Genomic DNA, 144,179 nt, shown 5'->3' with positions numbered 1-144,179 from the left:
GTCAGCTTCTTTCCTCCCAAACGGGAAAAATAAAGGGACCACAGTAAACAGAAAGTAGAAATGCTTACAAGTCAGAATATACTATCTTTCAAGATTTAAAAGAGACATTCTCCTTGGGGGAAGAGAATTGTTCCTCTAAATACAAACTAAAGATTTTCAAGGGAAACAATCCACTAAGTTTATTCTTTTCTTTCCTGATTCTGGCATGTTCGAGGCAAACTATTTCAGCTGTTGTTGTGGGTTTTTTTAATTCTGAGAAACAAAGAAATAAACAGAGATGTAAAAACTCTAAATGAGGCATTTTAGATTCAAACATGTCAGCCAATAGCTTACACAGGAGTCAAGATGGACTACAAAGGAGAAATTTATTAGTTCAAGAAGGGACAGCTCTGAAATCCACTATAATTTGTTGTTAATTTCTGTTCCAGGGTGGCCTGAAACAAATCACACAACTACATATCCTTATCTCCCAGACTGCAAAAGAGGAATAATTTTCTCAACCCCAACCTTATAACCATATAATAAGACTTAATAAGATAATGATTCTTAAGGGATTTCAATAACCTGAAAGAGAGAAGCAATAAAACATATCTTATTATCATCAACATATGCATTTTAGAATAATTATTTTAATGGCTCAATTTTCTCTCATAATAATGAGGACTACAATCTTGGCTAATTTAACTGAGGAGTGTCTTTCATGCTTGAGTTACTATACATGAGAATCAAATAAAAGCCTTCCTTCCTTCCTTTCCTTTTCTCCTTCCCTCCTTCCATTGTTGCTGCTGCTTTCATTGTTAAGTATTTCATCCATGGGGAAAGGGCATTCTTTCCTCCTGTAACTCTCCACTTGCTAAAATAACTTTATATTAAACTTTCTCACGTCTCAGGGTCTCAGGTTTCAGCCCTTTAGAGATACCTCCATTGATTCTTAGTACTCCAGAAGGATGATGCGATGCTGCCTCTTTTCTTATCTTGCTTCCATGTACTATCTATGCTGATGAACACATATTCAGAAAAGCATCTGTGGAGTGTATTTTTATTTGGCTTGGCTTTGAAGAAAGGAAAGAACACAGTGGAGTAAGTCAGAGGAGCTGGCTGTGCCAGCGAAAGAGCCAGAACTCTGAAGTACTGAAAATGATAATAATTTTCAGAAAGGGTGAAAAATTATACCAAATATTTTGTAATATTCAGGTGACAAATGATTACCAACACAGAAAGGAAGTCAATACAAACTTTCGGCATCTATTTATTTCCTTGCAGTAATATAGACGAAACTGAAATTATAGAAACAACTAGACCTCAAAGAAATGGGATGGTTAGAGTCCAGGTGTTTTGTGGGGAAAATGCTTTCCCCAGGGTTTGAGGAGACTCAAGGATTAGCAGACATTCTGGGAATTCTTGGACTTTTAGTTCAATATTTATTGAACTTCTCTTATGTGCTACAATTTGCAAAGTGCTAGGACTCTAAAGAACAATAGAATACACTCCTTTCCTGTGCCAGTCACTGGATGTGACTCTGTGTGGAATCCTTTTTAAAGATGGCATGTGTATTAAATGAACAAATGATCACTAGGTGCTTTTACAAATCAATGAACTATGTTAAACAGTTTCAGGGTACAAAGAAATATGTGTCACAGACTAGGAGTCTGGAGTTCTCTCTTGTCCAGCAAGAGAGTGGATGCAGAATTGAATATGAGAGAGGCTAATGTCCAGGAGGAGAGAAGAGCCCCAAACAGGGGTTTCAGCTCTGTATTTATTGATCTCTCAAGATACTACCCACGTGGTGAACACAAAGAAAACAAGATCTTATACATGTGAACGTGGAGAAAACAATTAGTCATTAACTTGCGTAAGAAGCAAAGGGTCTGGGGGGGCAAGTGGGGTTTGTGATCAAAGTACAATAGTATATTGGCATCAGATGGAAAGTACTCATGATCCCATTACAATATCTCGATGGCTCCTATTACAATATCTTGATAGCTCCTATTACAATATCTCTGGCATTTTTCACCCCGTGGTGGTGGCTTTCCACCCTAAGCTCTTTTTCTAACCCATTTATGTAAGTAGAACCTGTTTCCCCACAAATATGAACCCTTTTGTTTGAATACAAAGCATGCAGTCAAATAATTACTATATGCTAGAGTAGAAGGTAAGTGCTAGGTCACAGATTAATAATAATACAGCAATAATTATTATTCACAAATAGTCCAGAAAATAAATGGTTTCCAGCTAAGTAGATCCATGAATGCCTCATAAAAAAATAATAGATTGTTGGGTCTCCATGTGATTGTTGGATCATAGGTGCATGGATTACAAAGAGAAATGTTTGACAAAGATATATATGAGAATGTATGCAGAATTCAACAATATAATATGGGCTACTTGGATTGGCATATGGGGTTTATCAAGGTATCAATGGAAAACTTTGAAAAATGATGACTTTATTTTAGACAAGAAATTTCAACTCAACTAAATAGAAAGAAATGGAACCCCAAGTCATAAGTGTGTACTTCTCACCTCTTGGGTCTCTCCTTAGATGGCACCACCTTTGGTCCTAATTATTCCCTATTATTCTACTCTGTTCTGTCTTTCATACCCCCTACTAAATTAAAATTATTAACTTTTTATTTTTTTACTTTGCATTGCCTGCCTCTTTCTTACACTAAAAGCTATGAGAATAGAGACAATGCTGCTTTTGTTTATCATTCCATAACAAGCACATAACATAGTGCCTGAAAGCATATAGGGGACACTTAATATATATTCCCTGAATACATACTGAAGAAAAAAAAATCCCTGAACGAGATCTTGCCATTTGAAACATGAATGGACGTAGAATGTCTTGTGCCAAGTGAAATACTGTATGATCTCACATATATGTGCAATCTAAAAAAAAAAAAAAAAAATGAACCAACAGAAAAACAAAAACAGACTCATAAATACAGAGAATAGGTGGTTGACAGAGGGGAGCTAAGTCGCGGGATGGGTGAAATAGGTGAAGGAGGTTAAGAGTTATTTACAGTTATAAAATAAGTAAATCATGGGGATGTAAAGTACAGAAGAGAGAATGTAGTCCATAATATTGTAATAACTTTGTATGGTGACAGATGGTACACTCTGTGAGCACCGCACTGGGAGCACTGCATCATGTACAGAATTGTCAAATCACTGTGTTGCACACCTAAAATTAATACAACATGGAATGTCAACTATAATTCAGTTAAGAAGAATTCCTCCAAAGTGGCATTTTAGGAACTTCTTCATGGCTATAAGGTAGACTGGATGAGACAGAAGAGCCTGAGGTCAGGCAGGCACACAAGTTGATACACAAAGTATCAAGTGATGAGAGCCATAATCAGGAAAGGAAGTGGGAAAGAATCAGACTGATGGATTTAGGATAGAAAGGGTCAATAAAACTAGATTTGGGCAGCCAAGAAAATGAGAGAACACAAGATATCTCAAGCTTCAGATTTAAGGAGTTAGACAGAGGCTTCACTTGGGGGAAATGAGAAAAGCCAGAAAGGGGAATGATATGGAGGGTAAATGAGTGAGCGTGGCTTAAAACACGCTGAGTTTAAAATGCTAAGAGAACATACAAGTGGATATGCAAACAGTTGTAAACTCCAGGCTGGGGCTGTGTAATGAGCAAGGCTAGGGATATAGATTTGTGGTCACTTGACCAGAGAGATTTTGTAACCTAATAAATGACATGTCCAAGAGTGACATAAAGAAAATGGAACAGACGGTAATAGCCAGAATCGTAAGGAACGTCCAAGTTGAGAGACTGGAAGGAAGAAAAAAAAAAAGGCAAAAAAAGAGATAGGGATCTGATGCTTAATGAATTAGAATACATAAGGCCCTGGATCAATCATATACAGTTTATAACAACCTATAATGAGAAATGCTTCAAATATCCCACCCTCTGGCCTGCTGCTTCCTCTTTGTTCCCACTCACATTTTACCAGTTCTCAACCGCCAAGTTCAAACACGTATACCAAAGTAGTTGACCCAAAAGGCAATTCATGGTGCTTAGCCCCTCCATAATCATCACTGGACTTCCCAAGCCATTCCCTGACAAGCATACAATCTAAATAGAACCTCGTACTTGTTATGCAAATACAACTTCCAAAAAAAAAAAAATTCCCCTGGGTGCCAACCTTCCCACCCAATGGTGGCTCCTGGCCTACTAAAGGAAAACCATGTAGCTGCCACTGGAGCACACAGAGGTGCAGACTTATCTAAGCAGGCCCAAGGGGCTGTATGAAGAAGGAACAATCCCTCTCTGGTAATGATCTGTGCATTTTACAGTTGACAGAGGTAAAATGGCCTTATTGACCATTTTCCCTCAGAGACTCCTAGGATCAACTTGCCTGAGTATGTACGTGTCGTTCAATTTAACCCCTATTAGTTATATATAGTCTCTCTTGGACCAGGGGTTAGGAGACAGGTCATTTGTGGTCCATTCTTACTACATTCCAAGATGAGTCAGTTCTCTTTGCTCCTAACTTCCTCTATTTAGAGAGAATAAGGAGCTCTTAGGATGGAGGCTTAAAAAGTGGCTTAGACTGGAAGGTGGGACAATTTTCATGGGGGGACTGATGTTAGTGGTAGATGGAATTCATCAGGCTGTGGTCCTCCCTCAAGGCAAGCAAAGAAACAATGAAGATTCCTACAGGTTCCTTCTCATATGATGGCTCCTCATGAAGGATGATAAATCCTTAGAAAGCCCTCTTAGTAATTAGTAAGTTAATAAATCAAATTGAGTATTAATCAATACATAAAGCCATAGCATTGACCTCATATTTGAAACAAGGAGAGCTTAAGCAGCAAATCTTTTACAGTATTCTGAAGCTCTGTTCCAAACTACAATAGTTCACAGTCTTGTCAGGCTACAATCAATTAGTTCATAGATTTAACTGGTATGATTCCCAGGATAACACAATGTCAGTCTGTAATCAGGGAGTTTCAATAGCTAATCAGAGGTTATAATTTAAGAAAATCAGGGTAAGGCCTGCTTTTGACAAGGAATGGTATTTTACTTTTAAATTTTATAGAGGTGATAAAAATAATTTAGAGAACTTTTAAGTACTTCTTTCAAAAGGAGCTCAAAGCACTTAAGCAAAATCAACGCATTATTCCTAAGAATACTTACAGAGGAAGTAGAGGAGAAAGCAATTATTAGGTTGTATAGTTTATAGATTCAACAGAGGAAATGTTATATGCAGAGAAAAAAAATAGCACATTTTATTCAAGCTCATGCAAGCACTCTGGAAACAATCATTAAGCAACAAAGCCCACACTAGGAATACAACCATCAAGCCAGGGGTCAAGATATTCAGCTGAGACCTAACTGGCAATGGTGCCATGAATAAGTCACCTTATCTTTCTGTACAATGAGGGATTGTTCTGGAAGGAGTTTCTCGGCCTTGTCATTATTCATATTTTGAGCTGGGTAATTCTTTGTAGTGGAGAGCTTCCCAGTGCATTAGAGGATGTTCAGTAGCATGACTGGCTTCCATCCACTAGATGCTATTAACAACCCTGCATCCAGTTATAACAACCAAAACTATCTCCAGGTTTCCAGACATTGCCAAATGTCCCATGAGGGCAGAAGGGTAAGTAATGGCCCTGGTAAACAACCACTGTTTTAAAAGACCCCAAATTCCCACCCGTTCTACCATCTTATCTTTTTTTTTTTTTTCTCAGATGGCCAGAGTACACAATAGGAGGGTATGATCCTAGGAGCAATCCTATGACCTTCAGTGGAACTCACTAGACCACCACAAGGCTGTGCTTGGCCAGAACCAACACAAAGATACATGGCACCTTTCACTGTAGTTGTTTTAGATCCTCTTGCTCAAACCTTGTTACAAATATCTGGAGTCAGACACGCTACCTTTGCACCATGAGGCCCCTTAACAGAGACCATGGGGGAGGGAAAGGGAGGGAAAAAAAAGTTACAGAGAGGGAAGGAGGCAAACCATAAGAGACTCTTAAATACTGCAAACAAACTGAGGGTTGATGCGGTGGGGGGTGGGGGGAGAGAGGGGAAAGTAGGTGATGGGCATTGAGGAGGGTACCTGTTGGGATGAGCACTGGGCCTTGTATGGAAACCAATTTGACAATACATTATATTTAATATAAAAAAATATCTGGCTCTTTCTTTTCTTGGTTTTATTGGTATGGGCCACTGGAACCCAACAACTGACTTGGCTTCCAAAAGTTTGGATCTCAGGTTGCAATGAGCTTCCATTCATTCTCTGACTCCTCATTCTGAGTCCCTCTGAGCAACTATCTTCCAAAGAGCTTTGGGTCCAAGGAATCGTCTGTCTCATCCCAAAAGCAATTTACCGTTCCTGGAAAATTTTAGGTCGGTAAATATGTATATTAAAAATAAAAGAAAGTTTTCAATACTTTGTTTCCATTTTGTTGGTGGTTTCCTCAAAAAAAAGGAAAGAGGAAATGTGGGGAACAATGGGAATTTGAAAAAAAATAGAAACATAGGACTTCAAAAGGGATTATTAGTTATTAAATAAATCATTTCTTCATTTAATTTCTGAACTAAGCATTGTACTAGGCACTAGTTTAATAACAAAAAGCTACCCAAATGAACTAAAATCAGCAATTTGAAAAATATTTGTACCTAGTGTTTACAGAAGCATTATTCACAATAGCCAAAAGGTGGAAATAACCCAAATGTCCACTGATCAAAGAATCAATGAACAACATGTCATATATCCATACAATGGAGCATTCAGCCTTAAAATAATGAAATGTTGATGCATGCTATAACTTGGATAAAGCTTAAGGACATTATGCTAAGTGAAATAAAGCCAGGCACAGAAGAACGAATACTGTATGATTCCATAGGAGACCCTAAAATAGGCAAATTCAGAGACAGAAGTGGAATAGAAGTTACCAGGAGTTGGGGGGAAGGCAAGAATGAGGAATCATTTTCCAATGGGTATAGAATTTCGATTTGGGATGATAAAGTTCTGGACATGGATGGTGGTGATGGTTGCATAATACTGTAAATATATTTAATGCCACAAAATTTTATGCTTAAAAATGGTGAAAATAATTTTTATTTTATATGGTTTGTTTTATGTTTAAAAAAAGACAAAGACAAAATTTGAAAAAGATACATAAGACAGTTTTTGCCCCAAAACTGTGCATAAACAGAGATTGTCATATATACAATTATACAAGGCTGGGAGAAGTTTGATAAACCGTTTGGAGTCAACAAAGGAGGGAGAGAATCTTTTTCATAATACTTTAGGGCTAAGAAGAGATAAAACTCAGCAGACTAAATAGCTTCCACACAGCAAAGGAAACCATAATCCAAAGGCAAGCTACTAAATGGGAGAAAATATCTACAAATCACATATCTTACAAGGGGTTAATATCTAAAATTTATGAAGAACACATACGACTCAATAGCAAAAAAAAAAAAAAAAAAAAAAAAAAAAAAATAGGCCAAGACATTTTTTCCAAAGACAACATATAGATGGCCAACAGGTACACGAAAAGTTGGTCAACATTACTGATAAGGAAATGCAAATTAACACCACAAAGAGACATCATCCCATACCTGTTGGAATGGCTATTCTCAAAAAAGACAAGAAATAACAAGTATGGGTGAGGATGTGGAGAAAAGGGAATCCTTGTGCACTGTCTGCGGGAATGTGAACTGGTACAGACACTCTGGAAAACAATATGGAGTTTCCTCAAAAAATTAAAAATATAACATATGATCCAGCAATTCCACTTCTGGGCACTGATCTGAAGAAAATAAAAAACACTAACTGGAAAGGATGTATGCAGCCCCACATTCACTGTGGCATTATTTACAAGAGCCAAGCTAAGAAACAACCTAAATTTCCATTGATGGATGAATGATAAAGATGTGGTATATATACACTGGAATACTATTCAGCCATTAAAAATGAGATTTTTTTCCATTTCAGAGAACACAGATGGACCCTGCCTGCATTATGCTAACTGAAACGAGTCAGACAGAGAGAACAAATGTCTTATGATCTCATCAATATGCGGAATTTAAAAACAGCAACAAAAAACAAGTTCAGAGATACTGGTGGTTGTCAGAAGCAGGAAGCAAGGGGTGGAGAAATAAATGAAGAGAGTCAAATGATAAAAACTACCAGTTATAAAATAATTAAATCACGGGGGTGTATGGTGACTATAGTTAATAATAGTGTTGTACACTTGAAAGTTGCTAGATCTTTTTTTAAAATATGAAATTTATTGTCAAATTGGTTTCCATACAACACCCAGCGCTCATCCCAAAAGCTGCCCTCCTCAATATCATCCCCCACCCTCCCCTCCCTCCCACCCCCCATCAACCATCAGTTTGTTCTCAGTTTTTAAGAGTCTCTTGTGCTTTGGCTCTCTCCCACTCTAACATCTTTTTTTTTCTTCCCCTCCCCCATGGACTTCTGTTAAGTTTCTCAGGATCCACATAAGAGTGAAAACATATGGTATCTGTCTTTCTCTGTATGACTGATTTCACTTAGCATCACACTCTCCAGTTCCATCCACGTCGCTACAAAAGGCCAGATTTCATTCTTTCTCATTGCCACGTAGTATTCCATTGTGTATATAAACCACAATTTCTTTATCCATTCATCAGTTGATGGACATTTAGGCTCTTTCCATAATTTGGCTATTGTTGAAAGTGCTGCCATAAACATTGGGGTACAAGTTCCCCTGTGCATCAGCACTCCTGTATCCCTTGGGTAAATTCCTAGCAGTGCTATTGCTGGGTCATACAGTGTGAAAGTTGCTAGATCTTAAAAGTCTTTATCACAAGAAACAAACGTGCAGCTACGTATGGTGATGGATGTTAACTAGAGTTACTGTGATCACTTCACAACATACACAAGTAGTGAATCATTACGTTCACCTGAAACTAAAATGTTATGCCAATTAACCTCAATTTATAAACGTCTCAGATTTCAGACAGCTCATACTGCATATTCTATCATAGCACCAGAAGGAGGGTTTAGGGTAGCATATCACAATCAAACAGAACATGAATATACATGTGAAATAAGAACTACAGATAAATTAAGTCAGTTCAATTAAATATGTATATCTATATCTAACTCTATTTTTATGTTGGATAAAATCATTTCCTAATTGGCACACGGGTTTAGGTGTGACCAAGGCTGACCCTTGGAAGTTAAACAGAGAACCTGAGAGTCCAAAAGGATAGTAGCTGTAATGAATCCCTGAACTAAGTATGAAAAACTCAGGCAGTGCAGGCAAGGTTGTGGAAAAGTGGTACATGAGAACAAATGCGCGTAAGTCCCATATGGGCAAGGCAATGTCACATGGTCATGGTTGGTGCACCACAGGCGCACAAGAATGTGCTCAATGAACTCATTCTGCCAAATTCCGCCTTCTCACCTAGAGCTTCTATTAGCCAGTTGTCTAGATACACAGTCACCAAAGACAAAGTGATTCATTTGGTTAAGTGTTCCTAGAAGAGGACCTCGTTAAATTTTTTTTAACATTTATTCATTTTTTGAGAGGCAGAGGGAGACACAGAGTATGAGCAGGCGTGGGACAGAGTGAAAGGGGAGACAGAGAATCCGAAGCAGGCTCCAGGTTCTGAGCTGTCAGCACAGAGCCCGATGCAGGACTTGAACTCACGAACTGTGAGATCATGACCTGAGCCGAAGTCGGAAGCTTAACCGACTGAGCCACCCAGGCACCCTTAGAAGAGGAACTACTTCAAGGGAAACTGAAGTTTGGTAAGTGATAAAAGGCAAAGAGAATGGCATGAGCAAAGTCAGGATGATCTGAAATTCAAAAGGCAAGATCAGGACATCCACTGTGCCTGAGTCTCTATGTGTGTGGGTGTGTTTGCAAGTGCACTAGGGTTGGAGGTCAGGAGGAAACTGGGAAGACAGGTCAGGGCCACATTATGAGGAATTGTTACCTTTGCCTTTCACCTCTTGTGATACTTGTTGTGTTCTTCACTAGGTATTGACTATAAGTAAATGTACTCCCGTATCAAGTAATAATTATGCAACTGTTTTTCAATGTAATTTCAGTGTTTCTAACTTTTGTGTTAAACAAATTTACTACTCTGTAAGGAATCTCCTATTTGTTAGTCTGTGCTGGATGTTATAATATCAGCAAAATATGACAACAGGAGAAGCCAAACTGCATTTCTCAGCTCGAAAATGAGACTATTGATGCTATTTCCTGGGACTCCAGTGAGGACTGCTAAAATAAATGCTAAACGCCTTTCGCAGTGCCTGGTATGCAGCTAATGCGCCATAGGAGGTAGTTATGAGTAATGCTCTTATAAAACAAAATTATAGTACAGCCTCTTCACCTGTCACAATCAACACTAGTAGTCAATCAAAGTCCATTAAAGCAGGAAATCGTTAAAATGATACACACAGGTATCTAATATTTTAACTAAAACAGGTAAACGTTTACTTATCTGAAAAACTTTTGATATAGAATACTTTTGAGTGTTAGTCTTCTCATCAAAATTTTATGCCACCTGCATTGCATAAGACATAACCTCAGTATCTCCAGTTCTGTTTCTGTAAAGTGAGGAAGAATTGAAAATCACTGACAAGGGGTACCTGGCTGGCTCAGTTACTGGAGTGTGCAACTCTTGATCTTGGAGTTGTGAGTTCCAGCCCCACGCTGGGTGCAGAGATTACTTTAAAATAAAATCTTTAAAATCACTGACAAAACATTCTGAGTGCAGAATCTATCTAGATTTTGAAGACACTGGGTGACTTGCCCACACTTAATTGAAGCCATTTTTCCCCTAGAATAATTGGCATTTGAGATTTTTCAAAGTTCTCGAGCTCTTTTTCAGAGTAATATAAGGCAAAACTAAAACACCTTTCTTTTCACCGTGATATTTTATTGGTTTTCAAAATATTTAATGAAATTACACTAAGTTGCACCTGTTGTAAACAGGTTGGCCTGTGTGGGAAGTAACACAGCTGACTCTCAATTAGTAAAAGCTAAGAGAAGGGGGCCTGTACTAGCTTCAAGCATCCATAGTGGAGTGGTCAATGGGAAGTATGTCTTTGGGGCCTAGGGATGCACACGGACCGGTTCCCTCTCCAAGGAATGACATCACTGGAGAGCACCTTAGAAGTGCAGGATCTGGGGCCCCGTCAAACACTAGCCTGCCAAATACTACATGCATTTTAGCCAAATCCCCGGGTAAGTTTCATGCGCATTAGAGTATGAGAAACTTCTCACTTACCAGCATGACTTTCCACTGCTCTCAACCCTGAATGCACTGAATCCCTTAGGGAGCTCTCAAAATCCCCAGAGGCTGGGTGCCAGACCAATTATTTCAAAACCTTTGGGGAGTGGAAATTCTGCATACTTAAAACAACAAAAACACCTCACCAGGTGATTTCACTATGCAGCTGAATTTCTCAGAGTTGAAGTGCCTCGGAACCACCTAGGAGACTTTAGCTAAACTCAGATGGCTAAGCCCCACGAGTCTGGTCTATGGTAGAACCCAACTGATGCTCCTACTGTTGATCTTGAGAATGCCCTTTGGGAACAGCTTTCTGGGAGGGCAAGAATTCACTTGCATCTGATGAGTTTGGCTTAACCTCAGTGACTTGATTTAGGGGTAATTTAAGGCAGCTTCAGCTGTTGCATGCTTTTGAAATTAGGGAACACTCCAATCAGACACATTTTTTTTTAAAGATGCAGTGGGAGAGAAAAGGAAATCAACATGCTAACACAACCAAACTGAAGTTACTGTGTGCATGAAACAATAGTCATCCAATCCACCTCTTTTTCTGAGCTGGCACTCCTAACATCTTTCTCTTTTGAAGCTTGTTATCACAAATTTCTAAAAAAGTTAAACTCTGTCCAATGTAAGAAAAGCCCCCTACATTTTTATGTGGTTCACTTTTTCTTCTAGAAAGGATGCAGAACGATTTCCTCATGCTGCAGACAGGGTAGAACTCTGAAGGAGGCAAGAAGTGGCTGAAAGGCTCAGTTGCACTGTTCAGAGGACTTGCAACAAATTGCCTGAGCAACGTGCTATTTCTCAGGCTGCATTTTTGCATCAAGTAAAGAGGTGATTTTTCAAGCACACTTTTTTTTTAAATTCTACCAAACTTAGCCTATGACAAGCCTTGTGAATGTTTCTCTGGATCTCAATTCTCAGATTTAAAGTAGCATGAATTTCTGGGAAATAAATGTTCTCTCATTTTCAGAATTTCAAAGAAATGTAGGTAGCTCAGTTTAACGACAATTTAACATATGACGGATTCCTGTTTAGTATGAACAAATCCAATTTTACATAGAAAACACTGAGTCACTGCAAGGATTTAATACTGTATTTCACATATACAGGTAACATGATCACTCAGAAATTTTGCTTACAAGGTGAATATGTTTGGAAATGAAATCAGCTCAACTACATTTCCTACACAGCAATAAGATACACCCCAACAAACAGTCGGGCCAAAGAGGAGTGTTTTCTGGACTGACAGGTGGAGAGCAGACTGTGGTAGCTGTCTTACACTTCAATCCACACTGTGGTTCTACCCTTGAGTCATGTACTGTGTTTAAATGGCATGCAGCATGACAAAAGGAATCCGGAAGAAAGAAATGCTTGCCCACTGATAGCAGCTCCTGTGAGCTGACAAGGCCATGAGTAAGAGATGCTGATAACATCAAGAAAGAGCAGGCTCTTTCTGCAACCATTTCTACACCTCACTGCTCTGGGCCAAGCAGGTGAGGAGCTGGGAGGTCAGGATGGAAGTAAAAATATGCTTGGTCAGACACACAAAAGTTCCCAGCAGCCTACTGGCTTGGCAGAACCAGAATCTCAAAGTATGAAAGTCCTTGTAGGACACAGGAATACAGGTGGGGCAGGAACCCCTAAGGGATAGTCTGCCACACTGTCATGCTTCTTTAGAGCAGTAAAGGATAGAAGCCCTTGACATGTGCAACAGAATCTGCTCTGGAAGATGACAGGCAATCCTGGGAATCAGAGCATTGTAACTTCAGAGGCCTTGTATCCTGGAAAAAGGCCTCCACAAATCCATTTTCTATGGAGACTTTTCCTAAACTCTGTGTGTGTGTGTGTGTGTGTGTGTGTGTGTGTGTGTGAGAGAGAGAGAAAGAGAGAGAGAGAGAGAGAGAGAGAGAGAGTGTGTGTGTGTGTGTGAGAGAGAGAGAGAGAGAGAGAGAGAGAGAGAGAGAGAGAGAGAGAGAGAGAGGGAGGAAATGTGCAAGCACACACGAGAGAAAAGTAGATTTGAAATACCCCTTGGGAACATCACAGTGAAGTAACAATTATGTAATTATCCTCGGTCTAAGTTAATTGTCAGGACCTTGCAATCCCCTCCTTCTTCCCATCAAGGGCCCAATCATCTCCTCTGTTCTCTGGGATCTGAGCTGTTCTGCCCTGTGATTCCATTCAACGTCAGCAAGACACAGCAAGGAGCTTTCTTGGCAGTGAGGATATTTGTTCTTAGAATAAAAATATCCCTGCAGTAGGGTGTTCAAGCCTGCTTTCCAGACTCCTAGCAAACCATGAACTGTTCCAGTGAACGGGGTCTGGCTTGAGTGCCTGCATCTGTGCTTCTGAGTATGGCTGCCAATTGCTCAGTTCACTGTCTCCCTGTCTCCTGACATTACAGCTCCCTCCATGCCTGTCCCATCCCTCCCTTGTTGACTGGCTAGTATGTCACCAAGTATTCTTTCTTTCAACCTCCTAGCTTTATAATGTAGCTCCCTGAGAGCAGGGGGACAGCATTCAATATTGCCTGTGCTCTATAGCTTATGTGCCTGTGTTAAAACCCAGTTCTGCCACTTCCCTGTTGGCTACCCTCCATCTAAATTTCTTCATCTGTAGAATGAAGCCAATGTTACAACTTACTATACAGTGTTCTGATCAAGGAAGATGGTTAGTGCCTATAAAGAGTTTACAGTGGCCAAACATAGCAAACACTATGTAAATCATAAATCCATGTGAGGTCTTCTTGATTTTGATCTCCAAACCCGCTGCTCTAGACTGAGTATTTGTGCTCCTCCCCGCCCAATTCATAGTTTTAAACCTATTCCCCATTGCGATGGTATTTGGAAGTTAGGGACTTTGGAAGGTGATTAGGTCTGAGCACAGAGCCCTAAGGAATGGGATTGGTACCTTTATAAATGAGACCCAATAGAATTCTCCGGCCCCTTCTGCCATGGGGGGGGGGGGAGGGGGGGACACAGAGAAAAGATAACTAAAACCCAGAAAGCAAGCCCTGACCAGCCACCAAAACTGCTGGTACCTTGATCTTCAAATTCCCAGTCTCCAGAATGATGAGAAATACACTTCTGTTCTTTATACGTCAACCAGTCTACAGTATTTTTGTTGTAGCAGCCCGAACAAACTAAGACACTGGCCTTTCTCTTATCCTTGACTTCCATTCTCATTTTTTCTTCTCATTTCACAATCGTCTACTGCACATGGAAATATAACTCAAGCCCTTTTTCTGAAGTTTTCATTTCAGGGAATTCTTAAATACACTTAGTCAAGCACTTTTCCCCTAGAATTCTAAGACCTTGTTAAGAGAACATTCGTCCATAGCACTCTGAGAATAATGTACAAAGCTCTTCAAAATACTTCTCTGGGAAGGTTTTTCAGAGACAACAACCAGAGATAAGCCATTCAAGTCAGCCACTGAGGATACCAGAAGCCTGCATTTGTCCTCAGGTAGCTGCAGTCACTTCCAATCCCAAAACTGCAGGCTCCAAACTTTTTTTAACCAGTGCCATCTACCATTTTCAAAGCTTGACCTGATTAGAAATTCTCAAAGAAGCAGCAAACTCTAAGTCATTCAGGAGATGGAGTCAGGTCAGTTGAACGACCCTCCATATCCCATAAATAATATAATTTGCACCTATTAAAAAGAGCCAGGTACTGGATGGCTCAGTGGGTTTGAGTTAGAGACCTTCATTCCAAGGTCATTAGTCTGAAGTCAGCCCACTCCACTCGAAGGGGAAGCCTGTAAATCCAGGTTTCCTTGTGAGCCAAAAATGTATTTTTGGTAATTAGTACTTATGCGAGTCCAAAGGATAATGAAAATATAGCTGTTCATTTACTCACTGAACACAAAGCTAATACAAATTACCCTGAGTGTCCATGTTCATCTATGGCACAAGCAGAGTTTCTGTGAGAAGGAAGAAAAAAAGAAAACAAAAAGAAAAAAAAGAGAAGGCAAAACTATAGAGACAGTAGTTCTTAAAAAGGCCAGGGTTTGGGAGGGAGGGATAAATAGCCAGAGCACAGAGCATTTTTAGGGCAGTAAACATACTTTGTATGGTACCATGAAGGTGTGTACACGCCATTATACACCTGTCCAAACACAGAATGTACAGCACCAACGGTAAATTCTAAAGTAAACTATGAATTTTGGGTGACAATGACATGTTAACATAGGTTCATCAATTATAACAAATGCACCACTCTGGTGAGGGATGTTGATAATGGGTAAGACTGTGCACGTGTGGGGACAGGAACACATGGGAAATGTCTGTACCTTCCCCTCAATTTTGCTGAGAATCTAATAAAACATCCCTAAAAAATGAAGTCTCATGATAAATTTTAAAAGAACAAAAATAAAAGGCACGGTCTAAAAAGGGAAAGGAGTGCGCTTTGTCTTGTCCTGCTCCCCCCCACAACATGTACAGGTGCCTCTCTTCTATAAACCTGAGTGGCACAGTGGTGATGCAGAAAGATGAAGGAGACCCCAGGAGTCAGGACTGGGGGAAGCCACCTGATGTGGTAGACCACACCGCTGGCTCTGGGACACAGGCCAACATCTGTACACAACAGGCCAACATCTCCACATCTGTACCAAATAGGACTGCACCACAAAATCCCTCCCAGTCTTGAGAGACTATGAGGCTCTGCAGTAAGTTAAATGAAAAATGGGAGAGATGTTGCTCGTGTTACAAGTAGATACCTATCAATAAGTAAAATAGAAAGCTGCCAATGGTTAAATCAACTTTGCCATATTATGAGAGCTTATCAGTATGCAAAAAGCATGTATTTGGACCCATTATATGTGAAGCGCTTTTAACGTTTAAGTTTTGGTTCTATCATATGAGGTACGTCCTCACATGTAATCAGGATCCCTTCCCTAAATTCTGACAAGCATTATCTCTATCATAACCTGATACTTAGGGTATATTGCTCTGGGTCTATTTATGTCTTGTTACCTTTTATGTGAAGTTATCTTGTCTTTCTTACTAAACTGCAGGCTGTTGATGGATTTAGTTAAGCAGAATAAGCAAACCTTAAATTCTGCCAATGAGCTGTCACTTCTACTTGCCTAGCAAAATCATCAAAGTAAAGGTTTCAAATTCAGAATGACTCATGAATATATCCTAATGGGTTTTTTGTTTTGTCTACTTAGAGAACATCACAAGTAACCTTGACTTGTGTATTATGAATATCACCTTTCAAAAATGATTTAGAGTAGTCCCAAAGAACTTTCCACCTTGGTCGGAGACTTCTTATTCCTTCAGGCTTTCAAATGAATAGATTTCTACAGTATTTATCGTGCAAATGGAGAGATAAGCCATACAATTAAACATGCAGATAACTTAAGGTACAGTGGTAGACAATCAGACGGTCTTTTCCTCTGGCTGCTTGGAAGGCACCCATCAATTCTCTCTGCTCCCAGAAAAGAATTAAGTTAGAGAGAGCCATGGATCGTGGCAGTCAGTAAAAACAAGAATTAAATCAAACAGAACCTGATAGATGGAAACTTGGGTGGGCTGGTGAAAATCCAGTCAAATTGCTAGATATGAATGTCCAGCTGCAAAGGTTAATAGTTAAATACATTCGTTATATTACCACAAGAAATCACGCCTTGACAGTAAAACCTCAAAGGGCCAACACTGAAAAATTCAAACAGCAGCTGTTATTGCCTAAATGACTAAATGCCCTTAATAAAAATATCAGATAATCCAAACCCAATTAATTCAGAGCTCATTTTTCTGGTCCCTTGCATTTCAAATTAACAAAGTTTTTACTCTACCTGACTGGTAAATGTTTCCTATCACATTCTATTTGCATCTAATTATTTCTAGAGGCACCAGATTTAAGTGGTCTATGGTGCATGGGTTATTACACACTTTCTCTACAGGTGAAGATATCAACATTGTCAAACCTCACCTGCATTTGTGGTCCATAGTATCAGTGTCACATGGTTATCACATTTCACTACAAAATACAGATAATCACCTTCTAATAAGAGATAATAAGCTTCTGCCATGTGGATATACCACCATATATGTGTCGAACACCAACTAATCCCATCTGAACTGGATATTTGCAAGGCTCTGCAGGCTGTTGTGTGAGAAGGTCATTATGATCCCTACCCTCTAGATCTCAGGACGTGTGTATGGGTATACACAAGTCAAGAAAAATACCACCACCACATGCATGCACTACTAGAAACCACATAGGGAAGATTCTATTGCACAGTTATTGAAGGCAAAGGTTTGCTTATTTTACATTATCTTCCCTGATATCTATAGCAATTCCCTAAACACAATAGCAAAACATACACATTTGTTAAGGAAATAAAATCATGAATGAAATTTTAAAATGCTAATTAAAGGACAAACATTAACAAGTCTATAAGGATTTACAAAACAGATATACTGCTGCAGGTGGGAATATTCATGAAAGGCTCTATGAAGGAGGCAAAATTTGAACTGGTTCTTGAGGCATAAACAGATTCTGAGGAATTCAGACATAATTCACATAATTCAGCATTAAGTTTCCACTACCTATTAGATACTGTGTTAAACACTTCTGAAAATGAAAATATGAATTATGCCAGGCTCCTGTCCCCTTGACCTTGTAATTTAGTGAAGGGCATATAACATAAACAATAAAACACATGAGCAAGTGCTGTAATACAGATAACATACAACATAATGGGAAGTCAGAAGGCAGCTTCTTAAAAGTTTTGTTAGAGAAAGTCATTCAGTTGAATTTAGTGGAGTAACAGTAACCAAAAATTAAATGAAAAGGAAGATGGGAAGAAAACGTCATTCCAGTTGAAGAGAGAATTGCTTCTCGGTAAAAGTGAGAAATTCCTAATTTTAAAGTATTGAGTAACAGGTCTACTAGGTGGAATTTTAAATGTGTTTAGCAGCAGAATCTTATTATTCACTTATTCATCCAATGTATATTCACTGAACACTTATTATATGCCAGGTACTGTTGTAGGACTCAGGTATGTAGCAACCAATGAGACCAGACAAGGTTCCTGAAGAAAGACAGATAATAAAGAAGACAAATTCAAATAGTCAGAAGTCTTTAAAGAGGAAATAGGGTGAGTTATCTTCCACTTCCATCCCTGTACCTTGCCCCTGAAGCCAATGGAAAACTCCTAGAGTAGAGTCTTCAGACATAAGGTTTGAAAGGATGTGTCCTGAATAATCCCTAAAGTTCCTAAATGCCACACGAAGCATTTTGCGTGGCTCACAGAGACTCACAAGAAAGACAATGAAAATAAAACTGTACTTTATTATAGTGCTATTCAATCCCTGTCGTCCAGGGATTGGTCCTGACCATGAACTGTGCTATGGACCCACAATGTGACAATGTCCTGACAACCAACCATCCAAGCAATGGACTCATCTCATTAACCAGGTTACAAACCAGTTTGCATACTGTCAAACTCAGGTGTTGAGTTGCACGTTGTGTGAACTTCACATAAGCCATACCCAATAACAGGACCACAGATAAACTCATGATTTATTTTGAATTAAATGAACAACAACAACAAAACTGGTCTATCACCACAGAAAGTTGGAGTATTGCTTTATAATAATGGCAACTACTAGTGTTTATTATATGTCAAGAATTATTGTCAGTGCTTACATGGATTATCTCTTTCCATACTCCCCACAAACTTGTGAAGTAGTTACTCTTATTGTCTCCATATTTTGCAGGCATGGAACAGATTACCCAGCCATGTGCTTAGAAGGTCAGAGCCGGAACTGGAATCTAGTTCCTCCGACTATACTCTTTACCATTTTCCTGAGTTGTCCCCATGCCTCTGTCTCACTCAAGCCTGAGTCCCATGAAGTGAAGATCCACGTGTCTTTCATCTTTGTTTCATCTTTGTTCATCATCATAGGTAGGAAACATGTGGTACAGAATGGAAGGGAAATGCTAGAGAAGAAAACATACTTTAAAAGTCAGTGGTGCTATCAAGAAACTGGGGATAAATACCAAGCAGTGATGATGGACATGGGGAGGAAAAAGACTTATGAAAAATAGTGCCAACGTAGAATCCACAGGACTTGTTGACAAATTGGACATGAAAATCAAGGAGAAAGGAACCTATGATACCAATGTTAGGCACTGGACAACTAGGAAGAGTGAACTAGGAGGAAAACAGCTGTTAAGAGAGGTCTGTGAGACACGTAAGAAAAGGTGTCCAGATAGCAGATATCCAGGTAGAAGTTTAAAAATGCCCAAAGAATAGGGCTTTATTTTATAGGCACAGATTTCAAGTGTGTAAAGACGTTGTGTAATGATACTAGACTTTCCGCCGGGGCTTGGCAATATGGAATGAAGGAGAGGACTAGGGAAACAGTCCTGAAGCTGTGCTTCACAAAATGTCCATCAATCAGCCATATCACAGAATGGGGCATGGTAGAAGAGATGGATATTTTAAGGGTGGGCTGAGCCTTCTCAATTCATTGCTTGACTCTACTACCAATGTACCTAAGGGTGGGTTACGTTGCAATCCTGACACTCCAGCATCCAGGAGCTTTTGTTTTTAAATGGAGAAAGCTCTTTCCTTTTCAAGGCCCATGGTTTTTCCTCAGAGTTAGTGCTGGCCTGAATATTCTTGGCTCTTTTTAGGTAAGGATGAGTCTGTGTCAGGTTAAGAATGGATGATTTCCCAGTACACAGTGTCTATGTCAAAGACATATTCTTATCTATAAAATGAACAGTCATTTAATTATGTCATGGCTTATAAAAGAACTATGTGGGATTTATCCAGCCTTCTACTCTGTTGTACCTGTAATTAAGATGACTTCTGTATTTTCTAAAATTAATCTATTACCCTACTTCATAGTATTTAACCTGCTGATCTTTTTATTCATTTAAAGTGTCCTTAAATTTAGCAGAATCTCATTTTCTTTCACAGGACAGTTGACGTGGCTCTTTTTCTCTGTACTGTATCATAAATCTTGGCAAGGACGCTCAATGAAAAGGAACAGTCTATGGAAGGAACCCTGGCTCAGAGACCCTAGGGAAGGTGAAACAAGCTGACAGAAGCCTGGCCCATGTCTCCAGGGAAATTTAACCTTAACCCTCCAAGGCTTAGGGAGATTAAGAAAAATACTGCCTGAGCTAATAGAACCCTTAATTCATAGGGAGAATTTTCTCTGTGAGGATAAGAAAAATTCTGAAAGCTGGAAGGGTCAGAATAAGAAAAACTAGAGTGGCCACTATATATCCAGACTAGCACAGAGATTCTTTGTATCCTATGAACTGGTGTGCTGGGCAGGGCAAGAGAGCCCTGGAGAGGCAATTCCTGCAGGTCACATCCTGCCAGGGGCAATATTTTTTTTTAATATATGAAATTTATTGTCAAATTGGTTTCCATACAACACCCAGTGCTCATCCCAAAAGATGCCCTCTTCAATACCCATCACCAACCCTCCCCTCCCTCCCACCCCAGGGGCAATATTAAATTGCTGTCAATGCTTGCTATTCCACTGGGAATCATGGAACCCAAATGCTGTCTCTGCTTACTTCTTTTGTGAGCTTCAGAGGTTCACTTCACCCTTGGCCCCAGTTTAGTCATCTGTAAATCAAGAGATTTTTACTACATTAAACTGCAGGACCGCTTTCATTTGTTTAAAGAATTTTTTTTAATTTTTTATTGCTTTTTTTAAATTTATTTTTGAGAGAGAGATAGAGAGAGAGAGAGAGAGTGCAAGAACGAGTGAGCAGGGGAGGGGCAGAAAGAGGGAGACACAGAATCTGAAGCAGGCTCCAGGCTCCTAGCTGTCAGCACAGAACCTGACACGGGGCTCGAACTCACGAACCATGAGATCATGACCTGAGCCAAAGTCAGACGCTTAACCGACTGAGCCACCCAGGTGCCCCTAAAATTTTTTTAATGTTTATTTTATTTTTGAGAGAGCAAGAGACAGAGCATGAGTAGGGGAGGGGCAGAGAGAGGAGACACAGAATCTGAAGCAGAATCCGGGCTCTGAGCTGTCAGCATAGACCCCAATGTGGGGCTCAAACTCATGAACTGTGAGATCATGATCTGGGCTGAAGTTGGACACTTAACCAACTGAACCACCCAGGTGCCCCAGGACCCCTTTCATTTGTAATCTTCCTTAATCAATCACCCTCAGCTCCTTCCAACTAGATCACAACTGCTGGATAGCTTGGGGTGGGTGTGCTAGGAAGAGTGATGTGGAGGTGGATGGAGATGATGAGCCACAGGAGGAGTCGGGAAGAAAGCTGGTAGGAAGCATGAAGAAAAAGAAAAGGAACAGTCTTCATTCCATGACACCAGTGTCTACTGTTAGCTTCTTTTCTACTACTAACATCTAAGAGATAATCCAAACCATGTCCTGTTTTGAAGACGGTTTTCAGAGGCCAAATAATGGATAACATATTGGGGAAAATAAAAGAGATAGCCTGAGGGTGAGTTTCCTTTAAAATTAAAAATAAAATAATAAATGAGACCATTAAAAAAGGCATAAAAATCCATTTGAAACTCATATGACAGAATGGTTTCTGGAGGGAACCTAAAAACATGTCATTTTCTTTAAAACCTTACCCAAACACATACATATTCAGGCATTCAACATGTATTTATTGAGCACCTGTGATGCAACAGGCACCATTCTAGACCTTAGATAATGGTTTCATATATATGTTCATGGATCCCACATAATACAATCAAATATCTGACGGGGCACCTGGGTGGCTCCATCAGTTAAGCATCTGACTCTTGATTTCTGCTCAGGTCATCATCTCATGGTTCAGGAGATCCAGCTCCACACTGGGCTCAGCACTGACAGTGTGGAGTCTGCTTGGGAATCTCTCTCCCCCTCTCTCTCTGCCCCTCCCCCACTCGCTCTCAAAAATGTATGCACTTTAAAAAATCTGATTTTCTGTTATTCACTTCCAAAAACATTTTCTTACATTCCATGCACTTTGATATGAATATCCTTCATATGGGACACCTACTTAATTTAGGATAGACATCATATCTGATGGGTTTCTGATATAAAAGCCCAAGAAAGAGTGGAACACTTACACTCTTCAAACAGATTTTATTGTTACAAATTTCATCAAGAATTTATCCAACTTAGAGAGTCAGTCCAAGTGTCTGCCATAGCCACCTCGGACTGCAAGAGTCAAGTTGCTGAGAAAAGTTACATGAAAGGTACTTCAATTCAGTTCAGCAAATAGTTTTAAACACCTCTTCTTTTTTAGGGGTTTAGGAAAGATTCAAAGATGTAAGAGACAGCAAGAAATTTACAGATTAGTAGGAGAAGGCAAACTCATGAATAATCAACAGCCTGGCAAAATATCCTAAATTCTGTTAACAATACATACATAAAGCGCTATGAGAGAAAAATCCAGTTTGATCAGGGATGAGCAAAACGTCATGAAATTGCATCTGCACTGAGTTTTGAAGGATATTTAGAATTTCAAGGGGACAAAAAGAGTGATGCTAAGAAGCAAAAGAGGTGATAATAAGACATTTATTGAGCGCTTACCCTAGTAACAAACTGTACAAGATTTTCTTTAAATCTTACAACATCCTATAAAAGATAACATCACACTAGTCAGGATCTAGCCAGGAAAACAAACTGCTTCCAGTATTTGTAGCCAAGGCCATGTGATGCAGGAAACTGAGGTAGCACAAATATTGGCTAAAGAAGGCAATGAGGGACATAAAGGGGAAGGGAAGATGACAGGAGCTTGGGGCCAAGGTCACTCAGAATCACAAAGGAGACCCAGACACTCTAGAGACAGCACCTGAGAGAGGCAGAGTAGCCTCCCTCTTCCTCCTCTCTACTCCATCACATGCTAGTGCCTCCTAGAGCCAAACCTGGCCAGAAGCCAGCTGAGCAGACCTCCTGGGACTCTTCCACCTATGGGGTGAATCCTTCCAATATAGAGCAGAGGAGGAGAAGTTCAGAAATACATCTGTGGGCAAGGACACCAGCCAGGGATGACATAAACTTCCCTTGCTGATGACAAATTCAAGTGCAGACAGGTGGAAGTGACCTGACCCATGTTGCTCAGGATATGGCAGAGCTGATATTTGGCCCAGTACGGACTCCAGGTCTGATCTTTTCTGAATGTCACAGTTGCCACTTTCACAAATGTCCAGAGCACTCATCTGTGGTGGAGAAAGAGCTGCTTTGGTAAAGGAATCAAAGCCCAATCCAAGGAATCAGAATTCTCTTGATGGAGAAGAAAATACTTAGCCTTGAAACCTACTAGTACATGTTAGAGAAGAAGAGAAGAAACTCATTCTTCTCCTTTGCTCCTTACATCTTTCCATGTACTGATCTTTTACTCACTGACAAGAAAAAGGGGAATCTAGGTTAAAAGTCAAGTCCCCTGGCAGGGGTCAGTGGGAAATGTCAATGGGACGAACGTAGCATCCATCATGTCTGCATCCAAATACCATTACCGCTAGGCTACTTGATGCTGTTACACAACCTGTGTAAATTTCCCAAGCCTTCTCCCCTGGGCAAATGACAAGAGAAGTATTTAATAATCTCACAATACTTTGCTTGTTAACACCTATAGACAACCTGAGCTTGGTGTGTAGATCCTCCAAATATCATCCACACAGGGGCAGGAAGGAGAGAGAGAGAGTCTAATTTGCATAAAGACCACCAGGCACTGAGAGGTTAAACGACTTGCCCTTGGATCCCACAGAGCCACAGCAAGGAGGAGAGGTAAAGGGAAGGCTCCCAATTTCTCCAGCTCAGGTCTCTATTCTGCCACTTCAGACAATCACATAGCAGGGAAAACAGCACTCCTATGGAGAAGCTGGACTCCAGCAGCCCCTCAGAACAGCCAGGAGATCAATGCTTATTAGCACTTCTCCTCAAGCACCTGCCCAACATGAAGCAGGCCAGCTGGAGAAATGCCCTGCTCCTTATTAACTCTTTCATCACTGGGTTTCATTCCACTTGCCCCCAAAATAATAGTACTTACAGTAAGAAAAACACCTTAAGTATCAAACTTCCTGCAGATGTGAAAAACCACAGACCAGCAAGGTAATTGTGGGAAATCACATAGGTAATTAGTGGATTACTGTATGTTCCATGCCAGCAAAAGTCTAACAAACAGCTCTGGGTGCGATGGGGACAGAGATCCTGAATTTTAGTGTTTGCTGATTTCCATGACAAATTCCCACAATGAGAATTTCAACCAAGTATTGTTCAACCTGCTTGCAAAATTCCCGAACGTTTAACAATTAATTGGCTCTCACGAGCCAGTAAGAGCCAGCTCCAGCCCACCACGAACTACTACACCCCAAAACCCCAAATCCCATTTGCTGTATGTCTAAACTCAGTTTCTCTCAAGATCCAATCCAAACATCAAGCAGTTTCTGCATATGGTTGCTACCTACCAAGTACCTTTTCAAGAAATCAAATGTGTAGAATGCCAGCTATACATAGGAGCCCTTCCCAATCTCTACCGTTCTCCCTGACAGCTTAAATTTTGTCCTTTATGACCTTAAATAGCATTTCTTTTTACATCTCTTTTACAGAATTTTTGTTTTTTTTTACCTTTTTCAATCCGCACTATTCAACATTTATTCAACAGTTACATATCTGGTACATATTTAATCTCCTGAGCTAGATGCTAAACTCCTTGAGGGTAGGAATAATGTCTTGTTCATCTTCATATTCCTGCAGAATCCTTGCCTGGGCCTTACACCAAATCATCACTCAACAAAAATTGAATGAATGAATTCTGATGAATCAAGATTTGCCCTGGGCTGCTTATGGATTGAAAATAACTCAATACTGCTCTGTGTAAAACAGGAAGCTTTGAAATGTTAATGACTTAAGCTATGATGTGCCTACAGGAAAAATGAACACAAGTTGCCAGTCTTGATGAAATTGTACTCCTTTACCAGAGCAAAGTAGCAGAAAAAGCTTTTCTTTAATCAGGAAAAAGAAGCCCAGGAGGTTTCTGTATGATGAGAAGGAATCATGTGTCTGCCCCACTCCCTGCTATGTTGTCTCTTATCAATGTTTCTATCTTTGTCTTCTATGATTGCCCCTCCCTCAGCTACTCCCCATTTCTAAGTCTGCTAAGATAGCATTATAGCAAAACCGGGCAGGGGTTTACAGCAGGTGTTGGCCACAACACTGGTTCCAATCCTCCGGGCTGGGAAAACATAGACCAGGGCTCTAGTTTAAACAGACTGTTGAAAATTCAGTTTCCTAAACTAATAGTAATACAAGAATGCTTTTGTGCTAACATTTTCAGAATTACTGTGTTCAATGTTTAGTACTTTTGTTAGTATTTTGGACATTATTCTTTAGAAAGAGGTAAAGAAATGCTGAAGGTTACAAAAAAGGTTTCAAATACTCCGTGGTTAAAAGTCAAATGTTTGTAGACAGGCAAACAAATACAGTATAATTTGACATTGAAAGAGTTATGCTGGTATTAGTTTATGATATTCAAGTAACTTAGTTCAATGTTTACAGTAGAACTTATTGGTTAAAATTATATTCTTCTTTTAATTTCAACTAGATACAATTTTTTTCTTCAGCAAATCTCTTTGGAAATGATAGCATTCTGTACTTTGTTTTTGCTTATTTTTAACATTGTCTGTCTTCATATCATAAAACACAATATAGGCCTCCATTTAATCTCTGCAGTTAGTCTTATTTCAAATTCTATGGAAGAAGTACCTCACGGTAGTATAAATATTCTGCCACAGAATTCCTTATGTCTACGTACTTTCTCAATTAAGAATATGATATCAAACAATACTTGCTGTTTGACAGCAAGTGTCCCATTTTTATCTACGACTCTGTATTGCATGGAGATCTATCAACCCTGAACACAAGTCTGATGTGGAACCAGAAGGTGTTTGCACCTTTGAAACCTCTGGTAGGACTGATGTTAGTACTGGCATCAAAGATTGAATACGCAAAACAAAGCAGAGAACACATGCAAGGACTCCGGTGCATAAGACTTTTTCTTTTTAACTTGTCCAGATGTATGTCTCAAACCCACAGCTTTCATGAGAGAGCTTGTGAAGAGCAATGATAGCAAAAATATATGGATGTTCCCTGCATTCAGGGGCATCCACACTTGTGAAAAGACTTGAGTTTTATTTCTGGGTAAATTGGTAAAATGTGTTAAATGAAATGATGCTTATGTTACCCTATTTCCAATGCTGTAAATGTTGCATAGTAGATTATTGTCTTATTTTTGGTACATAAATGAGGTTTGTGAATTGACTCTGTTGGAGGGTTATGACTGAGAATACTGACCGAGTTAATCCTGGCCTTGAAGCAGAGTTCACCCGTGAGTTTAGTATGAGTCTCAAAGGAAGGAGTCCTAATGACTGCAACACCCACAAGAATGCTGTTTGTGGCAGTTCTGGGTTTCAGAATTAGATTCTTTCTATAGGGTTGTTGACGTTGAAAATTCTTAAATAAAACTTTTTTTTTTTTTAAAGAAGGAAACCAATTAGTCTCACTTTCATTTTAGATTAGCAACCGAGATTCTGAGAGATTAGGTGATTTGTTCAAAGTCCAACAACTGGTAGATAACAGAGAAAGGACTCTCACTGATGTCACTCAGTGACTTCTATATTAACAATCCCTTCAACACTTTCCTCCCCATTACACGTGTCAACGTGTTATGCTTTTCTTCTGCTCCATTTGTAGTCTCCATTTTTTTTTTCTCAGCTACCCCTTTGTGGATCATACTGTTGGGTCTATCAGTTAAGTAGTCTTGTTTGAAAGGCCCTGGCTGAGGTTCATGGCCCAGGCACACCCACCACCTTGGACATAGCAACTGTACCTCAAATAAGCATATGATTCCGATCAGTTATTTTTAAGGAACCAATATTAATGATGGAAGAGAGAAAGGTACCTTTTCTTCAGAGTAGGACCTGTAATTTCCACATCACCTGAATCTTCTAGATGCCATTTTTCTACTCTAGAGAGATCTTGCTGAGAATGAAGCCAATACAAAGAGAAGCAAAACAGAAAAGATTCAAGAAGCTGATATCAAAAGGGCCTCTGGATCCACCTACACCTGAACTTAAGTCCTAAACTGTTGTATTATTAAAGCTAAAAGTGTTCCTGTATTTTCCATTTTCTACCAAGCTGTGATTTTTACTTCTCCTCTGCCTTGGATACCTCTTATGCTCCACCTCACATCATCCATGTTTCTGTGGCCCTCAGGTCCACGCAAGTAAAAATTCAAAGCATCTGGAAAGCACCACCTCCCCTACATCATGAATCTCTCACTTTCTGCCCCAGGTTCCTCTCATTCTCTGATGGGGAGCTGCTGGGAACCACTATGTGCAAACTTGAAAATACAAAGGACTTCCCATCCTTTGGGGGCAAACCCTGAGTATTGGAGGGCTAGAGCTGGAGGGTTGTCACTTCCCCTTTTTATCCCTCAGGCAGTCCATTCAGAGGTATATTCTTCACAACTCCTAAGGTCCAGCCTCATTTGTCCAGTGGGGGTGAGCTAGATAGTTCACCTGATACTGGCTTCCCTCCTTCCTTGGCAGTCCCAAAGTCAACTACCTGACTGGCTAGTTTAGCTTTTGGAATTTTCTTTGTAAAAGAAGCCCAGGCCAATACAACTTCTTGGTGGCATCTAATAGATCCCATTATTCCTTTTTTGGAACTCTTGCCTCCCTTTACTTCTGAGATACTGTATTTTTTCCGGTTTTGTTTTTTTCTCTTCTAACTCCTCCATTAGTATGTCCCATACGAGCTTCTCTTCCTCCATTTTCCCATTAAATGACAGTGCTGCCCAAGATGCTGTGCTCAATCATCTCTCTGCAGTCCTGAGCTCTCCCACACCAATAGCTTCACCAAATACTTACAGCCACTCTCTAATCTCAAACCCAGACCCACATAAGCAAATTCTCAGAGCAAAAAGATCAGTCCGTGCCATTTGGGTTCTGTTTTGATTTTTGTGCCAATTTGATGCCTAGCACTGATCTAGAAATAGCAAAATGATGGCCAATTAGATGAGTGCCTTTCACTCCTTGTTTGCTTGACCCATATACCTTAAGGGACCTCATACTTCATAACTGCACACATTTCCCAAAAGATGTTAGAGTCCATTTTCTTCTTGTCTATGAACAGAATTTTAAATAATTTTTAGAAAGCTGGGAATTAAATTTTATACTGCCCCTTAGGAACTGTAAAAAGGCAACTTTATTTAATCATTGTTAGTGTTGTGCATATTTCCTTGATGAGGGAAATTGGGAGGTTGGGGAAGGGAGAGAACAGGTGTTGAATTTGTACCTCTGAACCTCTTGGCCCTAGTCACTTCCACTAACCCCTGCTGACTCCCTGAGTCACAGGGACAGGTATAGCTTTTGGTTATTGATTTATCTGCAAAGCCCCTGGACACTGAAACTCTGGAATTCCTGTAAATTCTATGCATCATAATAGGTTTTAAGTCTGAGACTCGGAACACCTAGAATTACAAGTGACTAGGAGAGCTTAACTGAGCTCACAACTTCGTTCTCTTCTGTGATCTATAAATATAGAACTCTACTCACCAACTATGTTCTCTTTTATGTCAGCATACCCCCAGCCCCTCAGGATCTATGCTCAGAGGAAAAGAGAACTAGAGGCCAACTCAGCAGCCAGCCACTCAGACACTGTGAAGGTATGTGTTTATGCATCTTGCCAATGAGTCTTTTTTTGCCTGCTCCCAAGGTGCTAGTTCCTGAACTCGATCACATTATAACCAATTGCTGTCTGCAGAATGTAAATTCAAACCATGTTCTCTAATTAATCTATTGTGTTCCATCCAATTTGCATTAGAAGTTGTAGGAGCAATGCCTGTAATTGCTTTTTTCCATGGCTAAGCTTATTAGAGACCTGTGCTCTGAGTGAGGAGATGCTGTGATGCACTTCTAGTATTGCAACCTTGTCCTTTGGACAGCCTCTTCTCTGGATGCTCAGAGGTTAATGGTCCTGAGTCTTAAGTTTAAACTCTCTCTAGCCAAATGTCTGTCTTCTCAGTTGTAAGCAAGCAGATGCAGAGCAGAGACAAATTGAGAGGAGCTAATTATAGCAGGAGGCTCCAACTTCCATTCCTAAGACCCAGGGTTGAAAGTGAAGAGAGAATTTGACTCAAAGTCCTTTCCTGTGGACAGCAGGACGACAGTGTGTGTGGGGGGGGGGGGGGGGTGGGGGGGTGTTGGCAGGAGTGTCTCACCCGTGCTACTCCACACTCAGCCTCCAGCTATTCAACAAAATTGCTATTTAAGTGTACCTGCCTGTAGTGGCGCTAGGGCCTTGGCTGCAGGTAAATGGATCTCAACACCTTGATTCTCTAGATTCAGGATGACACTGTTTCACTAGATTTCAGGATGACACTGTGCCCTGAGATCTCAGCTCTTTCTCTAATGAGTTCAAGAAAAGTCACTGAATTTTCAGAACGTTCAGGTTTTTTCTCGCAGGAATGGGAATGACAAGTTCCAAGCTCTTAGCGTGTCGCCACTGAAAACGGAAGTCTTTATATACATTTCGATATTTTTTGGTCATCTTCTATGTTAAAATCTTAGCCTTGTTTTCCAAGTGAAACAAATTTCATGGTATTTGGCTTAATGTAAATAACACTGCTAATACTGTGCCACTAGACTTATGCTCTAGACCTTTCCTGTGATAGTACATCTAGGTCTCCATTTTTTTAAATTTTTTTTAATGTTTATTCACTTTTGAGAGAGAGAGAAACAGAGCACAAGTTGGGGAGAGGCAGAGAGAGAGGCAGACACATAATCTGAAGCAGGTTCCAGGCTGTCAGCACACAGCCCAACACAGGGCTCGAATTCACAAACTGTGAGATCATGACCTAAGCTGAAGTCAGACACCCAACTGGCTGAGCCACACAGGTGCCCCTAAGTCTCCATTTTCAAAATGCGGATCATCACACATGAAAATAGCTTTACAATACAGAAAATATCAAAAGTGTTTGGCCACTTTGGTTACTCCAAAGTTTCATCACCTATTGCTGGTGGGAGGTTAAATCGGATTTGCCACTTGTGATAAACTGTTAGGTGGTTTATTCTAAATCTGAATACATGCATAGACCCTATCACTATCCAGTGATTTTAGTTGTAGGTATATAACCAGAAAAAGGGGTAAAATATGTTCCTAGTAACAGTATTTGTTATAGCCATGAACTAGGAACAAGGCAAATGTCACTAGAATGGATAAATGAATTGTAGGATAAATATTGGAATATTATACAGCAATGAGAATTAAGGAAAAATCTCACAAACACTGAAAGAAGCCAAACAAAAAACAGTACATAGTATATAACTGCATTTAGCTGTAGTTTAAGAGCAGGGAAAAAAGTAAGCTATGGTATTAGAGATCAGGAATGTGATTTCCTGTTAAGGGTATCAGTTATTAAATGAGCACAAAGGGACACATGATGCTGGCAATGACCTATTCCTTGAGCTGTTTACATGGAGTATTCAATATGTGAAGATCTAACAAGCTGTAGACTTATGATCTGTGCATTTCTTACATGTGTATTATATTTCACTACAAAGTTTATAGAATCATAGATAATGAATTCTAGCAATCTTGTTTGGTTCATGTTAGGTTCTAGACCAATGTATGTGAAAATGCTTTGAAAAATCCCAATGTGATAGTGATGCACTGAATTATTATTACAATCATCCTCACCACTGCCGCCATCTATCCCATACTATTTACATGCAGTATAACCCCAAGTACTTGCACCTTTCTAAATCAGAGACAATTCTAGCCTATGTAAATTTATCTTAGAATAAATGAGAAATCTGATCTCAATTTGAACTTTCTCACTACTCAGATTCCTGGATTTTCTTTTTACTGCGACATTTTATGGAACTGAAGGCTAATCTAAAGCCAGTGTAAAAAATGACCATCAGAATTACCAAGCATCAGTTTCCTCATTAGACAAGGCCTCACTGGATAAGAAATATAGCCCTTCTCTACTCTGTTGGTAGAGTTGTACACACGTGGCTTATTATTGTCACTTGTTCCAGAGAGTATTTTTTCTCCATATCCTCTCCATTCTCCCTCTCTGGTTTACAATATTGAGGCTATTTGGACAACTCATAGGGTTCAAGCCAATCTTGACAAAACCTCTGATCCTTTGTGCAGTCTACCTTGGACGCCTAACTTTTATGATCCATGTAACTGTCCTTAAAATGGTTCATTCTGCAGACAGAAACCCAAGCCCTTTAAAAGAAGAGAAAATATGTTAGATCAAAGCTATAAACAGCAAGGGGCACTTGGGATGGATTAGAAGATGAGCTAATGGGATGCAAAAGTAGATGATTTAGATGGTAATTTTTAGCAGAAAGATAATATCTTAATGGTTTAAGATCTTTTTCTCCCACCATACATTCTAAGTGCCAAGAAAGCAGGAACAAGACTGCATATGGATCATTGACTTCCTGGTGATTATGCCCAGTACCTAACAGGTTCTCAAATGAGTGAATGATAGCTGATGGAAACATGGAGATTTATTCGGTTAAAACTATCCTGAGGACAACTAGTTAGGCCAAACATAGAGGCAAATATCAGTAAGTAGAAAGGGGAATGGGGAGGAAGCCCAATAAAATGTGAAGATTTAAAACATATAGAATGGGGAAATTTGAATATCATCTATCTGATAAGGGATTTGTATCTAGAAAATCTAAAGAATGATTACAACTCATTTACAAAAAGACAATTCATCTAATTTTTAAATGAACAGATTTGCGTAGATATTTCTCCAAAAAAGATACACAAATGACTAATGTGTAAAGACACTCAATATCATTAGCCATCAGAGAAATGCAAATCAAAACCACAATGAAATCCACTTTGTATTCATTAGGAAGGTTAGAGTCCAAGAGACAGATAATTATAAGTGTTGGTGAGGATGTGAAGAAATTGAAACCCTCATACATTTCTGGGAGGAAGTCAAATGTAGCTGCTTTGGAAAACAGTCTGGCATTTCATTAAACAGTTCAAGAGACTCAACCATATGACCTAGTAATTCAACTCCTACATATATACCCAAGAGAAATGAGAACATAGGTCCTCACAAAAACTTGAGCAGAAATGTTTATAGCAGATTTGTAATAGCCAAAAAGTAGGAAAAACTCCAAGTGTCTATCAATGAAGGAATGAATAAAATGTGGTATATCCATATGATGGAATACATTTGGCAATTTTGAGAGTGAGGGGGCACACAAGCAGGGGAGAGGGGTAGAGGAAGATAAAGAGAGAATCTTAAGCAAGCTCCATACTGAGCACAGAGTCCAACATAGGGATTGATCCCATGACCTGAGCCAAAATGAAGAGACCTGAGCCAAAATGGCTCACATGACTGAGCCACCCAGGCACCCCACATTTGGCAATTTTAAAAAGGAAGTATGATTCATACTACACTATGGATTAACCTTGAAAACATCATGCTAAATAAAAACAAAGAGACCCAAAGGACCTTCTATTGTATGATTCCATTTATATGAAATATCCAGAATAGGATAAAAAAGAAAGATCAGTGATTTCCTAGTAGTAGGAGGCTACTGCAAGTTGGTAAGAGCTAAGGGATATAGACTTACTTTGGGGGGTGATGGAATGTTCTAAACTGTGGTGACAAATGAATAATTCTATAAATATAGTAAAAGTCACTGAACTGTACACTTTAAATGAGCCAGTTTCATGGTTTGGGAATTATTTCTCAATAAAGCTGTTTGAAATAAAAGTGTGATCATTGAGATAGGAGACTAGGCACTCCTGAGAACGGCAATAGTAATAGAGAAAGGGTAGTTAAAAAAAAAAAAATCAACGAAGAAACTTCATGTATGTAATTATCTATTTTGCCTATAGGGGATCTCAAATTAATCCTTGACTCCAGGGTAAAACTAATTCCTCCTAAAATTGGGGGGCTTATTTTTCCTGCACATATGCAACTGTAAATGCAGAAGAAAATATGAATAAATCAGGACATGCAAAAGCAAATTATGATAAACCCGTTTAGTACAGATTCTAATTTAATCATGAAAAACCAGGACCTGTAAGTCAGATAAATTAACTTTTCAGGAAAAACCATGTCCTGGCTGGGTCCATGGCAATCACATCATCTCTTTGCCAGAATGTATTTTCTTTCTCCAGGCAGGTCTCTCAAATAACCCCCAAATATTCCATTAAGAGCATTTCCCTTTATGCATTCCTTTGTAGTTCAGTCATTGTTGCTGATACAATACTAACAGACCTTTTCTTTAAGTCAGACTTCCACTTATTAAAGCCGTGAGACAAAGAACATGTCCAGAAGTCTGACAATTTCTAGTCATTTTTTTTCCAGACGTGTCTGCCATTGTTAGTTTTCTTTCTTTCACAAATAAGATGTCTGCAGAGTTACAACAAAGCATAACATTTCCTGTCTCTTAGCTTGAAGAATATAAAACTCCTAGCATTTTCTAGACAACTCCAAAAGTTCATCTAATATTTAGTAAAAATTTTAAAAACTTTCAGTAGAGATTTATGGAGCTTCTCTGCTTTTATAATAAAAATTCTGTGTTCTTACTATGAAAAACTATGAAACTTAGGGACAAAGGATGATAATACAGATTGATGTCCAGTAGGAGAGACTGTTTAGATCTCTCCTATTCTCATTTTGCTCTGCTCTTCTAATCAGGCTAGCACATAAACTGCCCTGACTCCTTAAAACCTACCTGGTCTCATGTATAGGTATATGCAAATTCTATATGATAATGGGAATAAAGTTGGCAAATTGACACATTTTGCTATTTACTGATATTAAGTATTACCTGAAGGTTAGAAAGGATCTGAAACATCATACAGTCCAACCATATACTGATGACACTTGAATACCTTCCACCAAACTTCCAGTCCAACTCCTCAAACACAAGCAGTCAATTCTATTTCTATAAAGCTCCCACTGACTTAAAGTGCTTTATAATTAAAATTATTCTAGATCTCTTATCTTAGAGCCTACATAAAAGCAGCCTATATATTATCTTACTTAATATTTCATTGACTCCCCACAAAAGTACAATAAATTCAATAACATTATCTCCATTTAATACCTACTCAAAGCGAGACTCGAGTAGCTTACTTTTTCCAGGCTCATGCTGCAAGGGGGTGGGGGAGCCAAAGGACCTCCAATTCTCTTTACTTCAAAGGCTTCTACTCATTCAGGAATAATTCCCCATTCTTTCAAACATTCTGCACCCAAGATTTTTAAAACTCTACTCAATGTACCCTCATATGGTACTGTTAATGTGTGACATTCGGAATTCAACACTTCTAGAGTGATCTTATCAGGACAAAGTAGAACAAAAGCATCACACCTCTCTCCACAATTATATCCATGGAACATCATCTGCACTTACTGATTTTTTTATCAATGGTAGGAGTTTGGGTGGTTTTGTTATTTTACCAGTAATATTTCAACAGATATTTCGGGAGCATTCAGAGTGCCTTTCAAAAGCTCACAACATTCACTTCCATTCCCTTTTTTTTAATGTTTATTTTTGAGACAGTGAGCATAAGCTGGGGAGGGGCTGAGAGGGAATCAGAGGATCTAAAGCAGGCTCCACACTTACACCAGAGATCCAGATCTGGGGCTTGAACTCAAACTGTGGAGATCATGACCTGAGCCGAAGTCCAATGCTTAACCAACTGAGCCATTCACAGACCCCTATTTCCATTCCCTTGATTTGCAAATCAGCCATGTTAGGCAGGTGGGGGCAGTTATGAACTCTAGAAAAAGTTGAGAGAGACAATCCTAAAAACACTGCAGAGGTAGAAGTGTGACCTGACTCTATGCTGATCTCGTCACCCCAATCTCATGTTCTATTCACCACACAACACTGAGAATCAAAACTGAGTGCCCTACCCTTTCAAGCCCTAATTTTATATATATTATTGTAACTTCTTCTTCTCTGTAAGCAATTGTTTTTAAAAGTTCATTATACATCCCTATGCTTCATACTGTGTAACTTCACCTTTTTAGGTACAATTATCAAGATCTGAGAAGTTAGCTTCTATGTGCTCCATAATAAAACATCCGATAAATGGCAGCAAATGCCAAAGCAGAATTAAAAGTCTCAGAGCTAGGGTTAATGGGTTGTTTTTTTTTTTTTTTTTTTTCAGCATTTTAAGTATGTTGCATCATTGACTTCTATTCTCCATTTTTTTTTTTTGTACAAGTCTGCTGACATTCTTAATGTTGTTCCCCTAAATACATCATTTATTCTTTCCCTAGAATAGGAGTTGGCCGCCTTTTACTGAAAATGGCCAGATAGTAAATAATTTATACTTATGTGGTTCTGCTTCTAGATTATAGACATTTTCCTGCTTGCTTCATGGTTATTTTTTGACACCAAACACTGGGTGTAAAAAAAAAACTAGTATCAGAGACTGAATAAATAATGTTTATTCCCAGAGAAGGTCACACAACTTCCTTTCTCAATTATCTTGGTGAGGCTGACTCTAATCCATTATTGAGCTGTGTTTGGGCTCTGTTGTAGCTTTAGAAAAATTCAGTCTACCATGGTCTTCAAATGTTTTTATGGTGGGAATACAGAGTAGAGCTTCAGATCTGAACACCACCAAGACTCCAGAAATTGTCTTATGTTTTACAGTCGGTCACTAGCCCTCTGAGATATAGCAGCTGTAGTTGTGAACCCTCAGCTATATGACTGAATAATCACCTTTTGGGGCTCAGGTCATGATCTCATGGTTCAGGAGTTCAAGCCCCACATCAGGCTCTCTGCTGTCAGCACAGAGCCCACTTTGGATTCTCTATTCCCCTCTTTCTCTGGCCTTTCCCTGCTTGCATGCTCTCTCTCAAAAATAAACATTAAAAAATAGTAATAACCACCTTTCAGGTGTCACTTGAAAGTCTCACTTTCTATCCCTGCAACTGGTTTTCTAGGCTTCATGGAATTTCTACACCTTGTTCTCACCCTTTTCAGTGAAAACCTGGCATATCTCAGGACATTCTCTCTCAATACTTCTGCCATATCACAATCCTAATTAGGTGATTACTGTTCCTTTGGTATGGCCCCGTGCATCCTGGGGGAAGGGCTGAGATCTAACCTAGCTCTCTGCCTTGTCCTCATCCTTTGAGGTTCTTATCGTCATAAAAACCCCATGCACTTCAGGATGGAGGTGGGGATCTTGCTCTGTTCTTCTGCCCTGTTTTGTCTAACTGCTGACTTACATTCAGGGAAGTAGCATTTTGCCTGAAGAAAGTGCTCTCTCAACTACGCCTCTTCTTTCCTTCAGGGATGTCCTTTTCTCTGCCCCTAACCTTTGGTATTCTATCCCTGTGCACCATGGGAAATATGCAGAGATTGGATGTGTATCTGCTTTACAACCATGGATCCCTGAGATTTCCATTCATCATGTCTGTATACATTTGAGTGTTAAAAATAGAAATCAGGCTGATTACTCCTTAGCCACATCAGAGGGGGCTTAATCCTTTACATCATGTCCCTAGGGATGACAACAGCCATGACACTCTTCATTCCTAGAAACAGCCTTTTCCTTTCTGAAACTTAGCTGATTTGTATTTTACTTGTTCTAAGTTACTTTTTAAAACTTATCCAGTTTTCTCTTGTTGAGACAAAAGTGATGGTCCTTTTCTCCTCCAAATTTTCCTTATTTTAACCTCGGTTAAAATTCTGCCCCACCATTGCTTCATTGTAGTAGCTTTCTTCAAATTACATAAACTCAAATACTTCAGTTTTCCCCTCCATAAAATGGGGACGATAATAGTAGGTCATTTTTAATATTTTTAAATATTTGACAGAGAGGGAGAGAAAGAGACATCACATGCCTGCAAGCAGGGGAGAGGGGCAGAGAGAGAATCCCAAGCAGGCTCCACACTCAGCATGGAGTCCGATGCAGGGTTAGATATCAAGACCACAAGATCACAACCTGAGCCGCTATCAAGAGTCAGACATTTAACCAAGTGAACCACCCAGGTGCTGTTTCATTTTTTAAATGAAAATGACAAGAAAAAGTACATGTGAAAGTATTTGGTGTGGCAAGTAATCATTAAAGAGTATATCAGGAATAATACTAAACATTTTACTTAATTTACAGTCTTCTTTAAAATACACACACACATGCTCAGAGATGTGTTACTGCCACCTTATGAGAAAACTGAACCTCAGTGAGGGAAGTAACTTGCTGCCTCACATAGGTGGCAGGTGACTTAATAGGGAATTGAACCCCGATTTTTCTTATTCCTATGCATTTCTTAGTACATCATCTGTCACCAATAAATGGGCCAACTAGGCCATCTAATATGTAAGTCTCCAAAAGGCACAGCAAGCTTAAAACTGTGAGCGATTTTTTAGTGTCAAAAGTTCAAATTGGGTAGCACTCAGTCACAACTAAATCACAGCTTGATCTGAGAATGAACAGGGCAATGGGAGATTTGATCAGAAGTAGTAGGATGAAAGTTAAGATGTCCTACCCAACCTCCCCCCATGCCTTATATACCCCAATCTCTTACTAAGATACGAAGATCAGACAACTAATCCTTTTGAGGAAATCACCTCTAACCAGGAAACTTTAAAGCCAAGACACGTATTAATCACCTATTGCCACATTAAGGCTGCCTAACAAGCCCCAAAACTCAGTGCCTTAAGACAACAAGCATTTATTTTTATACTAACGGGTCTGCAGATTGACCACAATGGCTGCTTCATCTTGGGTTTGCTTCATAGGTCTCAGCCATAGATTTGGGTTGGAGAGGCTGATGAATGTCTTTCCCATGGATGACGTCAAAAGCCCCCAGAAGGTTGAGCAGAAACATGTAAAGTTTCTTAAAACTTTGGCTCAAAACTCTCAGTGTTGCCTATATTCTGTTGGCCAAATCAAGCCACATAGTCAAACCCAACATCAATGGGTTCAGTACAGACCTCCCATACAGGCTGGGTGAAAAAAGTAAATACTTTCTAGTGATAACTTAATTTTCCATAACCAAGGACCAGTACTGGCTGTTAGTACTATTCCTGATATGCTGAAGCATGATTCTATCTCCAATATGCCAATAATTAAAGGAAAAGAGCCTGGCTCATGAAAATGTGGCTAATTTGAGATAATAATCCACACCAGAAGAAAACTCCCTTGTAGCCTTTATAATCACCATTTAGTTCATTTCAAAAGGTATATATTCCAACACTTTTAGAATTTTGGTTAGGAGATATTTGAGGACCAATGCTCTCCTGTGTAGTTTGATGACAGCCTATTTGGTGTTTTTTCCCTGAAAACTTACTTTAGAAAACACTTCTACATTTTATTATTTAAAGCTATAGATCATAAGAGCATATGTAAGGGATATTTACAGTCATATATCAGAAGTTCATTTCTCTCGAGAATTGCTATAAAGATAGTTTAGCTCATTAGTGACTGCCCAGATATCCCTGGGGCATTGTAGTTGAGTATTATAATACAAATGCTTCCCATAACTTGCAATGAAATATTTTGAATATTTAAAGGCAACTCCTTACTGCAGATGCTTTATAGCATAATGAGACCTGATTAAATGCACTGGTAAATCAACATTATTGAAAAGTACTAGACTGACATGAATCATTTTCCAAATTTCCATAATGGTAAGAATATCTATTTGGCTATAGATAAAAGAAAACAAAAAACAAAAACAGGACAAATGATCGGTCACCAAGATCTACCATAGGACCGCACTGCCTTGGGGACTATTGACAAATGCACAATGTAATGGATAACATTCACTAAGATGGAACACCATCATGCATAAATGCAGAAAATGGTGAGTGTTTTCATTTATCTTTGACTTTCCGAGATGGAAGAAACAGTGCTGAGAAGCATATGACACCAAAAAATAAAGACCCTGGAACGTGGCTTATACTACACTATCTTCTATTTTTTTTTTTTTTTAATTTTTCTTCATGTTTATTTATTTATTTTGAGAGACAGAGCATGAGCACAAGTCGGGTGGGGGCAGAGAAAGAGGAAGAGAGAACCCCAAGCAAGCTCCTAACTGTCAACACAGAGCCCAAGGTGGAGCTCAATCTCATGAACCCTGAGATCATGACCTGACCTAAAATGAAGTCAGATGCTTAACCGACTGAGCCACCCAGGCACCCCTCTTCTATTTTTTTTTCTCAATTTCTCTCTGTCTTGAGTTCACAACTAGATTTCAAGCACATTAAGGGCCATGCCATTAGCATCGTAACATTTACATTAGCACTTACCTGACACTGGGCAGCGCCCCACATGCTTTACGCAAATCATATCAGCAATTTTCATGATTGTTTCATAAGTAGGTTGCCTTATTTTCCTATGTTACTAGATGAGCAAACTGAGAAACAAGAAGTAAAACTTAGCCAAGATCACACACAGCAAAGTAGCAGAGCTGGAACCTGGAAGCAGACCTTCTAACTCCAGAGTCCATGATCCTAACCACTCCGCTAGGCAGTTTTCTGTTCACCTAGATCCTCTACAGTTGCCAGCTATATGCTGACCCAAGAGGATCTCTTAAATATGTTCCTCTTGAAGGAAATTCTTGCTAAAAATAAATAAACCAAAATTCACGTTTTCTCTCATGTTCTTACAATTCCCTACATGTCTACCTCAAAGTCTTGTGTTGGAACCAGATACTCCTACCTCCCTCTACTCACCTTTGTCAGAAATGGCAATAATGTTTCACATATTATGCCTGCAAAGTTCTGTTCAAAAGGATTCTGTGGCTGCATTCTAACTCAGAAAAAAAAATAGCGTTGTAATCAATTAGTAATACCTGCCGTGGTATAACAATATACATACCAACGGTAAAATACCATCTGGCTCTCTTTCAGAACACCCTGACTACAAATGGAACCGTTAGTAATCTTCCTCCTAATTGTAATGTTTGTACTTGCTCTATTTATAATATGCCACTGTAAGTACTACAGAAAATTGCCATGCAGTTTAGGGGAATGATCACAGACTTTAGAATTGCCAGATGCAGAATTAAATTTTGTCTTTAGGTGTGTGTCCAATACACACACACAAATACATAAACTATGGTTGTGCACATATATGAAACCCCTCAGCTTCTCTAAAAAACATGTAGTAATTACAATGAGTGAAAGATAAGGCAAAGGACAGCAAGTTTTGTCTATAAAGGGGTAGACAGTATATATATTTAGTCTTTGTGGGTCATAGTTAGCTGACAACTGAAATAAAGGAATGTGAGAGCATATCTTAACTAAGCAGTAAAAAATGTTAATTTCAATCAATGCTTCAGAGATTATTTTTTTATTATAAGACATGGAAATACATTATGTCATTTAAAATGCAAACATAAAATAAAAAACACAAACAACAGGTGTTGGCAAGGATACAGAGAAAAGGGAACTCTTATGCACCATTGGTGGGAATGCAAACCAGTACTGCCACTGTGGAAGAGTGTGGAGGTGCCTCAAAAAGTTAAAAATAGAACTACTCTATGATCCAGTAACTACTGGGTATCTACCCCAAAAATATAAAAACATTAATTCAAAAGGATACATGTACTCCTGTGTTTACTGTAACATTGTTTACAATAGCCAAATTATGGAAACAGTCCAAGTGTCCATCAAAAAATGAATGGATAAAGAGGTAATACATGCATATGCATACACACACACACACACCCTGGAATATTACTCAACCATAAAAATGAATGTAATCTTGCCATGTGCGTCAACATGGATGTAACTAGAAGAGTATAACGCTATGTGAAATAAGCCCATCAAAAAAGACAAATATCATATGATTTCACTCATATGTGAAATTTAAAAAACAAATTAGCAAAGAAAAATACAAGAGAGACAAAGTTAACTATAGAGAACTTATGGTTACCAGAGAGGAGGTGGACTGGGGGGTGGGTAAGATAGGTGATGGGGATTAAAGAGTACACTTATCATGATGAGCGCTAAGTAATGTATAGAACTGTTGAATCACCAAATTGTACACCTGAAACCAATTTAAACTATATGCAAACTATACTGGAATTGAAATAAAAAACTTAATAAAAAATAAATTTAAAATATTAAAAATGCAAGCACAGCTTGGTGATATATAATAAATTGCTGTTACTTAATACCTTAATATGAATATGTCAATTTTTGATTGTGTAGTTCTTCAGCAATTTTTTCTTACATCCAAGTCTGTATATATATTTATAAATTATATGCATTACTACTCCATCATTATATTTTGTAGCTTATAAACATGCACAAAATATAAATTATTTAAGAATAAAGATTGAAAGAAGCTCTAATGTTGCCTTCCCACGTCCCTTGGATGATTGGAGACCACTATTCTACAGAATGGTGAAGAGAATGAGCACCTCCTTTTGTTAGTTGGATGGGAGTTTTAGGTATATGGTTCTCTCAACCAGCCTTTATGAAAGGTATTACTAAATTATTACACTATTTTGCCACTTGTGTTAAGCACTGGGTACTATATTAAGTTATGAATCACTAAATTCTACTCCTGTAAACAATATTAAACTATATGTTAACTAACTAGAATTTAAACATTTAAAAAAAATTATTACCCTATTTTGCTAGTGAATGAACACCAAAGAGTTAATAACTTCTAAGACTACAGATAGTAAGTGGCAATTTGACTACAGTGCTATGTGAATCCCAAAATCTTGTGCTTCTTTTTTAATTTTTTGAGGGACCTCCATACTATTTCCTAGAGTTGCTTCACCGGTTTGCATTCCTACCAGCCAGCAACTAGGAACATCCAAAGGATACAGAAATGCTGATTAAAAGGGACACATGCACCCCAATGTTTATAACGGCACTATCAACAATAGCCAAGTTACAGAAAAAGCCCAAATTCCCATCGACTTATGAATGGATAAAGGAAATATGTACGTACACACACACACACACACACACAATTTGGCAATGAAAAAGGATGAAATCTTGACATTGGCAACAATGTGGATGGAACTAGAGGGAACTATGCTAAGTGAAATAATTCAGTCAGAGAAAGACATCATATGATTTTACTCGTAGGTAGAATTTGACAAACTCAATAAACATAAGGGAAGGGGAGGAAAAATAAGATAAAAACAGAGAGGGAGGCAAACCATAAGAGACTCTTAAATACAGAGGACAAATCAAGGGTTGTGGGAGGGAGTGGGAGGGGGGATGGGTTAAATGGGTGATGGACATTGAGGAGGACACTTTTTGGGATGAGCATTGGGTATCATGTGCAAGAAATCAATCACTACATTCTACTCCTGAAACCAAGACTACACTGTATGTTAACTAACTTGAATTTAAATTTAAAAATTTCAAAAACCAGTCTTGTGCTACTTTTACAAGCAAAAATTGAAGCATCTCCCAGAGAGACCACGTCTGAAGGGAACATCAAAGGAATGACCTTGCAGGAGCAGGTTCCATACTCAGGGAAAATCTGAGTACTCAAAAGCTCAGGCTGGGAATAACTGGGTAAAGGTGTGTTGATAAATGTTTAACTACAGGCTCTCTAGGAGAAGTGAGAGGGACCCCTGATTTGTAGCATTTTCCAGTTACTGAGATGTGCACAACAGGCCTCCATGAGCCTACAGGGGCTGGCCCCACTACCATCTGGGTGCAAGGATGAGCACAAGCCAGATCTAAGGAAGCTGTTAAACCAGTAAGACCATCTTTGATTTGCTCACTCCCAAGTAACAAAGTTGTCAAACACTAGGCTTCTTCCCCTCTTTAGAATGGGGCACAAAATGCACAAGTTAGGAAGAGAAAAATAGGGTGTCAGTCATTCCTTAACTATTTGAGATGAGCAAAGGCTGCTTCAATGTCCATATTTCATGGCCTTAGAAAATCATTGGGCTCACTATGCATTACGGACTTGCTAATGTTGGTTTCTCCTTCCTGGTTATTCTACCTATTCATTGAACATGGAAGATATGAAAAAGAGGAAGAAATTAATTCTTATCTTATGAATCACAACGTATATTTTAAATATCATTGCTTCTATACAAAGAAATATACACAATGTATTCATTCAAATGTATCTTCTTGGAATTATGCATTTACCATAGCACAATACCATTATAGCACCAACTTATAAAAACTGAGGTGCCCAGGTAACCTCAATGTCTAGAAAATATGGGTGGTTACTTCCAGGCAAAGCATGAAATTAGTTAAGGCAACATTTTATTGCAGGATTCTTTTAGGCACTCTAAAATGTTCATTTAATGAATGAAACTGATGAGTGCTATGTTCCAGAACAATGCCAAATGGAGAATATGAATATAGGACACAGGATTTAGCTTCACAGAGAGATCGTGGATCCAGATATACTGTACCTGTTCCACATCTAAGCACATCTCTAATCTCCCCCTACCACAGTTCCAGACCTTTGAGAGACCAAAACTTTGAGGAATAAGTTTAAGAATTCCCTGAGCTTGCACCAATGGGTTAACGAGGCTTAGGGCAAAAAGCCACCACAGGGTGAAAGTGCCGCCCAGCATAGAACAAAGCGTAGAGTGGCAAGTGGCTTCCACAGGATGAAAGCATCTGAGAATAGGTAAACAGGTAAACAGGGTGAAAGACTGCTGCAACAGGGCGAAATTGCCTGGAGCTAATTAGAAAAAAAAAAGTGCCTTGTTGACCATGAGGTAGCGTGCTCTGTCTTACACCCTAGACTAATTAAGATAAACAGATACACCACTTGGTGCCTGCTATAAACAGCCATCTGCTGAGCACCAGGATTTTGTTTTGTATTGACCCAAACCCCTAACACCACGTATCTTAGAAACCCCCTTTCTCTCAAACACATGAGTTAATGGTCACTGTTTTATTGTCTATTTCTGCATGCCCATCACATTTGTAAGCCTCCTGATCCTAAACACAGAGCAAGGACCCTTACTTAGGGCTCTTGTCTCCTCCTAGAAATTAGCCTCTCTCATATTCAATTCTGCATCCGGTCTCTTGCTGGATAAGAGAGAACTCCAGACTCAAAGTCTCCAACAAAAAACAACATGCTCCACAGTAATGCAAAGAAAAAGACCTCTCCTGGTTTTCCCAAATCTTTTGCAAGAGACAGATGAGGCAGAAAATCACAAACTTCTATCTGGCACCTCTACATGACTATTGGTATCACACCTCCTTGCTCTCAATAATCCTTTACATTTGTAATGGGATTTGTGCTTTTCCAAGTGTTTTTGAAATGCATCTGTCAAACAGAATCTCACTGTTGGAAGTTGTCTCAAGTCATCCCAGCTAAACAACTGTCAAGCCTTGAGTGCCCTTGACCTTACCTTGTGTGTGTGACTTACAGTAACCCTGTAGGGTGGGAAGGACACATGTTCATGCCCCTATTTCACAGATGAAGAAAAATAAAAAGATCTCTGGAAAGTTAGTGGAATTGCCTGTATGGGAGGTCAGGTCTCTGGAACTCTGAGGTAGTACTGATCCTTCTCTCAAACCTCACATTTCCATGTAGGTATGAGAGGCCTTAACCTGGATTGTCTCTACTCATGAAAATATCCAGTGTCCCTCAGTCCTCTGACATCAGGGTGAGGAATCCCAACACAGTGCAAAAATATTCCTGCCCTTCCTATCTGTTAGCCTTATTCCCCTCTCCCCCATCACACTCCACTGTCTGTACAACACAGGAGGCTTTGCGGCCCATCAGTTGCCCTGAGCTTGAATTCCAGCTCCTGACCTTGGGTAAGTTACTTTATCCCTGGTCAGCCCATTCTTTCATCTATGAAATGTGGTAATTCTTCACTGGTGACTGTGAGAATCAAGTGAGATAAGGGATTTAAGGACTTACCTATAGGCCTGTGACAGAGGAAGCACTCAGCAAAAGCAAGCCATCTCCTCAGATAAATTTCCAGAGGGGTAGATTCACCACCTCCATTCTCAGAGTCAGAGAAAGTTGTTACAGACAAGCGTGGGCAGGAAACCATGCAGCTTAATTTCCTTTTAAACGATTGGCAAATAAATGTTTTCCAACTCCATTATTAATATCATTATTGAAATAAAATGCGTTGCAATAATGTGTTCCATTGTACAAAGACAAAACTGCTGCCCTCAAGGCGGAAAAAGGAGAAGTCAACAACAGATGATAAAGAGGAACATTGGGATGATGTTTAGTAGCTTTTTCTCCCTTTTGCCAATAAATAAAAGCTATTTTATGTGGTTCCTCAATTCTAATCTTATATTTCTTGCCATTCTCATTGAGTTCCCAGAGGGGAGCCATCCTATTGCTGACATTTAATAATGCCAAACAATAATCAAGGGCTCATTAGGCCAGAGGAAGTGTTCAGTGTTGGCTGCTACTGGGTAGAGTCCCATTTAAAAGAGGAGGCTCTATGCCATTTTTAAAGCTGTCATGAGAAAGAAACGCCACAGACAGTGCTCAAATTGTGAATAAAAGATGATGAAGACAGTGGTAATTTTGCTTTGTGTATGGGCTAAGAAGGTTGAGGACAGGCAGAACTCAGAACTTGAGCTTGACCTTGCAGGAAGAATAGGATTCACAGCAGCTCAGAGGAGTCTTGGATTCATTCTACATTGATAAAGAGTAAGGAAAAATGTACATCTTGCTCAGGGCAGAAATGGACTACACAAGTTACTCCTTGAGTTTCCTTTTTCCAGGTTAAAATATTTCTTTTGGTACAGAGGACTAAGGTTGAAATAGGATTTTTCCCATTTGCAGAGGTGAAAACATATTACCCAAGGAAGTCCTTTGTCTTCCTTACATTCGAAGTTTTACCATATGGTACCCACCTGCCCTAATCTACACACTGCATAATTCTCCTCTGTATGCCTCCTGGCTCCAGAAGAGCTTGGCCAATGCCAGCACACAGCTATTAATCTGCACATCCTGCCTCTCTAGCAGTATCAAATCACACTGGGCCAAAACACTTAGGGAAACTGGGAGCCTATGTTGGTATTTAGGAAGGAAGGCTTCAGATAAACTGAATTTTTTGCTCACAGTTAACAAGCTGAACACTTGGCACTGAAATCTTTCAAGTAATGATTAAGTCCACTCTTCTATTTGAATGGACAGGCTAGTGAAGGGAACTGAACCCTTACCTGATCATCTGAGAAGCACAGATCTTTAGGTTAATCATTTATTTGAGAATCAAGTATCATCATCTCACACTGGACAGACTGAGAGCTGAGTCTATGGCAAATCTCAAGAAAGAAATCAAGAGGAACTGTTACTTTTCCTCCTTCCTTTTAAAAACTAAATTCATGATATCAATTTGTTTTCATGTGACATGTCTCTTTCCCTTGAAAGGCAGTAAAAGAAAAACCAGTTAATTACAATTTTTTGAAGCTGGAGCATGGTTAATCCAGGCTTTAGTATATTTTACAAATCTCCTCAAAAGTCACAACCTTAAATTTATTTTCTATGTAGCCACCCTCAACATATGGCGCGCAAAGAAACTGGAAGTGATGCTACTTATTATAGTAATACTTCGTTTATCTGATAGAGTTATTTTTTCAGATAAGCAAAACATTGCTTTTTAAAATTGTGCTTTTTATTCAAGTTGTTTTAAATTCGTCCCTTTATCCCCTGCCTCGCAAAATGACCTTCAATTACTGCTATAAAATAGTGATACCCTTAAGAGCCCTCTTGGCAGGTAGGGTAAGCCAGTTTATCTCCACTGCCATTTAAAATGTACAAACGTATTACAAAATGAAAAAGAGATATTGAAGATCATGCGAATTAAATACAAGAGTAAAGAGTTCTCAAGTATCTGAAAAAAAAAAATCCTATGACCAGGACAGCCATATATGTATTTAACATTCAACATATGTGAAAATGAACCAGGTGTTATCAGTGACTATAACAAAGGTATAAACAAGTACTGCTCAGGATAACAAGGTTATACTATATACACGGACAGTGCATATATATTTGGGCCATGGAGTTTCTTCTTTGAATTCCAATCTGGTTCCTGACAGTATTCCAGAAACTTTGTTTGTTCATCCATCCACCCATCCATTCTAAGCTAAAGGATTATTACCTAAGCCTTTTCTACATGCAAAGCTTTGTGCTAGGCACTGAAAGTATGTGAAAATGGAAACACACACACACACACACACACACACACAGAGATCATATAGTTCAAGCTGCCAGATATAAACAAGTGAGGTGTTTCTAAAGCTGGTACTCAACTTATAAAGAGATTCTTGGTTGCTGAACTGGTGTTAGATTTCTGACTTTTTAGATTTACTTGAGACTTTGATTCACCCTCCCAAGCAGATCAGTTAACTACAACTTTGGAATTTACCATGGGCTGGCTACAGCAAGGTTCCAAAGGACATAGTATTAGTGGAAGGAAATGTAACAGCAGTGCTAGAGCTTACAGAAAATATTTGGGGGGCAGGTAGCGGTCACCAGAATTTTACCTTACATTCTTCGGGGGTTCAAACTATCTTGTCAGGCAACAAACATCAAAGTCTTAAAGACAGAGGTCAGGAAATGGAGCATTTCAAGCCTCATTAAAGAGTGTGACAATTATAGGAAGAGAGAGATGTGTACTTAAAATAGGCCAGGACACTTAGCCCCAGACACAAATGACTATGTAGTTATCTCAACCTGTTAAAAAATAATTACCATCCAGGGAAAAGACATTGCTATGGACAGACTTAGTGTACATAGTGAATGTAGCCAATTTTTGCAGAGAGGGCAGGATGAGGAAGGAAGCTTGAGAAGGGGTCTCAATTAAGTACCAGTATTCACTCTGCTAAATGCTCCCTGCACAGACCTAGGGGCTGATTATCCTCTCTCCTGAGAGGGAATCTTGCCAGCCCCTCTCTCAGAAGCTCATCTTCTGCTATGCTGCCTCAGGCAGCTCTGAAACTCAATGACAGCCAGACTCCACAAGAGCCACAGGATTAAGAGACAACTGAGGAGACCTCTGATGATACCATGGAAGTGCCTGACTGTGGTCATTTTTAATTGATTCCTTGAAATTTTTGATAGGAAAAGATGCTAAACTACCCGGCTTCCAATCCCTCTGGTTACAACCAAGGGAGTTCCCTGTGCTTGTCCCAACATGATAAGGAAATGGTGACATGATGAGGAGTCTGGTGGCCACAACAGGTTCTGATTCTTATCCTCCGTGACTCCCTTCTCAACCCCAATTCCGGAGGCGATATAGTTGCTTCTGCCACAATTGCTCATAATTCCAGTGAATTTATGTTTCCCTTCATACACACATGGACTACTGTAGGAAGAAATCTCCTTCCCCTCTGTTCAGTTTATATAGGCCTGGAGATTTGAAATCTTTTCTATGAAATGAGTAAAACAAACAAAAAGAGTAAAACACCCACAAAAGCAGAGAAATAAGTAAGTTCCACAGAACACCAGTCCCAGTCATACTGCCCATCAGAATAACCAGGAGAACTTAAATACATATTCCACACCCCCACACACCCAACCCATAAATTAAACTTTCAAGGGTTAAGACGTAGGAATTAGTATTTTTATTAAAATACTCAGATGCATTTATTCATCAGTCAGCACTATCTTTGGACCAAACTTGGGAACCACTGCTCTAATTTCCTGATCTTATCCAACCTAATCTAGCCAAATCAACATTGATGCAATTCTGTCTTATGACATCTGGCAGCATCCATACCCTCATCGCAAAGAGATGCACAAAATTGTAAATAAGCTCTTATAAGCAAAGTCCCTTTCTGCATAAATAATAAAACATATCCTATCTCAAAACACACGTATAGATATTCTGACCGTTACTGACATAAAAACAATAATAGAGTCTTAACACTGAGAGGATTTTATATGGTGAAGAAATTCGTCAGAGAATTTCTGATTCTTGGACTTCCAGCTTCAGCATGCCTACTTCAACTATTTGTAAGCTTGCACTATCTTTATCCATGCATGAATAGCTCAAACTGATGAAATAGTTTTCGTTATAGTGAATCCATATCTTTTTTTTTTTTTCAAACTAGCCTTGTTTCTGCCCTCTACAGTAACCCAGAACAAATTGACCCCTCTATGATGACTTCTGAAATATTTGAAGACCACGGGTATATTGTAATTTATCTTCTTTAACCTACCCCTCCCTCATAACCTTTTATATGAGCTACTACCAAGCCATGCCTCACTCATCCTGAATTACTTTTGGCCTGAATACTGAACTTCATAGGTGTTTTGAGCTTTAGGGATCATCTGTGATATTAACTATTTTATGTTTATTAGTCAGAATAGCCTAGCCTATACAACCTTGAAATCTCAGTGACTTAATAATGTTTATATCCTGCTCACATTTATCCAACATGGCTAGCAAGGGCTCTACTCTACACAGTCACTCAGGGACCAGGCGGGACCACAGAAAATCTCAACCCTCCACAACTGCTATAGAAGTATAGACGAGAACTAGCATTTCAAAACACCTCATAAATGTGTGCTTGCAGTCCATTGGCTGAAAATAGTTGCATGGCTAGTTAGTGGCAAGTAATCTGAGTGGTGTGGAGTAAACATCTCATAATAAGTAAATGAGCTAATCCTCATTTTTGCTATTTAAAGTGTAATAACTGTATCTACTACATAGGTGTACAAGACACTGATAAAAGCTTAGAGCAGGACAAGTCATGGATAAAATCTGAGAGCACTACTCCAGAGGCTTCTCTAACTCAACTTAGCATCTTTTAGCTGAAGATGTTCTATTTGATCATATACAAAGCAATCAATTCCAGGCCCAGAGAAAATAATTAAGAATCTCCAGATTTCCCTTGGGGCGCCTGGGTGGCGCAGTCGGTTAAGCGTCCGACTTCAGCCAGGTCACGATCTCGCGGTCCGTGAGTTCGAGCCCCGCGTCAGGCTCTGGGCTGATGGCTCGGAGCCTGGAGCCTGTTTCCGATTCTGTGTCTCCCTCTCTCTCTGCCCCTCCCCCGTTCATGCTCTGTCTCTCTCTCTGTCCCAAAAAAAATAAAATAAAAAAAAAGAAAAAAAAAAAAGAATCTCCAGATTCCCCTTTCTTCACCTTATCCTAACTTCAGAGTGCATACAGATCATACTACAAAGAGAAGATAAGGCGGCCTCCAATGGGGAAACAACTACACATGGACACCAAAACCAACCAAAATAAATTTACTAACCTGGTTGAGCAGAAAACACTGATACGTGTTTTTGAAATCGGAGGTGTGATGGCCATCTAGCCCCTTATTACCTATGGGCCACTGTGACTGCTCTTCTCACCAGGCAGATTAACCATGAACTATTATATGAACCATTATCATAGTCACTATCAATTCTAAGAGATCCTCAACAGATCTTAGTTAATGTAATATTGTTCCTACACGTGAGAGCTGGAGGAAGTCCAAGAGATGGAACGATTTAACTTCTAATTCTAAACCCTAATGCATATACACATGCATACAGTTCATCCATACATCAAGGCCCAGGGAACAGAGATGACATAATTAGTTAATGGCACAACAGAGCAAGCATCCAAGTCTCTTCATCTTTATCTCTATCTTCCTTGCTCTTCCCAGGTAATGATGGTGATCATAGCAGCTAATTGCAGGTCAGAGTAATGTCATACTTTGACTTCAGTCAGGCTGCTTCTGTTGTCTAGAAGGCTTCCCTCTACACCTTTCTCTGTGAGGTGAGAGTCCACTCTTAAAGATTAGCTGCTATCTGACCAATATCATTTATTCATTTTACTATCCCTATATCCTTCAGTACATAAGATCTTGAAACTGTACAAAAGCAAAAGGAAAAAATTCTGCCAGAGTCTGAGCAGATATGTTAGAGTTTTCAACCACAGCTCACAAGCTAATTCTTCAGGGCTATTTTCACTCCCAATTTGATTGGCATTGTGAACCCTAGAGAATATCTCCAATGCTCTCAGGACTGGACATTGCAAGAGCAGTGGTCTCATCAATTCCCCTTCTGCCAACCAGGAGAAACATATCCTGAGTATACCTAAGATCTAATTAATGCATCTCACTAAGAGAAGTTTTGCTCATTACAATGGCTTCTGGAGTGTTATTGCTAGAAAACATTCTAGGAAGTGGACCGTAAACCTCTAAATTATTTCTAACATTAAGTATTTGGAAGTAACATTTATACTCCCCCTATTCTCAACCAGAAATTCCTAGACAGTGAAGATTTCTACAACTATCCCTTGGTCGGTTTTCATTTAAAGAACTGAACTATAAGTATCAATAAGGACTACCACTCGTCTGTGTTTAACTATTAATTATGCTCATATTATATATTCTCTGAACCAAATCAGACATATTATTTTATAAGATAGATTTAAAATCTCTTCATAGCACCCTAACAGATACTCTTACAATTAGTAAGGTATGAATGATAGTTTTACCAAATTGGTCTTCCAACCATCTTATCACTTCCAAAATTAGAAGATTCACACTTAATAAATCAGGTACCCAGATATTCCTATTTTTGAGAGAGAGAGAGAGAGAGAGAGCAAACAGGGAAGGGACAGAGAGAGAGGGAGACACAGAATCTGAAGCAGGATCCAGGCTCTGAGCTGTCAGCGCAGAGCCCGACTTGGGGCTGAAACCCACAAAACGAGATCATGACCAGAGCCAAAGTGGGACACTTCACCGACTGAGCCACCCAAGCGTCCTTCCTTATGTTACTTTTAAAAGACAGAAAGGCAAACCTTCCAAGTTAAACTTCTCATGACTATTTTAGTAGAAACAGTTTGTGTGTGTCCACTCTTCTTTTTGCCACCTGAGTTTATACCATTTATGGCATGTATAAATATTAATGGTTTTCTGTTTACCTGTTTTCTATTGTACACCTCTATTTAAGACACAGCAGAGAGGGTGTCTGGGTGGCTTAGTCAGTTAAGTGTCCAGCTTTGACTCAGGTCATGATCTCACAGTTTGCAAGTTCAAGCCCCATTTTGGGCTATGCACTGTCAGTGTGGATAAGTAAAGTAGAATGTTCTATTTAGTTTTATTTATCTTCTGGCATCTAGGTTATAGAAAATTACTAAGACCTATGATGAGTTTTTTTAAAATAGCAGTGGAAATATTTAGAGAATGGGACATCATTCCATTTCTAAATTTTTTACCTTACTTCTATTTTCCAAATAGAGATTTTTTTTTATCTTACTTCTACTAACTAGTTACAATTAAAAACTGAGAAATCAAGGAACTGTATGATGGTAATGAAAACTGAACTGTTATTCACATAGTCTCTACACTTTCTGGAGATTTCCAAAGCCAGGAATTGGTACTAGTCTCCATGCTCTTTTCTTGAGAAAATCTACTAGGGAAAGAAACATACATTCTCCAATTTGTGTAAATGGAGAATTTCTCAGAAAAGAGATGAGGGCGTGAATCTCTCAACGTGTTTTAGGGAGCAGTTAGCACTTCAGTGTGTTTGGATCACAGGGTAAAAACGAGAATACCAGATGAGATGAAGGTGGAGACTCTGACAAGGATTCATTATGGAAGCCCTTGCGCTACCATATAGAAGCACATGGACTTTATCATAGAAATAAGGGGGAAGAGGAGATAATATTGTTGGTTTTAGTTGTAAAAGAGATTTCTTGTCTACAGTATTCTCAATTGCTGAAATATATGTACAGTATACCAAGGTTATAAACAAACCTGTAAGTGTTTATATGTGGTTTATAGGCACAGGAAAATAAAGTCAAAATAAACTCAGTAGTTACCATCATGGAGTGGTTTTGAGGTGATGAGAGGGAATTTTTAAATATATTATTTGAATTTTCACAACAAGCACCTATTTACTTTTTAAATTAAAAAGAAAGCTCAATCTGGCAGCAGTGTTGATGTGCAAGACCAGAAATGAAGAAACCAATTAAGAAGCTGTTGCAATTTAATTGCCCAAATGATAGACAATGAGAGTCTAAACAGAATCTGTGGCATCAGGTACAGGAAGGAGGAGGTGGATCTGAATTATATTAAGGATTCAGGCTAAGAACATGGTGACATTGGCTCTAGAATGAATGAGCAAGAGTGGCTTAAAAGGACTTCCAGGTTTCTAGCTAAAGTGACTCAGTCACCAGCATAGGATATATAGCCTGAAAAACAAAATGTATGGAAATATATACCTTCAGGTTTGGTAATGTTTGAAACATCGATGGGTTATCTGGGCAATATGGAGGTCATTATGGAATTAGATTTATCTATCTAGATCTACAACAAAAAGTTAGGCTTGTTATTGGCAGAGAGAAGTATAGAATCAAGTATGCTAATTATATGAGGTAGTGTCCCAGCAGGAATCAGAATGAACCCCACAGGGTTCAGGTGAAGGAAATTAATAGCAGGGGTATGGGGAAAGGAACAAACCTCCTGCCTCCATTTTCCTGATGCCTATTCGCCAAACCCAATCAAAAGGAAGGCAGAGGTCAAGAGAGTTCTGGATTATGCAAGTTCACAGAACCCAGCCTCCAGGGACACAGAGGTAAGCAAACAGAGAACAAATCTGTAAGTGAACAGTCATTATCACACTGACTCCTATTTAAGCATCTCCTCTAGGGAGTCTACAATAACCTGAGGGAAGGAGAACAAAATGACACATATGAAATAATTATAAAGAAGCTGTCCTGGACTTGTGATCATGGAAACTTGGGTTCCAATCCCTACTCTGCCACTTACTGGCTATGTGACTGGACAATTTACATTTCTCTAAGCCTTCATCTGTAAAACGAAGACAAAGATACTTAGGTTACAGAATTATCATAATTAGATTTTTTATGTAAATGTTTAGCCCAATGCTTGTTGTAAACTAAGACCTTAATAAATGATGAGGAAAAGGGAATGACGACAATGACTATGAATGGCAATTGTTGCTCATTCAGATCCTAAAAAGATTAGAAGGACATAGAATAAACAGAGGTTTTCAAGGTACAGGTTGAATGAGAGGGAAGATTTAAAGAAGTGCATGGGGAATACAAGCACGCTTGGCTGAGGAGTTGTGAACAGCCCAGTTTGTTCCGTAAGAGGACCGTAAGAGGACCGATGGAGCACTTACTTACTCTTAAGCCATCTCTGACAGCCAGCAGCACAGGAAAGAGGTCCCATATTTAAATCATCGTGATCACCTCCTGTCAGTTGACCATCAGCTCTTCTCTAAGAAAATATTTTTTCAATGTCCTCATACGCTATTCTCTTGGGGGGCTGAGTACAATTTTGCAAGTGGTAAGTAATGTTAAAAGAACAAATCTCAGGAATACACATTCTCCTAAGTCAGAGCACAGAATGTAGCTCAAGGGGTTGAACCAAGACCTAGTTTTCACAAAGTTTCTTTGACAGAAAGAAGCTTCTGGTATTCTCCAAACACCTTTGATTTCCAATGGCAAAATTCTAATCTACTCCTTATATTCTCATGTCTCTTTATATCTGCCTCATTTTATGTCCAAGTTGTTGCAAGTATATTGATGTTAACATCCCTAACAGTGTAAGGTCATTAAAAGAGATAGCTCTCGTACCTATTGTAGCTATGGTTCCCAAGTACAAACTTGTACCAGAATCATCTGGGATACTTGCTAAACCATAGACTCAAAGACAAAGTGCTTTAATTCTGTCAACCTAGGATGAGACCCAGAGGTCTAATTTTTTTTTTTTAATTTTAGTTAATGTATAGTGCAATATTGGTTTCAGGAGAATTCAGTGATTCATCACTTACATACAACATCTAGTGCTCATCATGACAAGATGTCCTCCTTAATACCCATCATCCACCACCTCCATCAACCTACAGTTTATCTTCTATCGTTAAGAGACTCTCGTGGCTTGTTTCCCTCTCTTCTCTCCCCCCTTCCCATATTTTCATCTGTTTTGTTTCTTGAATCCCACATATAAGTGAAATCCTGTGGTACTTGTCTTTCTCTGACTTATTTTGCTTAGCATAACACATTATAGCTCCATCCACATCTTTGCAAATGTCAAGATTCCATTCTTTTTGATGGCTGAGTAATATTCCATGGTGTGTGTGTATGTGTGTATGTATGTATGTATGTATGTATACATGTACACGCGTACACACACACACACACACACACACACATCTTCTGATCTGCTTTATCCATTCATTAGTCAATGGACATTTGGGGACTCTCCATGGGTTGGCTACTGTTGCTAATGCTATTATAAACATTGGGTGCATGTACCCCTTCAAATCTGTGTTTTTATAATACTTTAGGTAAATACCTAATAGTGCAATTGCTGGATCATAGGGTAGTTCTATTTTTAGGGGGTTTTGGGGGTTTTGTTTTTGTTGTTGTTGTTGTTTTGAGGAACCTCCATACTGTTCTCCAGAGTGGCTGTACCAGTTTGCATTTCCACAAACAGCGTAAAAGGGTTCCCCTTTATCCACATCCTGGCCAATACCTGTTGTTTCTTGTGTTGTTATTTTTAGCCACTCTGACTGGTATTGAGGTGGCATCTCATCATGGTTTTGTTTTCTATAATTTTTTAAAGTTTTCCAAGGAATTCAGATATGCATTCATTTTGAGGAACATCTGATACTCAGCTACTAGGACATTATCCCCAACACCTACAACCAAGGGCTAGTACACAGAGGAGAAAGTAGTGCCCTAATTAGTAAAATGTTTTTTTTATCCCATGCTAAGACATTTTATTCTGAAGACAGAAATGCAGAAAATATTTAGGAAGGAAAGGGACATAGTAAGGTACATATTTTACACAAACTATTCTAACCACCACAGAAAGGTACTGCTCTAGAACTAGAGAAAATATCTGAGGCTGAGCAGTAATTATGGCAAACTCTGAGTGTCAGGTGGATTAGAACTGGGAGCACGGGAAGTGGATAGGGAAGAGATGTGAATGTCTTCAGCAAGAAGAAACAGGAATTAATGATCAAGTAGACGTGGGGAGGAAAGGCAGACAGAAGTGACAACGACTCTGTTTCTGACTTGAGATCTGAGGGAGATTACAGAAAGTGTAACAGATTTGGAGTCAGGGAAATTGTTTCCAGGAAGGATGTTATCAGCCAAATGGTTGAGCTGACATTCATAATCCAATATCATGGCCAGGTGGTTCTATATCATTTGATACATTAATCTCATAAGAGCCACCTGGACCCCAGGTTTAACTATGGGAGTTATTGGTATACAGGTGTTAGGATGAAGCTACGTATGTAGCACGATATTCCAGGGAGTGTGTGTTGATTAGAAATAGACTAAGAAAGCAAAACATCTGTGAAATAGGTTAAAGACAAAGGGCCACCAAAGGAAACGGGAAAGAGTAATCAGAAAAGAAAAAAAAAAAAACGCAAAGAAAAAGCTGTAAAATAGTAAGTAATGAGCTCTCCGTCATAGGAGTTACTCATGCAGAAGGCACATGTCATAATTGGATAGTTGTTGCATTAGGCATAGGGCTGAGTCCAGTGCAGGGGCATCATATCAGTACATAGATATCAGAGCACAAAAAAAGAAACGGATTTTTCACCACTAAGTGATCGTGGATGAATTAAATGATCTCTTAAAGCCTCCATTTTTTTTTTTACTTTATTCTATAAAGTATCCACAGAACTGTTGTAAATATGAAAACATCTTTAAATATCCACTTAAATATCCATTCCTTCTCCTACTTTTAATCCATACATAAAAATTTCAAGAAAGAGTGACAAAATGTCTTCTTTCATCAGTTACCTGTCCAAGTCTTCTCATTTTACAAGGCCCTCATGACCACATAACTTTAAATTCTGTTGTCATTTTTTTCTATATGGATAATATTTTTTTTTTTTGGATTTTGTAGGAGAGGTTACTGTGTTGGGAGAGGATTGAACAATACTTCCAAATCTAAAGTTCTCGTTACCACATTCTAGAAAATAGGGGGGAACTGAAATTAAGCTTCTCCCCAGCAGTTTGTGGAAGCCATTCTTTCGATCCTCTTGAATTTTGGGACTGTTGCCCATCTTTTTCTGGCATCTATCCCACTCTCTTGATTTCTGAAAGATTATCAGCACGTTATATACAAACCATCATAATCTTTACAGCAGAAAATATCTTTTCCTCCTAGGTAAAACAACAAGGTTTAATTTTCTCTTACCTAAATGCCAACAAAGGAAAGAAGCCATTTAATTATTTGTCTTTTAAAACATGTTTTTCACTGCATTTGCAAAGGTTTACAAGGAATACATCTAGTGCTTAATTGCTTGTAGCTAGGGAATACAATTATTCTTCTGGAGTCTACCAAATATTTATTATGATTGCCTCTGCCTAGGTTTCAGGCTCATACCACAAAGACTGAAACTAATTGAGCCCAAACCCCAAAGCTATTAAATGATGGCAGATTCATGTTGAAAAACGGGGGTAATGTCAAGCATTTGACATATGGGGTTGGGGGCAGGAGGAGTGGTGTTAATGTATTTTTCTGTGTGGCTAGAAAAAAACTGATTGACAGAATTCATTCTTTGCCACATAATTATGTACTTCTTTGTTGACCCATCTGGTCCCCTTAACAGTGTGCTAACACCATCATAAAACAATCAGATTAAATTGGTCTTCTGGTGATCAATGGTTAATATGGTTTCATACAAATTATTCTTAGACTGTGAAGCCTTTCCTATTAAAATTATGAACAGAGCACTACATATTGACAGGGCCTTTCCCAATATTTGAGGGTGTGGACTAGAAATCATAAAGTCTTTCAGCATCTTTTTGACAGCATTTTTTACAGAGTATGATTCAAACTCAAAGTCTCCTGGACAACCCCTTGCTTATACCTAACATTTCTTACAGATCTGCAACTGTCCATCCTTGACTGTTTTTTAACCCCCCATCTCTACTTAAAACCACACAGCCACATATTGTCACAGTAAAACGCTTACTGAAAGGAATTAAAAATGCTAACAGAAGTCCGTAACAATAGTTAAAGAGAAAAGAAGGAAAAAGGAGAACAAATCCCAGCCACCTCAGAGTTCCAGCACTCAAAAAAAGGGCCCTGAGTTACACACGAGAAAGCAGGTACTCATAGGAACTTCAGCTATTCTATCTCCTTAATAACTCTTGATTTCCTGTCAATACCCTAACTCAGAACCTCACCTTTCCCCTTACCCTGCAGCCAGTCCACACTGACTCCTCTTCCTAAAGCCCAGAACTGATCATGTTACTCCCCCATCTCCCCTTCCTTGATGACTTCCCATTACTTACAACAAGGTTCCTATTTCCAGGAAACGTATTCAAGTTTTCCATATCCTTCTCCCTGCCTATTTGGGACTTATTTATTAGTGTTACTTATCATGCACTCATAACTCTAGCCACCCTAAAACGCTCCCTGGTCGTGGAGCATGACAGGTTCTTTCATGTCTCTGCCTCCTCGCTGGGAGATTTCCTGTCTCTAATTCTCTTCCCCACAGTTTTGTTATTGTTGTTAAATCTATTCAATAACCACTTTGGGAAACAGTTTGAAATTACCAAGTAAAGTTAATCATATGCCTACTCTATGACCCAACCATTTCATTCTCAAATGTATACAAGAAAAACGTATGTACCTACGCATCAAGAAGCACATAAAAGGGGTGCCTGGATGGCTCAGTGCATTAAGCATCCGATGCTTGATTTCAGCTAAGGTCATGATCTAAAGGTATGTAAAATGGAGCCCTGAGTCAGACTCTGCACTGACAGCATGGCACCTACATGGGATTCTTTGTCTCTCTCTGCCCCTCTCAACTATTTTTTGAATTACACTCCCTCTCTCAACTATTATTTGAAAAAGCACATGAAAGAAATGTTCTCAGCATCATTATTTGTAAGAAACAAATGCTAGTGAAAACAAACTTACATCAACAGTCAGGTACATAAGTGCAGTATACACATCAAGTAGAACACCTTTAATGAAAAACTACAATATGCAACAACACTTAGAAACAACATGTTAAACCAACCCAACATGGAAGAATACACACTGTGTGATTATACTCATGTCAAGTTCAAGTATGGATGGAACTAGTCTGTGGTGTTAAATGTCAGGACAATGTTTACTTGAGGGAGGAAGGATGGGCAGTAACTGGCAGGAGACATGATGCTCAAAATGTTTTACTTCTACTTCAAAATAACTCCTCTACCTATAGACTTAAGGTTTGGGTAGGTTTCTGTATGTATGTTATATAGAATGAAAGGGTTTTTTTTTTTTCCTATTTTTCAATGTCAAGATTAATTACTAGCTTAAAGTCGCAGCTGAGCTCTCTCATTCAGAATTAGTTTTTCTCTGAGTTCCCTATGGGCCCGATTTTTCTCACTCATGGCATTTAATTAACATGCCTTGAATTTTAGGCATGATGATTACATATGACATGGGCTAGGTAATTAAAAAGACCCTTTTTAACTAAAGTAAAGAAAGAGAAAACTGGGAAGAAAGATGTGATGACTAAATCTGGGTTTTGGTGGACTCCTCAACCTAACAATGGTAAACAATTATCCTGACCAGGTCCTTCAGCTCAAGCCAAATTCCTCTTTCTCACAGGTGCCCCTTATGCAGCTATGCAATGTTTTTTTTTCTTCCTTGATGAAAAGGGTACATTATGTGGTATATTTCCAAATACTGGAAAGCAATGAGCAAAGAACCCTCCTAAAAAATGACCCAATGTTGTGCTTCACAATATTTACAGGGACACGGTTCACAAAAACCAAGTAAGCCATCTCCCAGAGCTCAGCAGCACCATTCAGTCCTCAATTCGAGCTTTCCAGGAGCACAAAGTGAAGCTGTCAGCTTCACCTACACTTACAAACCTAGACCTTCAGAAACTCTATTGCTCATATCCTCACAATCAGACATAATTCTGCAGTAAAATCCATTTTACTGCTTCTTATAATCCCAGGTGGCCAAGGTATCAGCCTCCTAGGGGCATGTGTAAGTTGCCTTGAAGCCATTTAGTCCTGACCCTCTTTCTCAGAGAAAACAATCCTCCTGAGACTGAGTTTTTCATAAAGTCACAGAGCAGTCCTAGATGGCTGCATCACCTAACTCTCTGTGCTCAAGCCTGTCTTGCCCTCTACCTGTACACTCCCCCCCCAACACACATGTATGATGGGGCTTACTAAGGACATTCCCTATAGTATCATTCCCTATAGTACACTTTGCCCATTGTAGATAGTTGTTTCTTTACCAACTGAATGAAATATGGAACAGTGTGGAAATCATTCCCTTGGCTCAGTTTTTCAAAGTATGTGGAACGGGCCATGATTCATCTGTGCCAGAAAGATGCTTTCAGCTTTTAAATGCCCAATTGCATTTTTTTTTTCTTTACACAATTCCTATTTTAAATGAAGGAAGGAAGAAAAGGAAAGTAGGGGATTTCTTAAAATGTTTTTTTTTTTTTATTTTTGAAAGAGAGCGGGGGAGGGGACGGGCAAAGAGAGAGGGAGACACAGAATCCAAAGTAGGCTCCAGGCTCTGAGCTGTCAGCACAGAGCCCAACACGGGGCTCGAACTCATGAACCATGAGATCATGATCTGAGCCAAAGTTGGACACTTAACTGACTGAGCCACCCAGGCATGAGGAAGGGGACTTTCAAAGTTGCATTCAGCCATGCTCCCCAAACCCTGGAAGCAGGTGTTGAGCAGTGGAAATACAACCTTCACAATATTTACTCAATACTTGAGAATGCTCATTCAGGCTTCCAACAGTTCTGACTAGTCTGCCCTTTGCTCCCCACTTCTGTGCCACAAAGTCCTCACTGACAACTAGCACCTACTTCTTTCTAACAAATGTGAGGGCTGCTTGATGTTCCTTCTTTTGATTATTTTCCCTCAGGAATGCTATAGTTTGGATTCCCACTGTTTAGACTCATTTTGTTGTATATGTTTTCTTTTTGTTTTGTTCATTTCAATCTACTCTTTTGATAAACATTTCAAACAAGAGGCTCTAAGTTTCTAAGCCACTAAATATTATTCATTTATTCACTGGAGACTTGGCTATCCCAATCCTCCTTTATTGTTTTTATTCTTGCTGCTGCTGAGGCAAGTCTGTTTTTTTCTCCCCAAAACAGACATGGATCTGGTCTTCCCTCAGGCAATAAAACACCAGGCTTTGCACTTAAGCTAGCTGCTCTAACCAACCAACCAAACCCCAATTTTCAAAGGCTCAATGCTACAAATGTTTATCCTGGGAGACCTTCCCATCCTGTCAACGGAAGGGGAAAGAGAACAGCAAAGGCACCATAACTTCATTCAAAACAAAAGCACTCCCAGAAATTATAGGCACATTACTATCTCCACCCCTTGGCAATGGACCTGACAAATGTAGTCCCAGGAGGGCTAACTCCAAGTTACAAAAGGATGAGCATGAAATTTTGGTGGACAGTTAGCCAATTCACTCTGGTGCCCACAAAGTTCTCCCTTGACTTGTTAAGGGATTTCTAACATCCTCCTCTGCCAACTTTATTGGTCATTTAATGAAACATTTGTTGCAAATTATTATATGTTAGGCACAGTAGCAGGCCCTGGGAATATAAAGATGTGGTCCTTTCCCTCAAGATCTCAGGTTTAGTCCTAAATATAGAGATTGGATTGGTAAAACAATGTATCTAAACACCCTTGGAAGACAGCTATTAATTATTAAATACATAAGTATAAATGATTAAAGGTACTTAAGAGGAGAAATACTGGGGGGTATGGAAGGAAAACAGAAGGACGTGTCTTAGTGTGAAGGGGAGATTGAGGAACCAGTTCTCCAAAGAAGGGCCAATCCTTTGGTTTTCAACATTTTGTTTACTTTCTCTCAAAAATAATTTTCAATTACTATGTACCCAGTCCCATTTTTTACAGTTGACACCTGAAGTCTTTCATTGTAAATTGGATGAACAAGGCTTAATAGTCAGAAATACTTTTTCTCTTATTATTGTCACGAATTCACATTTATTTGTCTTCCCCTTAGAATTTCAGGTATTTTTTGCTTGTAAGCTTTTTAAATTTCTCATTCTATAATACATCTCTGCAAAAACACTACCTAAAGTCAAATTCAATTTTTAAAGTATTTTCTTTAAGTATAAGGCTTTAATTGTTAATGGTTGTTTTCTGGATGGTTGGTGATACTATCACCATATAATTGATAAAGGTAGAGAACAGAGAGGTGTTTGCCCAGGGTCTGACTGCAGGGAATGTTTTACTACAAAAGGGAAGAAAGGAGAGAATTTGGGGGGATGAGGAATGCTTGGGTATCTTAATTTGAGGGCATTTACACAATCTTTTGTATTTATCAAACTTCATAAAACTCAGTAATAAAGGGTCAAATTTTTAAAAATAAGTATATACAGATTTAGAAACTGAAGTATCATCATGACTGACATTTTTTCTTTGCAGCTCTTTTTTTCCCTTCTGAAACTCCAAAGCTTTCATTTTAGCCTATTTTTTCTCTAAAGAGATCTGTCCTCAATATTACCTGTATTTTCCTCAAAACACTGCTACTATCTTATTTAGATTCAGCAAATTTTGGAAAAGAATTAGCCTTTTGATGCTACCCAATTGAGAAGTTTACTTTCCTATTTGATAGACTGGTATTTGAAGAGACTAAACAGTACGAGTGGCAATGCATCATGCCATTAAGAGGAAAAAAAAATTCCAAGTATGCATAGGCATTATTTTTACTGAGTATTTTTCAGCAAGTTACTCTTTTAAATCCTAAGCATTAGAGTTAAGACTCCAGATGTTTTCTCCCAAGACATTGATAGAAGTCTATTTGACCTCAATTGTACTTTTCTTTCCTTTTTCTTTTCTATACTTTAAGCCTTAGAAGCTTTGTAAACAAATAAGGACTCTGACTTGCTGTGCAGAGGTGGAAACAAATATTGCAGTTACATAAACTAATATTGTATAACAGCCTGATGGGTCAACTATTTCACCATCAGAGAGGCAATGCCAGCATCCACATCAGTCAGCTGTCACCCCATAACCAAAATACTATCCAGAAGATGGCAGCGTAGGAGTATCCTGAAATCATCTCCTCCCACAGACCCACCAAATCCTTAGCTGCATATGGATAATTTCCCTCTGAAAAAGATCTGAAAACTAAATCAACTGCTTCTCCAAAACAAAAAGACCACATTGAGACTGGTAGGAAAGAGAGAGAGAGAGTGTCACCAAAACTCCCATTCCCCAGTGTGGCAACACACAATGGGCAAGAATCTCAACAGTCTGGTATTTCTCCTGGAAGAGCAAGGTATTCATGCCCCATACGAAGCACCCCAACCCCTGGGATATGCACAAGAAAGATGAGCCCCCTAAAACATCTAGCTTAGAAAATCAACAGGACTGATGTCCAGAGGTCCCAAAGTGTCAAAGGAAACAGATTCCTGTTTTGAAGGGTTTGCATGCAGTCTCAACTGCCCCCAACCCCAGAGGAAAAAAAAACAGTAATTTGAAAAGTGGTAGGCTGTATGTAAAAAAAAAAAAAAAAGTAATAAAATGTATTTGCTAACATAAAACCATCTACTGGAGGAATGGGATACAGTTGAAATTATCCCCAGAGATGGAGGCACTGGCAGGTAGCAATTTTGCTGCTAGTACAGAGCACTGGTAAGCTATCTTGGACATGGCACTTCCTGCCATCTTGCTGAGACAGGAGGAGCAGGCATTCACAGAACTATCCTGTTGCCTCACTGAAGCCATAGAGCATGTGTAGTTGCAGCACTCTCTTGCTTTCTGGCTGGGGCAGGTAGGCATGAACTATCATGGCATTTTCTCGCTCCCTGCCTAACGTCAACAAGCATGGGAAATTGTAACATCCGCTGCTCCCTGGCTTGGACTGGTGAGTGGAAGCAATCATGGGATTCTTCTACCCTCAGCCTAAAGCTGATGCGTGCACAAAGACAAGGCAGTCTTTCACTGCATTCCTGAAGAGCACAGAAGAACACCATCAAAACATTTTCCCACTGCCTTTCTGAAGCCAGTGAGTGTGCCCTGTGCCTCTACTTCTACCTAAAGCCAGAAGACATGCACAGTCCACACAAGGGATATTCTTGATTGCCTGGCCAAGACGGCTGGCATTCTTAAGCTTCAGAGGAAACAATGGGAAAGACTATTCTTGGCAGGCCGCCATACCTAGGGCATTACACAGACAGTGGACTTAAAGCAACCCCAGTCTTCCTGTGAAAAGCTTATGTACTTAGCCTGGAACTTCAGCCTGAGGGACAGGCTTCAGGTTCCCCACACATCCAGAGGCTAAGGGAAGTTCTCCCAGGAAAGATAATCAGAGAGACACAGTTTTTGCATATACCCTTTTGGCCTTGCTACAGTGAGAGATGAGACCTTGCAGAAAGAGTTTTTCTACACTTGACTGGAGCCCAGATTTTTACAACTGTGTTTACAACTGTTACATCTCCAGATCTCCTGATCTGGAAGTCAATAGGGTTTTAAATTGTGGCCCCATTGGATGGTATATGTTTGCAATACTTTAAAAGCTGCTGCTTGAGGTTTTGGCTTCCAATCAGCCTGAAAGTAGGTGCTACATAAGATTCTCCACTCCCAAATGGTCATTTGGGACAGGTCTCAGCACACCTTCAACAATGAGGCTATATCAAAAATAAATCAAAAAGTTTAGACAATCACAAAGATCCGAGAGACAACAAAGAGCAAGGAAAGGGTGAATGAGAAATTTCATCATCTACACGAGGCTATTCCTCAAGACAGAGGTAGCTGCCTCACCTTACACATAGAAACAAACACCAAGAGTCAGACAAAATGAGGAAAGAGAAATATATTCCAAATGAAAGAATAAAATAAAACCTCAAAAAGACCTTAATCATACAAAAATAATCAGCCTGATAAAGAATTCAAAGTAACAGTTATAAAGATGCTCACTGACCTTGGGAAAAGAACCGATGAACACATTGAGAACTTTAGCAAAGAGAAAATGCAAGAAAGTACCACAGAGACATCACAGAGCTGAAAAATACAATAACTGAACTGAAAATACACTAGAAGGGTTCAAAAGCAGAAAAAAATCAGTTCAAAAGCAGAAAAAAAAAAAAATCAATCAGTGAGCTGTTAGACAAGGCAACTGAACTCACCCAGACAGAGAAATAGAAAGGAAAAAGAATGTTTAAGAAAATGCCCCAGAGGGAGAAGAGCAAGAGACAGAAGACTTGTTTAAAGAAATAATGGCTAAAAACTTCCCTAACCTAGGAAGGAAACAGACTTCAAGATGCAGGAAGCCCAGAGAATTCCAAAATAGATGAATCCAAAGAGAACCACATCAAGACACATTATAATTAAAAAGTCCAAAGTTAAAGAGACAATTGTAAAAGCATGAGAAAAACAAATTGTTATATACAAGGGAAACCCCTAAGACTATCAGACAATTTCTCACCAGAAACTTTGTAGGCTAGGAGTGACAGGACATATACAAAATGTTGAAAGGAAAAAAACTTCCAACCAAAAATATTCTACCCAGTAAGTTTATCATTCAGAATTGAAGGAGAAATAAAGCGTTTTCCAAACACACAATATTTAAAGGAGTTTATCACTACTAAACTGGCTTTACAACACACGTTTTAGGGCTTAAGTTGAAAAGAAATGGAATTATTAACAAGAAAACATACAAAAGTAAAAATCTCATTGGAAACGATAAACATAGTAAAGGCAGTAAAGGATAATCAGTTATAAAGCTAGTTTTAAGATGAACTAAAACCACAATAATCAGTTAAAGGATACACAAAATAAAAAGGTGTAAAATGTGACATCAAAAACATAGAACATGGGGAAAGAGAATAAAAATTTGGTTTTGGAATATGTTCAAGTTTAAATTGCTATAAACTTAAAATAGACTATTATACATAGAATGATATATAAACCTCACAGTAACCACCAAGCAAAAAAATAAAATACACACATATAAAAGTGAGAAAATTAATTACATAACACTAAAAAAGTCATCAAACCACAAGGGAGGAGAGAAATAAGGAACATAGAGGAGCAATAAAAGCAGCAAGAAAACAACTAACAAAATGGAAATAAGTACTTATCTTTTAATAATCACTTTAAATGTAAATAGATTATATTCTCCAATCAAAGCAAGAGTGGCTGAATGGATAACAAGACACATCTATATAATAACTACAAGAGACTTGCTTTAGACGGACATAGGCAGACTAAAAGCATAGGGATGGAAAAATATATTCCAAGAAAATGGAAATGAGAAAGCTAGTGTGGCTATATACATATTGGACAAAATAGACTTTAAATAAAAGACTCAAAAATTAAAAAAAGACAGATTTGCACTACATAATGTTAAAAGGTTCAATCTAGCAAGAAGATATAATGTGCATAAACATTATAAATATTCATTCCACATAGGAGCACAAAAACATATAAAAAGCAAATATTAACAGACCTCAGAGAAATACTGATAACAACACAATAATAGCAGGGACTTTAACATCCCACTTGCATCAGTGGGTAGATCACCCAGACAGAAAATCAATACGGAATCATCTTAAAGAAACTAGAAAAAGAATGAAGCCCAAAGAGTAATAAAGATCAGAGAGAAAACAGACTAAAAATACAATAGAGAAGATCAATGAAGTTCTTTGAATGGACAAAATTGGCAGACCTTTAGCTAGACTCACCAAGGGAAAACAAGTCTCAAAAGAAAAATAAATCAGAGAATTCACAACAGAAATACAAAAAATAAGAAACTACTATGAACAATTATATGCCAACAAGTTGAACAACTGAGAAGAAATGAATAAATTCCTAGAAACTTACAATGTTCCAAGACTGAATCATGAAGAAATAGAAAATCTGAATAGACCAATTATTAGTAAGGACATTGAATCAGTAATCAACAATCTCCAAACAAACAGAACTCTAGGACCAGACAGCTTCACTGGTGAATTCTACCAAACATTCAAAGAAGATTTAACACTTATCCTTCTCAAACTTCTTCAAAAAAAATTGAAGGGTAGTTTCAAAATTCATTTTATAAGGCAAGCGTTAACCTAACACCAAAAACGGACAACAATACCACAAGAAAATTATAGGCTACTATCTCTGATAAATGCAGAAGCAAAAGTCCTCAACCAAACATTAACAAAATGAATTCAGCAACACATTAAAAGGAACCTACACCATGATCACATAGGATTTATTCCAGGGATGCAAGGATGGTTCAACATTTGCATATCAATCAGCATAATACACCAAAGTAACAAAATGAAAGCTAAAAATAAGATCATTTCAATAGATGCCAAAAAAAGTGCATTTGACAAAATCCAACATCCTTTTATGATAAAAACTCTCAAAAAAGGTATAGAGGGGATGTGCCACAACATGACAAAGGCCATACATGACAAACCTACAGCTAATATCATACTCAATGGTGAAAAACTGAAAGCCTTTCGTCTAAGATCATGAAAAAGAAAAGGATGCCCACTGTCACCACATAATATTGGAGATCCTAGCCACAGAAATTAGACAAGAAACAGAAGGCACACAAATTTAAAGGAAGAAGTAACACTGTCACTATTTGTAGATGACAGGACAGAATACATAAAAAACCCTAGGCTCCACTAAAAACGATTAGGACTAATAAATAAATTCAGTAAAGCTTCAGGATACAAAATTAATATACAATAGGTAGGGAAGGATCACTGGTGAGATCCCTGGGTGAGACTTGTACGCCCACCCCCATCCTGGCCCCCAGCACCCACCCAGTCATCATCAAAGTGATGCTTGTCTTCAACAACCATGGGAAACTGCATCTCTCCAAGTTCTATCAGCTCAACTTGTTATTCACAATAACAAAGCATCAGGGAGACATTCCATTTGGTATCTAATAGAGATGAAATGTTTGTAATTTCCTAGAAAAAGGACTGTTAATTGGAGACTCTGACAACAAACTGATTTTTAGGCATTATGTAACATTATATTTTGTCTTCTGGGTGGATTCTTCAGCAAGTGAACTTGGCATTTTAGATCTACTTCAATGATTCATGGAAACATGAGACACGTGCTTTGAAAATGCCTGTGAACCGGATTTAATTTTCTATTGTAGATGAGGTTCACAATATTCTCGAAGAAGTGGTGATGGGGGAATGATACTAGACACCAATATGAATGAGGCTCTTACACCAAATGATACACAAAATAAACTGGAGAAACATGAAGCTGGCTTAGAGGGGGCTCCAGCCCATGCTCTATTAGCTGTAAAGAATATGAATCTTCCTGATATCCCAAGAAATATTATAATTGGTGACATCAGTATAGAAATGCCAAATCTGCCCTCTTTAAACAAAAAATTTTAAAGGCCACTCCCAAGTAAAGTCAGAAAAGTCATTTAGCTTTACCATGCAGTTGTTTACCAAAAATAGAGGAAGAGAGTCTCAACTTTTGTTCTTGGATTTAAGTCAGGGTACTATCATAGAGGTTGTATAAAATCAGTATGGAAGCTTTTCCTGCTCAGTGATTTTGAAATTGCATTGCTCCAATGTTATATTTCTCTTTTCTAAACTGCATTCCTATGCCCACCTAAGGCATGCTTCTATGGATTGGCTACTAAAATATTTCAATAAGTGTTTGAGACATTCCTTTAAATTATGTACAATCCAAAATGTTGGTATTTTGTATGGATCACAAGTGTAGCATTCCATAATTCTTTCTGCTATTTGTCACAATTTTTAAAGAACTGAGTATGTACTGCATGAAAACATTAGGAACTTTCTTAGTTTAAATAAACTCCAGTTAAAAAGGAACTTCTCTCTTAGTTTAAATAAACTGCAGTTAAAAAGGTAACTGGACTTCTTTTTTTTTTTTTTTTTTAAGTTTACTTATTTTGAGAGAGAGACACACACACACACACAAAGTGTGAGCAGGGGAGGGGCAGAGAAAGGGAGAGACAATTCAAAGCAGGCTCTTCACCACCAGTGTACAGCCCAATGTGGGGCTCAAACTCACAAAGCATGAGATCATGACATGAGCCGAGATCAAGAGTTGATGCTTAACCAATTGAGCCACGCAGGTGCCCCAGTAACAGGACTTCTAAAGTACCTCTCTGTTTGTCTGATACCTACACTTTAGCAATAACTTTTTCATGACCCTCTGACTCAGCTAATAAGGTATATTTTATCACTGTTAAAAAATATATACAAAAATCCATTGCACTTCTATATACAATAAACTATCAGAAAAATCAAGAAAACAATCCCACTTACAACTTCATCAAAAGAATAAAATTCCTAGGAACAAATTTAACCCAGAGGGTGAAAGGTCTGTACATTGAAAACTTTAAGATACTGGTAAAGGAAATTGAAGACACAAATAAATAATCCATCAAGCTCATGGATTAAAGAATATTGTTAAAATATCTATATTATTCAAAGCAATCAAAAGATTCCATACAATCTCTATCAAAATTCCAGTAGCATTTTTCAGAGAAATAATTCTAAAATTTATATGAAACCATAAAATATCCTGAATAGCAAAACAATCTTAAGAGCAAAGCGAGTGGTATCATGCTCCTTGATTTCAAACTACACCATAAAGCTATGGTAATTAAAACAGGATGGTATGGCACAAAAGCAGACACATAGATCAGTGCAAAAGAATATACAGCCCAGCAATAAATCCATGCATATATGGTCAATTAATTAATGACAAGGAAGCCAAGAATATACAAGGGGGAAAGGATAATATTTTCAATAAATGGTTTTCAGAAAATTTGACAGTTATGTGCACAAGAATGAAACTGGACCATTGTAATTTAAAATGGATTAAAGGCTTGAATGTAGGACTTAAAACCAGTAAACTCCTGGAAGAAAACATAAGCTGTAAGCAATTTGATCTTAGTGATTTTCCTTGGATCTGTCTCTAAAGGTAAGGAAAACAAAAGTAAAAACAAACAAGTACAACTATACCAAGCTAAAAAAAAAAAAAACCAAACAAACAAAAACAAAAAAAAAATTTCTGCACAGCAAAGGAAACTATCAACAGCTAACAAAAAAAGAGGCAACCTTCTCAACGGGAGATAGTATCTGCAAATTACAAGTTTATTAATATCCAAAATATATTTTAAAAACTCATACAGCCCAAAAATAAAACAAAAACTGATTTAAAAATGCATCTGAATAGACATTTTTTTCCAAAGATGACATGCAGATGGCCAGAAGGCATGTGAAATTATGCACAACATCCCTAATCATCAGGGAAATACAAATCCAAGCCACAATGAGATATCACTTTACACTTGTCAAATGATGATTATCAAATAGAAAAAGATAATAAGAAGTGGATGGCACATCCTCACCACTTATTATCTTTGCCTTTTTTTAAAACAGTATTGAGATTCCTCAAAAAGTTAGAAATAGAAACACCAGAAGATCCAGCAACTCCACTACCGAGTACCTACCTATTTGAAGAAAACAAAACACTAACTTAAAAAGATATATGTACCCTCACGTTCACTGCTAAATTATTTACAATAGCCAAGATACGCAAACAACTTAGATGTCCATTGTTAGATGAATGAAGATGTGATGTATATACACATAATAGAATGCTACTCAGCCATAAAAAATCACGAAATCCTACCATTTGTGACAACATGGTTAGACCTTGAGGGTATCATGCTAAGTGGAACCAAATCATAAGACAAATACCACATGATTTCACATGTATGTGAAGTCTCAAAAACAAACCAAGGCAAAACCCAGATGTATAAATACACAGAACAGACTGATGTTTGCCAGAGGAGATGGGAGAGAGGTGTTGGGGGGGGGGGGGTGTAAAATGAGTGAAAGGGACCAAGAAGTACAAATTTCCAGGAATAAAATAAGTCATGGAGGTGCAACGTACAGGATGAGGAATAGAGTCAATAATAATATATTAACTTTGGTGACAGATGGGAACTAGACTTATTGTGGTGATCATTTTGCATCACATATGAATGTGAAATCACTATGTTGTACACTTGAAGCTAATATTGTCAGTTATACCGTACAATTGCTTTATGTCAATAAGACGGGCCAATCTTTGAGAGAGTGAAAAGTTTAATGAAATCTTTCTGTTTATCTGTAAAAAAAACAAAACACAAAAAACTACCCAATTTGTAAACACTCACTGCCAAATTCTCTTAGTCCAACACTTTTTGACTCACTGCATAATTCAGTGTGGTAGTCCGTGCTCAGGTCTAGTACACTTTACTGCAAGCCTATACAGAAGAACAAGAGCTGACTGGCCAGGATCCCACCTACTGGAGTCCCAGTTCTCAGCTCTGCTGTTAATTCTCTGGGGGAATTAACTACCAACCATATGATGTGACTTTATAGGATCAGTAGAGCTTCTTCCAACTACTAAAGAAGTCCAATTTACTACTTGATATTTGCAAGTTAAACATTACAGCTTAATTCCTTAATCTTAATTTTAGCCCTCTCTTAAATCTGTGGCACTTATTTGAGATTTAGGTAATTCTTTGCAGCAGGGTCCTAGCCATAAAAGGCATTGCCCAAGAGGGTAAAGTGCCCAGTTCTCAGGTAGTATGGACATAATTAAAAGCCTAAATAGAAAGAAGAGGACTTGGAAATAAACTTGACGTATTCCATAGTTTATTGTTGACTCAGCTTAAGGCACTGCCAAAGCCTGATTAAGAAGAGATTAAATATTCTCTGAGCAGGTGCTGTGACTATTAGTCCACTCTAATGGATTGCTCTATACTAAACCTTCAAGGAATTCTTTCTCTGATCAACAATAAGCTTACAACAGCCAATGATTTTCTCTCTTCTCCCTCTACTCTTCTCAACGAGTTTCTATGTGCCACTAGTTTCTACAAAAAATGACTCAATGAGAAAAGGTCCCTAAGATTTTCTTCTCCTTAGAAATTTGAAAAGCCAAACAGTGATCTTTTTTCTACATTCTTCCTTTCATACCAAGAGTTGCTATGTATCCTTTCCTTCAACTTACCTTTCAACGTTTCGTCAATCTTGACTGCATTTCTAATGTGAACTTTACAAGAGTGCAGTATAATACTGGTTTGTCAACTGCTACCTTCCAGATCTATTGCATTGAACTAGAAACATCCCCCCCCCCCAAATCTTTATTGCGTAGGTTTATATGCTTTGCTGAACATAATATAAACCCAGCAGAAATATTAAATCATGCTGAGGTTAAATCTGGTGTCAGTGAAACTACTTCAGACAAACAAGATTCTTAACATATTAGTATCACATTGTGGGTAGTAGGGCATGCTAAGCCTTGATATACATAGGACAAGAGTGGGAGCAAGGAGCTGGAAATAGAACCAGGGGTAGGGATGAGCACTGGATGGATTTAGACTTGCCTTCCCCCTAGGAATAGCAGATAATTTATATCATAGTCCAAAAGAGTGGTGTTAGTTCCAAGCATCCCTAATGTTAATAAGGATTCCATCTGCTGGACACCAGGAGTCACCAGGCAAAGGCAATGCACAAAGTCAGGTGGGTGGTGGCCTCAGAGTTTGGGTGGTCCATTTAATTTGGAACAAGACCCCCTTTCAATGGCTGGAACTCAGGGAAACAGCATCCAGCTGCCAAATTACAGGGAATGTCAAGTGCTAGGCATGTTGACAAGACCCTAGTCAGTTGGGCTGGAGTTCAAGGCAAGCCTCCAAAACCAGCAGGGGAACTGAATTACTAAGCAGAAATAAAGACACTGTCCCACACAGTTTCACACAGTAGGCTAAGACTAGATGGACAGACAGCTGCTCACTGCAGGGGAGCCATGCTTAGGAGCATAAAACTAATTTCGGATTTAGGTGACTTGCAGGTATCATGTGACTTGATCAAGATTGGCAGAGGAATCTGGCAGAAAGGAGCCTAGGGGCTGAAGGCATGGACCATGCAGATGAATGGGGATATGGAAAACAGAAGTAGATGATTCATCAGTACAGGTTGGATTTTGTCTTAGCTGTAAGATTTAACTCTTCTTTTCCAACACAGTCACTTGGGATTCTGAATTAACCAGTCTTCTGGTCTATTGAATTAATTGTGAAATTGTCAGTTACCCTTACTCTAGCCCCAGTGGACTCCAACCAAATAAAAAGGCTGATACCCAGTTACTCAAATATTCTGTGTTTTCACAAATGTGTAATGAAAATGAGCAGCAAGACCTGCATCAAAAGCCCCTTTACAAGAGGTGAGAATGACGCAATGGCAATATTTGACATCGGGTGTGGTAACATTTGTTATCCCAAGTACATCTTCTCAACTCAGCTGCCAGAATCTGCACTTCCACCAAGAGGAGTTAACACCTTTGGAATTCTTTTCCTGGGATCTTATCCCAAAGGCAATAACTGAAATATGGATTAATTTGCATGTTTTTGAATTATCAGAGCTTCGCCTCCCAATATCAGGAAGCTGGGCAGTAAGAGTGAACCAGGAATTTGGGGTTTTAAGGAAGCAGTGTTGAAAGAAAGCAGAAGATGTTGACAAGTAATGAGGAAAGTGCCAGAGTTCACCTGGAAAACTGAAACTGCCCCATACGTAATAATGAAGAAAAGAAGGGGTGGGGAGGACAAAGAGAGGCACAGAGCCTAAAAGCCAACCTTGGCTGCTCCATAACGTTCCTAGTGACTCTGAAAGCAGGTATCATACCTGAGGGTCTAACAGAAATTTTAAAGGATGTCTAAAAAGGCTATACTACACCTACATTTTACTTATTTGGGGCTTATGGTACTACTCAAATAACACCCTCAAATTAGAAAAACAAAATGACATTCCAAAGGTGTAGTTTTCACTTGTTCTCCACTCCAAGTACTTTTTCAAAGCCATTTTTGCTTCTGCACTCTGGCCTAGGGCCAACCCTCATTTTTCAGTGCCTTAACTATAGCCACCACCTTCTGACTGGTCTCTCTTCTTCCCTCCAACTCTGCCTTATTGAACTGAAAAATGCACATTTTGTCATTCCTCTGATCAAAGTCCTTCAATGGTTTTCAATTGTGTACAGAACAAATTCTGAGTCTTAAACAGATTGCATGAAGATTCTCTCCCATGGTGCTTCTGACCCATCTGGCTTTTTCTCTCATTTGGGGACTCATACTTTACCCTCTAACACCAGCAAACTCTTTGTAGTTTCCTGTACCCATCATGCCAAGTCTTGTACTCCTGAGCCTTACTGGAGCAACTCAGCTTGTAGAAATCAAGTATCACAAAAGACATGAAGAAGCAGGGGCCAGTCTCTAGGCTCAAATTGCCATATTAATTTCCCTTCTGCTTACAGAAGGTTAGTTTCATTGTAAAGACGAAAAAATGCAGAGACCATAGACACCTTGGCATTATCAAGCATTTATGGAGAACCCACAGAATACCAACTTAAACATGCAAGATGATCACATTCATTTATGAATTACGTGAATACAATTATGAATATATAACTGTATTCCACATTTGGCATCTTTAAGTATCCTTAAAGACTAAACAAAATGAAAAAGTATAAAAATTATTTCTGGATTAGTAACATGAATCTTTGTCAATACTCAAAAAAAAAAAAAAAAAAAAAAAAAAAAAAAAAAAAAACTCATTTAGTACAAGGAGCTTGCAGGGAGTGGCCTCCAAAGAATAACCCAAAGTGGAGATGTTAGATTCCTTAACCTGACCTTCATGTTTTCAGAGTGTTGTGTTTTTTTGTTGTTGTTGTTTTTGTTTTTTTAAGTGACCAGCATGAATCTATCAGGTTTGGACTTATTTACCAAGCTCCTGAGACTAATCTATAAAATAAGAAGGATATTTTTTTTCATGAGTAAGAAATATAACTGCAAAAGGAACATTCAATTTTAAATGCCGCCCAACACATTCTTGCCCAGGATGCAAAGTATAATCAACATACCTATTAATTTGTAATGAGAATCAAAACTGCTGAGACATCAATCAAGCTCTCTGTCTAGTACATATTCTTTCCACAGGCATATAGGGAGCAAATGAGGAGTTTCTTAGGGAGAATGTAATCAAATCCCTAATAGTGGCATGAATAGAATGATAACATCGACCTAAGATAATGTGTTGATAGGACTAAGTCTATTCTCAAGACCACAATGTTGACTGGTGTGCCTAACATTTAACACTTGAATTCACATTTTTATTCACTTCCATATAAGTGTCATGGAGTTTTTCTAGATAGGGTAATAAATTCCATAATCCAATCAACTGCTAACAGCCAGGTAGCCATTTTCTCCTAAAGCTAAATTTTCATCTTTCTGCTCCACTCTATTATTTGTTACTTCCTAAACTGAATCCTCAGAATAATTTATTTTTGCTATTTCCAAATTCCTAAGAAATGGAAGACAAATCTTAATATTTTAAGAGCTCTTAAAAAATAAAAATATCCTGATAAAAAATGATAAAAGAAAATAAAGGCAATTTAAAGATAAAAGTATCCAGAGAATGTATATAAATTATTCATTTTCTCTAGGGCCAAAAGAAATGCCAATTTCAACTATGTCAAGATACCTTTAGGGTTATCAAGATGTCAACACATGGATACACAAACACATGTGTATTTTTTTTCCAGGATTGGTAAGAAAAAAAAAAAAAAAAAAAGCTCCCGCTGGTAATTCTGAGGCCACTTGTGTATGGACTACTGGTTTGGAAACCATCCCTTCTTCTACATTATAAGTTTTCCAATTTGTATCCTATTTATGGTTAATAGATTTTTAAAAATCCAAAGCTCTGATAGGGATAATGAAGGATTATATTAATAAACATACTCCTATAATCTTTGAGTTACAACAGGTGACAGGCTGTAACTGAACCAGTATCTTATTTTTTCCTCTTTGGTACTGTTGAACCCTGTGCCGACTGCATCAACACAGTATTTGTGGGCAGGAATTAACCCATGTTGTTACATTGATACCCTGAGTGACGTTGATCTGCACAGATTGTGTCAAGCCTTCTTAGCATCTTAATTAATCTGCTTCAGTTCTTAGGAAGTATTCTTTATGAGACAGAACAAACTGTAGGGAAATGGACTTCATTTATTAATTCCATTTTGCATCACTGTTAAGTGATGCATGTACATTCCCAAAAGATGTGAAGGCCAAAGCTCATGCATGGGACCTTGCCTGCCCACTCCACTCCGTAGCCCACTCTGACCTACCCCTTCCTTTGTATCAAATATTCTCTGTACTTCTCAACTTGGCCTTTAGGAGTTTCATTATTCATTCAACCCTGAGAGAAAGCAATTTTGCAATGATATCAAGAAGTTGAAAGTGATTTATATACTTAAGTAGCCTTATTTTTAACTACTTATCATAAGGAGATAATCAGTATTTTTATGAGGGAAGGACAATTATTACTACACTCTTCATATAACCTCTGATTATGGAAAAAGATATATAATGTTTATGTAAAATGATATTTTCTGCAACATTATAATACTCCTGAACTTGGAAATACCTTAAATATTCAACAGATGTTGAATCTCAACAGTTAGAGGATAGAAAATTGAGAAGACATTAAAATATAGGTTTTTGATTTATAAGCTAGAAAATGGAAATGTTTATAATAAAATTTTAGGCATTAAAGTTTCAATGAAACACAATTTCAATTTTGTATATATAAAAAGTTGTGTGCTTTATAAATAACTTGAGGGAATATTACCAAAACTGAATAGTTTAGGTGGTAGAATTAGAAAAAGAAAATGATAAAATAAAAATTGTCCTAAGAGTTCCTCCCTTAATCAGCATGTCTTCCCACTTTAATTTTTATCTCAAAGTAGTAATTAAATACAGTAATAAATGCAAAAGTAACTGCCCTTTGAATTAACCCACACTTACCCCAACCCTGCTGCCAAGATGCAACCACTATGCATTCTTTAGGTTTCTTCTTTCTCATGGTTACCTCCATATTGCTAAGCCATACTCATATATTAACATTCAATATTCTCTTTGCTGTACTGTAATAGATGTCAATTTAGATATCTTATACAATATGTTTTTTGCTCTCTATCATCATAATAGCTTGGACCATTTTCAGTTAACACTATAAAAGTATTTGATATTATAAGTAATTTTTATTTACTGAGAGCCAAATAATATATCATAATATATTCCCTTTCTTATTGGTTTTCTTTTACAACTAACTACAAGTTCCTTGTTTTTTCCCCTCCTTCTTCCAACTTCTGCCATATAATAATGTCTTTAGTTCTCTGGTTGACATTCTATCAAGTATTCTACCAGTCCCCACTTTGTCTTAGAGATGTCTCTCCTAGAGTTGCTGTCCTTCTCCAATCTGGGTGGTTTTTCTCCAGGTCTGCTCACCAGTATCATCATGTTTCCTGTTTTGTTGTTGTTGTTGGCCCCCTCACCTGCACGCCCCCCCCCCCCCGAATCCTATGCCACTTTCTGGCTTGGATAACTTTCTAATTTTGAGTACATACTACCCCCCAAAATAAGAATTTTTAAGAGAGAAAGTTTCTAAATTCTTGTGGTTTAAAACGTCTTTATTATTTATACCTTCACACTTGAGAGTTCATTTTGGTTCAGGCTTTATAGTTTTGAGTTCTTAGGTGGATAAAAATTTAGGGTTTTGTTTTACTGTTGGATTAAGCACTGGATTATGAAACAAATTCTTAAGAAGGACTTTTACTTTGTAGTAATACATAGTTATACTCCACTTTCATTTCATCCTCATTATTGCCTTTTTGGCTTTATTTCATGTTTGTCTTTTAAGCACCTTAGAGTTTTTTGTTGTTTTTTTTCTTCAATCCAGCCTGATTATACTATTCCACTTCTATGAAATAATCTATTTGCATTTAATGAAATTACTGGTACATTTAAATTTAACTCTGTTATTGTTTTTTAAATCTGTCTCCTCTGTTCTTTTGTTTACATTAAATATTCTCATTATAAAGTTCTATTTTATTAAACATTTTAGTAGTTACACTGAAGATTACAAAATACCTAACTTATTGGAGTCTGATAGTGATTTCTAATACAAAGTTATAATAATGGTACATAGGCCACATTGTCCCTAAACAGACAATCCAAGACACTAAAACACTAACTCCATTGACCACATTCCAGGCTCGTGTTTTTGTTTTCTTATATTTTAATTCTATACTATAATCCAGAAGAATTATTAGAATTTTACATATATAAATACCCCTACCCTGTGCTCTTCACTCTTGTGTTACAAAGCTTCCATATGGAATCATTTTCTTTTTGTGCTAAAGAACTTTTAGTGTTTCTTTTAATAGGAGTCTGCTGGCCACAATTTTATTTTTTATAGCTGGAAAACTATTATATTTTTATTTTCAACAGATATTTTATGTGGATTTTCCTTTAAAAATTACTTTAAATGTATCCTTATTTCATCTATTAAGAATTTAGCTATTTTGTTATTGAAGTTAACATTTGCCTCTAATTTGAAGATTTTATATTTCACTTTGGTTATTATCAATTAAATAACAACAGGTCTATGGTTTGTTTGTTTTTTTTTTTTAATTTATCCTGCTTGGGGGTCATAGAAATTCTAAAATACGTGGCTATTTTTCTTTACTATAATTTTCTCAAATAGCATTTCTTGAAATGTTTTTCCCATTATCTTTCTCCTTTCTTCACTGACCTATCTACTTTCCTATTTACTAAGCTCTTAACTGTGTCCAATCTGCTGTTAAACCCAACTATGGAATCTTCATGTCATTTATTCTCTTCTAGAATTTCAGTTTTATTTTTTAGAAATTAAGGCAGGTAAAATCAAGATCTTTCCATCTATTAAATATATTATTTAAAGTTATTTTTTATTTATTTTTAATTGTTCTTAATGTTTGTTTTTGAGAAAGAGCACAAGTGGGGAAGGGGCAGAGAGAGAGGGAGACACAATCTAAAGCAGTCTCCAGGCTCTGAGCTGTCCGAGGTGGGACTCAAACTCAAACTACAAGATCACGAACTGAGCCAAAATCTACACCCAAGCAACTGTGCCACCCAGGCACCCCTATTCACAGTTATTTTAAAGATTATGTCTGATAATTGTAATTGCCAGGTCACTTGTAGATCTGTTTCTATTGTCTGTGTCTTCTCCTGTAGTTGTTTTGCTATTCCTGGTAATTATTGACTGAATCCTGTTTATGGATGAACATTTATATTGTCTCTAGATAAGTGACTCCTTCCAACTTCTAGTAGTAGAGGAGTACTTAGATTATCTTAGTCTGATCTGATTGAGCTAACTTTAGGACAATCTGTATGTTCTAAGGTCAGCCTATGTCTGAATTGTCCTTACTCCAAACATATATCCATTAATAATATGAACAGTTTCCTAGAGTTCCTCATTTATGATGGATTCTGAACTCCAATTTTTTATTACCCAAGCACCATGAGAACACTAAAAACTGGAACTATTTTGGGCCTTTTGCTCCATGGCTATTTAGTCTCAGGCTCTGCTAAGACAAGTGAGTTTTATCTCCCGCAGAGCAATGGATACGTACTTAAGTGGAATCTTAAAAGCATCAAGAAATTTATATTAACATAATTGGATTAGGGGACGTAGATATTCTAAACAGTGTGGGGCAATAGGAGCTTACAAGCACAGAGACCAGAATGCAAATGGAGGTGTCTGGGGGGTGGTAATTAAGCAGTGTAATTAGAATGAAGTGTGTGTCCTGAGGAAAACTGGCAACAAAATTTTAGGAAGATGAATTGGCCCCAGTCTATACAAGGTTTTGAAACCCAGAGCTTTCAATAATTTAGGAAAGATTATTTCAATAAACCTGAAAAAGATGATATGCATTGAGCAGATGTTTTTTTCTTAAAGGCAGGGAGAAAAATTATATTTTGGATAGGCAAATAAAAGCCAAATGGATAGTTTAGGAAATGTTACATCAACCAGGCCTATATAACATTTGGACAGAATAAGGAAGTCACAGAATGCAAACAAAAACAATTTATGCCTTAGGTTGAAGTCAGTAATTATTTCTTAGGGCTTCCCAAGAATAACATCTATCACAAAGTCTTAGGTTAATGTAAGGATCTTCAAAGGTCTAGCTGTGCTTCCTTCATACTCTCTGGTACTATACAAGTACACAGGAATTTATTTACATGCTAGGAAGTAGGTGCTATTGTTGATCCTTACATATCCCCCCGTTTTTGGGGAAAAAATAGCCAACTGTTGACAAAAGTCAGGTATTTCACAGGAATCAATCTACAGTAAAATATCACAATGTTACACAATCATTTGAAAATTATCTTTTCTAAACTTACAAAGTCTAGAGTGCTAGGAGTTATATATTCTAACACTACCACTTAGGAGTATCTGTCCAGAATGGGGATGCATGCTAACTACATTTATTGATAGTTCCATGTTTATATGCTATCAGCAGGATGAAAGCAAGCATGATATAGAGCATGCTACAGAATATGGGGACTGGAAAACTATTCCAATCACAACATGGCACTGCTGACAATCATATAGTGACTTGCAGTCAAAATGTCTGATTGAAAATCCTTTGGAGGAGAGAGATGTTTTATATCAGAATGGCAGCCAACCCTCCTCTCAACCCTCATTCTCCTCTCCTTGCTATCCAGTCCCTCAAAATCCATGAATATTCATGTTTAAATTAATAGGCACAAGGATCAACTCTAGTATTAACTTCAGTTCTATTATTTGCTATATTTAAAGTTCTATGGAGTCTAGCTAGTGATGTCAACCTCTTTCTGTGATCAACAAACGGAATGTGTAGTTTCTGAATCAATTCTTCCCTTTCAGCTAGTTATGCCATTCTCCTCCTACTGCCTGGAATAGTGAAGAGGGTTGCTCCATCTCTCACTATGGGAGCATCAGTGCTCATATTTTGTCAGTAGAGTACCTTGGGATGCAAGATGCCTTGTTATGCACATCCAAGCTATTACTACTAATTGCTCAATTAATTTGCTATTGTATATGGATAAAAATAATGGGTTTGCCTTCTTTGTCGAAATGCCCCCTTAAGCACAATTACATTGCAATATCTGTGCAAAGGCGGTCCACATGCGTCGTCAGGTAATTGTCACTGGAGAAAGCTCCATATGCTAATGAATTCTCTTTATCACTGAGAGACAAACATCCCTGCAAGACTTCTCTAAGGTACATTTATATATCAAACCAACGATAGGCCCAGCCTCATCATAAGAAGAACTGGGAAACTGCAAGTGCTACATCATCATCTTCAGCTCATTTGAGGCATTAGCATTTTGCCATTATCATTTGTTTCCCCGTTCCACCTTCTCCAGGGTAATAGATGTGCTGTGCCCTCAGGGTGCCTCCCACCCACAGACTTCAGAGGATGCCTCCAACACTGAGCCACAGACAACATGAATGAAGGTACAGATTACAGCTGTAACTTCATTAAAAAGATCTGGTGGTGTAGAAGCAATAGAGAGATGTGACCAGAAAGCACAGCATGGCTTCATGATGAGGTGTTCTCATCTCCTGGCTCTGGATCCACAGCAGCAGCTGAGGTGCTGGTAAGAGACACTTGATTCACTACATTATCTGTGGGGAATTACCCACTGCCTGGTCACACAGGATAGAGAATTTTATATTAAACTGGTAACAGTGTATTAGGTTCTCTGTAGATTAGTTTATAGCACAATAAAGCCAAATGAGTGAGCCATTTGTAGTGGCCAGAGAGAATTGGCTAAAAATCAAATTAATATAAATGATAATATCAGTGACAATACCTTCCATGTTTTGATTAAAGCATTCGAACTATGCAAAGCATTTAAAGGAGCTGATGTCATCTGGCAATGTCTGACGACTAACTAAGTTGCCTTCATTTACTAATTCTTATGGTTGTATTAAGTTCCCACTCTTACGAGTTAGACACTCTCCTAGGCACTGTGAATATACAAGAATTCCTACCCAAAAGGCTCTAAGCCTAGTAACTTTCCTGAAATGCCATGCTGCAGAAAAGGTTAAAGATCACCAATCAACTATGTTTTGATTGTCATATCTAGGATATGAATTCTTGACCCACTGCTCAAGAATCTGCCTCTGAGATATTGTACCATCACCCACAACAGACCTTCAGTAGTACCCAATATGGCACCAAGAATGCATTGTTTCAGAGTGTTGCTGTTCACTGCATATGTCTGGCAAATATTTCTTTTATCACATTGTGACTGCTAGACAATGATGACTAGTCTACAAGTCTTTTCCACCCTTTCAATGCATAACAGTGTTGTGTGCACATATTTTTTAATATTTACTTAGGAAGAGAAAGCATACATGAACAGGGGACGGGCAGAGGGAGAAGGAGAGAGAGAATCTTGAGCAGGCTCCATACCTAGCATGGAGACTGATACAGCGCTCAATCTCAATCATGAGATCAGGACCAGAGCCAAAATCAAGACTCAGACTGTGTGTACATATTTTGATTAGTATTTTCCTAATATGGCTATGAAACCAAATAACTGGGTGAAATGCTCAAAAAGATTCAAATCTCCAGGACCATTCCATACACTCTGAATCAGACCACAGGATTGAGAGCATGGAATATCTATTGTTTTTAAATATCACAGGTGCTTGTGGAAGCACTTGGCTATGGCTGGAGAACTATCGATATCTGGGATAAACATTTCCTATCACTTTCCATCATAAAATTCCTGACCTGTGTTCCATTTGCAGCTAATAATTTAAAGCTCTAATATATATAATATATATTATTATATTATAATAATTATATTAATCATAATCATCTTTTACATATGTGTACAGTCTTATATGCATTGGGTTTGTCCTGTCTCCTAGTCCTGGGATCAGATGACAAGGCCTTGGAAAACTGAAGCAATTAACTTTTCAGTCCTTTTGGACTCTGCACCTTTGTACAAACACAGTTTTGCAAGCAGGAACAAACACCATTTAATTAAACAGAAACCTTGTATGGTGTTAATCTGCTCAGAAATTGTGGCAACAGTTAGCATCTTAATTAATCTGCTTCATCTCTCTGAATATTCCTCACAAGAAATGTGAAGCAGCAGAAATTACACAGGCAAGGTCTCCTCAATTTGTGGTTTTATTTGGCATTACTAGTGAATGGTACTGAAATCCAACATAGGTTCCTCCCTGAGGTCCAGCCACTGCTTCCCCATGTATTCTGCAAAATAGACTCTCAGAACCATCTGACGTGGCCCCAATAATGCATTACTTTTTAGTGTATCTCTGAACCCACAGCAGCATCTGGGAACTTGTTAGAAATAAAAATACCCCATCCCTACCCAAACCTACAGGGTCAGACACTCTGAGGATGAGCCCAACAATGTGCCTCAACAAAGCCCTCCCTCCAGGTAAGTCTGATGCACTCAAAGTTTGAGAACCACTGCTCTAGTTAATAACTTTTATATCCTTTCCTATACTGGGCACTATACTAAGCATTTTGAGGTCAATTCCACTTTTAATTGTCTTATTAGTTGATGCCAAGTGATAATTTCTATTTCGCCTGATCCTTTATTGTCTAAGTAATCTGGTCATCAGAATCCACAAAACTGAATTGATCATCTAATTCCTGAGAATCGGTCAGACCACCAACCTGCCAGGAGCCAATATGACTGAACACAGAGACTTCATTCATAAATCATTTATATCATGAAACAGGAAACCAAACTGGATGTAAAATTCTTCATTCTCAAATAATGCATAGGATGAATTTTAAACTATAATTCCAACTGGATAATGAACCCACCAAAAAAAAAAAAAAAAGTTCAATTCATTAACATTTACAAATACTGTCTCAAGACAACCAGTTTGAGCTTTGCAATGATTCACTCATTCACTCTTAATTCACACCTTTTCATTTATTCTTCTCAGAGATGCAATGGAAGGTGTGACAATAACAGGACTAACCTCTTAAACATTCTAGAAATCGCACATCCAAAGGAGTGTCCTCACCTTCACAGTTTTCAACTGCTCTTTGGGAAGTGTGTACCCTCATTCCCAGTGTTTGAATTCCACCTGAGATCTAGTTTAGAAGAGGTCTTTCACTGCCCAAAACACATTTATTTCAATAACCCATCAGGAGACCAATTCATCTGAGGGGCAATTTACTTTCATAAAAATGTCCATTTAATTAAAACAATTCAAGTGTGGTAAATAAGGTTCATCATCAAAGCCAGGCGATCACACTTGGGCATTACAGCTTTTCTTGATCTAAACGTGATGGGTTCAGTCTTATGATGTTAAATCTGGATCTGAAGGTCATTTTGACATCAGTGGGGCCACATATAGCTTTTGTTAAAGGTGACTCTTGAGTTTCTAAGTTTTGGTACTCTGGCAAAAATACACATGTATTCATTCTTTTAACAAATTTTTATTGAGCTTCTATACTGAACCTGATGCTGAGCTGCCAGTAATCAAAATAGACATAGTACCTCTCCAGATAAAGCTATTTTTAGTAACACCTTTGTCATTCCAAGTTTCAGGTAGCCTTTGACTGCTGACATACTTTAGTAATCAATGGTGAAATTACAGTTGTGCAGTTGTAGTCATCCCTCTTTTAATTTAAAGAAAACATTATACCTCAGTCCTGTGAGGCCAGTAGTAACATACAGGTAAAGTTAGGCAAGTTGTCATTCTCAGCTTAGAAGTCAAGGTAGTGAACAAAGATAGCAAGGTTCACACATACCCAGGTGTCATGTTAACCACTATCATGCTAAGCTTACTAAGTTGGAACATAATCAAAAGAGATTAATATAACTAATTCCAGTACTATCTAAATGCTTTATTTTTTATTAACTTTGTAATTTTTTTCTTTTTCAAAAATATTTTTTTTTTTTTACAAAATTTATTGTTAAATTGATTTCCATATAACACCTAGTGCTCCATCCCAACAGGTGCCCTCCTCAATGCCCATCACCCACTTTCCCCTCCCTCCCACCCACCCCCCCCCATCAACCCTCAGTTTATTCTCAGTTTTTAAGAGTCTCTAATGGTTTGCCTCCTTCCTTCTCTGTAACTTTTTTTTCCCCTTTCCCTCCCCCATGGTCTTGTGTTAAGTTTCTCAGGATCCACATAAGAGTGAAAACATATGGTATCTGTCTTTCTCTGTATGACTGATTTCACTTAGCATAACACTTTCCAGTTCTATCCACGTTGCTACAAAAGGCCAGATTGCATTCTTTCTCATTGCCACGTAGTATTCCATTGTGTATATAAACCACAATTTCTTTATCCATTCATCAGTTGATGGACATTTAGGCTCTTTCCATAATTTGGCTATTGTTGAAAGTGCTGCTATAAACATTGGGGTACAAGTGCCCCTAGGCATCAGCATTCCTGTATCACTTGGGTAAATTCCTAGCAGTGCTATTGCTGGGTCATAGGGTAGATCTATTTTTAATTTTTTGAGGAACCTCCACACCGTTTTCCAGAACAGCTGTACCAGTTTGCATTCCCACCGACAGTGCAAGAGGGTTCCTGTTTCTCCACATTCTCTTCTCTCCAGGATCTATAGTCTCCTGATTTGTTCATTTTAGCCACTCTGACTGGCGTGAGGTGGTATCTCAGTGTGGTTTTGACTTGTATTTCCCTGATGAGGAGTGACACAGACACACAGACCAATGGAATAGGATAGACTCTAGAATTGGACCCACAAAAGTATAGTTATTTTAATTAAACATCATTATAACCTTAGGATCATAATAGCACACATCTCCTATTTTACAGATGGGGAAACTGAGGCACAGAGATAGAGTAATTTGCTATGGCCACATAACTAGATGGAGCAAAGCCAGGCTTTTAACCCACACAGTCTGACTCCAGATACAGTGCTCTTAACTGTGAAGCTACTATTTCCTTAAAGAAATGGCAATATGAACATAAAACATTCATAGCTAAATGTGGTTGTATTGCTGTATCTGCAATTAAGCTAGGCAAAATCTCTCCTCATTCAGGGAACTGGCCCAGTAACTGACAGTCCTTGGGTCATGGAGAGCGAGGTCTGGCTTTGCCTTTGATTTTATTGTCCCCATCCTGATCAGTTCTTTTCAACTGCATTAACCTAGAACCCTCACAACCTTGAATCCTTGTTCTCCCAGTAAATTGGCTGTCATACCTTTGAGCCCACTGTCTGTGTTTCAATCTGTTTTCTGGTTTGGGGGGCTTTAAAGCAAGTCTTCTGCTTACTTTACTTTCCACTATGACACTACCCACCTCACTCACTCTCTGCGTCTGTGCCATTTTCTCTCTACTACTTTTTCCATTTGAATTCAATGTGGCAAAAGCTAGCTTTTACCTCTCAACCCCACCTTCTGAAAGAAGCGACTTGCTTCACTGAGAGTGGTATTAATAAATCAGTAAGAAACGAATTCTCCATGTCTATTGTCTCTGGTTTCTGAAGCCAGGACAATGAGTTTCATCACCACAAATTATCTCATATCCCTAATCAAGAGCAAACAGAGATAGCACAATAACCTCAACCTTTTCTAATCCATTAATATTCATGAATTCAATACATTATTTTATCATATATTACATGCACAATTGTACAATATTACCACGGGAACTATCTTCCAGAGATCTTCATGGTTTGCTCTTTTATTTTCATCAGCTTCCTGTTCAAATGTCACTTATTCAGAGACTTCCTTGTATAAAATAAGACATCTCTCTCCAGTCATGTCTAGACCTCTCACCCTCCTTTATTTTCTTCATAGTATATATCATCATTTGAATGTTTTTATTTACGTCTTGAGCTCCTTAGAGACATTGGACTAGCGTATTTCATTTACTTTCCCAATGTCTAGAAAAAGACTAAGAATAGAGTCATTGGTCAAGAAATATTTAAAAATGTAACAAAGATATTGTTTTTCAGAATGTTAAAAAAAACTCAATAAAAGTAAGCTTTAAAAATGTGCTTACCGAGTGCTCCTTATGTTACTAACACTCATTTTCTGTGGCTGTAAATGGTAGAAATATGAAAAATTTCTTATTACTTTATGCTAATTTACCAAATTACACCACTTGGGTAACATATAAGCATTATAGGAGCTCAAAAATGGAACTAAAATTGGTCAAGAAAGCTTTACTGAATAAATATTGAATTTTATCTTGAAGGATGGATGGATTTGGACAGATTGAGAGGTACACATACTCACACACATTTTTATGTAGCTAGTGAGATGATCTCTTACTCATAGCCATTAGATAAAAGAACTATATTTTAAGCTCTATATTCTATGAAATATGATCCCAAACAAGTAGATTGGTTTTTGTGTTAGATTTCCACCCTACAATAAAGATGGCTTTTAGATAGGTGCCTGGGTGGCTCAGTCAGTTAAGCATCCAACTCTTGATTCCAGCTCAGATCATGATCTCATGGTTCGTGAGTTTGAACCCAGCATTGGGCTCTACACTGTCAGTGGGATTCTCTCTTTCTCTCTCTGCCTCTCTCTAAAATTAATAAGCATTCTTTTAAAGATGGCTTTAGAGAACATGTACTCTAACCTTTAAGAGGTGCTTGAGCCCGAGGGCTAGGATTCTTTAAGACAACTTAGTAGTGGGTAAAGCAACTTGCACATAGGGAGCACTACCAATAAAAGAACACTGCTGTTAAATTTCAGAGACCTCACATCTTATTCCAACTCTCTAGAGGCCCACATGTACCTAATCCACAACTCTTTAATAGCTCTGTGATTCTACCCCTCTTTCCCTACCTCTCCCTCCATCAACACACACATGTACAAAATGACTACAATAATTTGAATTACACACTCAGTGGCATGTGACATATTTAACAATGGTTGAATTAGAACTTGTGCAAGAGACTGAAACAATGAAACTTTGGATTATAATTCTATATGCTGAAAATATACCACCTCTTCCCTGTTTTGGCCTCACCTCATTCTCTTTCAAGAACAAGTTCAAACTATACAACTCAGTACTCTGCTTGTACTTAGAATTCATTACTGAAGAACATTGTTCCTTCTTGAATTGTTTGTTAAATGAGAATAATACCTGTACCACAATTATGCAGCTAACAGATTAATACAGCATCATTGATCTCAGAGTAGATTGTGGACCACAAAAATCACTAGTTCAACATCCTTATTTTACAGACAGGAAGTTGGGGGGGGGGGGGGAAGGTCCAGTAACTTGTTCAAAGATCACTAAGCTAGAAAGTGGCACAAACAGGATCATGACCTAAGTCTTCAAACATCTAAGAAAAAGGCTTTTGTATTCAAATGTGCTTAGAAATAATCTGACAAAGTAATTTTACAGAAGTTCACAGCATAATTATGTCTGAGTTTCTTGTTATAAACTAGATATGGTAGTGAAGCCATAGAAAATGATCTTATTCTCCATCAATATTGTCCAAAGTGTGTGAAACAGAATACAATCCCCAGGGAATAGATGTCATTCCAAACAGACTTCAGACCAGGATATAGAAAGTCAGGAAGAACATTATTCCCACTATAATAAACTACCATCTAATCTAGAAAGATTATAAATTTTCTTGAACCCAGAGAGCTTATATTTCAGGGCAAGCAGTTAGTAAAGTCAGACACTAGTCTGGGGCAAAGCATAAGAGGAAGAGGAGGCCAGCATACAAGTGGATAAAGAATTTGATTAATTTTTTTAGTGAATTGTTATAGGAATGTGGAGAGCATGAAGGCATGGAAACCCTGGTTTGGGATAGCTACAAACACTAAGTGGGTTGTCACTCATTCTCGGGCTTATCTCCACAGACCTCTACTGGGGGCTCATTAAAAAAAAATGGAGGCAAGACTGTAAATCAGAAAATCTTAGCAGTGTAATCCTTAGGGAGGAAACCAGCACAGGTATGAGAAGGTCACAAAAGCCTTGCTTGCACTCTTTTCCCTTCAGAAACAAAAGCTTTAAGCTCCTGGGGTAAGGGTATCATACTGTGGCCCCGGGGTACAGCTGAAGAAGGCTTACAGCTGCAAGTATAGAAGAAAGAATGGAAAGCAGATAATAAATCATCCTGGGTTCAGACCATTGGTCTTCTACTTCTTGGGGAAAGACAGGATCATGAAAAAGGCCTACTCCTGAGACCCAGACACACTGGGCATGATTGAGGCTAAGGGTGGACCTGGATAACCAAGAAGACCTCTGGCCCTAACCACCAGGCTAACAAGTCTACTACCACAGGGAAATCAGGAGCATAGAGCAAGAGACTGTTTATGAGGAAAGAGAGTACAGGGGAGGCCAAAACTGGAGTGTCAATCAGGAACACTGAAGAAAAGCCTCCAGCAAACTAGACTCCATCCTACATACAAAGGACTGAGAAATCTGAAGTCAATGGCACACTGAAGGCGAGCATATGAACTAGAAAACCCAAATCCAGCTCAACTACTGACTAAATTTAGTCAACACCCCACAATGGCAGCCTAGGAAATTAAGTGATGTGCCCAGTATAAAGCATACATATTCTTACCTCAGTCACTACCATTACAAATAAAATATCTCACAGTCACTCAAAAATAACAAGACGTATGAAAAACAACTACAACCAGGCCATTATCTACAGAAATTTTTTCAAAAAATCAGAATCACAGGGGTACCTGGGTAGCTCAGTTGTTTAAGTGTCCAACTTTGGCTCAGGTCTTGATCTCACAGTTCATGAGTTCAAGCCCCGTGTCAGGCTCTGTGCTGACAACCCAGAGCCTGGAGCCTGCTTTGGATTTTGGGCCTCCCTATCTGCCCCTCCCCGACCCCCACTCATGCTCTCTCTCTCAAAAATAAATAAACAAAAAAATTTTAAAGCAGAATCACATATGATCCATATGTTGGAACTACCAGAAATAAAATTTAAAAGATTAATTAAATATCATGAATATGTTAGTGGAAAAGGTAAATAACATGCATGAATAAATGGAAAAATTTTAACAAACTATAATAAAGAGTAAGACAAAAATGATAGGCATAATAAGCCATGATAACAAATATTAAGAATGTCTTCCACAGACTCATCAGTGGACTCAAAACAGCCAAGAAAATGGTCAGTGAACTTGAAGGTCAATAGATACTAAACTAAAAACCAAAAAAGAAAGAGAAAACACAGTGTGGGGGTAAAACAGAATATAGTGAGGGGCAATACCAGATGTGTGTTTGGAATTCTAAGAGATGGGAAAGAAAATTTTAAAAAAATATTTGAAGGAATCATAGCTAAACATTTTTTAGAATCACAGAGAACCAAAACCCAGAATATCAAAAAAACTTTAAAAAGTTTCATATTCAAACTACGAAAAACCAAAAATAAAAATAAATTTTTAAAGGCAGTCAGAAGTGTTTGAAGCAGAAAAAGAAATACCCCAGACTTTTTGTCAAAATCTATGCAAGCTATAAGACAATACAGCAACTTTCTCAGGGTGCTGAAATAGTACCAAACTAAAGGAAACTATCTTCCAAATACGAATGAACTCCTTTTAGACAAACAAAATTTTAGGGAATTCAATACCAGTAGACCTGTATTACAGAAACAGGGATCTATTAAAAAAAATAATTATTGTAAGTATTTCAAAGGCAACTTAATATAAAAGACCCATTTTTCTTATTTTTAATCACTGTAAAAGATAATTAACTCTGGAAAAAAACAGTCACATTGGACTTTGGGTACATAGAATATATAAAAATGATGTATATGACAGGAATAGCAAAACTTAAGTGGGCAATTAGAAGTACAATAATTTAAGGTTATTGTACTACTTGTAAAATGGTGTAATATTTGAAAATAGGTTGTTATTAAAGACATATACTATCCACCTGAGAGAAACCACAAAAAATTTTGAAACAGGCATAGATAGGCTAATATTGAAAATTAAAGAATTATTTTTAAAAATCCAAAAGCCTGCAGAAAAACAAACAAAAAAAAAGCAGATGGAATAAACAACTGGCAAGATTATCTATCATCCATGTCGGTAAGTTTAAATGTTGAAACAGAGTTAAAACAGAATTTCACAATGAATAAAAATGTAGCACCCAACCATATGCTATCTGCAAAAAAAAAAAAAAAAAAAAGTAAACTACATAAGATTTAGACATATAATTTGTAAATAAAAACATGGGAATATATACACATGTATATAAATACGTACATATTAGAGTTGGTATGGTATGTATCCCATACTAACTCTAATTGAAACATATATACCAAATAAATCCTAATGTTTATAATAATTTCAAAGTAGATTTTGGAAACACATCTATGCTTGGAAGCCCTGAACAAATGTAACTTGTATAAATCCCTGTATAAATCCTTCCCTAAACTCATTAATTAGATTTTACCTCTTTCTCCTCCGTACACCCAATTTGAACCCTTATCACAGTGATGACCTCTGAGGATAAGGATCTAGGACTAATTCTAGCCAATAAATTGTGAGCTGAAATAATATGTCCCTTCTTGCTCTGAGCACTTAATTGCTAAGTCCAATAAAAAGCCCTTTCCTTTCCTCTGGCACAACCATGTTCAAGCAGATCACAGGTCCATCTACATGGGTTTTAGAAAAATATTTGAGGAAGAAACCATAGTGACTCTGGATGACATGAAAAGTAAGTGAAGCCTGTGACCCATGGGTCAAGTCAGTTGCCTGCTTCTGTAAATAAAATTTTGTTGAACACAGCCAAGACTATTCATTTATATATTGTCTATGGGTGCTTTTGTGCTACAGTGGCAGAGTTGAATAGTTGTGATGAGACTGTATGGCCCACAAAAAAGGAACTATTTAGTAGCTAGTCCTTTAAGGCAGGGTTGGACTGGGGTGAGGCAAATAAAGCGCCCAGAATGCAAAATATAAGGAGGCATTTACTCTCAGGGTCACACAAGTACTAACTCTGCTCTGGCACTTGGTAACTAGAATTACCAATTTTAAAGCAATAGTTAGATTCAGAAATGCTGAATCATACCTACCATGTTTAAATACTGTATGGCTCACAGGGATAAAAACATGGCAAAAATACTAGATTTTTAAAACTCATTGTGACCTGTCACAATTTTCACTATCCCGTAAAGCTGTACCTAAACCCATGGATTAAAGAATCAGTATCATGCTTCATGCGCATATCTAAGTCTACTTTAAAATAACTTCAAAATATAAATGATTCAATATTGCAAAGTGTTCCTTTTTCATGTGTAACTGCAAAGGATATTGTGTAATCCTGGAGTACATCTAGATCTACAGATTAGAAGAACATGAAGAGAAGAAAATGGACACGTGGCACTCCTGGGAAATGACGGTTCATTATGCAAGAATTTATTGCATTCATGCTGAGAGGAAAGATTTGACAAATTAATCTGTCTTTCCTCTTACCTAAGCACCACTGCTCAAATCCTTCCTGCATGCCAAAACAGAATCTAGGACACCAACCACATCACGGCCGATAAGCCTTCAATACTCCTTTGTAGTCACCTTGTTCTGAAGATAGGATATGAGGAGGTGAAGGAACTTTCCCCCTGGGACCTAAACAGTGATCATTAAAGAATAGATGTTTAAAATTACAGGTCATGCAGGATCTTGAATGACAGAGGAAATAAAGGACCTTTAAAACAAAAATGTTGTGGTTACATGTGGAGCTCTCAAGTGCAGGGCCCTGGGTAGGTGTTCCTTTGGACTGGACTGCAAGAAGGGATCAGTGTGAAAAAGGAACAGTGAGGCTTACAAGTAGAAAAGACTAGGCATCTACTGAGTATCCAAAAAGAGCTGAGCCCCTAGACAATGGCCCAAGGTCACACAAACTGCCTGCTTCACTATTCAACAGATCTTGTCCCAAAAGGCTCTTAAAAAATGGTCCTCCTGTAGCCAGACAGACAGCACTAACTCACCACTCCATACATCTTTCTCCTGGGTTCATTACCTCTCAAGCTTAGGTGAACTGATGTCCTTCAAGACTCCACATTGAAAAGCCTTCTTTTATATCTGCCTTCTGCCCATCTTCCCAAATCCCACTATACTCACTCTCCCTTTTGCCTTGCCTCTGAAAAGAGGTGATAGACTGCCATTCATTCATTCGATTTACTCATTTGTTTTCATCAACAAGAACTTTTTTACTCTGCACCTTTCATGTGTAAAGCTCAGTTAGTGAAAGGCAAAAAAAAAAAAAAAAAAAAAAAAAAAAATGGACAAAATGTCATCCCTCTCTCTAGGAGGACAGAGAGGAAATAATGGGGAACAGGCATCTCCTGAGGACCTGTCTTGCTGCTGCCTTGTGCTATTTTAGTTTAATCCTCAGACCAGCCCTATCATTTTATACTTAAGGGAAATGAGAATCAAAGAGGTCAAGGTTACAGAGATAACATACCTAATCTATAACTTGACATGAAATTTCTGACTCCAATGCTAGATTTTCTTACATATTTATAGTTTATTAAAAATATGCATATACAAATACTATAATAAAAATCTACAGAGTTTGGGGAGTGGAGGTGGTTACTGGAAGCAATTTTTCCTGCTCTTCCAAATATCTGCCAAGAGTGCCAGAAGGAAAGAGAAAGAAAGGTCTGCTTCAGGCCAAATAATGTGAACAATCTGAGACCAAGCACTGTGTCTTAGTTCACCTTCCAAAGTGCTCAGCAAATAAGAGATACTCACCATGTGCTATAGAAATGAATTAAATGCCAAGAGGGCCAAAGGGGAAAGTAAACAGGCAGGAAGAAACATTGGAGATAGAGCTCTGGAGTTTAAACTCTTGGGGCTCAGCAAGCAAAGAATGGACAACTATACCAAAGATAACACTCTGGATGGACCCCAGGGGACAAATTAGGCAAGTTAATGAGTCCATGTCCCTCTCATTTTGTGGTTTCAGTGATTAAAAATGTGCACAAGGCCCTTATCCCTCCTTGCTTTTGGATGGAAGAAATCTCCCTCAGGGACAGATCAGCTTATAAATAGAACCTCCTGCACTCAAAGGGAGTGGAGCAGAGGATATCCTGTTGAGCTGCTGTTGAGGAAGCCACCTGCCCAGAGAACGACCTAGGGAGCTGTCAGCAGGGTTAATTACAGAATAGCCAACTGCAGGATTCTGCCAATCACTTGGGTAAGTTTGAAGAGCAGTTGTCTGGAGGTGCAGGCAGGCAATTGCACTGCCAACTACACAACCAGGCCAGGCCAAAGGCAGGTTTGATCTAGAATTCTAGACAATAGAAACTGCTTCCCTGCCCCATCTGCACTTTAGGTCAACTGGCTAGGGAAGGCATAATGCAATTGGGTTTCAAATTCAACTTTGGAACCCTCTACTTGGTATGGTCTCTGTCACTCTTTCCATTTTTTTTTTTTTTTTGGCCTTGTATTTTGTTTAAGTGTAATGAGCTCATGAGTCCCACAACCTATTAAATTCTGTGGGGCAGAAGGAACAGCAACTCCAGGTCCTCTCTATATTTGCCTATGTGAAGCCCAGCACATTGCATGTGGCAGAGACTGAAGAAAAGATAATTCAATGAATGTGTTAATGAAATGCAATGAAGTGGTCCTATTTTTCATAAAACTCAGGGCCTACGGTGCTTTCGAGGGTTATACTTTGGGGATTGTTGATCTCTCACTATTTCAACATGAAGGAGATAGTGAACAGAAACTGCCACTAATCAAGACTGTGTTCAAATGTCTCCAAAACTCGGTAGCTTCCTCTTCTTTTCCTTCAAGAACTGGCTCCTTTGTCTAGTTCTCTGCTACATGGACCTAGTTTGGTTTCCCACTGTTCTCCAATCCTTATCTAAGTCACACTCCCGAGTTCAGCGATACCCAGGTAAAGACACTGCTCAGGTGTTGGACCCCTTGTGAGTGGGTTCAAGGCTCTAGGTATGCATGGCTGGATCAGAATAGAGGTAGACAAACCTCCAGTGAGAAAAGAAACTGTGACTCTAATCCAAAGGTAACATGCAGTCAGAAAAAAGAGTAGCAGGGTTGGCATCTGAGAGTGTTGAGTACAGACAGGACTACATGCTAAGAACAAGGCAAATGGAGCAATTATGCAATTGTGCCACGGCCAGCCACCGCCAGCAAGGGTAAGCTAGACCAGCACCTAGTCACAACACACCAGGCGGATGTGGGCATTCTGATTAGAAATTTAGGTCCGGATGAACAACATCTTTAAACCCACCAGTGGTAGAGGTCCATCGGCACACTAACCATCTCTGCCCTTTCCTGCCCCAGGCTGTGCAAGAATCTCTGAATTGTCCTTTTTCCCTTATGCTTAAAACCTTCTCAGAAGTTGCTAAATTCTGATACTCTCTGGCACGAGGGACACAGCAACGACCATGGCAGACACAGTCCCTGCTCTCTCAGATTACTTGGGATCCATTGAATTATTTGTGCTCTTCTTCCAGGCTTAAATTTTTGGCTTGGCACTACATTCCTCCATAAAGGCTGCCTGTATCCAGCTTACTCCCTCAGTTTCTGGTCCAATAATGGAGTAGGAATCGGACTTGCGATTCCCCCCATCCATGAACTCAGGCTCTTCACTCATTAAGGTTTTACTGCCACACAACCTATAAAATGCTGCAGTTATTCTTGGCCTATTAGTTTCAAACATCCTTCTTAAGGTGATATTTTGGTAGAGTTTTACCTTTATATAAGATTCTTGTTTGGGTTTGCATCATATGCTTTCCATTCCAACAGACAGCTGCTACCAATCTCTGTTTTAAGAGTTCAATTTTAAAAGATCAAATCATGTTCTTCTTCAAGAAGGCTAAGTACAAACCCCAGCATCTTCATGTGGCAACCTGTCCTTTCCAACCCTCCCTATCTATTCTTCCCTCACCTCTCCTCTGGGTATACCAGTTGAGCTCACTTAATCTCCTTTCTTCCTGACTCCACCCAGTTTACGAATAAATGAACAAAATCAAAGAAGGTGACCTCTCCGTGATTTATAAGCCAAGTCATTGACAACCTCTGAAATACTCAGTGGCTCTACTATCCTCTACTCCTTTGGTAAATATGTAAGGACCTCCATTTCTCAAAACTCATCTGGTATTCACTTTGCAATTCAACAACTCAACAAGAACTGTTTAGGACACAGCAGCCCTTAGCTCCAGCTGTGGTCTCTGTCCAGAATCCCCTCCTTGCCATCCTCATTCTCTAACATACTGATTAAACTTTGCACTAATATTTATTTAAATGCCTGTGTCTCATGTTCTACTGAGGACTGTTTCCAAACCTATAAGATTGATCAGTGCCCTCCCTCAAATTCATATCCACCTGGAACCTCAAAAGTGTTCTTATTTGGAAATAAAGTCTCTGCAGATACAATTAGTTACAATGAGGCCATGCTGGATCATAGTAGACCCTAAATCTAATGACTGGTATTTCTGCAAGAGGAAGGAGTGGGAAATTCAGACACAGAAACACAGAAGACACACCCACAGAGACAAACACCATGTGAAGACAGAGACTGAAGTGATATATCCACAAGCCAAGGAACACCAAAGATTGCCAGCAACTAAGAAAAGCTAGAATGAAGACATGGAACAGATTCTCCCTCAACCTCTAGGAGGAATCAACTCTGCCAACACCCTAATGTCAGAATGCTAGCCTCCAAGAAATGTGAAAAACAAATTATTTGTTGTTTTAAGCCACCTACCTAATAGTAATTTGTTACAGTATCCCAAGAAGACTAATATGGTATCTCACTCTCAATATCTAACAATGGGATCCACCATTTATGAAAAGTTTGGCTTGGGACAGATCACATTACCTCCAATATTAAAATGGGGATAATAATGATAGCTTTCCCTAGAACTTAATTGAGAACAAATGTAGTAAAGTTTAAAAAAAACACTTTAACATGGACACCATAAATATGAGCTGTGTGAATTGCACTTCTATTATGATTTCAGTTATATTATGAAGAAGGTAGGGGAAGAGGAGGGAAATGAAAGAAGAAAGAAAGCAAACTAGCTCATTAGTTCTAAGATAAAATGATTTCTGTTAATCCCTCAAATTCACTATTATTTTAGAAATGTAGGATTGTATTAATCCCAGTTAATTTTAAAGATACTTAGGGAGTCAACAGAACATTATATTTGACTCTCTAGTGTCAAGGAGTTAAAACTTAAGAGCTACTATCTGCTGAAAATTTTCTAGCTGCTAGAATCCTAAGCATTCTGTCTGCATCATCTTAATTTGCTCAGCTCTGGAGTCTGTACCATATACCCACTACACACAAGCAAACAAAGCCTCCAAGAGGCCTCACCACCTGTCCGAAGTCACATGGTCAACCCAACTCTGAGGTTCAAACCTGTGTACTGAGCCACTACTGACTACTACTTTGTTCTCACAACTAAAGAAGCTGGAAAACACACCTGCCCCCTGCCAGGGTCACCCCCAGCTGTGGCACTTCCACAACCCATCCTGTGGCCTCCCCATGAAGATTCACGCCTTTCCCCAAACCCCCAAGTTCAGTGGCAGGTGCATCCCTGTCCCCTCACTAACGTATACTTCAAGGCTGTTATTAACCTGCTGGAATCTGAGTTGCTGCCTCCTACTTGGGCAATTTTCCAACCATTTAGTGGCATAATCATCAGAAATAAGGATGTAAACATTTCCTCCCTGCAGCCTGGGAAGAGGGCCAGAGGACTCAACCTTGGTGAATTCCCTGTGGGAAGCTGCTCTTTGGGCAACTCTGTAGAATCGGGCACATCAGATGACAAACTTAGAGAGTGAAACCGTTCCTTGCCCCCCTCTCACTTCCCTGTTACATCAATAGAACCTATACTGAAAGTCAAAATAGATTCAGCAATAAAAAGAAAACACAGTGCATGCTACCACATGGAGGACATGGAGAACATGATGCTAAATCAAAGCAGCCAGACACAGAAGGCCACATATTCTATAAATTCATTTATACAAAATGTCCAGAAAAGCAAACTATTGAGACAGAAAGTAGATTAATGGTTTCCCAAGGCTTAGGAAGAGAAGTGCAAACTGTAAACAGGTACAAGGGATGTTCATGAGTTAATCAAAATGTTCTAAAACTGGATTGTGGTGATAGAACTTAATATATTTACTAAAAATCATTGAATTTCATACTTAAAAGACACAAGTTTTGTGGACTATAAATTATACCTCAATAAATGTGGGGTGGGGGGGTTGTTTGTTTTGTAAGCCAGCTCTGGCTTTCTAAAATTCCTAACTGGAAATTCAAGAAATAGCTCAGATATCAAGTAGTAAATATGGACTCCAAAATTCAGAAGAGGAGGTCTGATTTGGGAAGCTATGCTAATACTATAGAATTTTCTTCCAGCTTTGGAAACATAAAGGGAAATAGCTTCCATTTTGCACTGTTGCATGATTCACCTGCTCTGTAACAAGAGGACACTGAGTTCGTTTCCTTAGTATTTTCAGGGGAATATAGTTAGAGTCCAGTCCCAACTCTGTCACTCATTCGGTAAAAACTCTTGGTAAGTTATTTCATCCCTCTGGGCCTCAGACTTAATCTGAAGAATGAGAAGCTGGATCTACATTATCAACTCCTAATATTCTTTCCAGTTTAGGATTTTTATAATATTTGTTACACGCCAGATATACCATGCTAGCCAATATCTACACTCATTTAGTCTTCTCAACAACCTTAATGAGGTTGAATCATAAACCCCATCATACTGATGAAGAGGCTGAGCCAAGGTGCTGCATTTCGTAATCAAGGTTACACAACTAGTGAACAGTAGCCCCATGATTCAAGCCAGGAACTTTCAACTATAAACCACAATGCTCCCTAAATTCCCTTCCAATCCCAAAACAGACAATGGCACTGTATTGTTAGATTTCCAGAATAGGGGCACACTAGAGCCTGGTTCTCTTTAGAATTCTATGCACCTGTCATATAGGCACAAAACACCAACAATGCCTTCTAGAAGATACAAACACTGTACTAAATACTGTACCATGATTTGCAGGCAAGTTAGAATACAAATTCAATAGCACCCAAGACCAAAGATTCAGAATCTAGGTTTAAGTCTTATGCCTAAATGGGAATATATAAATGAATATAGGTGTATAGACATGTACATATAAATACATATATGTGCTGTAGATGTATAGCTAACATTAGGGAACATAATGCAATAGAGTTTTAGAGTCTCCTATAAGGTACAAAAGTTTTCAAGATACAGACGGCTGACAAAAATGCAAGAATTTCTCAAGCTATTGATTTATTATGGACAGAAGCATTTTTTTCCCCACTCTAACTGGCCTGGAAAGAAGTGTGGCCTCATAACTGTAGCTCCAAACTCCAAAGAGAAGAGGTATTTCTACCTAGTAAATGCTGAATCACTCTAGTGCTATTTTTAAGTAAATTTTCTCTAGAGATTTTATTGGAGCTAAGTTATTCTGCTAGGTGAGATCTCTCACACATACTTTCCAGATGCTACTACTGCCCTTGTCATGACCACCAACATAACTGTGACCATTACCACCATCACCACAACCACCACACAATACTTAGCCCACAAATTAATCCATCTAGTACAACCATCTACCTCTTACCAGAGCACCTGTGTTTCTTTAACAAGAAATGGTGGTTGCTGACCTCAACCAGTCTCTGGCTTTTTTAGGTCAAATCCCAATGGGTTACTGGGCTGTCAGTCATGTGCAGGCTCAACCCTTAAGCCCTGAGGCAATCAACATAACCCAAACCAACTCACCAACCCAGTAGGTAAGTTAGGCCTAGAAATAATCAATGGGATTAATTATAATGAACTGTTGTGTGTTGGGAAGGTCCATGTACTGGTAAAAACATCATTCTGCGGCCAGCTTATTTAACAAGAAAATCTGTTGATACTGCCTACCTGACCTTTATTACTGAGCCATGGTAAGAGTTTTCTTCATCTTATAGGAAGCTCAGTGGTAAAGGGGACAGACACCATGTTCTCAGCACGGAATCACTCTACTCTTGGCAATTTTTTAAAATTCTACTCAGTTTTCTGCCAATATCCTCAGTATTCTGCCAATGTCCCACAACATTACTAAAGTCGGAATCTTTTGATATGGGGCCAAATTCTCATCCCATGGTATTTCCTCTGCCCTATTCTTCCTCTTGAGATCGGACTCTTCCTCAAATCATGACTTAGGCCTGGAATGAACTGAACTTCTCCCTCTCCTACTTGCATGACCTTGGACAAGTTAATTGAACCCTGTGAGGCTACATTTACTATCAAAAATGATAACAACTCTTTAGTAGAACTACCCAAAGAGAAGTAAATGTGTCTAACTCCCCCGAAGTGCATAATGCATACTTAATAAATATTGCTTAGAAGTACGCTTTTAAGATTATATGCAGTCTGAAGGTAAGCAGTATTTTCCTATGTCTTTCTCAGGTAATTAGTCATGATACTCTAAAGGAGAAATATATAGAAAACAGTTAACACATATTTGTTAAATGAATAAATCCACAGTGCCATGAAATGCAGCAAACAGCCTTCAAGAACCAAAGGTGACAATATTAAGTGTCCAAAACACAGGGTATCCGTGTTGAAAGCCTTTATACAATAAGCATCCTTGCCTGTTACCCTGTTTTCACAGTAAAACTGTCACTCACAATATTATATATTTTACATTTTAAGGAGTTACCACTTCCCACTCTGAAAGACGAAAGTGCTAAAAGCTCATTTTCTCTGTTCACCCAGTTAGAGCATAGGTGGGTAAACCAGGCTTTATAAATCCATGTACCCACAAACTATGACAGGAAACCAGTTGACAAAGCTAAAGATTTGCTTGCCATACTGCCTACAAGGGTATGGCAACAGCAAGAACCATTTTCCCAAAACTACAGTGATGGCGGCTCTAGCAATACTCAGTTCTATGCCACTGAGTCAAGTGGTATACCCAGAGCAACAATACAATTTTCACATCATACCTAATGGTGGCAGTTGAGCCTGTTTCCCTGAACATTCTAGAGATGCTATGGTTTGCCCAATATATTTTAGTTAATTCCTTTTGGACTTAAGTTAGCTTATATTGATTTATAGTGGTTACATTTAAAACACCTGATTGAAGCAAGAAATGTGGCCTCAGAGAAAAGGGAAAATAGGGCCTTAGGGAAATGATGATTCATAAGTTTGGCAGTCTATGGCATGCAGTGTAAAAATATAAATTATTTCCTACAGTCACTTGGAGTGATATGCCCATTGAAGGCAAGGCTTATGAGAACCATATGGTTTCTAATATTTTTAATTAAGAACTTGCACTATAGAACTGGGGGTGGGGGGTATGCTTCAAACAGTATTGGACCACCTGAAGAAATAGCATGACAAGATCAAAATATGAAGTTCTTGGCTCTAGGAATGGGCAGTAAAAAAAAAATCAGGAACTCTCTGTGATTGTAATAAAATAATCTCTTACCTCTCAGAGCTACAGGGTTAAGATAGTTGAAAATCAAACTGTTTGATCCTGTAGGTTGCTGAAATATGGCATATGATCTTGTCAGATCTTTTTAGGTAAGTTAAAATATTAATAAAAGAAAATGAAATCTTAGTAATTGTAACGGGGGAATATGAGAGGAGGCAGATGACCCACACCATACCCTAACACCCAACATCTACCATGACTCCCTTGGTAGGAGACTTTTTCCCTTGCTATTTCAGTGATTTCTTCCTTGCATGAAGACCCTATAATGACCCAGGTTGTGACATGTATCTTAAAAAGGGATGCAATTTTCACCATGCTCTATCCAAATGCCCCATAATAGCTCTAAACACTTAATTAAGCTGACACAAGTATGAGGCAAAAATCAGACCCTGAAGCAAAGGTTTAGTCACAGAATGAAAATTAGAGAACATGTATGAGGATGCTTCTGAGGCCACTAGACAAAGGAAAAGAAAGTTGATTTGAAGTTGTAGTGAATTCATCGATGCCAGTGCAATTATCAGATGCTGGATTCAATGTGTTGTCATAAGCAACTGGGAGCAGTTCTAAATATTTTCTCAGTTATTTGACCAAAACCTGGATTCAAAAGTGATCTAGAGTAAATGAAGTTGAGATGCCATAAATCCCTTAATATACAATATACAAAAAGAATACAGAACTCAGGGACAGGAATATTGGAGTGACATTATCCTGGTAAGCCATTCACCCTTATGTTCCCTAAGAAAACTGGACAACAGGGGTGCCTGGGTGGTTCAGTCAGTTAAGCATCTGACTTCGGCTCAGGACATGACCTCGCAGTTCGTGGGTTCAGGCCCTGCATCAGGCTCTGAGATGTCAGCCTGCTTTGGAAACTGCTTTGGATTCTGGGTCTCTCTCTCTCTCTCTCTCTCTCTCTCTGCCCCTCCCCAGCTCACTTGCTCTCTCTCTCAAAAATAAACGTTAAAAAAAAAGAAAACTGGGCAACATATTTTCCAACAACATACTGAAAAAACACTTTATTTTAAAGACCACCAGGATCCTGAAAGTTACATGAAATTATTATTTCCTATATGCTAGAGATGCTGAGAAGTCATTCACGTTGGCTTATTTCAGAAGAAATACTAAAGTAAGCATATCTCTATGATCAAGGACAAGTGCCATCACTTACCTTCCAGAGGCAAGATAGGCTGGATAACATGACAGGTGACAGGACCTGAGAAGTAATCATAGGTTATTTCCCATGCAAAAGACAGAAGGTGTTCCCCCATCCCCATCTTGCCGGGTTATGTCTCCTATCTGGTTCTGGGCCATAGTTTAGTTTGCAGGGCCCTGACCATCTTACCATTCCCAAGGACATCATGGTTGGCCAATAAGGTGATAAGTTCATGCTGGGAGATGCTAAATAAACAGGAACTAACAGTCCCCTCAGTGCCTTGATACACTACATACATGCCAGCAGGCAGGAAATGTTGCCATGAAAACATAGGGGTCTGACATTTCAGCAGAGTCTCTGGGGGAATAATCTAGGCAACGTCAAGAGAGACACTCTGGAGAGGACAGATAGCTCCTTGCACCCTCTACAATTTTAATACCGCTTTTTAGATGACGGTACCACAATAACACACCTGAACATGTTTTACAGGCCTATTTATCAGAATACATAAAGCTGACAACTTCAGGGTACTCTAGCCCCTAGGATAATCACTTGGAAAGTTTGTTTACACAGATTTCTAGTTTAAACGTTTTTGATGCTCCCTACCCTAGAATTAATTCCTGATTCAGTAGCTCTGGAGAGTAGCTTAATAACTTGTATTTCTAGTTAGTTTTCATGTGATATTGATGCTGGTCCCAGGATCACTGTTTGGGAACCACTGTCCTAAAAGAAGAGAGAGCTCTTCAGGTTGTTCAGATCCTAACCTAAGAATCTTTGCTACTTACTTTTTTTAATGTTTATTTTTGAGAAATAGAGCATTAGCAGGGGAGGGGCAGAGAAAGGGAGACACAGAATCCGAAGCAAGCTCCAGGCTGTGGGCTGTCAGCACAGAGCCCCATGTGGGGCTCAAACCCACGAACTGTGAGGTCATGACCTGAGCCGAAGTCGGGCACTTAATGGACTGAGCCACCCAGATGCCCCGAATCTTTGCTACTTACAATCTAACAGATCAGTGATGTTTAAAAAAAAAAAAAAAAAGTATTTGCAGCAAGTTAAAATGCTGTATAGAACCTGTGGGCAAGCCACAATTGTAGAACGAAAAAGATGGTTCCAAGAGCTTAGAGATAAAACCATGCCCTCTTCAGCATGTAATAGTTCTACCATTGTGGGGCGCCTGGGTGGCTCAGTCAATTGAGTGTCCGGCTTCAGCTCAGGTCATGATCTCATAGCTCATGAGTTCGATCCCTGCGTCAGGCTCGGTGCTGACAGCTCAGAGCCTGGAGCTTGCTTCAGATTCTGTGTCTCCCTCTCTCTCTCTGCCCCTAACCCACTCGCATTCTGTCTCTGTCTCTCTCAAAAATAAATAAATATTTTAAAAAATTTTAATAAAAAAATAATAATTCTACCATTGCAAGGAAGCTCTTGGGTCCTGGTAATAACTGTACATTTGACCAAAGTCAGACAAGTAACCTCATTTAAGTTTATAAGAAACAGAGCACCAGGACTTGATCCCAAACCCACGCCTTCAGTCAGTACTATCTCCTGCCTCCCTAGGGTTTTTCATGCTGGGCTTCACTTACACTCAGGTTTGCAGCAAGAGAACTGGTTTATATAGATACACTTGGCCCTGAAATCTTCTAGATTTTGAATATTTGCAAAAGGTTTACACCCTTGAGGCCAGATCAAAGTTTTAGGTCTGGTTCATGTTTGGGCTTCACTTTCCTTACCTGTAAAACTACGTTACATTTAGTAATTGCACTTATGTCCTAAATTTTTATGAGTCTATTTCTTCAACATTCACATATCCTACACCCCCCAACAAAAGTCTTGGATTCTCCATCAATATTTGCAATGCTTCTAAATGTTATGAAAGCACTTTACATTTAATTCTTGCTGTGCCATATTCAATAATAGTGACAAACTATAAAATGAAAAAAAGGCTATTTCCTGTAGTTTCCAATCACATTAATTACTTTTCTCTAAAAGCTCCAGTGAGTTTTTATATATTTGATTTTAAGATAATTTATATTTTTCTTTTCCCACAGACTTCATATTTTAGAGCACTAAATCCATTACATTCTCTAGACTGTCACAAAAAACCTTCCCCACAAAATGAGCTAAACAATGCAACAATGACAAGCTTTATTCTGTGGGTTGTAAATAGTTGCTAAGTATTAACCAGAGCCTCAGATGTCTCGACTCAATAAAACTCAAGACAAATTCAGATGGTGACATTTTCCTCTGTAATTCTTTTATTTCTGTACCCATTTAAGTGATTTCCAGAGCCTGTTAAATGTCATCTAAGTTACCTAAAGCTTGAGAAACTATTTTGAAGGGATTTTTTTAATGCAATTATACTTCTATTTGACAACACCATCTGCTACCAGCATCTCACTTCATCAGCTTCCGGTTCAGTTAACTCCTTCATCACTGCAATTATCTGAATGCTGAGAGCTCTTTTTAACATGGGCCAACGGGATTACCAAGTAGTATGGGTATATATACACTTATGGAGTTAAAATTACCATGGAGCTTTATTATACTAATTAATATTTGTTTCTAAATACAAATATAATAATTTAGAAATCCATTATTTATTAATTATGGCATGATTTTACTTCTGCAGGATCCTAGGTTGATATGTTTGTTTAAGAAGGCCTAAATTGAAATACTATTAATTTTTTCAATAGAACTACTAATAAAAAATTCTCGCACTTGAGTCTTTAATATTGAGAAGTATAGCGAACTACCATACCATCACCCTCACGATGAAGAAACTAAGTTCTCAATTCACAAAGGAGAAAGAATACCCAAGTCCTGTTTTCCCAAAAGCATCTCTTCAGGTCAAGAGATTTCTGGATCTTCACACAATCATAAGGGAGGGTGCCTGGGCTTAAAAAAATCAGAGTGTTAAATATCACATACCTGTGATATGAAGGTACTGCCCTGAAGTAACCCTAGTAAGTTCACGTCCCTTAAGTACAAATGACGAAAAACCATTATTTCTCATAGACAGTTTCAGGAATCAAGATTACATTGTACACAGAGTTTGAGACTATACACTGAGAGATGAGTATTTACCCATGACTTTAAGACTTGGTAGCAGGATTAATTCCAGAAGAAATTAACTTACATGCTTTGGAAAGTTGTAGGTAGGAACGTGGCTTTACCAGGGGAGTTTAAGCTGCTCTAAGATGGATGTCAAATACCAGGCCACTTGTGACTGGTGGTGTATGACCAAGGACTGCCTTGGCACAAATGATGGACAAAGTTTACATCGTTGAGAAGATAACACCTCACTCATTTAAACAAAATAACTACAACAAGAACATCTGAGGAGATGGTAGGACTCAGAGAAATAGCTTAATTATTCACAATTTATAAAGTACTCTATAGGGCTCTCGAATCATGGAGAAATGAACAACTAGGATCCTATGGTTTAAAAATAAAATTCATCACAAAATGATGAAAGCCCCAAATTATCCAGTGTGACACCACTGATGAGTAAAACACAAACAGGTGTCTCCCAGGTAAAAAAAATAGTGAAGCCCCCTTCTCTAGAATTATAGGACACTAACCCACAGTGGCCATTTAAGGTCAAGAGGAGCCATCCTGGGACAAAGAACTGCAAAGGTCCCAAAGTACCCAAAACAAATGTTTGCATTTTCTTTAGGTCTTAAAAAGACTTAAGCTAACTGGGAATTCTCACCTATGTGTTTTGTTTTGTTTTATTTTAACCCGCTTCCTGTTTTGCTTCAACATGACTAAATTTCTACCCTATACCGTCTGAGGCAATGTAGATCACGGCCACCTAATTCTCTCTTGCCCAAAGCATCCCTAAAAGTATAACTCCCTAAGATGTGACATCCAGGTATAGTTAGCCACTCACTCTATTGTAATAACTAGAAATCTTATACAACACTATTAAGTAAACAAGGGCCTTGGCACCAGTCAGCCCTGAATTTAAAAGCAAGCCACAGGGGCGCCTGGGTGGCTCAGTCGGTTAAGCGCCCGACTTCGGCTCAGGTCACGATCTCGCGGTCCGTGAGTTCGAGCCCCGCGTCAGGCTCTGGGCAGATGGCTCAGAGCCTGGAGCCTGTTTCCAATTCTGTGTCTCCCTCTCTCTCTGCTCCTCCCCCGTTCATGCTCTGTCTCTCTCTGTCTCAAACATAAACGTTAAAAAAAAAAAAAATTAAAAAAAATAAATAAATAAAAATAAAAAAAAAAGCAAGCCACAACACATGATTGTGTATGCGACCTCAATTTTTTGAGCCTATTTTCTCAACTATAATATTCAACAAGGGCACACAACCTGTAAGCCTTGATCATATTTTGTTTTGTTTTTCAAAGAAATCTATTAGACATTCTTAGGTGAGACAATTGGGGAAGTGTGAATATGGACTGGATATTAGAGAATGTTAAGATACTGTTAATTTTCTTAAGGTATGATAATAATATAGTTAGTTGGGGTAACGTTTCTATTTTTAGGACATTTGCCATGTATATTTTGGGATAAGTATCATATGGTATCATATGGCCTGAAATATATTTTTAAATGGTTCAGCAAAAGGATAAAAGGTAGGTGAGTGGAGAAGAGAGGGAAATGGGGGAAGGGGGAGAGAATGATAAAATATTAACTACTGATGTTAACAACTGTTGAATCTATTCTAGTGCGGTACACAAGGTAACAATTATGAAAAACTGGACTGATATTCCCAAGAAATACCATGACTTCAAAATTTTGTTCAGTCCCATTTAGGCTCGGAAGCTACCACCCACATCCTGCACAGTGCACACTATTGATATTGTACCTCAAAATGTGTATCCTAAAGAAATATATGCATTCACTAAGATTCAAAACCAAGAATGTTCAGATTTAATATGCAAAAGTGTTAAATACTGACTAAACCAGTAATTTTTCTTCATAGAGATTTAAAGATACTTGTTAAAATGCTGTATGACTCCATCCTTCCTAGCAACTTCTGGATATTAAGTCTATTCAACAGCCTAACATCCAACTTATTTTTTTAATTATTTCAAAAATAGTGATCATTTACACTTAAGTAGATTTCTTGAAAATGTATAATCTGCTTCAGAACAGAAAGACAACTTAAAGGAAGACTGAAACTTGTATACATTATAGTCCCTTTAAGTAAACCACAATGTGTTCAACTTCAATAATACAATACAGGTATTTCATGAATGATGCATTCTTTGACCTTTTAGACTACTACATAATTGTGTATCTAGAAGATATTTTAATGTATCCTGATACACTGAACAAAATATTGTTCATGCTCACTTGGTATTGGCCTGCCCCCCAAGAATGCTGACTGTATGCCAAGCTTAAGAAATGTATATTGGATTTAGCCCATATAGGATACTGAGACACTTTATCTTCCTTCAGGATGTCTAGATGCTTTCACAAAATGTCAACACCATCTTGAGTTGACATCATTTATTTGCCTTTAGGGATATTCAATCCTTCCTAAAATTTTCAGGGCATAACTGCTGCTTTATTGTATATTTTTCCAACTTAATCACAACTGTAAGTAACTTATGTATGTAAACTCAAGCACATCGTTCATCCAAAGAATATAATGTAATCTTCACACATTAATAGCCAATCTATGACCTCATTTGTAGTTTTCCTGTATATACAGTTATACCTTACCATTTGTATTTGTATTTGTATTTCATCATTTATAAAGTTGTGATAGTCATGTCACTCAAGGTAAAAAAATCTTACCCATCATGGTCCAGTGGTATTCAGGTAAACTAGCACCAAACCAAAACGTATTTTTATTTTCAGTATTTGTCAATTTCTGGGGTGTACATATTTCCCATTTAAAGACATCAACAGTCTAACCACCAAATCATAGGCATGCCTTTTCTAAGCTTAAACAAGACAGCTCCAGTATCCAAGTGGCCTTGACTCTACTTCGCGTATGAATTTACCAGTGCAAAAATCAAACCATACAATTTAAAAACTATGGTCATTAAATAAACCATATTTTAAACATTTCTACAACACCTGGGAAGACCTAAGCACCTCAATTCATACTCATTCAATCATTTATTCATTCTTTTACACAACAAGTATTTAATGAGTCTTTGCATCCTAGTATTATTAGCATTAGTAACCAATACAAAATCCCTGTGAGTCATGGGAAAATCTGTCCTATATACATGATTTTTTTTCTTCCCTGTCAAGTTTCATACATCAAAGTTAAACATTTAAGTAGCCTCAACCTCAGTTTTACCTTATGTAAAATAAATTAGGAGCTGTCACAGAAGGATAAAATGGAACAGAAGTGTATATATTTTCATAATATGGCCACAATATACCTCATTCAATATGCTCCTCTATGATGTGATCTTTCCACTCAAGATCACATCATCAACATGTAAGGTCTTTGACCCCCTCCTTTTGATTCTAGAAGAATTGTGATCTTCTTGAATCAATACAATATGGTGTAAACGACGCTGTACAGAAGCCTCTAACTGGGTTTTTATTACTTCACTTTTCCTCACATTCATCATCATAGCTGTTTGAACATATAAAAGACTTAATGGTTATATTGATACATGGCCAAAAGATATAGAAATCCTTTCAACAATACTTCAAATGAATATCTGTTAAGTACTAAAATGAGTCCACTTTTAAGGCACTGTTTGACACCTGACCCTAAAAGATCATGAACCAGTTTCAAAGTGCTAGTTCTTTGAGGTCTAGAGCTTCATGGGACAAGATGGTACAGTCCATGTTCACCACTATGCCCATAGGGTTTAGCATTATGTCTGGAAGTTAGCAGACACTTGGGAAATATTTGGTGAAAAGTGTAAATACATCCAGTCCAAGAAGCAGATTCCAATAGAACAGACCTATACTGCTCAAGATAGGAATAGTGCTTTGTTTCACTGTATCTCACTCGCTGAGAGCTCTCCTTGGTGCTGAATCCTACACCTTGCCTGCAGTACTGACATAATTATTATCTTAGGAGTACATGGAAAATATGGGTTTCCCCGCTGCCCGCCCCCCAGAGTCCTGAGTGGAAATGTGGAGTTTTTATTGCAAGGAGGTTTTTACACTATTGTAAATACACCAACCTAATGTAACTGTGCCCATGTAAGGGAGGGAGACTGAACAATGTGACTTTTATCCCCTCATTCTGAGACATAAAGAAGTAGTAAGCTGGGTGAAGGCAGTATATATTCAAGCATGAAAGATCAATGGCAAGAAAACAGAATCTTTCATTTCTGGTGTATACACAGCACTGACCAGAAAAGTTTTGTGTGTGTCTAAATTTGAATTTTGTCGTTACCTTTTCCTTTCTTTGGAGAAAGCTATATACTCAGGGCTTTGAGTGACAGGCAACTAGCATTAAGATATTTCTCTTATGTTCTTTGGTAGTATTTCTTGTCATAAAAGGAGAAAATCCTTGACCCCTCACTAAAGAGTCAGGACTTTAGCCAACTCAATTTCTCTACCTGAGAAAAAGCAATGAGTTTCCTGTTGTTGATTAATACAAAGGCATTCAAACAACAACAACAACAACAAAAGAATGTCATAACTTATAGAGATGTGATTTTTTTTTCTATTTATACCATTTAAACCACCTTAAGCTACAATCCTATGCATGGATTTACACCTCCATTCCAAGCTCATAACTCCATCACCTTTCCCCCAAGTCTTCCAAAACCTCAAATCAAGTGCTCACCTTTGTCATATGATGAAAATTTCTTAGACCTTTAAGGCATTCAGACAGTAAAGATTATATAGAACATCAAAAACACCAGTAGAGAAGGAGAACAAACACCAAATAAAATACAACAGACTCTATAAGACAATGGAATTAAGGACACCAAGAGTAGTAAAAAGATCCATTTAATGAATATATATTACATACCAGGTTCCTTGCCTTTTCTCATCTTATCTCATTTATCCCCATACCAAATCTGTAGACTTATAACTATTTTTAAATAAAGTGAGGTACAGAGAGATTAAATGATGTGTTCTTTTATCATCTATCTAGTGAAAAGGGAGCTAGGGTTCAGAACCAGGCAATCTGATTCTAAATTCTATGTGCTTCATCAGCCTAGCCCTAAATAATCAATACAAAATTCAAATTTTCAATATAGATAAATTTTCTACACTTTTCCTTCTTTGATTCACCCAAGCAGTATTTAATTCCAAAATTAATGAGTTTCCTGTTTTATACATGTGTTAGCTTTTTCTCTATAAAGATCGATTGGTTTGAAAACCGATCCAGGATTGTTCTGTACCCATACTAGTATCTAGAATCATATATGGCCCCTGATAAGGGCTCGATAAGTATTCAGTTAAATTCTTAACCAGCTTTGAGTTAAAAAAAAAATGTTTTTCCATTCTAATTTTTAGAACTAGGACTCACTCATAATTTTAAATTCCACATTTCAGATCAGGAAAAAAAGCTGAGAGAATAGCTAGTTATTGAAAGAAGACATGACTTGTTCAAGGTCACACAGCCAGGCAGTGGCAGAGCTAGGAAAAAATCAATGGGGGATCCAACCACTTTTTGGCAGGAGGTGAACAAAAATTTTCCCTCCTGCAGATAAGGAAAGGAGAGTTGAGACAGAGTCAGAATGAAGAAGAAAATAAGTGGTTACAACTGGGAGCACCGAGGAGAGACAAAATGGGGACCTGGAGGAAATGTTTGATAGCTGGCATGTCCCTGTCATGGAAGCAGTAAAGTAGCACAAGAAAATGACAAGCTAATGGGAGCCCTGGTGGGAAGCAGCTGGCACATGTTTTTCCTAAACTGTAGCTTAAATTATCATTGGCATTCTTGTCAGAATGGTCTGGTATATTCAGACAACAGCAGTCACCAGATTTCTAGTGTCCTGGGTGGGAGAAGAGTTATGTCCTAAGCAAAGTTTAACCAATAAAGACAGCTGAGTGAGGAATCTTGGCAGGACAGAATAGAAGATTTCAACATGGGTTCCAGAGATGGGGGGAAACCACTGTATGGATGTCACAGGAAAGCAGGTATCAACTTACCCCAGATAAGAATGTTCTAACAACTAAAATATTCATCACCAGAAGGGATTGCTGTAAAGGAGAGCTGAATGACTTTCCTAGCCACATGGAACATTCAAGCAGAAAATGAATGTCAGGAATATACTGAAACAAATTTAAATATCAAGTAAGTTGTCATATTGTATTACTTTTAAGTTGTTTTCAAATCCACAGATTCTAATACTTGAAATTAGCTCATACTATAAAGTGTATTCCAAAGCTGTCCAGAGGAATACCATCAACTCATGAGTTTAAGGCAAAGTTCTCATCTTGACTTACCTTAGACCACAGACTAGAGGTAGTAACACATCCCACATTTGTCTGTAGTACTTGATAGGTGATACAGCACTTCACTTTTAGGATCTCATGTGACCCCCTACTCCCAGAACCCTAAGGAAGCAAGGCAGAGGTACTGCATTTCCTATTAGATACAAGAAAATGGGGGGGGGGGGGGGGGAAGGTAAGTCATTCAATTAGATCATGAGTTATGGAGTTCCCATTTCAGAGTGGGCACTTTCACAGGCACTAGGGACACAGAGGTGGAAAAACAGGCCTAGACTAAAACAATCCTCATGAAGACCATATTCTCGTGGAGAGAGACAGGCAATCAAAAAATACATATTATGTCCTGAGGGGATAAATGCCATAGATAACAATGATTCCAGGTAATGGAGATGAGCACTAACAGTATGAGGGGCATGATTTTGTAAAGGGTGGTGGAGGAAAATCTGAGAGCTTTAGGAAATGACATAGCAAGACTTGAGTCTGCCTCCCCATGCACCACCAAAAAAAAAAAAAAAAAAAAAATCGTAGGTAAAGGAAGGAAGCTAGGAAACACAAAGGCCCCAAGAAGAGGACATTTTTGGCATTTTCGAAGAACAAAAAGATCAGTGTGGATGGACTAAACAAGGAGTAGAAAAGTAGGAGAGTAGATCAGACTATGTAAGGCATTGGGAACCATGTAAAAGACCTTGGCTTTTGCTCTAGGTGAGGTGAAAAGCCACTGAAGCCTCTGAGCATAGAAACCAATGACCTAATAGTTTAAAGAGAGCACTCAAACACTATATAGAGATCAGAGGATTAACAGAAATATAAAAGTGAGAAGAACTAGGAGGAATCTGCAAAATACAGGCAAAAAGAATGAGGTTTTGGAACAGGCCAGTGGTAGTGGAGATGATGGGAAGGGATTGGGCTCGGGATTTATTTTGAAGGCAAGACACTAGAATGAATGCTGGATGAATGAACATCATAATACCAGTCTTTCCATCCTAATATTACTTGCATAAAGCAACCCCTGACCTTGGGCAAGTCATTTAACTATGCATCATCTTCATCAATTCTAAATCGAGACAATGGTAACACTAGCAAAAAAAAAAAAAAAAAAAAAAAAAAAAGTGCAGTACTTTTTCAGTTTAACACTTATGTTCTAACTTTGGAGGCTCTTCTTATGGACTATGAGAATGAGGGCATTGGAATTATATTGGTACACCATGCCTGCTTCTTAAAGATTTACAAATCTCTGCCTGTTTAGAAAGATAACCCCTCCCATCACTACACACATATGCACTTAGAGGCACACCATTATACACAGAGTTCTCTACACATTCTTGGCATTGAGATTGCTTGCTTTTGTCTAAATGTGTGTCTTTAATACTCACAGGATCCCTAGGAGGTAAATTGGCTCATGGAGAGACTGAGGCAATGAGACATGAAAGACTGGCCTACGGTCACTGATATCTCGGTGGGAAATAGTTATAGTCTCGTGTTCAGTATTATCCTCTCTTAGTCATTCAGCAGTGCTTTTCCTAAAATGCTCCAAAATATATTCATGAGGAGGGCCAGATGGATTCTACAAAATTGACATTTTTGGGTTTCAAAGTAACTGAGAGACAATTTACACATTTCATAAAATGAGGGGGTGTTGGACTTGACGACTGTGAAATACTTTGCTGGTGGCAGTTTGCTTTCTATGCAATTAGAAATTGTTTTTATTGTTGCAAGTGAGATTTACAATCTGTACTTCTGAACACTGTTTCAAAAAATTATGCAGGCCCCAGTGCAATTTAGAGCTCATGTTAGCAAACTGGTAGGTGGAGATCTTCACTGGGTGGTTAACTGCCTTTTCTGTCCCCTTCTGTGAAAGCTTCTCAAGAGACTACACTCTCAGCAAAACCTTTATGCACACTACAAATTAAAATTTGTGTTCAATTCCTTCCCTCCCATCTGGCCTTTCCATGTCTTATCTTTACTTCCTGCCTTCTTCCGGGACTTCTGGGTTCCAGTGTCCAGAACAAACAACCCCAAAACAACAAGTCTTTCCTCAGAGAATCTGACTGTTAAAAGAGGAGTCTGGACTGAGCAATTCTAAATTCACAGGAATAAACCTTAAGTGGCGAGTGTAGTGTCCCATAACCTTATTTGGAAATAGGGTTTTTGCAGATGTAATTAGCTACGGATCATGAGACAAAATCATTGTAGATTTAGGGTGGGCCTTAAATCCAATGACGTGTGTCCTCTGAAGAAGAGAGGGCACAGAGAAGGTGGCCATGTGAGCATGGAGGCAGAGGTGGAGTTACGCCTCTAAAAGTCAAAGAACACCAGGGGCCATGAGAAGGTAGAAGAGGCAAGGAAGTCTCTAGAGCCTCTAGAGGAAAGATGGCCCTGTTAGTATCTTGACTTTAGACTTCTATTATCCAGAACTAGAAGAGAATAAATGTGTTCTTTTAAGCCACTAAGATTGTGGTTTTTCATTATGGGAACTCTAAGAAACCAATAAAATGGTATTTGAGCCATCATGACACTTGCGAAAAGGAGAACATTATGGGCAGGTGACCTTCAATAAGCCCATCAAATCACACCACTGTGTAGAGAACTACCTATATGCCTACATTCAGGGACTCACAAATTTCTACTTAATAGTGTAACTTCTATTGTCCAACCACCTGGAAGGAATACCCTCCCACCACTTCCTGAGTATGGGGCTTTGGGCAAATAACACCTATACTCGCTCACTTCTCCATTTATACAATGAGGTTAATACTTTATGATTCTCAAAAAGCAACTGTGTAGATTAAATGAAAGATTGTATATCAAACTCTTAAAACAGTGACTAGCACATAGTAAGTACTCAATAAATACATAAGTTTTACTAGAAGAGGCTAGGAACAGACCTTTCAACTACTACTGTGCCTTCAGGAGTCACATTTGAAGTGAAATATTGTTAAAAAATGAAATCTTTCTTTCTTAGAGAAGTGGAATCCTCCTTTTCAAAGAATGGCTACCAAAAGACAACAAAGGAGAGGCTCCCTGAGAGCACAATCAAGAACCTGCAGATAAACTTTAAAAAAAAAAAAAAAAAAAAAAAAAAAAAGGCCTCTTGTTTTCCAGCCAGAAGGCAAAGGGCCTCTCTGCTATCCCCTATAAATTACAGGTTAGTTTTCAAGGCAAGCTGTAGTTCAAAATTTAGGTACATGGAATGTTTGGTCTCTTTAAGATAACTGAAGCAAATATGGGAAGTAATATTTGATGGCACATACGTCTAGTCTATGTTCCTGTCAGGAATATTTTTACCTTTATTATTTGAAATAATGATCTAAGCAAAAATTTAGGGAAAACAATGAAACCACGGGAGTCAATATGAATCAGGTTACAAATACTAAGAGTCAAGGCAAACTTTGACTGGGCAAAAGTTTCAGTTGGGCAGTAAACAAACACAGAAACTAGTAAAGAAAAACGGACAAAGGCAGAGCCTATGTTAATGCCCAGACTACCTTAGGTTGTCTCGTGAGGAAATTTTCTCAAAATATAGCCTTTTGAAAGTTCCAGCAGGGAAACAATGGAACAGACTCCTGTTTTCAGAGAACATACCCTCCACATCATACCAGTACAGTTCTTAGGATATAGTTGGTCCTAAATAAATGTTTCCCAAATTGAAAGGAGTTTCTATGAGACATCAAAGTCAGACATGGAATATGGCACCTAAATATGGTGACTCTAACCAATGCCTTACTGCTTCACTCAAAAAGAACATCTCATTCCCCCTTGCTCTGGAGTGAGGCTAGGCTGGCTGCTATGGGAGTTCTGTAGTACGATGGCAGATAGTCACATTCGTCATTCACTGGTCTGTAAAACAATATTCTGCTTCTAGTCCCATAGAACTAGATGGATCACACAGAGCCACTGTTTGGGTTCCTGCAGTAACTTCTCACAGCAAGAGCTCTGCAAAAATGTGTGTAGTCAGAGGCATGGCCTTAGGGTGTGGTGCCTGACTGCAACCAGGGCTCCGACTGGCAGAAGCCCTTTCTTGCCATATCCTATTAAGCATAACTTATAAGTGATGCTGTTGTAACTGCTCCAGAGGCCAGATGGGATGTCTGTAGCCAGCAAAAACCTCTATCCCCAGGACTCAGCTAACTGGGGGACTGCTCTGGGCCTGGCAACATGGGTAGCTCTTTACTCAGTGAGCTCACCCATGTGAAGCCAATGCATATGCTGACTATCAGCTTCTCTCTATTTTCCGATGCAGAAAGAGAAGTGTCTCTCCTCTCTTGCCTATCCTGTGACTTTTTTCCTATGTAGAACTTACCCTGATAACCCCTGGGTCTAATTTCACTGTGTAAAGGGACAGGCTAAGGAACACATGGTAAGAGGCCTCTCACCCTACGCCACACAATGCCATCCAAGGCACTTGGAGCAGTCTCCATTTGAGAATCTATAAGAAGTTAGCCATCATCAGGACCTCACACACCTTTGGTGTGGTATGTAACAGGGCCTGGGAAGCTGATTATCCTCCAGAGCCCCAGTGGGCCATGCAGAGCACAGGCATGCTTGCTCCCAGAGCTAGAACATAAGAAGTAGTAGTTCCCCTAACACGGTAGAAAGTAACTGATGACCACTGGCACAAAGGCTTCAGTGACCTATCTTAGCTTGCCTTTTTCTGTTCAAAAGCTTGTTACAGCTTTATTTTGTCTCTAGATTGCTGGTGCTTTTAGAATTCAGGGAAATGTATGGGACTAGACCCACCCATGAGTCAGATGACTTGAGCAAACTTTCCCTGAGTGATAGGGGATTCACTGGCACTTTTGCCCAGACCACTACTGAGGCTGGGAGAACAGAAGTCATCCTTGTAAGCAGAGTGGTGTATGCTTTGTAATCAGACTTGTAACCAGCTCAGAGCATCATTGGACAGAACTCCTCACAGCCATCTACTTTCTGCGTGACGAGCAAATCCAGTTATACACATTTGCCTACCGCTTTGCTATACCTGGGGCCAACTACCACACTTCTCTCCCTCTTGAAAAGCTCTTTTACTGAGAATAGCTTCCAGCCACCCAAATCCTACCCCTTCAGTTAAAAGGTGCTAAACCTGGGGTACCTGATTGGCTCGGTTGGCTAAGCATCAGACCCTTGATTTCAGCTCAGGTCATGCTCTCATGGTTTGTGAGTTTGAGCCCCGTGTCAGTCTAGGCACAGACAGTGCAGAGCCTGCTTGAGATCCTCTCAAAGATAAACATTTTTTAAGTGCTTAACCCATACTTAGCAGAGTGAGGGTGGCTTGTCAAGACCCCAGGATTTACATTCCTGTGAAATACAGTATACCTAGATAAACTAGTATCCTTCCTAAATCCTCCTACCAGATGCAAAAACTTTCAGCAGTAGAACTTGAATGTGACACACAATATTTCAAATGTGCTTTCCACCACTGTTCCCTGCCCCCTAATCAGAGGGGAATCTTGCCTGAGATGTTTAGGTATAAATTCACATTTGGGCGTCCACTGGACTACATATGAGCTTCCCCTTATGCTGCACTCTATGTGAGACCACGGACAGTTTACTTGGTTTACTTATGCTGTACCTTGAACATCTGTGGACTCAAATATGTGATGGATAGAGTAACCGCATTAATGAATAAAGCAATAGCCTAATAATTCTAGGTTAAAATATAAAGTTAGGTTTTGGCTATTTTTTTCTTGTCTATTTTGTTTTTAGATTTCTTCTGGTTTCACTAGGTGATCCCAGGGCAAAACTGTATTGTAATGGAAGTTCAAGTTTGGGAGGAAAGAAAGCTACAGAATTGAAGCCCACCTGACTACAGCCAGAGTTTGCCTGCCAGAAGCAGAAGCCATGCGTCCTTCTGCCCGAGAATCCACCTAAAAACAGTTATTCAACAAAGGTCCTACAGAGCCCCAAATGCCCTTGCTTGGATGTTCTTCATCCAAACACCATGAGTAGCTGTGATTCCTTTACCTAAGGATAGTTTCTTTATCCCTTCTTCAAATGCCAGAGGAGTATATTCTAACTTAAACTTCCAATTCTCCACCAATATTTATGTGGTCTAAAGCCAAAGGTGAATAGCACCATCCCCAAAAATAGCTTTTTTAGACTCTGGCATTTTTTGATCACTTTGGTCAGAAGATTCTCTGGTAACAGAAACCATGCATGGGTCAAGCATGGTAAAACGAAGTTCAGACACACGGTCACTGTTGCAGCATCCAGGCAAATCAGGCCTGAGACAGCTAGCTCATGGCCCCAGTTCATCTGCTGGGATTAAAGGAGGGCAGTGGACATGAGACAGAGAGAGGAGACATGACTCCTGAGCCCAGGGTGGCACGTTAATCACATTATGCCCCCTGCCCAGTGGCACACAGCTCTGTCCCAGCACATGTGCAAGGAGACAGGTGTACACTCATCTGAGGTTTGCTTAGAAGGCCCTCCGGGCAACGTGAACTAGAAAGGACTGATGGAGAAGGAACACAAGACAGAGGTCAGGACAAGCAAGCAGAAAAGGGGGAGGTAAGAGGATGAGGAGAGAATAAAAGGAATTCAACACTGACCAATCTCCTTGTCTAGTTCCTCCCCAACCCATGCTTTAGATTCTAGAGGCATGCCCCATCTAAAACCTGATATGGGGAAAACTACCACCATGTCACAATAAGGCTTGCTGTATTAACTCTCCCACTCAGTGTCCGCAGGTCAACCCATTGGGACTCTTGCCCTCTTGCCAACATTCATCAGAGTAGATACTCTGGTATCTAGGTTATTCTTCACACTTAGTGCTTTCACACATTATTTTATCATACCCCATTAACAACCTTGCAGGTCACATGGTGGGGGGGGGGGGGAGAAGGTCTCTTTTAAAGAGAAGAAAACCCAGTCAGAGACAGAAGTTCTCACCCAAGACCACACAGCTGTGGCAGAGCAAGGAATAAAACCCAGGTTTCCTGGCTCCAGCCATCGTGTTCTTTATAGAGAGCCGGGGGAACACACAATCTATGCATGAGTCAAGATGCAGTCCTCTGTCACGGTCATTTGTCTCAATTTTTGGCTCAGACCATGAAGGTAGCTGCTATGTCACTTGTCACTGTGAAAAGGGGTGGACAAGGCAGAGCAGCCACGCCTTCTCTAGCCCTCACCTTTTAACACTGGTTATTAGAATGGTTATACTGTCACCCAAGATGGTTCAAAGACAAATACACTTCTTTACAAAGGTCTTGGATAAAGGCAGTACGGAGGTATATGCAAAGGGAATACGCTGGGACTACACCTAAAATCTTTTGGGATCTTTTGATCCCAAAGATGGGCAGTCAGGGAAAGACCCTGTTTTGAGGAGGGAAAGAGATGATAAATGCCACAGCAGAACCTCAGTGTTCTGCCTCTAATTTGGGAGCAGCCACGTTGGGGAAAGGACCAGAACACACACAAGTCCTTCCCCCTCCCCTGTTTCCAGGGCCATGAGCATGAGTTCTCTACATACTAAGTTTTTACACTTAACTCAGCACATTCACTATTGCAGATAAATAATATTAAACACAAAAGTCCTTATCATGTTGTTCATATTAGTATACTATGTAGTGTATTATTATACTACGAGGATATTGCAGGGTCTTTTATGCCAAGGTCTAGATCACATGCATGTATCCTATGTGGCCTTGGGAGTTAGACAAAGATGAGCTCTCAGTGGAGGTGGAATAATTGGACTCCAATTAGCTGTGTATCCATGGGCCAAGCACAATCTGCCTGTGGACCTCAGCTTCATCATCTCTAAAATTAATTAGACTCAGTTTGCAGGACCTCCTCCAGCAAAAGATTCAATGATTCCATTATACCTTGCCCCTCCACTCCAACCAATGTGCAGAGCACAAGAAATAAGCCCCCTTGCTATGGACAACCCCATCCATAGTGCCTCAGTAGACCAGAAGTTTGATTCTGGGAAATGTAGCCCCTGCCTCCCCATCCTGCTCTGTCTCCCCCTCTAATTTTCCCATCCACACCTGTCTCCAGGCCTCAGCTTCCTGGTCACAGTGGGGAAACTCCCACCTACCAGCTGGGATGGTTTTATTTTTGAGAAAAGAGAACAGCTGGGTGATTTTAAAGATGGAACTTAAGACCCACTTAACTAGTCAACTCCAGTTGTCAAGCCCTGAAGCTGCATTTAAGGACAGGAGTTGTGGATGTGACATGAAAGCAAAGAGGCCCAGATGCTTTGTTCCCCCACCCCTCAGCAGGAGAGACTGCATACTTTATGAGATTTTTCCAAAGAGCTTCTGTTGGATTGCTTTGGTCTTATTCTTTTCTTTATAAAAGGTATTCACTACTGTCTGGTCTTTTGAGCACTTTGGCTTTAGGAAAAAAGAGGGTCAAGCAAGTTAACAAATGAGTCATGTTCCACCTGGCCAACCCATCAAAAGCTAATTTTACTCAGTCTTGTCCTAACCCATCTGTAGATCCTGATATGTATCTAAATGATGGAAAGCTCTGTTCAAATTCATAAAATATTTTACAGAGGAGTAAAACAGATCTTATAGACCCATTTCTCACTAAAAAGGTCAATGCTGGGAACATCTGATGCTATATAACTGTCTGATTCAATTTAGCAGGTCAAGCCTGACTAATCCTATCTTCTGATTGGGGTGAATTCATTTCCCCTGAAAATAATTTTCCCACAAGCTGCCGGATTATGTACTCTAAACCTATATTTTTACAAGACATTACTAGAATGTTGATCAAACCTAACTCATCCATTAAACAAAATGGAGGTAAAAAAAAATCTACAAATGAACACTCAGAAGCCATAAGCAATGAATTCTAAACCCCATTAGAAATTGGATAGTGTCCTCATCCAAAGAGCACAATCTGAAAGAACAGTTGGAAGCAAATCTGTTCAAAGTTCACATATTCTGAGTCCACAGCTGTTATAGCTGGAAAATAGGAGAACCTACTTTTTCAAACTGTCCTGAGAATCAATAAATTAACACAAATAATACTACACAAGACAAAGACCAGTGAATCAGAATCGGGTTCTATTCCAGTTCTGCCTCTGTGTGATGGGGAGGTGGGGGGAGGGGGGCAGGAATCTTTCCTCTTTCAGCCCTAATTACTTGAGATTTCAAAGTTATCTTTTTTATTGCCTCCAATAGTATTCTTTGATTCTCAATTTAAACATTAATTATGTAGACAAACTTCTAATGCTCTTAGGATTTAGGTCTCTATCTCAAGGTCACACGCACACTCCCTTAGTTAACCCTAAAGTCATCTTCGAGGATGCATCATGATCCCTCACTTTAAACTGCTGCTTTCAGAAATGTGTATCTTTATCCTTTTAACTATTATTTATGCATAACTCAGTGTTCTGAGTGAAATTTTATAATACCCAAAATAGGATATCTAGAGTAGTCCCCAAATATCACCATTTCTCTTTCTAGGCAGAGAGAGGCTTACATGTCTCTGCCCCCTTGAATTAGGCATGATCTTACAATATGCTTTAGCCAATGAAATATGACAAGTGACAACAGAACTGGCTCAAAATTTCCTACATTATTTCCCCCTCTGCCACAGCTATCAGCAATATGGTAGCCAGTGGCTGCTTCATCACCCTGGGTCCAGGAGCAGACAAAGCAGAGCCCCAAGCAAACAATCAACATGGACCATGAGCATGTAGTGAACATTTGTTTGGTTAAGCCATTAAGATTTAACAGAAAACTCCACTACAAAAAGACCATAACTTGGGTGGGCTCTTAGAGGTAGTAGAGTAGGCGATAGGCAAGAATGCATATTCTAGTTATTTGAACCAGAAATACTGTGTTAAGGAATTATGTTATTGCTTTGCAAGCATTTACCCAAGAGCAAAAAGGATGAAGTCTTTGGATGTTGCAAAATCAAGTACCTGAGACAGATCAGGATGGAGTCCAGAAAGGCCAACAATTAAGGACAGACTAAATAGTAAAACCAAAGCAGCTGAGTTACAAGAGTAGGTTGAAGTACAAAAGAATTGATTCTAAGATGCTCAAGAGGCAAATTACAAAGGGAGGCCCAGACTGAACACAGAGAACAAAGAGATACCACCCTGGGTTTGTTTCACCATTACATTCTGCCTGGTTTGAAGCTTTGCCATGCCTCACTAAAGTGGTCACAATTTTTGGTTCCTTTCTGTCAGCTGTAACCCACTGAGCAGTTTTGGGAAGCAGCCATGCATTTAGCCATGCAGCTAAAAGGAGGCAAGTCAAACTTATCAGAAGATATTTTCTTGATTACTAACCTAAATATTTCTTATCCTTACTTTGTGTTTCATAATAATCCAACAGCATTTCCCCCACCAACGTAAACACCATTAATTGATGTAAGTTAGGCAAAGAAACACCATTAATTCCTAAAGTCAAAACAGAGGAGCAATAAAATGTAAAGGCACTACTTTCCTTACCAAAGTCAGCACCAAGGACAAGACAATGAAGGAGGTGTGAGCTGCTTCTGTCAGCAACTTCCTAGCTGCCATCCTTTAGCATCTGTGGCCAACTTCATATTTACCAACCTATGGATCTGTGAGAACTACAATCAGGGTTATGATACAGTTTGTGAAAGGAAAAATCTTAGGGCAGATGTATAACTGATATTTCTGCGTCAGACAAATGTAATTAGTACTAAGTTCCAAGGCCTACAAAATGAGGTCATATTATCTGAATTGCAGATTTTCCCACCTGCTTCCCATGCAGCCTGGAAGGTGTAACTTTCCATTATTGCCATGGATTTTCAGTTCCTAAACAATTGTTCTATGAACCAAAAAATAAGGCCACTGATAGGGCTGCCTACTGGAATCACCTGGGGAGCTTTTGAAACCCTTACCACCCAGCCATACCCCAGACCAATTGCTTTAGCATTGATGAGAGTGTGACCCAGGCATCAATATTGTTTATATTGTGTTTATAAGCCTTCCCATACCAGGTGATTTTTTACAATCCAATTTTTGGTACTTCCAAAAATCATCATCATCATCATCATCATCATCATCATCCTGATCTAATTGGTGTAGGGAGCAGTCTGTGTATCAGGGTTTTCTGAAAGGTCCCACAGATGATTCTAGTGTGCAATCACACTTGAAGAACATTCCTATAGAGGACATATATAGCAGTTGGAAATATTACCTGTATAAACTTTGCTTCTGAAGATGAGGGATAAAGGCCCTTAAGATGGTTATAAAAACAAAGTGTTTTGGATTCATTTATTCATTCCAAACATTTACCAGCATATAAGCGTGGTTCAAACACTAGTCCTAAAGCATGCAAAATGCTAAAAACCAAAATCCTGGAGCTCAGAATCAAGCTCAAGAACTATAATATAAGTGTGATACAAGGAGTAAAAAACAGGTATTCCAATTAAATACTGGCTCTTTCTGAGAGGAGAGTCAGGATAACTTAAACCCAAACAGAAGATGCCTCAGTGTCTAGAAGAATCAGTACCAACAAACCAATTAGACGGCATTCCAAGCCATAGGAACAGGATGTACAAAAGCAATGCAGCATATCTTGCCCAAGGCATTTTTGATTCCAAGTACAAAAACTGATTCAGAACTATCTCAAGCAAAAAAGGAAATATACTGGGAAAGAAAAAAGTAGGAATAAATCATGAATCCCAAAGTAAGTAAACTTATTAAGTTTAATAATCTCCTCTCTTTCTATCTGAACCAGAGTGTTTTCTCTAATTTTTACACTGGTTGAACTTGGCTATATCCAAATGGTAGTCTGCTCCTGAGTAGTCACATCCTCGCTTCTAGCTATCAGTACAAAGTAACTGGTATCTTCGAATCTCAAGTCCAAATTCCAGGGAAAGAGAATACTATTTGTCCAGCATAGGTCAGGTGTCTACTCTTGATCCAATCAGTTACAGCCAGGGTCATAATACAAACATGGCTGTCAGGGCCTTACCCCTCTTGAGAGAGAGGAGGACAGCTCTCAGTTCCTGATTGAGAGTTATAAGTAAGTACTCCAAAATCTGTTTCACACCTATGTAAGACTGTAAGCCCAGGTTAGAGTCCTAAAAGATGGGAGAAAGGCTTGAGCATAGACTGCACAATGGAAAATGAAATTAAAGAAAAATTGACCTCAATGAAATATTACTAAATCAAATCCAGGAATATATAAAAGAATAATACATCATGACCAAGAGGGGTCCAACCTGGGAATGGAAGACTGGTTTTAATTTTTTTAATCAATAAATATAATTTTTCATATCAGACTGAAGAAAATCATGTGAGTGTTTTAGTAGATGGAGAAATATTTTGAAAAAATTCAATATCTATTCATGTTTTTAAAAATCTCAGCAAACTAGGGATTAAAGGGAATTTAATCAACTTTATAAAAGTAATCTACAAAAAGTCTACTGATAAAATAACTAATGATGAAAGCCTGAATATTTTTCCCCTCAAATGGGAAACAAGACAATCATGTCTGCCTTAAAACTCCTATTGAAGATCATACCGGAGGCTCTATACAGTGCACTAAAGTTAAGAAAAAGAAAGGTATACAGAATAGAAAAGATGAAATAAAGCTACCTCTTACTACATGACAATTACCGATACAGAAAATCACAAGGAATCTCCAAAATAAGCTACTAGAATTAAAAGCAAATTAAGCAATGCTGCAGATCAATACATAAAATTCAATTGTATTTCCACTGGCAATAATCAGAAACTTAAGTTTTGAAACAACAACACCATTTACAAAAGTATCAAATAACATGAAATGCTTAAGGATAAATCTAACAAAAAATTGCAAGGATTATCCTATCCAAAATGCTGATGAAAGAAAAAAGAAGAGTTAAATAAATGGATATACTATGTTCATGAATTAGAATGTGTAGTATCATTATTAATGTCAGTTATTCCCAAATTGATCTGTAACCTCAAAGTAATCCCAATCAAAATTCTAGCAGGCATTGTTGTAGAAAGTAACCAAATAATTCTGAAAGGTGTACAGAAAAGCAAAGGAACTAGAACAGCCAAAATTATTTTGAAAAAGAAGTCAAAGAACATCCATTTGTATTATTTATATTTACCATAATCAAAATAGTGTGGTATTGATAAAAAGATAAATACTTAGACCAATAGAACAGAAGAGTCTACAAACAGAAGGGGGGGGTGGGGAGAGGGAAAGAAAGAGCAATTTTTGACAAAGGCCCAAGACAATTCAATGGAAATGAGTGGCCTCTGTAACAAATGTTGCTGGAATAAATGAAGTTTATATATAAAAAATAAAACTCAATACATGCATTGTACTTTGTACAAATGTTAGTTCAAAATGGATCATCGACCTGAAAGTAAAACTTTCAAACTATAAAATTTCTAGAAGAAAGCAGAAAATATTTGTGTCTTTGGATTATCCAAAGAATTCCTAGGTATGATACCAAAAGCATGATCCGTAAAAGGATATTAATAGGCTCAATTTCAAAATTAAAAATTTGTCATCTGAAAAGGCACGGTTAAGAAAATGAAAAGTCAACCTACAAACTGAAAGACAATATTTGTAAAACACATCTGTTAGAAAATTATATCCATTATAAAGAATTGTCACAACTCAATAATGTCAAAACAGTTTTTTAAATGGGTAAACAATTTAAATAGGTGAACAGAGAATGGATGGGGGAAAAAAGCACAGGAAAAACGTTCACATTCACTATCACTAGAGAAGCGAACACTGAAACCACAGTGAGATGGGACTACACACCTATATTCAAATGGCTAAAAGCTTACATATCAGATAATTCTAACTGCTGATGTGAATGTGGGGCAGCTGGCATTTTCATACACTGCTGATGTGTAAAATGGTACAGCCACTTCATAGAAGTTTACCTTCCCATACCATCAGTTGACATACCATGGCAAATAGTTAAACTTACCTTACCACTCAACAATGCCACTCTTATTTACCCAAAAGATATAAAAATATAGGTCAACACCCATACTGGTATGTGAATGTTTATATCAGCTTTATTCGCACTGGAAATAACCAGCATATATTAGTTTCTGTTGCTGTACCACACGTATAACAAGTTAATGCAAATCAAGTGGCTTTATTTTAAGATGCGTGTATTATTTCCTTGTTTCTGTGGATCCAGAGTGTAGCCTGGTTTAGCTGCATAGGTTCACAAGGCTGTACTCAAGGTTTTGGCTGGACTACAATTTCACTTGAAGGGCTGACTGGGGAAGAATTCACTTTCCAACTCATTCTGATGGTTGGCAAAATTCATTTCCTTGCTTCAGTAGGACTGAAAGCCCCAGCTTTTGCTGCCTATTAGTGAAAGGCAGGTGTTTGCTCCTAGAAGCTACCCTCAGTTCTTCTTCCTTTGGACTTTCTCAATAGAACTGCTTACTTTCCCAAGCCAGAAAGTCAGTCTCAAAAAGGATTTTTCTATTAAGACAGTCTTATATAATAGTCAAGAGAGTGGCACTGCATTACCTTTACAATATTTCATTGGTTAGAAACAACTCACAGAGGGGAGATGAATCAAAGGCAAACACAAAAGGTGAGGATCAGAGGAGCCACCTTGGAGTCTGGCCACCATACCATATGTCCATCAAGTAGGAAATGGGTAAGCACACTGTGGTATATGCACATATACACCAGTGAAGTGTGAAATGTACATAAACTAATCGGCAATAAAAAAGAGCTAACATCTGCAAAGCATGCGTAGTTCTCAAATGCATCATGCTAAGTGAAAACAGCCAAAGTCAAAAGGTTACATGCTGAATTATCCCATTTATATTATTCTAAAGAAAGGGCATCATATAAGGACAAATACATCAGGTGTTGTCATGGGCTCATGGTGTTGGGAGGGGATTGACTGCAAAGAGGCATGAGGGAACTTTTCTGAGTAATGGAAATGTTCATCTTGATTATAGTAGGTAGTTACACAAATGGACACAGCTTTCAAAACTCATGAGGCTGTAGGTCTAAAGGGTAAATTTTACTACATATAAATTATACCTCAATAAACCTGACTTTAAAAACTAGTGACAGAAGCTGGAAGCAAATAGGAAATCTGCTCTTGATCTGGTTCCTGGGGCATGCCCTAGTGGGAACCCCTGGAGAAATTTAGGAAGGCCAATGATATAAGCTATATGTACTATTCTAATATTTACTAATAGGAGAATTGCTTATTTTTGGTGAGTTTTCAATGTCCACAGTTTTTTCTTTTTTTTCTTTTTTCTTTCTTTTTTTTTTTCTTTCTTTTTTTTTTTGCTTCAAGGAAAACACAGAAGCACTAAGTAAAAATGGAGACCATAAAAAAATGCTGCCCATATCCAAGTAAAGACAGAAATTACACCAAGTGCGAAAAGGTAGAACACTCCGATAAGACAACCAAAGTCTTCAAAGGAGAGCCACAGCACAGGTTGGGGAGAATGGTGCTAAAGAGGTAGTCATGCCCTTGCCTGGTGGCTGAGGTAACACTCCAGTACCTAAAACCCGGAAGTAATCTAAATCTCCTGATGTTGATTATGGTTCACTATTGGTTGTTTCTACTTGTCTTGCAAGATGGCAGGGAGTGCTTACAGGTAGGGACACTGCCCATGTACTGGTAAGGAAAATGACAGGCTGTTCCAATTTTCCAGCTGGTCTTAGCACACTGTACTAGAAAGGGGCTTCCGTCAACCATCTAGTTCATCCCTTTTGTCTCCTAGTGCAACACAAACAGGTAGCCTGACGAACTGGCTGCTGAGTGTTGCCTGGTGGGTAAAGCTCTGACCTGGTGACCTTGAGGAGTCCTGGGTGGTCACCAGAAATCTTTCACCAGCTGGGTGAGCTTGAACAAGCCACTGACCTCTGGCCTCAAACTCCACATGCATAAAAAAGCAGCTTGGCTGCTCTTGATAATTACAAGGAGCTCTTCTGGATCTAAAATGTAATCACTTAAATTATTTCTTAGTGGTCTCCCTTCTTTGGTCTTTAATATGTCCATCCTTAAGGCAACTAAAACAGAAAATCTAAGATCCCATTCAATATTTATATATTATACCAAAAAGCTTAGGGGTGTGGGTGGGGAGAATTTCAGGATCTCTAAGCAAATACACCAGGGTGGAATTAAAAAGTTGGAAGTAGTGATCCATACAAATATTATAATTAGAACAGCCAGTAAAATGTTACACTACCAGTGATTCATCAAGGCAAATGGTTCACAGCTAGGCCAATTTGGAGTATTCTTATTAATTATGCATATTATATCCACTAACCATACTGCTGCAGGTATGGAACACTCTATTAATCCAGTAACCATACGTATTAACAGTTCTCCATGAATCAAAGTAACACCAGACTAAACAAAACTACCAAGAGAATTCAGAAGTAGATTAGGATTCTGATTCATCATTCTTTTTCCACTTGAAAGGCTTTCATCAATATTTGAGTGGTCATTACACACATATCTTTGTGATAGGTATATTACAGGATTTTAATTTTCTAATTTCTTTGGACTTGCAAACACATTTTAATATATTTTGACTTTTTAATTGGGACCATTCCCGTGTCTACTATGGAAGTTAGATTTTGCTCTATTATCAGGAAGTACTGTGAGAAGCAGGCATCCCCTTATGTTCTGGTACTCTTTGATAATGCATTAGACATTTTTATCCAAAATAGTAAGTTCCTACTTCAAAAGAAGCCTTCATGGGATGGGGCGCCTGGGTGGCTCAGTGAGTTAAGCGTCTGACTCAGGTCATGAGATCTTATGTTTCACGGTTCTCGAGATCAAGCCCCACACCCGCTGTCAGCGTGGAGCCTGCTTGGTACCCCTCCCCCCACTTGCATGTTCTCTCAAACATTGAAAAAAAAAAAAAAAAAGCAGCAGCCTTTATTTAAAAAATGTTTTCTTTATAACTAAGACAAAAACCATCACTTCTAATTTCCCCTTGGATACCTCCTCCTTAAGCTAACAGTTTGTACTTGTGCTTCCTTTTGGGTTGGCTTCATTCCTCCGGGCTGTGCTGACATTTGCTTTTCATGCAGTGGAAAGTCTCACTCACTCACAGCCTGGTTTCGTTGCCTCCCACACCAAAGCCCTGCAGGCTGATGCCCATAAAAGTTACAACAGCAGTTAAGTAACTAGACAGATGCCACTTCCCAGGCTCCTGGTACCACCCCAGGGACAGGCTACTTAGCACTGCCTGAACTTCCTGAAATGTCTGAAGGTGGCTGCTTTGCCTGGCCTTGCTGGTGACTTCCCAGGTAAAAGGCAGCACTGTCAGTGTCATGGAGACCCTGATCTCTGGGAAGCATCCACTTCACCCCTGGCTTCTCTAAGGCTATGGAAGCTTTCAGCAGCCTCTTCCACACCAAGGCTGCACCTCCCCTCCCACCAGAAGGCCATTTAGTGTTTGGAAAAGTATCTGGGGAGTGAGGGATGGAAGTCCCCCTAAAATGCTGTACAAAATTCTAAACTGTTCCTTTCAATGTTTGAATCCTTAGTACATACCTGAACAAACACCAGCATGGCTACTTTAAAAATTAAATAAAAATAAAAAGCCTTCCCTTCAAAGGATCACTGCTCTTTCCCTATGCAATTCCTTAAAACTCTCAAAATCTGTGGTCTTTAAAACCTGTTTCTTGGCTTTTAAATGATTACAGGTATACTTTGGGGGAAAGTATAAATGATAGAACTAATTTTAGAAGAGACTTGCTAATAAATGATGTCCTAGAAGGAACGTTAAGGCTTGTGCTAAAAAGACCCAGGTTTGATTCCCATCCATACTTCTCGCCAAGTGTACATATTGGGGAAGCCCGTGTCATCTCTCTGGGACTTGGTAAAATGCAGGACAGGACTGCTTTGAAGATTAACATAATCCCAGAAACACAGGAACACCTGACAGATATGCCAAGTCTGAAGGCACATGTACTGACCAGCCTGGTTTTGAAGGGACCTGCCTAACCCTGGTTCCATGCCATTCTCTGCCCCTCCCTCTCATCTGCAAAACTCACAGATGCCTCACCTCATAAGACGAAACACTGCTTTATGTGTGTATGTTTCTCTTCCTCTACTGCACTGTGATCCATTTTATCTTTTATGGTTGTTGTTGTTGTTGTTGATTTCCCATAGCACCAAGTGCAATCCTTGCACCCAGAAGGCTTCAATAACACTAATTGGTTCATTGATTAAACTTGAGTTTTACCACCATCTCAGCACCTTCCTGAAACAGAGAAACCCTTATGCAAACACTAAAGTCATTTACCGAGCAAACAGAAGTTTTTAAGAGATCTTTGCTTCTGCACAAAGAGCACTGACCCTAGAATGAGAACATGTGGGTTCATGCTGTGGCTTTGTCACCTACTGAATGACTTTGCACAAGTTCCTCAGATTGAGCTTTAGTTTCCTCATCTTAAATGGAGGCAGTACCACCTAGCTCACAAAACTGTTGTGATAATTAAATAGAGGGGATTATTAAAAAGGGTCTGGTACACTGATGTTAAGAATTTTAAAATCCTACAAAAAACAACATGTACTAAACTGACAACATACATAAAATATGTAAATACTGAAAGAAATTGCTTCTAATCCCTCATTGACAGGACAATTTTAATTACAGTAAGATCTTTCATTCGTATCCACACATTCATGTTTCCCCCATTTAAACAAGGTTGTGCTAGATAATTTGGTCAGCAGCTTTATAAAGGAAGCCTAGAATTATGAGACACCCCCAACCTGTTGATACATGTAAGCAAGCCGTCAGAAGTATCTAGAGCTGTCAATAAATACTGAAGGCAGGTAGTCCAGTTTCATTGGATAAGGACAAATACATGAACTAGCAAAAATACTAACCAGCTGTCAACAAATGCTTCCTATTGGAAATAATCTTCGGAACATGCATAATGACAAGAGAAGAAAGACTCAACGCCAACAAAGCCGTCTAACACTGGAGAATCCAAAGAGAATATTTGAGTTGAAAAGGGAAGTAAATGGAGCATTTATAGGATAGCTGTTCCCTGCTGATCACTGTACTTGAAACATAAAGTTCTAAGTCCTCAGTTGATATCTTGTATCGCAGGTAGAAGAACTAGAGATTTATTAAGACTTGCCTGATATCAACCATGACAGTAAGGGTTAAGACCAGGGCTAGGATTAGAACCTGAAGACTAGTGGGGCACCTGGGTGGCTCAGTTGGTTAAGTTTCTGACTTCAGGTCACGATCTTGTGGTTCCTGGGTTCAAGACCCGTGGCTGGCTCTGTGCTGGCAGCTCAGAGCCTGGAGCCTGCTTTGAATTCTGTGTCCCCCTCTCTCTGCTCCTCCTTCCCCAACTCATGCTCTCTCTCTCAAAAGTAAACATTTAAAAAAAGTTAAAAAGAACCTGAAGAATAGTAATGAAGCCTTGAGCCCTCATCCTTTGCACAGCAATCTCCCACCCATCAGGCTGGAAAAGCCTTGCTGTACTCCTATGGAAAAAAGATGGCTCTTTCCTTCCTCAATATCATTAGAGGATTCTGGAAACATAGTAACTCCCACTCATACCCCCACCTCCAAGCTCTATAAAAGATACTACACAGTACCTGATGCAATTTAAACACACAGAAGCCAATGGAAAAAAAATCATAAGGAATGAAGAGAAAAGCTAACCCTTGCCCTCATTTAATACTGGAAGACATTTTGAGGACCTCCTTTGTAGAACTGATACTAATTTCAGGGCTTTAACTCTTTAGCACCAAAGTTCCCTTTTCCAATCTGTTGCAAAGAGGCATGTAAGTTCTAATCAGACTTTCTTGGGATTGCAAATGTGGAAAGAAATATCCTTGGTTATGTGCAGTAATGGTATAGACTCTTGCTAGGCTACTTTTGACATAACCTGTGCAAGTAATGGCAGGGCCTTGGAGACGGGGGGGCTTAATTTTATCTATTCCATATTCCTTCAGAGCAGCCACGGGCAACCAGTTAAAACAGGACTTCCCAACCCTTTCCATACCAGGTCATACCTGGAAAAGAATGTTTGTACAAAACTGTGGGGGAACTATAGGTGCTACATGGCCAAAAATAACCTGCACAGGCGTTCTGGCCACCCCACACTCTCTGGGTACCTGGTTGCCCCCATGGCTAAAGGTATGAATGTTTTCTTCCACCTGTACTGATTCATGGCACATGGTTGCTAAACTGTTATAGAACCACAGCAAACAGGGCAGTCGAAGCTTTGGATACTAAGATTACCTTAAACATAAGAGGCCCACCAATATTACTGGTTCCTTTATTAATGAGAGCAATGGATTCCCCACTATCAAAAGTAATTAAAATACAAAAATATTAAGGGAAAAAAAGACATTCAAAGGGTGAACATCTTTGCTAAATAGTAACTAAAGACAATAGAACTTGGTATTCCTTCCTAGTTCGTAAATTCTATATCTAATCTTAGGGCACGGTCTTTTTTAATTATTTGAGAATAGTTTTATTTGATTCATTTTTTAGGTCGCCAAACCCCCATGATGTTGATTTCACCAAATTTAAGAAAACATTCCATGTTAGATGGGCCATCGTAGTACATATCCCCAAGAAATAATTCTGCCCATAAAAAATATGGACTGATATTTTATCTAAAAGCAGAATTTTAAGTTTATAAAACGATGTCTTTTAAACTCATTTAGACTTATCCAGTTTCCATATATCACTCTATGCATCCATCAAGAAGAAATACAGCTTATCCCTTAACTACTTCATATTCTGTATCTGACATTTATCAATCACTTCGTGACTACTCCACAGCACAGGCCCTTTTCCACTCCATGCCCTGCCTTAGTTCATCACTAATGATGCCACTTCTTTAAAAACTTGATACACTATTATCCCTTCTAGAATTTTCTTCCATTCACTAATATTCCTTCATTCCGCAAGTTTTGACGCCCATGCTCCAAAATAACCACTATAAACCCAGTACACCAATGGTCTATTGCAACTGCAAGATGTACACTGATTTCATCAATGGAAAAGTATTTAGAGTTGATGAAGTACTGAAATTCCATTTAATACTGCTGAGAGCTCAGAGAAGCAATGGACCCAAGTTTAAGAACCACACTTTTATTTATGTAAGGGTGCCCTTTCTCAGTGTAACTGAACCCCTCATGAAATTAAAAACTCTAGGCTTTTTTTTTTTTTTTTTTTTTTTAGTATTTTGAAAGAAGCTTGCCTTTTGAGTTTCTGAACTGAAGCCAACCCCATCCTGAAATCCTGAACTACTCTTATCAATTCCTGCCTCTCGGATAGTCTGTGCCCCAACTGATTCTAATCAATTGCTTTGGAAGCACAGAGGACTCAGCAAACCAAGCCTTTTAAAGGTATCCGACTTATTTTTTTTAAATATCATATAGTATTTGTGTGTCAAACTCTTTTTCCACAGTATAAACTAAGCATGGCCCAGGCTGGCATAAAACCACTGCATCCCAGCTTATTTCCAACAGGATTCCTGGCTGAGAGCCAGGCTGGACCTCTCAACTAGGGAAGCAGACTTTCCCAGGTAAAATGACAATCCAGGCTAGTGCCCTAAAACCATTCTTCATCCAGATAAGTTCAACAAATATCTTGCCTATGAAGTCCTTTCCATACTCCCAGCACTCTTTTTAATAAAGTTTTATTGAAACACAGCCCCATCCCTCAGTTTACTATCATCATCTACGTCTTCTTTTCACATTACAACAGCAGAGTGGAGTAGTAGCCAGAGACCTTATGGCCCAGAAGCTAAAAGGTCTAGATCTGGCCTTTTAAAAGAAAGTTTGTTTCAGAAAGATTGGGAGGCTTATGGGTTACCTGTGACACGTCAGTACACTTTTTGTGAAATGTGAGGTTTGAACAAAGCAATTCCTCACTGACCTCCTGACCTGGTGTGAAAACGTTTTCAGAACTATATACTAGATGATCTCTTCCCAATACTTACCAAGCTCTGTGATCTTGGAACAGGTACTCATCTCTGTCATTTTTAATAAAGTTTGTTTATTTTGACAGGGAGAGCAGGGGAGGATCAGAAAGAGAGGGAGAGAGAGAGAATCCCAAAGAAGGCTCTGCTCTATCAGAGCAGAGGCCAACATGGGGCTTGAGCTCACGAACCATGAGATCATGACCTAAGTTGAACTCAAGAGTGGGTCACTTAACCAACTGAACCACCCAGGCACCCCTCTGTCATTCTTTTTCATCTTATCTACCATAAATGAATATTTGAAGAATGCATTATCAAAATGAAGAGCTCTTATCCCAGTAACTGCCATCCAGTTGGTGCTTAATAAACAGTGGGGGTAGGTAGAGTTCCACAGTACTGTACCACAGACACATGAAATATTACAACTGGAAGGAATACCTTATTTTCCATGCCTCTTTTTATAAAGAGGCATAGAAAGAATAATAGCATATTTTCTATATCTCTTTTTGTAAAGATAGAGTACACTCTTTTTTTTAGCACTCTTGAGAGTGAGGGTTATAGATTCTTACAAACAGGTAGTCCTCCCCTCAAGGAGAGGATACTTTGGCTGAGGGAATAAAGCTTAAACATGTAAAATAAGAAAAATACAAGATCCAGATTCATCTCAAATCTCCATCCAAATGTCACGAAGTTGTACAAATGCTGAGCAATAAACACTGTATTTACTGTGAGGGTAGCAGTGACTAGAGTTCTCACAGGAAACACTTGGGCACAGCCAGGTCCTGAAGGGCACACGGAATTCAATTACAGGCAGGACATTTCAAAGTAAACATGAACAAAACGCAGACAGGATGACCCTGGACAGACACGTACAGAGGAGTTTGATGGATACACGTGGATAATCAGGCTCATACATGCTACCATAAGCCCAACAAGTATAGGGCTGTAAATGTGACACGGACATGATTCCACATCCCTGAGAACCTTTGTCATCCTGCCTAGAGTAGTTGGCAAGGCTACGAAGCAAAGTCTACAAAACAGGTGCCACACGAACACAATAGTCCTTGGATACTTTCTGTCCCTTCCAGGTATGGAGGAGACACATACGACGTAAACACAATCAACTAACGTCTACCCAGAGGTGGCTGTGACATTCATACTCCGAGCACATTCTCCACATAAACCAACTTTAACCCCTCAACAGGGGGCTTAAAGATTAGAAATGTATTCCCCGGACAAAAATACAATCCGAAGGTTTTCAACGTTTTTTATTTTTATTTTTGGGACAGAGAGAGACAGAGCATGAACGGGGGAGGGGCAGAGAGAGAGGGAGACACAGAATCGGAATCAGGCTCCAGGCTCTGAGCCATCAGCCCAGAGCCTGACGCGGGGCTCGAACTCACGGACCGCGAGATCGTGACCTGGCTGAAGTCGGACGCTTAACCGACTGCGCCACCCAGGCGCCCCACCGAAGGTTTTAAATAAAGTCAGCCATCATTTATCATAAAATAAATACAGATTTCTGTTAAATATCCCCAATATCACAGCATCAGCCTGGTGGTTCTCAACTGCGAAGATTTTTGCCCCTCAGGGGACCCTTGGGAACATCTGGAGACTTTACTGGTTGTCACAGCTGGGTAGGGTTGCAAATAGCATCTAGCGGCTAGAGACCAGAGATGCTGCTAAATTTATCTTACAGTGCACAGGACAGCCTCCCACGACAAAGAACTATCTGGCCCAAATTTCAATAGCACTAAGGTTGAGAAATCCCGTTTAAGGAAGCTTTACCAGATTACACATCAGAAGAACCACCAGCCTCAAAAATGCAATCCCCTCAGCTTGCCCTACCCCAGATATTTTAATAAGTCTCAGGAAAGTGTAAAGTGTTTCTTTTTCCAGCCAGATGTCTTTAAGCGTCAGGATTCCTGACAAAATACAGCTTTAAAGACGCGAGTAAGTCAGCTCCTACAGGAAGACACCTACAGAGGGCTTGAGTCGGGCGCTGACCCTGCCACCAGGGCCTGGGCCCCCGCTGCCCGAGGCCACCGCGGAGTACCCAGCTGCAGCCGCTCACCCTGCGCCTGTCCCGCACAGGCCCCCGGAAATCGTGGACCTCACGAAGACACAGGACACCGTCGCCCTTCTCACACTCACCTCTTCCCAGAGAGGCCTGGCGGCGGTCAAGCCGGCGAGGTGGAGCGCCACTTCCCAGGGTCCCTGGCAGCCGAGGACCAGACAGGGCCTCGCAGCAGAGCGGAAAGCAGCACTGCCCAGCAGCGCAGGGTGACGCCGAGCTGTGCATCCGGGCTCTAGCGCCGAACGTGACCTGCGGGAGGCTTGGGAGGAGGGGCCGCCGCCCAGCCCCCAGGCCTGCATGGGGTTGCCAGGCGCAAGTCTGGCAGGGGGCTGAGCAGCTCCAGCCAGACGACAGACGCCCGGGGGGGCAGCCCCGGTTGGCAGCCTAGCAGAGGAGCGTGAATCACTAAGGTCCCACATGTACCCCTGGGTGGTGCCCAGACTTGCAGAGGACCTGGATGTCCCTAAGACCCTCGGAGTCGTCTTTAGTCTCTCGTGGTCTCTCAGCTACGTGGTCCTTGAAGTCTATAGTCAGATAAACCCAAGGTTGCTTGATTCAGAAGCTCAGGTAGCATTAGGCTTCCAGATAAGCTTCTGATGGGATGGGGCGGAGTTTTCCTTCAGTCAGGTGGCAACCTGAAAATGCCTCCCCCCCCACCCTGCCCCACGAACAGTCACACCCTAATCCTTGGAACCTGTGAATATGACTTTATATGATAATAAAGGGTCTTTGTGGATACGACTAAATTATGTATCTTGATATGGGGAGATTAACCTCCATCGTCTGGAGCCCAAGGAGGGGCAGTGTTTCCTGAGTGCATCATGAACTTGCTCAAAACAAAACTCTGTGGTCAAGGGAGAAGGGGCTATAGCTGTTAGGTAGGCAACTAGCAGCATCTGTCCCCTTGGTGGTCCTCACATGCCCCAGCGTCTTCACCCTGCTGGCTGGACGTGGCCATATCAATTGTGGCAACACTGGGACCTTGACGGCCAACGCGAGGCCCGTTGTGTTTGCAGAGGCTCCCTGCCACCACCAATGTGGGAGGGTCTGCAAGACGTCCACATTCTGCCCTCAGCCCCTCCATCCCAACCACAGGAGAGGGTCCCCCCCATCCCCACTTTCACACAAGGGATGAGACCACAGACTTTATTTCTCCACTATGAAGTCCCCCTCATCATGAGGAAGCTGGGATTTTAGAGGAGGGAGGATGATTTATCACCAGAAGAGAGGTGAGCGGGGAAATAAGATCAATACCTTATTTGGATTCACTTTTACTTATATCTGTTTTCTAGGTTTTCACCAAAATGATCTTAGCAGCAGCAGCAGCAGCAGCAGCAGCCTCCCAATCTACAGCAAACTGCTTTGGACTGTTTCCAAAGCTCCTCGCATCCAGCCAGAGTTGAAGTTTGCATCTCTCTCTCTCTCTCTCTCTCTCTCTCTCTCTCCTTCAAGCCTATTCATCAGCCTCCAAGTTCTCACCCACAGCAACAGAACAGCATTAATAAAAGCTTAACATAGAGGGTTCTCACTTCTTGGCTTTTGTCTTGGACGGTGATCAGATCTCTAGGCTAGGGGCTGGTGCAGTGAAACTCTGTCCCACGCTGTTCCCCCTGTTGCACTAGGAGGGCACCCGGGCTGAAGGGTGCTGGGAAGAAGACAGTACCACCAAAGGTAAAGTGCCCATCAGATTGCAAAAACGACCTACCTTTTTAAGGTTACTATGACTGGGCCATATTGAAGTGATAAGAAGAAAAAAGAGACTTGTTTACAAAGTGATGGATTTGGGGCAAGAGACTAAGACCTTGTCAACATCTGTAGTGTACCCATTTATTAATGTCCATCATAATACTATGGACCTTGACATGTGTTAATAGTCTTGAAAACAGACCTCCTGTGCTTAGGAATCTTTCTAGCATCACTAGAATAATTAACATCTCTTGACAGATTTGTCATTTTCTGAACATATTCTGAGCACCTCCTATATTCAAGGTGCTATGGGCAGGCACTGAGCTATGGATAGTCTCCAGGCAGGACCTGAAGAATTTTCTAGGAGTTCAAAATCCAGTGCAGTTCTTCCTGGATTTTTGTCTTTAAATTTTCTTTAACGTTTATTTATTATTGACAGACAGAGCATGAGCAGGGGAGGGGCAGAGAGAGAGGGACACACAGAATCTGAAGCAGACTCCAGGCTCCGAGCTGTCAGCACAGAGCTGAACGCGGGCTCGGACTCACAAACCGCGAGATCGTGACCTGAGCAGAAGTCGGCCAGCTGCTCAACCGACTGAGCCACCCAGGCGCCCCCTGGATTTTTGTCTTTAAATTCACGCATGCTCCATGCTTCGGTAGTGGTTTCTTTGCAGATCCCCAAGTATATAATGTCAAGGGATAATGTCAGTAATTTGTTTTAGAAAAACAACAGGACTATTGAATTTTTTTTAATGTTTTTCCAAGCTTCAACCTCCCCATCCTCAGTGATTGTGCTGAGCACTCTCTGGGTGAACTGGGCATACTTCTGGAGAATCTGTAGTCCAAAGGAGTACATTAAGGCTGTGGTACAAAGAAGTAATTTTCCCCAAGTTACCATGGTTGTTAGTCTCTGGAGCATGGAGAAGCCGGCAAGACACTCTGTCTGTGACCTTATGAGGAGCAATGTGCTTCTGGAGACCCGCCATTCTGATTACTCAACACTAGGCTTTCTAATCACTTTGTATTCAGAGATCCAGGAAGTCCAAACTCAGCTTCCCAAATGCACACAGCTCAGTAAAAGCAGTTTTAACAGATACCTTCAGTAAGTTCTTAGGAATTTTCCAGTCCTCCCAAACTGGAAAAGCATGTGCTACAGCAGAAATAGCAAAACCTCTGCAACAGACGGTCCAACAGTAGTATCCTGGGTCTGTCACTTGACTGGCTGGGTCTGCTTAGATAAGTTAGTATTTGAGCTTCATTTCCATCTTTTGATTGCTTCACAAAAATGGGAATTCTCCTATCAGCTACAGTTAAACCCACTGGTCAAAGGCCATTTGCAGATCACAGTTAATCTCAAGTTTGAAAGATCAGTGAAGATAGTATATGTACAGGTTTCTGGTTTTGTTTTTTTTTTTTTCTTGAGCCACTTGCCCACAGTCCAGTTGCCGCCCAGATTTTTCTCACAAGGTGCAATCTAGACCCCACGCACTTAATTCCGTGCGCATGCCACTATAGCAAGTTTGGCATCCTTTTTTAGTTAGCTGCTTTGATACAAGAATAAGAATTCTAGCCTAATCCTTTTCTTCCTCCTCCTACCTCCTGTGTAATCAAGGCTTTCCAGCATGTAACAGAGCACGAGCTTTTATTTAGGTAACTCCTTTAAGTTTACAAAACCATTATATACATCTGTGATTCTCACACGTTTGCATCTTTCACAATCACCTGGAAGACTGTGAAAGCACAGATCATTGACCTTAACCCCCAGAGTTTCTAATTTAGTGGGTCTAGGGTGGGTCCTGAGAATTCGCATTTCTAACAGGATTCCAGGAGGTGCTGATGGTTTGGAGATCATGCTTTGAAAAGCCCTGAAATATCATCACCAGACTGTCTTAAGGAAGCAGGCAACTACCTACTAGCAATTACAGGATGCCATGAATGACTGCCCCTCCCACCCCCACTCACACATCATGTTCTTTACCTGAAGTCATTCCTTTGGGTTTAAATAGGAAGAGTCCTACCAAAATGAAAATAGGCTATCTGTGATGGATAGCTGTCCAACCACCACTGTCATTTTAGCTGAGATGGTTTTCCTTTAGGCTAGCTGGGGATCAGCAGGATTTTTCTTAAAAAGCCGGATAGTAAATATTTTTGGTTCTGTTACATCTACTCTGGCTCTGCCTTTGCAGACCAAATATAGCCACGGACATTGGGCAAAGGGATGGGTTTGTCTGTACATATGAACCTTTAGGCTGGCAGGCCATAGTCTGTCAACCCCTGGGTCAACTCACTCACACTCAGGGGCCTTACAGAAGACATAACAAGGAGAACTGAATACCTTTTTAAATAGAAGGGGCTTAAATGGGACCTAGAAGGGGAGGTGGTCCCTGGGCCACCAGTAAGCTTGAGAAGAGAGTCCTTCAAGAGAGGGGTTGTGGAGAAGGAGGTAGGATACCAAAAGGAAGCATCCTTCTCTGACTTTAATTCCAGTGACCCTCAAGCTCGCATTCACAGGAGGACCCTGCATGCTTCTGCTTCAGATCTGTTTAAGTACACGCCAAAAGGGAAAGGAAGCCACAAGTCCAGGTGCAGTATATAGTCCCAGATAATAGGAAGGAGGAGGTCACTCTGGATAAGATAACTCAATCACTCAATCATGTGGCCACCAGGGCTGCAGGAGAAAGAGGAGCCTGAAGCAGAACAATTAGCAGTATTCTGGTATCACTCCACTCCAACATGGGCACTTACAGGCAAAGAACAGATAAGAAAATAAGCAGAACAAATACCTCTTTGAAATACTAAAGAGCCCTAAAGGATGTTTTACTTGGATAGATAAAGAAACAAACAAAAGAAAGCAATTATTCAAGAACAGAAAACTGCACAGAGAATCATCTCAGCTTTTTGTGGAGAAAGTATTCCAGCCCTAAAAATGGTACAGAGAAGCAGAGCCCATGGAGGACCACAGAAGGCCTGAGCTTCCAGCGCCACAAGTAAGCATCCTCCCCATGGCTTCTCCATCAGTAAAGGAAGTCTACCACCACCCCCCAAGGAAACCCATGCTGGGCCACAGCCTACTAGATTTAGATCTGGACTTCCAAATATCTCCTCATAACCTTCACCTGGTTGAGGGTCCAACGTCCTGATGGATTCAGGTGGAAGACACTGACTCACAAAGGTCATGAAATAGGGCCACTCAGCTCTATTCATCTCAGGCCACATTCTCACTCGAGTCTGTCCTGCCTCCAAAGTCTTCACAGCCCTGCTGCCATCCCACATTGCCTAGGGATGGAGGCACACATTGTAATACTTAATACAATGTTTTAGCTGCATTTTAGATTTCCATTTTTTACTCAGTTAACTGACCTGAAGAGAATTATAATATTTGTAATATAACCTAAACTGTCATTTATTGAGTGTGCCACAGAGAGAATTTCAATTTTCTTTCAGATTAGTATTTGCCCACTGAATATTTAATGGAAAAGAGAAATTATTTTCTCCTCACTTGATTACAAAAAGTTCAAATGGTGCTGTGAGAAATTCAAAAAGGCATTTGTATTGTTAAAATGTCCTCAACCTGCCAAAATACTTCGATGGATATTAACCCCAAAACAAGTTCTTGACACCCTAATGTTTGTTTTCTTAGGATGGAAAAACACATTTCAGGTGTATGACATTCTAAGTAGGGGTTTGGGAGTGAATCCCTTAAGTAAAGAAATTCAGAGAACTGAATGCTAAGCGTGAAGAGAAAACATTGGTCAGGCTCACTCAGATCTTAGATTTAGACTTCTCTAAAATGAGGGACCCTCTGTTTGCAACTTTTAGATGTTTTATTTAGATTTACCTGTTCTAAACATAGCTGAGGTTAACAATGACACCAATGACCTCAATTAAAGTTTAATTGACCTAAGTCCAATTTTTATGCATCCACACTTATAGAGATATTTATAAAGAAATAGAGATAAAGAGATATGCATATAAGCTAGTTATATGTAAGCTACATATGTGATACTTAGTTTATATAAATACAAACAGCACAATGTGGTATAATCTCCATATGTTATATACACCTAACTTAAAAATTCTTTTGAGACATTCAGGATAAACAAAATGTGCAACAAATTCTTATTTCTCATCTTTCCCTCAATTGTTTAACCGCAAATCATGTGCTGCTATTTGAAACAATATTCATGACATGACATTTGCACCCTGTACCGTATATGTAACTAGGTCCCTGAGAATTAGTGATGAGGAGGAAAACTGAAGTTTGCTTTAAGCTACCCTAAAGTAATTTAAAAAGTCCTGTGATGATCTGATGTAGGAAGAGTGGGAACTGGAGGAAGAAGGACCTAACTGTTCCCCAGCTTGTCAGGTTCAAAAGGTTTAGAAGGTGAAGCAAAAGTATTTTTATTTACTAGAAGATCATTTTATCTTTCTGAAAACAAAAATAATTCATTTTATTTCCTAGATGCGATGCCTAGAGGTTGTATTGGACCTTAGCAGTCCAAAAGTCTGGGACCTCTGGGTGCAGGTATGGATTGAATGAACTCATCTGATGTATATGTTTCATAGAGTGACAAGTACCCCCTTGCCCCATTTCTGATAAGCATGAGGAGAAAGGCCTTTACTCAACATAATTCCGCTGGTCTGAGGGGCTGCCTACCTATAAACACACCTCTGAGCAAACCAGCTCTCAGCCCTCATAATTTTGGAGTTTTCCCAGCTTTATTGAAGTATAATTGACAAAGTTGTGTATCTTTAAGGTGTACATCATGATGATTTGATATACATGTTGTGAAATGATTACCACAATCAAGTTAACAAATCCATCTCACACAGTTACCATCTGGGTGTGTGTGTGTGTGTGTGTGTGTGTGTGTGTGCACGCACGCCAAAAGATCAACTTTAAAGAAGCCCTATTTTACATGGTACCAAATTTCAAAATATTATATGGACTAGCAGTCTGTGCTCAGGTCACAACAGGAAAATTGTTGCTAGGGAAAGAATGATCTATAGGATGCCATGCTGGCACGTGCGCGCGCGCGCGCGCGCGCACACACACACACACACACACACACACACACACACACCGATTCTTTGATTTAGGTGATTTCATGCAGGTTCAGAGAAACAAATATACAAGTCAGATGGAGGATGAGTGGCTTGACAGAAGTTCACAGGAAAAAAATTGTTTTTGTTTACTATGGATTCTCTATGAGCCAAAAACAAATTTGACTTTTTTTCCCTTAAAGCAAATACCATTTTAAATACAGTCAGGAAAAGTAGGTTCTCCAGTTTGAGGGGAGCAAGGACTATAACCTGTCTCCGTTCCCTCCTCGCTCAAGTATACCATCCCTCAAAATCCAGCTCCTAGTTTTCCCCAGTAGTGGACCATAGATTATTATTTAGTTAAATGCTCATTTGAATACAAATTAAAGTAAGTCTAGAAGAATGGGAGTGGGGGGTCAAAACCTGGAAACCAGGTCATAGAATGACTAAATCTACTAGCAAAGCTCACCTTATAAAACCCTAAATGAGATGGGATGAATGCCTTTCAATATCTCAGAGGCCACAATGCAGACAAAACAGATTTGCTCCACTATAGAGAGTAGGATGAGGGTCCATGTGGAGGGAATTTTGGTTTAAATCAGAATGACTAGAGTCACCTAGTCATAAAATAAGACTATTTTATAATGTAGTCAGCATCATTTCACTAGAAATATTCCAAGACAGTTTGGATAACCATTAGTCATTTATGTTGTACAAAAGATCAAAACAGAACTCAGGACTCAAAAGAGTTCACTGTAGTTCATCTTTACTTCTTATCCTTAAATCTTCTCCATAAATCCCTGCCAGGTGGTCACTCAGATGGTAAGGGTACACAGCCACTGACAGAAAGCACCATTCTTTAGGAGGAAGACAGAGCCAGCATTTCTCACAGTATTGTTTCAGGTTGTCCTCTTCAGAGTATGTGATATCATTGTCAAAACAAAAAAAACCCAAACACGTGCGCGCGCACACACACACACACACAGATTCCTTGCTGCCTTTCATCACCAACCACTTGCACCAGGATGTCTGGGATGGCACAAGTAGTCTATATCCATGAATTACTCAGATTATTCTGATGCACATTGAAGTCCAAGAAACATTGAACCAGATGAACATGAAAGCCTTTCTGATGCCAAGGGGCTATGACAAAGGACAGCAGTATAGATTCCCAGTTTCCTCACAAGGATTCATTCAAGTTAGTGCCAAAAAGATATTTTAAGTGAGTAAACACCTGTAAGCTTTATGGGCATAACATAATAAAGGTTTGCTTCTTTAATACAGAACAGTCTACTTTTTGCAACATCCATTCCCTTGACATGATTTCCAGGCATTGTGACAAGCTAGGATACTCTCACCTCACATGAACACATTCCCAATCCCATTTCAAACAAAATGCACCAAGTATCACCATTATTGGAAAATGTTGATTTGCTTTCTTGGACCTAGCGAAAAGTTTAAAAGCAAAAAATCTTGGGGCAGCTGGGT

General features: G+C 39.1%; 1 long non-coding RNA gene and 1 pseudogene across 3 annotated transcripts; both read left to right on the top strand.

Annotated features, from left to right (window-relative positions):
* The first annotated feature begins 28,785 nt into the window (after nt 1-28,785).
* On the top strand, nt 28,786-137,481 carry LOC144613945 (uncharacterized). 3 transcript variants are annotated; one of them, XR_013551448.2, is made up of 5 exons: nt 28,786-28,954; nt 81,484-81,717; nt 133,144-133,310; nt 135,785-136,168; nt 137,255-137,481. It is a non-coding gene; the product is annotated as an uncharacterized LOC144613945 (long non-coding RNA). The 3 variants fall into 3 exon arrangements; XR_013551447.2 differs by lacking the exon at nt 135,785-136,168; XR_013551449.2 differs by lacking the exons at nt 133,144-133,310; nt 135,785-136,168.
* LOC132665015 (AP-3 complex subunit sigma-1-like) lies at nt 64,029-68,563 on the top strand (annotated as a pseudogene).
* Nucleotides 137,482-144,179: the final 6,698 nt, after the last annotated feature.

The sequence above is a fragment of the Panthera onca genome, chromosome D3, assembly GCF_046562875.1.
Source record: "Panthera onca isolate mPanOnc1 chromosome D3, mPanOnc1 haplotype 2, whole genome shotgun sequence".
Lineage (NCBI taxonomy): Eukaryota > Metazoa > Chordata > Mammalia > Carnivora > Felidae > Panthera > Panthera onca.
Note: the sequence above shows the minus strand (reverse complement) of the source record. Positions and strands in the feature narration are given on the sequence as shown.